Source organism: Gallinula chloropus (genome assembly GCF_964237585.1).
Source record: "Gallinula chloropus genome assembly, chromosome: 1".
In the NCBI taxonomy this organism is placed as follows: Eukaryota; Metazoa; Chordata; class Aves; order Gruiformes; family Rallidae; genus Gallinula; species Gallinula chloropus.
Genome location: NC_140085.1, coordinates 118,613,879 through 118,736,052, shown reverse-complemented (window position 1 = coordinate 118,736,052; position 122,174 = coordinate 118,613,879). Strand labels below are relative to the sequence as shown.

Genomic DNA, 122,174 nt, shown 5'->3' with positions numbered 1-122,174 from the left:
TTAACTCCTCTGAGGCTCTTTGGGGTGATGTTTAGAGGCACATCAGTCTTCATTGCAATGCTATTGCTCTACATACAGATCACTGGGGACTGATCAGCTAGGGACTAATGTGAAGAGAGAGAAACTATAAAACTGTGAAGATTAACATATTCTGCTCCTGATAGCAGGTCAAGACCATAACCTACTTCACTAAGCAGCCCTTTGCTTAAAGGATTGACCTACGCTGGGCCTATTTATAGTTGAAGGCAATACAGCCCCAAGTTCACAGCTATTTTTGGTATCAACCAGGAGGTCAAAGACCAAATGCAACCCTGGTGTGGCTGCATTGTTTAATTAGGGAAAAATATGTAACTCTATGTTTTAATGTATTTTTATATAAATGTATGTATATAAGTCTGTGTATGCATATGTTTATGTGGCATAGGTATACCTAAACACACATATTGCTTACCTTATCCTTTGCCCTAGATACAGTGTAACTAATATGATGTGCACCCAAAAGCAAAGGAAAACCCTAGGTTTCTAGGCATCACAAAGCCTTTACACTGCTTACAGCGTACGTGTAGCTTTGACGCAACCATCTCTCCTGGTTTCAGCAGTCATAGAGTTAATTTTCTTCCAAGCAGTCGGTGTAGTGCTGGGGTTTGGATTTGAGATGAGAATCATGTTGGTAACACACTGATGTTTTAGTTGTTGCCAAGTAGTCAAGGACTACTTCTCATAGTGGCCTGCCAACAGAAAGGTGAGGGGTGCCCAAGAAGCTGGGAGAGGACATGGCGAAGGCAGCTGGCCTAAACTGGCCAAAGGGGTATTCCACAATGTGTGACTTCATGTTCCATAACTAACTGGGGGATGGGCTGGGAGGCAGGGCAGCTTGGTGCCTTGTGAAGCATCCACCTAGGGTGGTGAGGAATTGTGCTGTTCATCACTTGTTTTGTATATTCAGTTATTATTATTATTGTTATTCTTGTTGTTGTTGTTGTTATTATGACCTGATAAACTGCCATTATCTCAACCCACGAGTTTTACTTGTTTCTTTCCAATTCTCTCCCCCCACCCCACTGAGTCGGGGGCTGCGTGGGTGTTTTAGTTGCCTGCTGGCTTAAACCATGACACCATCCCAGATGTTCCCTGACGCTTCAAGCCTGTCTCCAGATGATTGTTATCCACCAGAGCACTGCCAGTTCTCCACAGGTTTTAACAACAGGCCTTTCTGCCAGTGGCTTGCTCCCAGCCCTGAGCTATGCTGAGGGCTCAGCACCGGTGCATCTGCACTTTGAGATCCATGCTGGACCTTGCACAATGGATCCTGGGGTCAACTAAACATCACACCACCTGCAGCTCTGGTAGTCTCTGGTTGATAGCACACCCCCATGGGCTAAAGGAAAGCAATGTGCAGCCATGGTTTAGTAGTGGATGTGGCGATGTTAGGTTTACGGTTGGACTTGAGGATCTTTTGGGTCTTTTCCAACACAAAGTGTTAGGAGAAAGTGAGGGTTATCCACATGTTGGACTGAGCCAAAGGGGAAAAAAAAAATCTATCTTGAGGCCATGTGCTGGCTAGAAACAATTGATTTCTTTCTCTAAGCAAGCTGGAGTGCTGTGGGGTGGCTCAGGCACATGTGTGCTCAGCTGGTGTGGGATGGAGGGAGAGGAAGGGGCAAACAGGAGGGTAACCCTTTGGGACTCCTGGTTCCCAGATTACAGGAGCTGTTTAAACAACTAGGGTTGGGTCACCTATGTGCAGGAGCTGCGACGGGGAAGAGAGGCTGAGGGCTGGATTCAGCACTCGCACCTGAGTGTTGGGTGCCCTATATCAATCACCCCAGGTCCTGTGTGACACTGACCAGCTTGCAGAAGTGTCTCTGAGGCCATGGGGTAGTGCAGCTGGGTCATCGTTTAAGCACAGCTGGACACTAAGCACCACACAGCCACTCACTCACTCTCCCCACAGCAGGATGAGGGAGAGAACTGAAAGTGTAGAATTTGAGAAAACTCCGCGAATAAGATAAAACCAGATTAACAGGGAAAGCAAAAGTCACGTGCACATCCAGGCAAACCAAAGAATCCATTCAGCACTGCCCATGGCAGGCAGGTTTCCAGCCATCCCCAGGACAGCAGGGCTCCATCACACGTAACATGATTTGGGAAGACAAACACCATCACTCCAAATGTCCCTCCCATTCCTACTTCTTCCCCCTAGTTTATATGCTGAGCATGTTGTCATATGGTATGGAATATCCCTTTGGTCAGTTGGGGTCAGCTGTCCCATCTGTGTCCCCTCCCAACTCCTTGTGCACCAGCCAAAGCTGGAATAAGGCAGCAACATTATTGTAAGCCTTCTGCTGGCTGTTTTCCCCGTTGTGAGGTGCAGTCACATCATGCCCTCAGAAGCCATCGCTGGCCCACACTGAGCTTCAGGTGACTTGCAGTCAAAGGGGTAACCTGCAGTGCAACTGGGAGCCTGAAACTATTAAAGTACGTATTCATTATGGTACGGATACTTTCTACTTTTAAATGTTGAAAACAACAAAAGGATACTAAGAGAAAAAAGTATTTCCCTCTTCTAAACCTTCTCTTCTTCCAGCTGTGTCATGGAAGAGAAAAGAGTTCAAGACAGGAATGGCCCAGATGTCAGTGTTACAAAGTACAGGACATCTGCTTTGTAGAAGTCTATGTGCACTGAGCTACTTTGATTTAACAAATTAAGAAGACAACGAAAGCAAACAAAGGAAAGAGAGATAAATAAACAAGATTTAAGGATTTCTTTTGTCTCCATCAGTCCTACAGGTAGATAACTCACATTGTCATAGAGGAACATGAAGATGACAGTTGGAGCGTATAAAGCCATTTGTCCTCACCCCATCCTCACCCTCTATTTTGCTATAACTACAGCACAGGAATTGGTCTCTTCAAGAAGACTTGTAAACCCATTTTCTTCCTTTCTTTCACCATAAAAAGGTGAAGTGAATGAGGTCAGGCTGGTAGCAGAAAGTCCTGTCAGCAACAGGATGACCCACATAACATGAATGGGACCCAAATGCTCACACTGAGCTGAAGCCCTAAGCCTGGGCCCATCTAGATCCAGTGAAGCTCACCTTCCTGGCTCCCTCCGTGGCCAGACAGGCTTTTTCAGAAATGGAGTAAACATCATTACTGTGGTTACCTTCTGCAGAACCTCCCAGATGTCCTGATGGTGTCTCCCACTCAAAGTCGTTTGGAAGCTACTTTTTCAGGAGCATTTTGGCTTAGGATATTTAAGGTCATTGCTTTGCACCATCTCCAAGTCCGTGTTTTCCAAGGGCCAGCAATAGAGATCCTTTATTCTGAACACAGAAAATCTCTAAGACTCATAAAATAACCCCCAAATCACCAAATTAAGACTTAAAGTAGTAATCATGTTGTTACATCACACGGTTTAAATGATCAAGTTTAGTTACCGCATGGGAAGAAAACCCCTGACTGAAAATTTCTGGTCAGCCTGCTGGCACCAATAACTGGGCAGGGAATGATCTAATCGGTTTGAATAAAGCCACACTCAGGAATGGCAAACAAAGCATGTACCAAATAACAGCTATTCTGAATAGATCCCAACACAAACATCAGGGGCTGTACAGGTGGCAACGAATAGTTTGAATTAAATCACTGGCAGAATAGTTTCCTACTACTAATGTAATTTCACTAAAGAAAAGTATTTGAAAGGGCAAAGGGACTGAGCCAGGAATTTACCTCTAGTCCAGGCTGGAGGAGAGAATGAGGGGTAAACCCCCAAACCCAAAAACCTTCAGGGAGCACCTGGCCGGGGCTCCCAACTTCTGAAGCTTCGTTCTGACTCACACAGTTCCCCTCTCAGTTTCTCCCCTTGCAAGTGGCCCTCCTTAGTGCAAACAATTAAATGTGCATTAGGTGAAAGCAGCTGCTCCTATTGCCTCATAAGAAGGACATTTGGCAGGAAGGTCCTGGCTTGTTGTTGAGAAATCAGGCCCTTTCTTATTAGGGGCCTTATGTTCTCCGCAGTTCTATAGCTCTCCTTTGTTATCGAGGAGATGAATAAAGAGGTTTTGAACCTCTCCAAACAAAGTCCAGCCAACCTGAAACTAAAACCCAGAAATGACTTTTGTAAAAGGCAGTAACAGTGGGTTCCAGCAACTCACTGTCCAATTTATATATAATAAAACCTTGCTGACCCATGGGTGCTGCCATTGCAATGCCCTCAGATGCAAAGTGCTGTGTGCCCCTGTTCTGCACAGGCAAGGAGCTCAGGATGCAACACCGTGGGTCTCCTGGGGCATGGGAGGTGGACACTTGCCACCAAGGAAGTGTTCTCAGCGGGGCAAGACCAGTGAGAGCACTGGGCTGCTTTCCTTTCCTCACCTGATATGGATATGCCTGAAATGGCTGGGCAAGAGCCTATTTGTGCTTTTGGAAAACTGGTTCCACTTTGGGAAAAAAGCAGTCTTTGATGTCCAGCTTATGAAATGAGAAATGCCATGGACTCAGTCTGAAGTGTGTCAGATTTGAATGAAGTCCACCAATGGCAAAGCCTGCCCTGAAAAGGCCATTCAGAAGGTCACAAGTGGTGTTCCCCACAGCTCAGTACTGGGGCCTCTCCTGTTTAATAACTTTATTGATGATCTGGATGAAGAGATAAAGTGCACCCTCAGTAAGTTTGCAGATGACACTAAGCTGGGTGGAAGTGTCTGTCTGCTTGAGGATAGGGAGGCTCTGCAGAGGGACCTAGACAGGCTTGAAGGATGGGCCAAAGCCAGTTGTACGAGTATCAACAAGGCCAAGTACTGGATCCTGCACTTTGGCCACAACAACCCCTGGCAGCACTACAGGCTTGGGGCAGAGTGGCTGGAAGCTGCCCAGCGAGAGGGACCTGGAGGCGTTGATTGACAGCCAGCCAAACATGAGCCAGCAGTGTGCCCGCGTGGCCAAGAAGGCCAATGGCCATCCTATGTCAGGAAGAGTGTGACCAGCAGAGCCAGGGAGGTGGTCTTACCCTTGTACTCAGCCCCAGTGAGGCTACACCTAAGTACTGTGTGCAGTTTTGGGCGCTGCAGTGTAGGAAGGATGTTGAAGTGCTGGAGAGGGTGCAGAGAAGGGCAACCAGGCTGATTTGGGGTCTGGAGAACAGGTCTTCTGAGGAGCAACTGAGGGAGCTGGGCCAGTTCAGCCTGCAGAAGAGGAGGCTGAGGGAAAACCTTACTGCTCCTTACAGCTATCTGACAGGAGGTTGTATTAGGGTGGGTGTTGGCCTCTTCTCCCTAATGATCAGTGACAGAACTAGAGGGAATGGTTGCAAGTTGCACCAGGGGAGGTTCAGATTTGATATTAGGAAAAATTTCTTCACTAAAAGAGTGGTGAAGCATTGGAACAGGCTGCCCAGAGAGGTGGTGTAATCACCATCCCTGGGGCTGTTCAAAAAACAAGTACATGTGGCACTTTGGTAGATAGTTTAGAGGGTATGGGGGTGTAGTGCTGACAGTTGGACTTGATGATCTTGAAGGTCTTTTCCAACCTTGATGATATTATGCTTCTAAGGCTCAATGGCTGTTACAACAGGTCACTGAATCTCACCAGCACGTCTTGTCTATCTTGGATGAGGTTCATGTGCCTTTGCCTATAGACAAGGTGCAGCTGAGAGCTGCACTGCAGAGACCACAGGTCCTCTGGATCAATGGGAGAAAGTCAGGGCTCTGTGCACAGCTGATCCTAGCACCGTTGTCCACACCACCTAAAACAATGTCCTCCTTCAGCCCAGGGAGCAGGTCATCCCCCAGCATATCTCATGGCATAGCCCCAGGGAGGCAGCAGCATCTGAACTCCCCAAAAGGCTCCTGAAGAGCTAGAGACAAGCCAGGCTGCAGCTGTTGGGAAACCTGTTGTGTGACTGCCAAATGTTACAGGAGGTAGCTGAGCGTCCAGGATGGCCTGGTGCTGCATTTCAGTACTTATCTTCAGCCTTTGGGATGGATCTGTGATATTCCCAGACAGTGATGCCTTTTTTTGCAATGTTGGTTAACCAAACCCACAGATGGAGTCCCTTCATTGAGAAAAGGTACAAGCCCACAGGAGATCTCCAATTCGCCCAGCAAAACTTCCCCTGGAGTGGCATTTATTAGCACTGATCCCGACATATTCCCAGCCCCCTTCATTCCTTATCCTACACACACACCAGCATCCAGCTGTCTGAAACGGTGCCCAGAGTGCTGCCAATTTCCTTTCTCTCTTTCTATTCTTATTTGTAGTCCCTTCATCATTAGTTCCCACAGGACTATCAATAGCATATTTGTCTGACACAGACAGTTTCACTGCTATAAATTCTCCACAGCCCATTGAATAGAGACTTTTTAATTAGGTTTTAGAATTTTTCCATTAGCAGAGAGACATTGAGAATTCAGGTCTCACTTCTGAAAAGCAAAATATGATAGGGAGAGAAGTGGCTTGATTTACTGCAATATTAACATTTCCCTCCCTGTATTTATGGGCATGAATCAATTGCTGTTTTGCTACTGTGGACAGAAATGTGTGTGACAATTTACTTTATTGTGCTACAAATGAGAGATTTAATTCAGTGATCCAGCATGAGAGCTCTCCTGGGTTACTGTATTGTCTGTGTGACATATACAGAAAATGTGAACAATATCTTTTATCATCAGAATTTGATTGCTTCCCTATTTGCACCCAAAGGGCCGTATGTTCGCACTATTAAAGGGGTTTTCTGGATTTAGCCCTCACTTTGACTCCCAGATCTGAGATGGGGTCTCATGTGAAAGGGGAAATTATTAAACCACCTTCTTGACAAGTGTGAAAGAGAGAATCTGTGCTGTTTTTGGCCCTGGACACCAGTCTCCATGGTCATGACAAGAGAGGAAGCGTTTGCTTCTAGTAAACTCGTAGCTGCTGGGTATTCCTGACTCAGGGAATTCATAAACCAACTGTGATATTTTTGGTTTTAAAAAGCCTGGATGGGTTTTGACTCCCAGGATCTGTGACAAATGGATTTTTGTTGAGCTGACAGAGAGCTCTCTTGGTCTCTGCCCCATCCCAAAACACCTTCAGACTGGGAAGAACTGTGTCGGTGGTGTTGTGCCAATGCAGACCTCGCAGGCACCAATTTTCCATTTCGATCTACTCATCCTGACCAGACTTTATGTTCCAAAAAACCCCAGCCAACTCTAACAAGCAATGTTTTCATCCTGCTGGGTACATGTGATCTAGTTCTTGCCCCTCAGCTGCAGTCTGGTGCTTTGCATCAGCTTTTGCTGGGTTACACAGGGTAAGCAGGGCGCAGCGCGGGCAGCCTCAGGTATCACTTCCCCTGCTGCAGCATCCTTTGGCCCACCTGGAGAACGCCAACACGCTCACCCAGACCTGAGCTAAAGACCTCTGTGGCTGCTGCAATGCTCTCTCCTGCAATAATGTATTACAAAATACAGTTAAGAAAAATGTTCTGATAAAGAATTTTTTAGTTTCAAGAGGAAACTGATTCTTGCCCAAACTTTGCAGTTCACTTCATGAGTACACTCTCTTGAAAATTCCTAAAAGGGAAGGTTCAATGGAATTTTATAGCTTGCCTTCCTTTCTCTTTTGACATTAAAAAACCCCCCAAAACTCAAAAAAACCCAAAAAACAACCAAACCTATTTTTTCCTTTGGAATGTTTTTTTAAGGCTTTTGAAGAATTCAGCCATACAGAGAGGTGGTTGTCTCCTGAAGTATCTCTACCCATTAATCGTCATATCATCTTGCTAACAGAGCTTAATATTTCTCCCTCTATTTTTAATCTCATTTAATTGGTACAGCAGAAACACTTCCTGGCCAGTATTTCCTTCACTCACTGTCATCAACTAAAGCAGCAATAGCTGAAACTTGCTGAAAGCAGTGACTGCTTTGACTCTGCAACCACAGTAGGTAAGTTTTGCTAGCAGCTAGCAGAGGCAGTCCAGGTCACTTTCTGGCCTCCAATCTTTTTACAGACCCTGCCACACCATACCTCCCTCCTAGCATTCTGCAGTCCTCACCATTACTTGGAGACAGCAGTTTAGGCAGCATTTTTTTTGCTACCTGCTTTTGAAACAAGTAGGGCAAAACTTCTCAAAAATGACCTTTTCCTCCCACATGATCCCTTAGACTGGCTTATTATTTCCTAGGTTTCCTGCTTCTTCTATTTCAGGAATTTCTCATTTGTATTTATGTCTTCAGCTATTTGTGCCAGAAATAACCTTAGAGCCCTTTGCCTGCAAACTGCAAAACCAAACTGGTTTGCAAAGTTTTGACCACCCACTGTTCCCATAGCAGCAAATGAGAACTATGGATTTCTTTTCCCTGGTGTATCCTGGATAATACTCAGTCCTTGACACATGAGGTGAAAACCAGAGTTCACAGTCTGCTTTAAGTAGCTGCAAGAACACTAAAAGGGGAACATTTGCCTTTAGCTTGCAGGATTAATGGCTGCTAACCCCTGCATGCTCCTATTTGTGTTACCACTTGCTCTGACATTAATGAACGAATTAGGCTAAAATAATACAATAGGAGCAATATTTATCAGCTGTTTCATGTCATTGCCCACAGCATGTCAATGTTTGGAGCTGTCAACAGGTTTTAGTGCCTCCCCGTTCCCTGTCCCAGGTACAGGTGAGGGGTCTTGGCTTGTGCATCCCCCTTTCTGGCTGTACCACAGGAGGTGCGTTTCCCTGTGCCTGTGTGAGCATCCCTCCCTCCCTCTGTCCTGCCAGTCACCGCAGGAGGGAACTGACCCAGGAAGACTCCCCCCTTCACAAGTGGTGTTAGATTTGGATCTGTCTTCTGGTAATAACAACCAACCCATGGGTGTGGGTATGCTTCTGATTTTGGTGAGTTGAAGAAGCATCTCCACCCATCACAACATTTTCCACTCTCCAAAATGGGACAGTTTTACCAGATTCAGCATTGAACCAGATTATCTTGGTTTTGAGCCCGAAACACTCACCAGATTATTAAACTAATCAATTCAGGAGAGTTAAAAAAGATGGTTCTAAAAATGTTGAAAATCAAACAATTCAGTGATAAAATCATAGGCTCGTCCAGATGAAGATAAATCCATCCCCAGCTCAGTTCCTCATGCCATGCATGGCCCGTTACAGGAGCTTACATGAAAACTTCAAAAAGGAGTAGAGAGAATATGGTCATAAACCCTATTCTTCTCATTTACAACCCATACTTCATCATTTTATAGCATACCTTCTGGTTGATGTATTTTGACAAATTGTGAGCAACATTAGCTGAAGTCCAGTCAGCTGTACTTTCCCATACTACTTTTCCAACCTCCTGTGATTTGCAGCTTCCACATTTCCTGAGACAGATGTATAGTTGGGAGATTTAATAGACCCAAAAAGAATTTTTCTTTGATTAGTTCATCCAATTACTTTTCAGATCTGTGTGAAGTTTTATCCTCCACAATGTCCTGCAGAAGGGAGCTCCACAGATGAACTGCATTATACCCACGTGCTCAGTGAAGAACCACCTCTGTTCACGTGCTTCTAAGCAGCCACTCAGACTTTTATATTAGTGGAGACCATTAGCTCTGCCTCCTGTGGCCTGTATGGAGCTTTCAGGCTGGAGTGACCTAGTGTATGTGGTCATTCCTGGTGTGGATGCTGTCCCATACTGCCACCCCCATCACGGCATCTTTTACAGGTGGAGACTGAGAACATGACATGAGCAAAGTGGACATACTGTGGGTTTATAAGATGGCATAACAGGGCAAATCTGTGCAATTCTCTCTCTCTTCCCTAATTGTTAACCTGCCATTTGCTTTTCTCACGGTTGCTAAGCACTGAGCTGGTGTTTTCATAAAACTGTCAGTTACCCTCCATATGCTCATGTCATGCTTGCATCGTGCTCACGCGTACCCCAGTGATCAGCAGCAGCTCAGGGCCCATCATTTTATTTGAAAAGGTAGGATTGCTCCTTTCCCAGGTGTGCATCACTTCATATTTACAGACGTTAAGCATCACCTGCCATCTTACTCTGCAGTTATTCAATTTTGCACAATCCATCCGAGCAATTGGCTCGTATCTTTACACCAAAGAAATATTGTGTTGCCAACAAAATTTTAACCTCTCATCTCCTCTTCCAGATGGTTTTATGAGTTTGTTAAGCTGCAAAGGTCCCAGCATAACTCTCCGCAGGAGCCTTTCGTGACCTCTCCCCACACTGAAAAAGCACCCACCGGCTTCTGCCCACTGCTTATTACCCCGTTATTTATCCATGAGAAAACTCTCCTGTCTGTCCTGTGACAAGTTAGTTTTCCTTACAGTCTTCAAAATGGTTTTTTTTTTGTTTGGGTTTTTTTTTGGTAGCTCATTTGTCCCATGATCCAGAGGACTTTTCTCAGCATCTCTTATAATTACTCTTTCTCCTTTTTAACTTGGGGCAACCGGAACATCACAAAGTGACACAGGATGGGAGCAGCAGGATTGTGGCGGCATCAAAATTGTGTTTGTTGCTTTGCACACGGTCCCTTTCCTAATAACTACTAAAACTCAATTTGCCTCTTTGTCACTTTGAATATTCAGGTGGCATATCCAGGGTGATATGTGAGTGACAATAGCTAATTTGCACCCCATCTTTGTGTTTATATAATTAGGTTACTCTTCCTCCATGCACTTTACTTTGCACTTACCCATTCTGCCTTTCATTTGCCACTTAGCACCCAGTCACCTTTCTAAGATATTTCTGCAACTGTTCAGATACCTGCACTTTGGAAAAATATGAAAAATAATTCTGAATCATCAGCATATTCATCTCCTCGTTATTCACCAGTCTTTCCTGATCATTTATGAGTATGCATGTTGAATAACAAAAATCCTCTCCTCTCCCTTGTGATTGCTGACCTTTGTCTCCTATCTCAAAAGAAGTTATTTCTTTACCTCTTTGTGATTTTACTTCCCTGCGGTCAGGTTTGGAGTTTGTGTTCTGTTTTCTTTATTTGGCTTTGAAAAACAGTCGGTTTTCTTCTAGTAGTTTCCTTTCCTCTGCCATTTCATTCTTCTGGGTCTGCATGTGTGCTTGAGGACATGCTTTTCATATTTCTTTTTGTTTGGTGGTAAATATTTACTCTGAGTCTTATTGTGTCTTTAAATAGCACCCTGCTGTTTGTGAACATTTCGCCCATTCTACTCTTCCTTTAAGTTCCATTTAATAAGTCTCCTTTGTTTATTTGTTTCCCTTTTTAGCGGGTAATAGATTAAGATTTAGGCTTTTTTATTGCTTCTGGCATGGTAAACTGGAATGTCTCACAACCACTAGCCTAAAGAGACTTTCCAATGGCCACATCATGGGCCAGATCTGCATTTCTCAGTCACAGTTCAAGAGGTTCTTTCCCTCTCTGGGTCACTTAAAAACTGAGGTCTACAAAAGAAACAAAATGTATGTTTCCCTGCCTGTATCCTTTTCACCACAGCCTGGTCCCCACCTCATCTCAGGAATATTAAGCATTTTTTGGTGTTGCTTTGGTGCTCACAAGAAAAGGGCGAATGCTGGAAGCACAGATAGCACGAGCTGCTTGGAGAACCCAGAAACATTAGGAAAAATTATAGGCTTGGATCTGTATTTCTAAATTGGCACTGAGCACTGCAATTGCAAACAAAACTTTTTTGCAATGTATTCAATGTTGAAAATCATGCTATTAGCTCTGACTCATCTCTGAATTATGTATTTGATTAGAGGTAATTATTATTTTTTCATTTTACCTTGTGCAAGGATGTTGGCCAGAGAAGTGTGGCAAAAACCCTCCTCCAGCACTGACTCTGGTTTGTAGAAATGGCATGTTCTTTTACAAATTTCCCCTGAAGGAGCCTGTACATACCAGGTCAAAGTTAGTTTTGATGCCTGCACTAGTGTGTCTCAAGTAGGTGTGTTTATCAAAGCAGTGGATCTCGATGGTTACTTTAAACTCTGGATCCATCCCCAGAATTAAGATGCAAGGTTTTCTCTGTTTGGTAGATAGGCAGATGGCGTCACAATTTGAGGGCTTTTGTTAAAATAGATCATTTACACCAGAAATACCAGGGTTGGCTCACTGTCCCCAAGCACAGATAAACACATCTACACAACAGGTCATCAGAGACCATATAGTACCTTTATCCTTACTCTTTTCCTTTCTCTTCTGTATTATTCTTTATTCTTCTCTTTTCTCTTCCCTTCCCTTCTCTTCTCCTTTTCTCTCTCCCTTCTCTTCTCTTTCCATGCCTTCCTGCCATTCCTTGCCTTCCCTTCCCTTCTTTTCCTTCTCACCCCTCCCCCTCCTCTCCCCTCCCTTCCCCTTCCCCTTTCCCTTCCACTTCCCCTTCCTCTTTCCTCTCCCCTTCTCTTCCCCCTTCCCCTCTCCTCTCCTCTCCTCTCCTCTCCTCTCCTCTCCTCTCCTCTCCTCTCCTCTCCTCTCCTCTCCTCTCCTCTCCTCTCCTCTCCTCTCCTCTCCTCTCCTCTCCTCTCCTCTCCTCTCCTCTCCTCTCCTCTCCTCTCCTCTCCTCTCCTCTCCTCTCCTCTCCTCTCCTCTCCTCTCCTCTCCTCTCCTCTCCTCTCCTCTCTTTTTTCCAGCTCAATGCTTTTTTCTGTAGTTCCTTCTCCAGACCTGTTCATTTTGGTCCCACTGAGAGTGCATTTAGCATCTTGAGGACAGAAGAGCCATGGTGGAACACTACCCGCTTCAGTAACCTATATCAGAACTCAGGTGCACATGAGAGTCACAGAGTTCCTCTTTATATCTGATTTCTGCTGACTCGGTGCCTCCTCTGTTTTCCCTAGTGACATGTATATTCCCCTGTTCCAGCTTGCAAAACCAAGCCAGGCAGGCACCATGCAAATGGAGCACTGCAAAACATTTGGCAGGACTCCAGCGGCGTACACGTACAGATGTTTAAGTTTCTCCAAAAATCTCCCCTGTCCCATGTTTGAGCCTGTGTTTCACAACACGCGCAGTTTCAAGCTTTAGACCCCCACGGGGTGTATTTCCACCTGGCTGTGTCTCCCCAGGCGTGCTGTCCTTGAGCTCTGCTTGGCTGGTTGCTGCCGAAATGGGGGGTCACCGTGAGAGCCAAAAGAGAAAGCCAACCCCAGTGTGTGCCCAACAAGGGTGACCCAACCGAGCGGCACAGGTCGCACGGCTCCGCACGGACACGTCCAAGCTGCAGCACAGCTCCTGTAAGCTTTGTGGGGAACAAATTTTTTGAGCCTGTTTTACAACAGGCCTGTATCTAAAACTAACATGCTTAGACACCTCCCACACAGACTTCAAATGTTGAACCTTAAACTTCAAAACCACGGGGATTTCCTATGTGGGCTTGAAAATAACCTTTGCTGGGGAAGCCGTATGTATTTCTCAGACTATGCTGCTGGTGGTTATGGGCTGCAAATATTACTTGGAACCTCTTCCTGGTGTTTTTGCCTCTGCTCAAATGCATGATCCTGCACAATCCCAGCAACTTTTCTGGCCGCTTGAAATTCCCATTCCCAGATGTATTTGGCACAAAAATAAGTAGGTACAGGCTCAGAACAGGAAAGAACGTTAGGGACTGACTGCAACATTGCTTAAAATTTCTATTAGAAGCTTTTCAAACTCCAGGGAACTCTAATTTACGCCAGGGACTCGGGAGGATTGGAATGCTTTCTGCCATTAGCCCAGGACTCCTGCTGCATGCAGAAACCTGCAGCTCCAATTCTAGACCCCTGCTTTATTTTTTTAATTTCATTTTCTCTGGGTTTTAACAGGAGCAGCAAGGAAGCTCTTCACTGTACCATGCCTTGCAAAGACAAGTGGTATGTGGGAATGTGCCTCCTGAAAATACAAGGTCATCAGGACAGTAGCTGGAAGAGACCCATGCCCCTAATTCCAGACACAGCATCTCCTCTAGAGATGCATGCTGAAATAAACATCCCCTCATTGAGAGCCCAGGCCCTGCCCACAGATGCAGCAGCTGCCCACTGTGCATGCACCCTGTGCATACACAGGGTAGATGGTTTGTGTTGGTGTTACCCACAAGCTTCCCAGATAACAAGTCATGGTGGAGCAGCAACATGGTCCTGTGGGTCCCATGAGAAGTGCACCCTGAAAAATACACCCTTTAAATGTTGTAGTCCTGCAGGCCATATCATGTGGGACAGCAGGAACCTGTGCTGCCTGTTCCCTACCTCACCCCCACCCCACCATGCCACATGAAAGGGATGGAGGAATAGACATACAGCAAGGCTCAAGTGGACATTCTGAAGGCAAGCTAACAGTAATCCTAAGGATGAGGGAGGAGAGTGCTACCCATTAGTATGGTTTCTAGAAACACTCATAAAAAGCAGTGTGGCAGTGAATGAGTGGCACGTAGTGAGGTTCAGCTAAGTGGTGTTGTCAGACCATCCATGCTCCCAAGTCTGTCCTCCTGCTGAGCACCCTTCACACAGCTGGGAGGGGAAGAATTGCTGAAAACTTCTCACTTCTTTGTCTCTGATTATTTTTCTCTTTTACGATGTTTTATTTTAGGGAGTACTCAATACTTGAGGTTGATTTTGTGGGGTCCCATGCAGTGGTGTTGGCCCAGTGACAGATTTCTCAGATCAGTGCTCATACCAACAGGTACCACAAAAGGAAATTCCCTTCAGGTAAAAAACTACCTTTAGGATGAAAGAATTAAGTTCATAGAATCACAGAATCACAGGATGGCTTATGTTGGAAGGTACCTCAAAGTCCATCTAGTCCTATCCCCACAACATGGGCAGGGACACCCTCCATCAGACCAGGCTGCCCAAAGCCCCATCCAACCTGGCCTTGAACACTGCCAGGGAGGGGGCAGCCACAACACTTGCACTGTTGGTTGCTGCTTCTTTGTTTTTAAGTGAAAAGAAACAAATAACTACATCTTTTAAACGTTCTGCAATTTCAGAATAAAAGGTTGCAGCCTGTTACTGACCCACAGCAAGAAGGTCCGTAGCAGCCATGGTGATTTCTCTATTTCCTTTCTGGGAAGTGAATGAGAGCACTGCAGTTCAGCCAAAAGCCCTATGGGGCCAGAGGAGGGTGCTGAAGGTGGACACAGAGACTGGAGAGGAGGAAGGAGCCCTCCAAGCCCCTTCTGGCCATAGGCACTCACAGAGCCTGGTCACCCCAAGTTACCAAAACGTCTAGGTGGGTGCCAGCCTCAGGGAAAGAAACACATTTACAGGGAAACCCCAGATAATTTTCAAGGTTTGACTTCATAAACCTATTAAAGATCTTAAAGTAATCTGCTGGCAGAAAGCAAGAAAGTTATTTCTTTTGGTGTGTTTGTTTTAAGATGCCAATCAAATGCTCTTTCCGCAGCAAAAGCACAGTGGCAAATTTGCCTTTGTGCACACGGTTGGGATTGGGCCCAAGAAGTGACAGCTGACAGATAAGGACTTAATTAATGTCCAGTAAGAAGCAGGAGGGACGACTGTTATCAGCAGTTTCACCTGACTCATGCGATGAGTCGATAATCCATTGAGAACTCTGTGGAGGTCTGAAAGCAGCAGAGTCCCCTCCTTGGGATGGCTGCTTTCCTCTCGTGCACGGGCAACGTTTCAGCCAATCTCACCCCCTGCACTGTGAGAAGAAAGCTGGGGGAAAAACTACTAACGACTTTGCTAGAACAGGCATCACAATGGGCCTGTGGGAGCACTGTTGACATTGCATGTAAGGAGAAAACTGGATTTTTAAGTCTTATGTTTTCTCCCAGTGATGGAGGTAAAAGACATGGTATGAGCTGCTGAGTGCTCTAACACAGTCCTCTTCTGCCTGCAGATTGGTGTCTTGTGAATCAAGGACATGTGGAATGTCTGGTTTGCAAATCATGACTTTCAGTGAGAATTGCTATCAAGATATTCAGTGGGGATGAGCATAAAGAAAGTCCATAGTGATAAACAAGTTAAACAGCAGGAAAATGAGCAGGAAAATGAGGGATCTCTAATGAGATCCCTCCCACAGGGTTCACAATAATTTTCAACAAATTACTTACTTTCAAAACACAACTATAGAAGTTAAAACTTCTTGCTTTGAACTTTGTCAAGAAAAGAGGCACAAAACAAACTTGCATATAACATTCAAAGGCATGAAGACACTACTCTGTCAAAGATCAAAAAAATGCATGGAATCCCTTTTTTATGATGGACAGGAAGAATTCCCTGGTGGTTTTCCCAAGGGAAAAAGGGTGCTGTAAAGCACCAGGGGGGCTCTGGCCTGTCCTGCCCACTCTGCAAGTCCCTCCTTTGGGGAAGGTGCAGACATGGTCACACCACCCCACTGCTTGTCTCCCCCTCCCTGACACCGCTCTGCTTGTGTTCAAGTGGTGGGAACTATCTAGAAGCTAGGAAATGTTACAGTAAATGGTAGAAAAATGCCCAAAAAGGAGTTTAAAACTTGACCAGGCAGTCCAAGTACCAAGGCCTGTTGGCCTGAAACAACTCAATGGCTGCCTTAGAGGCCACCTTCAAAACCAGGAGAAAAGCAATCAGGAAATTAATAGGTCAGACATGGTGTTTCAGAAGTTTATTTTTGGCAAATCATGTGCCCGTGGTGTTGGATGGGTTGCAAACCAATACACTCTTCTGGGGACGAGGCAGAGGGGATGGGACAGCCCTCGCCACAGCCCTTGCCACAGCCCCCCTGGAACAGGACCCACAGGCTGGAAGGGGGTCTGGCCCTGAAGCCTGACCTTCCTCCTTGCACAGGAGAACAACCTCCAAAGTTTGGCTGGGGCACTTGGGTCTAATCCCTGCATGAACACAGCAGTGCCTGTGGGTCAGGCTGAGATCGTACTTAAACGCTCCTTTCCTCTCTTGAGCCTCACTGCTGTCCCTCTTGGGTTTTCTGTGGTGGTTTTATTCCTGGTCTTACTTTTCCTTTTCGCAAAGTTTTGCTCATTGCCTCATACAGAAACAAACAGCAGCCTCATTTAGGCTTGTTGTTTCACAGTCACACCTTCCACTTGCTGTGTTTACATATCACTTGAGGTACATGGTTTGGCCCGTGGTCTCCTGAGCTTGGAGCTGTCACACTTTCAGTCCTCTTTTCAGAGTGAGCACAACCAAAACCTTAAGGCCAGGGAAAAACTGAGGTAGAATAGACTTGGCTAGGAAATCTATGTACATGTTTTTCAGTAGTGCCCAGAGGTGTGAAACATTCCAGAAGCACACAGCAGAATCCATTCAATAGATGGGATCATGTAGTAAGTATGTATCTATAGGTACGTAATAGATACGTAATCAGTAGCGCACGAGAGCCTAGGAATTTATCTCTGAGATATCACAATATGCATGTCAACATTTCCTAATTAAACAGAAGAAAACCCAACCTCTAGGTGAAACATCAGATGGAACAATGTTATCAGGCCTCACCGGACAAACACAAGGAGTATATAAATCGAGCTGTTCCCAGGGAGAGTGGCACCTCTCCTCCACACTCCTTCAGAGAGCAATGGATCTCAAAGCGATCTGTGTGCTCTCCGTCATCCTTGTGGTAGCCCTCAGCACCTTGGGAGAGGGAAAGACATTACCATGTAAGTACATTCACCTGGTGTTGCCTTCACAGGTACGTATGTGCGCCTGATTCGACCGACCGTAACTGCAGCAAGAGCATGTCTCCAGTTTTCATGTCAGACAGCAGATGTCTTGCTCTGGTACGATTACCAAAGTTGGACTTTACTTTTCAAATTTTTTTCCCCCCAGAAAAATCTACTGCAAAATAAAAAAGACTGCAGGTGAACTCCTGTGTTGGTGAAATAACCAGGAACCTCCTGCAAAGGTTGAGGGATAGCTCACTAGAACAGGATCAGGACTGGAACAGGAGCTAGCTTTGTCTAAAAAGTCTTCTGGCATTTATTTCATGCTACTTTGGCATGTGAATTAAATTTTGAAGGAGTCTATCTGCCTCCTCAATAAAAAAATAAGTCATTTAGACAACTTAAGAAGTGGAAAGCAAGTAACTCAACGACAGGCAGTTAGGGACATCTCCCAAATTTCTTGGTTATGGATGTCTCTGCAGTAGATTTAAAATGTTAAAAATATAGCTGCAACTATTTGCACACAATCCTAAGTTTTTATAGTCATCTGTCAAGAGTGCAGAGATTTTGTAACTTTACATCGGTTCAAACATCCACCGGACCCGTAACTCTTCCTTCATAAGAGATGGGCAAAGCAACAAACACTTACTAGCACGACATTTGAAGTTGTGGGGTTTTACCATTTGATGTGGTCTCTCTGAAGGCCGCAGACCCCACTGAGCTGGGCTGGTTTGGGTCCAAGCGAGACCACAGATTCTTGAAGTACAACCCTTACCAAAATCAGTGGGAGTTTAAAAGCCGCTTTTGAACTGCAGAGGTTCCGGTCGTAGCGAGCCACAGTAAAGGTACGCTTGCAGAGATGGACAGGGTCTAGGGAGAAGCCACAGTTCCCAGTGGACATCTGATAAAAGTGCCTCTGCTAATGAGCGTGCAAACTGGTAACTTGCTACTTCTGTCCCCAACAGCAAGGTGCCAGTGTAAACTGGCCCCCCGGGAGCGGAGGAACTGCGGCTACCCGGGAATCTCGGCAGCGGAGTGCAAGAAAGCTGGGTGCTGCTTCAACACTTCAGTGCCTGGCATTCCCTGGTGCTTTGCTCCTAAAGCAAAGAAAGGTAATATCTGCACCAGAAATGTTGATTTAGCTCGTATGTTATTATGCAGAAATGTGTGCAACCGGGGAGCGGCTCTGCTTCTCTTAGCCCAACAAAGTGGGCACAAACCTCCTTACTAGAAGACCACTGGTACCGAAATGCAAAGTCAGACCTTGCTTACCCATCAGTCTTTCATCTCATCCTCTACATACAATGTATTTCCTCTTCCTTCAGGCTTCCAGATACCATCTAACTGGTTATGATTATTTAGAAACTGTTCGCTGTTGTTTGTGGCCGTGTTCATCACTAGGTCCTTGGCACTTATTTAAGTGGGTTTTTCCGCATGGCTGAGAAGGACTTTAGCACTGTACATCAAAGTCCTGCATAGATGAGTCCCTCTGCAGCTTGTTTGAGGCCTGTACAAAAGACCACAGGCATCCTGGAACTTACAGGTTTTTTGCTCTTTTTCCCAACCTGTTTTGATCATCGCTACTTCCTTCCTCTCCTGCCTCTTTCCCTGCATAATTCCACTCGGTTGTGCTTTTGCTCCCAGTCTTTGTTCAATGAAATCTCCCGGGGGGATACCTTTCTCCATTAGATTCATCCTTCTAAAGCTTCTGAAGTCCTGCTTCTGTGGGATTTTTTTACTCTGTTTACTCAGAGAGGGTAAGAGCTGCTCTCCCAGTCCTTCAAGGACTAGGTGTAAGTTTCACCTCACTGCTGAATGTAAGCTACGTTTGCTGGGCTGACTGTATGGCCCCTTCTTAGGAGAACTTCAGGGCAACCTCAGCAGTTGCACAGGTGAAACGAAAGGAAGTGAGGGTGTGAAGGCTGCATCACTCAAGGGAAGAGCTCGACATGAATCAAGATTGGTCAACAGGGCTCAGAATTGTTGGAGGGGAAAAAATGCTTTTGATCACTGATCTCATTTCATGAAAATCTTGAAAAATGACTGGCAGCATCTTACAGTGTCATTAACATAGAAGTGCTCTTCTGAGTACAACTGTTCCTGGAGAGGTAAAACTTAATTATTCAGGCTGTCTGGTACAAGCCCTTTGCCTGTGACTTCACTGTAGATCGCCTGTATGTACTGGGATTTCTGCTTAAATGACCTACCACCTTTCCATAACTCAGGCTGCCAGGCAAAGGAGGCTGGGTCTTCCTCTGCCCACATCAGCCAGGCTGCTCTGGGGTTACCATTGGGTCAGGTCATGAATATACCCTGGTCTAAAGCCAGTGCCTGTGCTACCATTACGTGAGACACAGAATGCTTTTCACCCCATTGCTGGATCTGTGAAAGGTAAAGCTGGGTCACTGCCTACCAGGCACTTCTAGAGACAAATTTTGACCCCTCTGTCCCCTGGGGTACAGCAGAAACTCCTCACCCCTTGGTATTTAGTTTTGCCTAACAGGAGTGCTAAAGATTTGTGTGCATCTGCTGCCTGAAATTGGTATGGAGAAGGTCATCATAGCTGCCATGTCTGCTCACTGACCTCACCTTTGTGACCAGACTTTTATTTGTGAATTATGCCACCAAGTAAATGAATTGTAAAGTAACACGGCCTCCTTCCTTCTGTTTTTCTTTATGCAGTTAGGAAAGTATGTCCCAATGAGCCTCACACCAGGATAAACTGTGGCTTCCCCGGCATCACGGCTAAGGAGTGCGAAAGGAAGGGGTGCTGCTTCAGGGCACATCCCGCTGGTGTCCCCTGGTGCTTCTACCATCGCATGGTGGAGGAAGGTAAAGTCCTGCATGAGCCAGGCACACTGTGGCTCTTGGTGGGTCCACACTGTGCCCAAACTTGGTGTGCTGTGCGAGAGGCCACGCTCGAGGGAGTGAGCAGGATGAGGTCTCCCCCTTCCTGGTGTGGGTGCAAGCTTCCTTGCCCAAGGCATGAGAGGGGAAGAGGTGGATAAACCCTAAAAGGAGTGGCTTCTTGCCAGAGGGGTGGGTGCTGCCAACATACCTGAGCCAGGGACTGATGGGTAACGTGGCTGTGCAGGTAGGTCTGGGCTCGGGTGTGAGATCAAGCCCTCAGCTAATGCAGTGGCAGAACAGCAGCTGCCAAACTCACATCTACTTTACCACAGGAGATAGAAGGCTTTGCTTCTTTAGAAATGTTGACTGAAACATACGGAAGTTTCTGATCCCCTAATTCAGTTTTTTTAATTAGGATTGACATTTCAGCGTATCTCAGGTATATAACATATAGCATCAGCCAGTTCCAACCCACGATGTACTTTGTACTGGGAACAATTCACCATAATTTGGTTTTACACAGTTAGGAGACACATGTATGGATGGGGGTGGGGAAAGCAATTGCTAAAAAATTGCCATTTTGATGTCCTGCATGTAGGGCAAAACACCTCCTAGCATCTTGTGCAATTTGTGGAGATGACATGTCCCTTAATCTGCTTCTCCTCTTTACCTCCCCAGCTTGTTAAAGGAGAAACTTCCATCAAAAACCTTGAGATCTTTGGACCTGCTCCAACAGGATACAACAGCCAGGGATCCCAACTCAGACATTATAGTTGCATCAGCTCTGATTAGTAGGTCATTTTTACCTTGGACCGACTCCTTTCTGATGAAAAGTTACTTGCAGCTTTTATCCTTTCAGTAGGCTAGTACCATGCAAGTTTTCACTGTAATAAAAGAACTAAGACACAATTCATGAGTTCTCTGCTGTCTTTATATTTAAAGCAGTGTGTTTCACTGTTTCCCAGGGAATCTGGCATCTTAGCAACCTGCGGATGACAGCCACTAACACTTCCGAAAGGAACATGGCACTCAGCTTTTTGTGTGAGTTACACTTCACACTTGCAAGTGAGGGCTTGCATTTGTTAGCTGATACGTGGCTTCACACAGGCCAGACACCCTTCTGAACACTGAAAATATTCAGTTTCCTTCTATATCACAGCAGCTGTGTGTTTGTTGGAGGGTTTTTTTGACCCTCAAGATGTAGGTACCTCTGTTGTCTGCCCACCACGCTGGTCTGACTCAGATGCCTCTGGCCCCCTGCATCACAGTGTCTCTGGTGCTGCCAACCCCTCGGTGCTGCTACTGGGGGGACATGGAGTAGCTCAGAAAGGCAGGTACCCACTTGGTACCCCACCTGACTCAACATGGACCCTGCCCACTGATGCAACATGCAGCTGAATGACCAGTCAGTCACCAGTGTTCCCACAAGTGTGTCCCATGGGTCACGCTCAGAAAAAGTCTCTGCAACACTAAAAACAAGGCACAGGTCCTCCTGGTCCTGACCTAAGCCGGAAAATAGAGCCCGTTGTGTCTCGCCAGCCACAGGAGATGCTCCTGGTCCTCAGGTGTGACTGCTTTCTCCTGGGCACCTTTAACGCTTGGCACCGCAGCTCGAATGCTTCCATGCTCTAGCTGACTGAGAGCCAGTAAAGAGCCTCTAGGAGCACCACTGGGAACACAGTGGGAAACAGGAGACTGTGGCAGCAGCAAGCTTTGCTCAGGGCTCACAAGGAAAGAACAGTTGTGCAGGATTGCAATGCACAAAGAAGGAGAAAATGGTGGAGACATGTGCCTTCTCAGAAATTTCTCCAATAATGCTTTTGTGATTAATAAGTTTATCCAAGTGTGTAAAAATTAGTCACTCATAAAACTTCATTATCCCACATTTACAGTAGGCTCAACAATATGATTTGAATATGGTGGGATATAGGTTATAATACGAAAAGTAAACTGCCAAGTCTACTCCAGGTCTTTGAAGGTCTTTGCTGAGGAAGGTTTGGTGCTGGAGCCCGAGGGAACCTGGAAGGCTTTGGCAGTGAAATCATGACAGTTCTGCTCCGCAAAATCTGGTGCAACAATTAAGTGCATTCATAGAATCACAGTATTACAGAATATCCTGGGTTGGAAGGGTCCCATAAGGATCACCAAGTCCAACTCCTGGCTCCACACAGGCCCAGCCACGTCAGAGCATGTGACTGAGTGCATAGTGCAGACGCTTCTTGAACTCAGACAAGCCTGGTGCTGTGACCACTCCCCTGGGGAGCCTGTTCCAGTGCCTGAACAACTTCTCAGTGAAGAACCTCTTACTAATATCCAGCCTAAACCTCCCCTGTTGCAGCTTCATGCTGTTCCCTCTAGTTCTGTTGCTGGTTGACAAAGAGAGGAGATCAGCACCTGCCCCTTCACCCTCCCTCATCTGGAAGCCATAGACCATGATGAGGTCTCCCCACAACCTCCTCTTCTCCAGGCTGAACAAACTAAGGGACTTCACCCTCTCCTTGTAACACTTCCTCTCCAGACCCTTCACCATCCTTGCTGCCCTCCTCTGGACACTCTCCAATATTTTTATGTCCCTCTTGTGCTGTGGTGCCCAAAACAGCACCCAGTACTTTAGGTGTGGCTGCACCAAGGCAGTGTAGAGTGGGACAATCCCCTCCCTGGACCGGCTGGCCATGCAGTGCTTGATGCACCCCAGGATGTGGTTAGGCCTCCTAGCTGCCTGGGCACACTGCTGGCTCATGTTTAACTTAGTGTCAACTAAGACCCCCAAATCCCTCTGAGCATGGCTGGTCTCCAGCATCTGATCGCCCAGTCTGTGTGTGCAGCCAGGGTTGCCCCTTCCCAGGTGCAGAATCCAGCACTCGCCCTTGTTAAACTTCATGCTCTTGGTGATTGCCCAGCTCTCTCATCTGCTCAGGTCTCTCTGTAAGGCTTCTCCAATGTCATGGGTGGAGATGGAGTGTGGAGACAGACTCCCTCTAGGACTAGACCCTCTAGACTAGATACCCTCTATTTCTGAGTCCAGATTGTTTATGAAAATGTTAAAAAGAACTGGACCTACAATGGAACCCTGGAGAACCCCACTAGTGACTGGCTGCCAGCCAGATGTTACCCCATTCACCATCACTCACCAAGTAATAGGGCCTTCATAGGAGTCTCCTTGGGAGAAAGAACAGAGATGAAGCCACACTGAAGAGGGTAACCCTAATGAGTGCTGCGGGAAATGGTCTGCAGGGACTGAAATTAGGCTGCCAGAGCGTTTCCAGAGCAGCATCCTCAGACAACTGTGAAAGCCAAAAGGCTTTTTCCTTCTGTAGAGGCACGTGCTGATGTGTGCAACACATTGGATGGGGTGATGCGGGTATTTGAGAGGGGCAGGTCAGATGAGCAACTGCTGACTACTCCTGTCTCACCCTGTGAGATCTCTCCATTGGGACTGCCAGGCAGGCACAGGTCAGCGATCCTGCCATAGTGTAGTGGGGCTGCATTTGGGTTTGCAAGAAAAATTAGGGATGGAAATGCCTTAGTAAGGGGGGGTGGTGGGTGCTGTGGCATCCTCTGCTACAAAATGTGATTAGGAAACTCAGCCTGACAAGGGACAGCAGCTGGGAACCCCTGGGATCTGCCTGAGCCCCTCAGTTGGAATGATCTGGAGATTGGTGTGGAGGAAACCAGCGGTAGTGGTGCGGGAAAACCACACTGACAGTGGTGTAGCCCCAAAGGGTCACCAAAGGGCTGAACTCCTCACTTGCTGCCCCTGGGCATGGTCCCCCCTGCAAAAACCATTAACTGCTGTGTGCTGACCAGCAAACTATTCCCAGCAGCACACTAAGCCAAGGCACTGGGTCGTGCAGTTGCTCTGCACATTTGAGGTTATAAATCAGAGTTAGCTGCTTGTAGCACAAATTATTATGACCTGAGGATCTGTCATCATCAGTAAGTCCTAAGGGATGATGGGAATTTACATTAAGTAAATGTTTGAGGTCTCTCTATGTAAACTGTTACCCGCACCCACCCAAACACACTTGAAAAAGCTGCCTAGAATTATTAAAATGAACCTTTTTGGTGGGAAAACAAGCTGGCAAAACCAGAATAAAAGCCACAGCCACCAAAGATGTGAAGATGGCAATGCCAAGGCAGAGCAAAGTGAGATCCCAAAACAGGAATGCACACTGAAGAGGTATGTTCAGGACCTGCAGAAATGTGGCTACAGGCGAAGACACCTTCCTCTCCTCACCTTCAGGGTCACTCTGTGAGCTCCCCAGACCTGACTCAGTCATCATGGGTCCCATTCACAGCTCTTGGGAGAAAACAACACCTCTGGGCTGGAAATCATCTGGCTAGTTCAGATGTCCCCAGTAGGGTGATCTGGACTGCCCAGAAAGACTTCCTTCCTACCCAGCTCCAAGGGGAGCCAAGACAAGCAGCTTACTTATCTGCTCTCCTTCCTTGGTTTTTCTCATCAGGGCCTGCTGCTGGAGAGCGCCGCTCGAGGGACAGGAGAGATGGGGAAGACCACTGCCCTGGCACAGGTGTCTGACTTGATGCTAACTTTCCTAGTGGACTTGGTGGCATAAGCCCCAGAAAGACAAACCACTTTGTGGGAACAGCGGTGTCCTGGCTGCTGGTTGCCTTTTGGAGCTCACAGTCTGGCCAGCAGATCAACACAAGTAGATATCTGCAGTTCATTTGTTTATTTTGCATCAATAGATCGACAAGCTTCACTGGCCAACAGGACTGAAACAGCTTCATTCCCCCCCCCCGCCCCTTTTTGCTTGTAGCTCCATCCAGCACTACAGTGAGAAATTAAATCAGAAAACTTACAAAGGCCACTTGACCCAATTAATCTGTGTAACAGAAAGAAATCCAAGTGAATCCACAACGCCTTGAGACTGATGGGTGGCCACACTGGTTCATTTCAGGTGTTCATCTCACCTGTCAGGGACCAGGAGGCTGGTCCAGGGAGAGGTGCAGGGTAGGCACGTAACAAGGCTTCTCTTCTAACCAAATGCAGGACTGGCATGAATGTGAATCGGTTTTAACAAGCAAGTATGAGCAGCCCAGAGGAAGGCTTACCCTTTGGGTGTCAACAGCTCTGCTCGCACACCCACACCTCTGTACAGCCGGCGCTGGGTAAGCAAACAGGGTTCCCAATATTTTCCTGGAGGCAAAAAAAAACCCCAAAAAGAAGTAGGTCAGCTTCATGATTTTCGTCAGCAAAGGTGCCACCATGGCAGGGATCAATCCTCTGTGACACAAAGCGCTTGTGCTGATGAGAGTGTTACGCAGATAGCGAATGACATTTAAGAATGGCGAATGCCTGGGAGTCCTAAACCGCCTGCAGTCCTGACAGCTGTGTGCAAACAGTGCCTCAGCTTCCAATAAAGGCTGAATAGGAAAGGTTTGATGTTGCAGATTGATTGCCTGTGTGGTTCTTCAGTGAGGGAGAACACTCTATTGGTTTTTTTTAAAGCCATTCTAGCCAAGGAAAAAGTCTCAGAAATCATTCAGTTTGAAGCAATGCAGGAAAGCTGTGTTTGGCTGACAGAGAGAATTAAGGGGGGTGAAAACTAGGACAGACAAGGAGCTCAGAGGAGATGGGTGCTAGCAACAAAGAATAAACCTGTAGCAATGTGAAAAAGGGATGGAACTGAAAACACCTCCAAAAATGTGTATTTAATGTGCCCACATACTTGAGAGTCCATTCCCAAACGTCTCTGGAAAGGGTATGCTTCCTGCTCCAGCTAGTATCACACTCCTCTGGCAGAGCTCCTGCTCAGAAGGAAGGTTTTAGACAAGGTGCTAAACCAAAGTGAAAAAGAATACAGAAACTGAGATTCTTCTCTGTTGGGAGCAGCAAAATCGCACGGTTCTGCCACAAGTCTCCAACGAGCTACTGGTTTTACTAAAGCTTGAAAGCCTGACCATGATGCCATTAAGCAGCTTGGAAAGCAGAAGGTAAAGAACAAGAACCAAATCTGACTCCCTGTGTTAAAACTGGGCAGAATGATGATCTCAAGACCCAGATTTGGTTCCCAGGAGGTTGCCCGCACTGCCAGGCTGACTCCAAACAAGGAACTCTCTGCTCTGAGCTGCAGGCTGTGAAACCTTCTTTAGAAGCAAAGTTACAGAAGCTCTCACCTGAAAGCTTCCCAAGCAGCTCTCTGCCAGAAACAGAAGTCCTCTTTGGGCAGAACAGTCTATCATTACTCTGTAGACTTCTTTTTCTCCCATCTGAACATACTTCCAAAGCACTTGAAAGTTGCCATTGTCAGTATACAAAACAGTGAGCTGCCCGACTACCTGCGACACTGTGAATGTTCCCCATCCCGGTACATTCCCGCAGGTACACAATGGGAGGGTGAGGCTACAAATGTGCCCTCAGTACTAGAAGACAATGGCCAAAGAGAGAGACATGCTTTGAAAAATGCGTAATACATTCAAGGGCTAGAACCAACTAGCAGCACTCACAGATGCTGTAGAAGAGGATGCTGCTCGGTCCAAGTGAGTCAGTCCACCCTGCCAGTGAGCGGTAGCATTTCCTGTGTGCCTATTGGAGGTGAGGAGGATGAGAAAACAAAGCACTTCTCTGTTGGGGACGGGTGTACCTGTCCATCTAGCTGTAATAACTTTGTGAGCACCCTTTGTATACCCGTGGCGGCACCCAGAAATTCCCTTATAGAGGTCACCAGGAAAAGACAGGCTCTTGCAGGGTGTTGCTCCCCTCTGGCTTTGAGTTGGGTGTCCCAGGCTTCCTTCGGGATGCGCTTCCATCTCTGAGCGTAACAGAAGGTTGTTTTGGAAAACAGAGGTTTTGAAGGATTTAATACTGAAGTATCACAATTGAAATGAAATGTTGGAAGTATTGAATCAAAACGTGTCACCGCAGCTGAGCCAAAACATCTTCATTGCAGAAGCTTGTTGCAGAAACTCAAGGATGAATTCCCAGGCCTCAAAGGCCATAAGACCTAGTTGAGTCTGACTAAACACAGGAATGGACTGACAGTTGTTTGAAAGCCCGTATCACCAGTTTGATGAGTTCTGTCTGCTCTGTTTCCAGGAAGCTTCACTGAAGGTAAAGTGGGTAAGTAAACCTCAGTCAGGACAGATGCTCCTCCCTGCCACTAAGCAGGATTTCCCCTGCTTGTTACCCTTTTTCAGACTTGGCATGACTCCCCGTCCAAGGGATGCTTCACCAAGACGCAGGGTACAGGTTTCATCAAACAGAAGGAGCAAAATCAGAAGCTTTACCATAGCTTTTGTTTCTTCTTTAGCAACTTTTGGGGCTACTTTCTGATTCTCACACAGGAGAAAGACAAAACCTACTCTTGATGCTTAATACTTGACTCTACCTCTCAAGGTGGGAATGAGCAAGGAGGTCCTAGGACCAGGTAGAGCTTTATACACCCCACCCAGCAGAGCAGATGAGCTGGTGGTGGGACAGGAGAATGACTATATGCTAGAGAGAGGAGGGGGGAAACAGTCAATTATGAGGGGTGGTTTTTGCAGTCAAGAGGCTGACAATGGATCAGCTTCACATTTTGGTAATATTTTCTATCTGTGGAAGAGATGAAGCGCTGACTTCCTTCTCAGCCTTCCTGTCCATGTGTGGACACAGGCACAAAACTGAAACGCCGGGTATCCAGCAATGCCATTGCACAAAGCAAACTTTGCATAAAAGATTCACAGATCTTGAAAAAATCTCCAAGGCACAGGAAAAACAAAGAAAGGAACCAAACAAGGCTATGAAATTTATAATCAAAGAAGAAATTGATGCAATTAGTGCCAATTTGACTAGCCCAGCCCTCGACAGCTTTTCTGCTGTAAATAGACCTTGCAACACACATTTCCCTGCCAAGTCCTTTACTCAGGCTCTCCCAAGGTAAGATGTCAGTGCTAGCAGCCGACAGCATGGCGACTGCTCATCACTTCCCTGGGCACTGCACAGGCAGCACAGTGACTGCACATCGCTTACCTGGGCACTGCACAGATCCTTGTATCCTCCCACACTGAAAGAGACGATTGTTCTTACTGTGGCAGCTTCCCTGGCTTCCAACGCCTTTCAACTTGCATTACAAAGCAGGTTTTAAATGGATAGCTATTAGAAAATACTACACACATTGTCCTTTATTTTGAAACACTGTGTTTTATGAATCCATTTGGAGTACACAGGGGATGGTAATTGCATGTGAGGTATATTAATTTTTGCAGCGTTACTAATGAGAAGTTTATGGTTGGCTTATTTCATAGCATTAACTGCAATATAAAACACTTTATGTAATTTATATTGCTACTCAGGCTATGAAGGACCTCTGTTCCTCCCCTTCCTGATCCATGGACAGTTGGCATGAGGAGGCATTTAGTTTTTGTGACCGTAATTCCTTCAATCTAGTATTATTTTCAGGTCTGTAAAACATAAGCATGATCTCTGTTATCATTTGAAAATTGTCTTGCCCTTAGTTTTGAAAATACCATCCTATTGCATCCTTAGGGTAATTTATCCTTCAAGCATCATTGCTCACGCTATCTTGGACTGGACACTTAGCGACCTTGTGAAAGTTAGGGCTGCTGTCCTTGGACTGTGGTGACCAATGCAGGTAGTTTGGATGCAGAGGAAGGGTGGCACGAGGGCAGTGATGTTGCTTAGGCTTGACCTGGAAGCCAGTACACAGTTTGGTAGCATGAAGAGCCACCCAGCCAAACAAAGTGCACGGCAAGATAAGGGATACCTACATGGAAACCCTTCTTCTGACACTGGCTGTTCTTGGGGCCTTATTCAAGTCTGGTTTTCTGCCCAAGAGTTTCCCTGCCAATGCAGTAGGAAGCAGCAGGCCCAACGCCCTGAGACTGTATTTTGGGAGACTGTTCTGAATGGCAGAAGCAATAAGCATGTCATTTCTTGGACGATGTAGATCTTCAGAAGCATCGTGAGAGGAAAAATACTGGCTTTTTAAACTAGCTGAAGATGATGTACCTTTGATGATGTACAATATGACAGAAACACACAGAAGGCTGCAGAGGAGTGTGGCATGAGTGTTGTGGCAGAATGAGGGAGAACAGTGTCTTGTAAAATGGGAAAAGGACAGGTGGGACTGGCAGAATAAAGCATGGCTTCTCTTCAGCTGGGAACAAGGGAGGAGGAAATTTATACATTCCAGCAGAAAGTAAAGAGGGAATGATCCTTCACTGCCTCCTCTACTGCAAAAGGGAACCTCTGCTGACACTTGGTCAGCAGCATGGTCAAGACGAACACCGGATTAAGTCTGCAGAAGAAAAATCCATCAAAGGCAAGGAAATACAAAGATAATCCCACTGGCTTAGGAAGCCCTCGAATTGGGTAAGGTTTGTCAGGGAAGCACTCCCTGATGCTGCACTCCTCATGGTGCTGCGCTGCTGTCCACTGGCAGGCACTGGGCAATACAGACCTTTGCTCTGAGTCAAGTTGACTGCTCTTATATTTTCTAAGAATTCTTACTGTGTATTTCTGTGATTGACCTGTACTGGGAAGTGCCTGAAATGACCACAGTGCACGGGTGAAACAGGCAATTCTATGACCTTGCTGGCAAGCAGTGAAAACATACCACAACCAACGCACCGGCCACCTCCCCCTTGAGAGAGAAATGGAACAAAAGCATCTGTCTGAAAATAATAACACTTTATTTGATTTTTTGTGTGTGTGTGTGTTACATTATCATAAATGTTCTCTATTCTCAGAAAACAAAGCCCTAGTTTGGAAAATAATGCACATACAAATCTCTCCTTACGGGTATTAAGTATACAGAAATATACAAAGATTTCTCTATTATTGTAATATAACTCCAGAATGCCCCACATCCCACATTTTTACTCAGGTCCACTGTACCGGTAAGCATAAACTACAAAGGTAACAAGCAACCTGAAAAAGACATGGTTTATAGAATATAATTATACATACATGTGTGTATATATATATCTACAACAGTGCAAATATATCACAGCGTGCAAGCAGCAGTAGTCTCTAGAGAAGCGTAATAAAATTGATTCATAGTAATGCAAACGCATTACAGAAACAAGAGACAACAATGACATATTAGATATACAGAATATGCACACTTCAGCACGCTGATTTCAAATGATACCTTGCATTGATTCTTGCTTTAAAAACAAAAGAACAAATGTTAAATAATTCAGTAACAGATCCAAGGGCAGTATCGTACAATAAGGTCAACTGACTCAGAGAAGGTGTTTCACAAAATGTTACTGACACAGGTAAAGGCTTGGCTACACTGCAGGACTTGACTTGTTTGTATCAATGTGTTCTTTTCCTTAAATTTTGTTTACTTTTATCTTTATTGGAGAGCATTTTTTTCAGGATTTTTAAAAATTGCTCAAGAACTGATTCACATTTGTAAAGGTCGGCATACTTAACATTGAGGCCAGGAAAGCTGCTTTCTGGAAGTAACAGAAAGGAAGGAGCTTGTATAATCATTACCCTAAGTGGGCTACCAAAATAAGCTACAGCGGGGTCAGAAAAAAAGACATCACAGATGCCACTGAAGTAAAAAACCCTGCCAGCTTTAAAAGTAAAGACTTCCACGTTGCCTTACAATCTGCTTTAAAAGCCATTGTACATTTTTTGCTTCTTGAGAGAGTAAAGCACACCTACAGATCCAGCACATTAGGCATTCAGCAGCTCAAAGAAGTCTGAAAGTCATAACTCTACCTCCAACTACCTCACGCTGTTCGCAAGCGGCTCATTTTTACACCCCACGTGAACAGCAACCACGACTATCTAGCAATAAGCACACAAGCGATTGGTAAGCACAGGCTGTGCTGCATGGGGACCTCCAGAAAGAAAATGGGTTGACAAAACCTTGAAGTATCTGGAAGGCATAAACAATGCGGAGAACGCAGGCTGGCAGGCTGAGCCACGGGCATTTCTCCTGCTGCAAGACATGTTCTTTCAGGCTGGTCTCACCCCTCATTTTACTGTGCTGTCAGTCGGTCTCAGCAGAAATTCAAATCTCTTAAAAGAACGTTCTGCACTTGACGACTGCATAAATTTATGGTTCATTGTAAGATTTCAGAGCAACAAAAAGACTGAAGCTCGATCTTGTGCTCTACGGTACCATTATTCCTTCAGAAGCTCTGCGTGAAGTGTGTACAGGAACAGAAATAACCCTACCATACGTACAGCATCAAGAGGGAACTTGTTATGCTTGGTTTGCAGGCTCAGCCTGCAACTTCTGTTGGACATGTCAAATGCAGAACGATACCCAGGGTTAGGAATACCACCCAGTGCGACACAAGAACCTCTTTATATATTATGAAAACAGGTATTTAAGAACAGGACAGTAGGAGTTGATCCCTGAAGACGCTACTGTCCCTGTCCATGAATAGCAGAGCTCATGATTAGCTTCAGTGACAGCACTCAATCTGGGCACTCACTAGTGCTGCGTGGCAGGATTAGTAGAGCCTATGTCAGGGGCACAACAGTGATCAGCCTGCCACAGGCTGTTACAGAGGACGTGACACAGTGTCATTTTCTGCCTACTTCTAGTTCCCAATGGCTTTTCAAAATGCCTTTGTTATCATCCCACTTCTGAAACGGCTTTCCAAGCAGTGCTAGAGGGAAGAAATTCCTGAGCAATTGCACCCTCCTGGGCTGTTCTACTAGAAAATTGGATACACATGAGAAGGCCATTTTCTCAAAGAAAAGAGAACACCACATGGATCTCTGCAGCCACCACTGAGATCCCCTCTGCAGAAATAAAGACCCATTATCTACCACAGGCAACTTGCTCTGGAGGAGCCTGGGGTCAGCTTCTGCCAAAACCCACCGTGTTTTCTAAGACTTCTGCTTTTGGCAGGGATCTTTGCTGCCCTGCGTGAATGTTAAAGGGGAACAAAAATCCTCCAATGGTCAAAGCTCAGAGCAAAGTCCAGACGTTTTCTAACTTGCAGTAGGGGTACAGAAACAAGGGAAGCACACCTGCAGCTGATGTCCTTCTCAACTGTGTTCATGCTAACTCACAAAGCCTGGCCCAAAGCAAACACAGGTCAAGAGAATAAAACAAACACAGGTCATGAAAATGGTTCTGTCTGGGAAAGCACTTCAGCTTGTGCTTACATCTCAGTCAACCCAAGAAGTGCAACAGCTGATGCACTTCAAAATCCTCCTGAATAAGGATACACCGGAGTAGAGCTGGTGCCAAGCTGGGACAGAAAATGCTGTGAAGAAGACGACTCCAAGCCAGTTTCTGCTGTGCTAAGATCGAGGAGCATCAGGGCAGATCCCAGAGGTACCAAAAACTCCCCAGAGAACTGATTTGACCCCAGTGAAGAAGCAGATCATCAACACACACACACACATACACACAAAGCCACCAAATGAGATTTGACTTGAAGGTCAGTGAGCAACAGCAACGTGGAAGAAGGAGCAGCAGAAGGAGGTGCAAGAGGAGCAGAAGGAGGTACGCACGCCATTTGCACCCTCCTCATGCGAATGGTCTGAAGAGAGCTCTGTTTTGAAACATCATCAGAGCACCTTAAGTTTCTTCCTCTGCTGTTGCTTCCTGCTCCTGAATATGATCGTCACAGAGCAGGAGACCAAAGAATAAAATCATATTCCAAAAAAAGTTAACACCAAAAAGTAATAAACTAAGATCCCTCCCTGCTTAGCTGCAAAGTAAAAATAAATGCTGATGTTGTTCAGGTGTAAAGTAGTCCTGGATTGGCATTTCTGGCACAGAAAGAAAAAAAAAATAGAAAGTTCATTTTTTTCTTACCTAAACTATGCAGACAGTGAAAGCAACTATGTTACGCAACAGTAAATATACAGAAAAATACACACTCCTCTCCATGCTTGATTTTCATTCTCCTCTTCCCCTCAAAAAAGTATTTTGTTGATTTAAAAAGATTAATTCTCGATCACTGTAGAGCTGTAATCTCCTCGAGACTAACTGAAAGCAAGTGGACTTTTCAGTACAGTCTCCATGTTGGTTTAGACAGCCATGATCCCAGTTGTGCTGTGCAACGCAGCCCTCACCCAGCAAAGCACTTAAGCCTGGGCTTTAATTTAAAGACATCAGCTGTTCCTTTGATTCATGTTAAGACAATGCAGATGTGAGAAGTTAGTAAGACACTTAAGTGCTCTGTTGGAACAGGGCTTCAAAGGATCTCATTACAGCAACACACATCCATCTAGTGTTGACTAAGGAGGCAAGACAGGACTTCCTCTGTGAGGGTCTGCACACATGAGTATATACCATGCTTCTTTCCAGAAACAAATGTTTAATAAAACATTCATTTCTGTTGACAACATAGACTTTGACACAAAAAAGTAGATTGACCTGCCAGTCAACTGGTAACACCCGGTTTCTGGACTCCAGTGTTTGTTATCTCCCACTTACACCAGCTCTCCCTGTTCTGTGAGTATATATTCCTCTCCTTTAATGCAAAAAAAGCTATCTTGGGCTCCAAATAATAAGAACTGAACAGGATTTCAGCACCAGATAGTTAGTCCCTTTGATCTACAAAGATGAAATTTTCTCAATTTCTTATGCAAGTAGACTCTGCTTTCCAATTTTTTTATTTAATTGTAAATAATAATTTTTTAAAAACTTTCAGAGCTTTTGAGCTTAAACACAACTTCCTGTAAAGAAAAACAACTAAAAAAAATCTGAAGGACCTAAAGTCTTAACTGATGCACATAGTAAGCAAAGCAGCATGTCAAAACAAATCAAAATAAAACAAGGAGGCCAACAGAACATTAACATCTTCCTGCAATCCCACCAGAAATCATACATTCAGTCTTCATGAGACCTTTAAAAACCTCTCACCTCTTATGCAACTTCTAGATAGATTGTGACTGATTTGAATGGTAATAATGTCATTGACTTCAACCAGTTTATGGCTATTTCTATATGGCTATATAAATTGAGGATCTGAAGTCTTCAGAATCTTGTCAGCCTCATTATTCTTCCACACGAATCCTCCAAAGCTTCAAATGTGCTTGCTTAACGCTACAGCACATGCATGCTCAGTCCATTAAGCTGGGAATGTGTTTTATAACAGCCTGTTGGAATTTATTTCCACATAATGAGAAAAAAAGCAGAGCTGAGACTAGCTGAAAAATCTCTGTGGTATATGAAAACATAATTGGGATGGGCTTTAAATACTTCTGTCCCCTAGCAGTGACAAAAGAGATATCATCAGGTAATTTTACAGCCAAGGAGGGGAAGAATGATTCTCTCATTTACAGGCAACACTGAATTTCAAGGAATTAATTTCTTTCTTTACTGGGATACTACAGGCTGAAAGTGTTCCTTAGAATAGTAACTTCCAGCTAAATGCTGCCAGCAGTTGCCTGAGAAAAAGCATCTCTAACAAAAAATATTCCAGAGCATGCACCGTATTGTGAACATCTGTGGAGGACCAGACTGTTGGCTGCCACAATACAGCACAAAAGTTACAGTACAGGAGGACATGGTGCAGGATAAGGAGGTAAGACAAGAAAGTCTACAAACAGAGGAACAGCCACAGGTAACGAGACGGCATCCGAGGAACCCGTCCTGCTAAACTGGCCTAGCTGGGAGAAGACAGCATTGTCACCACATGAAGTTGACAGTGGTGGGATGTCAGCAGAGTGACTCCTTTCTGTGCACTGCAGTGGATTTTCAGTGGGGTATTTGGTAAGCGGTGTTGGTAAACACAAGAACCCTGTGAACCCCGAAGGTATTTCATACCATGGATGTCACATTCTCTCACACACATCTAGGCTACAGCTGGACCAGCAGCATGCAACAAAAGAGTAATTTGGCAAACGTGGTCTTCTGTCTGCTTGCAAACAGTGTTTGAACCGCCTGTAATATTCACAAATATTTTGAGAGCCTTGAAATACTCAAGGCACATTGTGCCAAGGGAATTCAGATTGCGACTTCTTTAAAAACTGTTCACAGGTATGAGTATTACTTACTATAGCCAAATTCTGAACTTCCCATACCTGACAGCCCTACAGGTCCATACCTGCTTGTGGTTATGCGTGGGAAAGCTGAAAAACTATGACAAGAGCTTGTCTAAGGACTTTTTTCTTTTGACCTCGCTTTTCATAGGTATCTCATTTTCAGGTAAAGTCCAGCTAACCTTCCTAAATCAAGTGACTTGACTCCTAAGTCTTCCAGACCAGAGGCTTAATTCAAGCATCCTGAGTTTAACAGATGGATGTGGCCTATGTCTTGTATTGGTGAATTAAACAGAGCATGGGCATGGGCCAGGAAAACTGGAAAACACTTGTCTTCACTGCTAAGTGGCAGAGCTGCAGCCCAGCACAGCCAGAGCTTTTCCAGACAATGTTTGGAAAACTAACTTCTCTGCTTAGAAGTTAGTACAGTCTAGAGACCATTCCCACTGGTCCCAGTTGCCTGAGGACTAACAGAGCTGGCCCTGGCACTGTGTATAGACATACCCATGGAGTCTTTGAAAACAGTCCATGAATTGCAACTGCTGGTGGCCAGCAGATGCACATGGTCTCTCTTCATCTACTCTGTCAGGAGCTGCTGAGCTCCTGAACGGTTTGCTGACATCGAGCTGCTTCCAGTCTGTAAGACTCCAGCATCCTGAGAGGAACAACATGTGTATTGAATCTGTAGGTCTGCCTCAGAGGCCTGTGACACAAAGGTAATTGCTGTACAGCCATGGCAGAAGGTGGTGGAATTTGCACAGAAGCTCACCAAGGTGTGCAATGCGAGTATGGACCCCACCGTTTCACTTTGGGTTGAAAAATCCAAACAGATGAAAATCGGTGACAAAATTCACATCAGCTTGAAACCAGAACTCCCCCTGCCAAGTTGACAAAGGTGAGATATGCCAAACAAATACATCCTTCTTTTAACAGTTTCACTGGTGCTTACATCGATTAGCTTTTAATTCCTATGTCACGCAGGGAGACTTTGGGATGAGAACAAAAGGCTTGGCATCACTTAGACCTGCAGTATTACAAGGTCATTCGTATACTTTAAGGAGTGTCCCACACACAGATATAATGACCACTGCCATAAGAGGCAGCCACAAGTGTTTTAACACAATACCCCAAGCTCTGAGCTGTGGCTAGTGCTTGCACTCCAGCGGGCTGTAACAACTGCTCAGGCTTTAGGGGCAGATTCTGCTTTCACAATTTCAGAAAAAATGAGCCTTGGAGTGCTTTGATTTTTCCACTCACAGGAGGTAGATCAAACAGATAATGAGCAGAGTTACTATTTTAAATATCACAGATATCAAGGATTTAAAAGTCACTGCAAAAGAATGTTTTTTCAATCATTCAGCAACAGCTTGAACATGTCTGACTGCCTGTGATGTCTACTGATGCTTCCTTATATGGACCACAGGTTTACTGCAGACTCAGAATCTGCCTTTTCCTTCTCTCATTACAGTTTTCAGATATGAGACCAGCTCGACAAGTAAAGCACCAGAATTCTAAATTTAGACAGAAAGAAAAATAATGCCTTGAATCATTTTGTTTTAAAAAAGTACCCATATTAAAAAGATATCTTTACGTTATTAATTAATACATATACAGACTTTTGGCCAGAGGGGTAATTCTGTGGAAAAGCATTGCAAAGTAATACATAGAAAACTGCAAAGATGAAACTCTGAATTTAAAAAGATGAGAGAATCCTGTTTTCTTTGCATCCCTCATTTTGCATCTCATTACCTTGTCAACTATAGATGCCATTATACTGTTCTGGCTACCAGGACTGGTACCCTAGTGACCTTATCATGAAATTGGGTTTTCATAAGGGAAGTTCTTGCAGCCAGGCTTTTTATTACAGTTACACTGCCTCGGTATTGGTATTCTGTGGTGTAAAATTCCCTTCTATTTCTTCTTCCTAGTTAAAGCTAGAAAGTGTAATGAAAACATCAACCCAACTGGACTGATTGGCTTAACACTATATGTTCACTATCCCATTGTGGTTCTAGGTCGTAACAGCATCTAGCTGGGCACTGGAGACCAGCCTGCCACAGTGAGACAATGTCAAGTGCCCTCTATTGCATGTCTAAAGGTCTTCCTACTGCATCGGTTTAGCCGTTTCTCCTTTACCTCTCTGCTCGGATTTTGTATCTGAGAACAAAATAGGCAATCAGGCGCAGAGAGAAGAAGAAAATTCCAAGAACGATGAAGTCCAGGTAAAGCTTGGCATTTTCTACATCCAGTTCTCTCAGAATGGCCTCTGACTTTTGAAAATGGCAAGTGTCGTCTTTGTCGCAATGCAGATCTTCTCGATCCAGTCCATAGATGGAGAGAATGACTCCTTCGAACCCGTATCTAGAAAGAAGAAGGATGGATTACAAGGAGAAGTCCTGCTGATCTGTTACTGTGCCAGCAACATAATCCCTATGGGAGCTTGGCTCAAACCCCGAGAGGTTCAATATCATTCTGACACATGTGTCTCGGGGCAAGTTCTAGCCCTGTTACAATCAAGCAGATGACATGTCACAGGCATTTTACATAAGCCTGAAAAAGGACAGAAGTTTTGCCTTTGGCTGCTTCCAGTTAGTGCACAGTGCAATTTCTCCAAAGTTAAAATAGGAATTTCTCCAAATGTTAAAATAGAAAGCAGACTAATTTCAGCTCATATCCCCCTTTTAAAAGTCACATCATTAGTTATTTTTTTCTAAAAAAGCAATGGAGATGCAATTATGGTTTGAAGTCAGAAACATACTAAAAACAGCATCAATCTAGAACATCTCTTCTCTTTGCTTCCTAAAGTTTCACTAACACTGCACAGGTCTCATGTCTCCCCTCGCACTGGATGTACTTAGCATGTGACTTTGTGGGCAGATCCACCACGGATCCCAGACATATGATAGCTCCCTCCAACTTCAGGAGATCCCACAGGGGCTAGAAAGCAGCTTAAGGCCTCGTCTTGAATTCTAGCTACTAATTCAGAGGGTGCTGTCTCTGTGTAAGACCTCACTTGCCAAATAAGAGGATATTTTAGCTTGGGTTTTCTCAGTAATGGTGCAGTTTGGGCAGGCTGGGGAAAAGGAGGATGGGGAAATTCATCTCACTTAATTTCTGCTATACACTAGTCTAAACTAGTCTAGTCTAAACTAGTCCTCAGCCTCCAGAGTTTTCCTGATGGCAGTCATCCCATCTTAAGACAGGTGTCTCAGGCAGTGAGGGTGACAGACATCCATAGGCTAGAAGGTCCAATGGTTCTTAAAACACCAGTTTGGATTAAAAATGACACAAAGCCTATGCCTCTTGTGGCACTGCTACTGCAAAACCTAAAACCAGGTCTTTACCCAACAAGTCTAACTAGGTTACAGCAGCTATTTATGCAATGTTTTCTTCCAAAATAAGGTGCTGGCATCAATTTTTCAGTTGGGCATCCTGTTCCTATTATTTCAGAAATCCACTAGTGTAAAACTCAGGAAGATTTGCATGCTGCACAGTTCCACTGAATCCAAGGGGACTGACATGGACTTGTGGCTGACAATCTGTACTGAATGATCCTATTTATCCCATTTATTTCACATCATCCACAACGTGAAATGCAGTGAGATGATGCGGTAACTATCGCACGTACGTTTCTATTCAGAAAGGATGTGCTGTGAACAAACAAGCAAAGGCAAACAGAGTATTTCCAGATGGGAGGTTAACAGCCTCCCTAGCAGTACCTGACATAGGAAATGTAGGACATCCACTGAAGGTATGTTGGGATGGTATCAAAGCTGACAAAAAACCCAGAGAACAGAAGCACCGGGATGGCAGTAACTGGGCCCACAAAAGTGGCCACCTGTGAAGAGAAGGAATAGACAGTTTCTTGTCAGACAGTCAGAGGTAAAAAAAAAATTAAAATTAGGTGCTATTAAAGGAGGAAAAGGGATCTCTCTCCTCTTCCTAAACCCTTCTACTAGTTGACAACACTTTTGTGCTGGGATCTGTCCTTTAAAGGACTTGAACCCACCAAGAAGTTCACAGAGCAAGATGAGCACTGTAACTCCCCTGCCTCTCTAGGTATGAGACCCCTCTTTCTGAGTGTTATCCTTTCTCATTCACTCACCCCCTACTGAGAACACAGAGATCTCCCTCCTCATTAACCACCCATGAAGAGTAGCTTCAACTGGTCCTAAAACATTGTGAAGAAAATAAGGAACATCTCCATCTGGGTGGCTTTGGCAGGGAAGACACATCTTGACCCAACTCAACTTGTCCTCTCTACATCCCCTCCAAGGCAAAGGGACATAGGTATCTCTGGGGGGAGCAGAAGCACAGGGATCACACAACATGGCTATGCTGGCCTCCACAGAGCAGCACAGAAAGGGAATCAGGTCTTCTACTGCAGAATCTTCGTTGCACCAATGCATATTAATGTCAATATGCCATCACAAGCACCACAAAACAGTTCTTCTGTCACCTCAGCACATCTCTTGCCTGGAAGAGTTACATGGCCAGCTGCCAGTGTGACATTCAAGCCAAGAGCTGCTTCTCTCCCTCCCTCTGCAGAAGTTTAGCTTGTACACAAGCCTCTTCCTACCTTGACTCCCACAACCTTTTTGTCTGTGCATGGAAGAACCTCCTCCTGAGCTACAGAGCCTCGTGGTCTACCTCCACTTTGTAGGTGCATGACCACACATCAGTCCCATGGTTTCTAGGACCTGCTCAGCCTGAGATAAATAGCAAGTGACAGCTCACTTGAGCAGATGCAGGCACAGCCCCATTCAGATGAGGAATGAACTTCAGAGCCTCACACCCAGTGTGTGTACATGATGTTTAAGTTGATTCCAGCAGGAAACATCAAGTAACTCTATCAGACCAAGACAACTTTATGCCTGTCATTTCTTAACAAATGTTTTGGGGACATGGCAGCAGCAGCGATCACAGGAAACAGTCGCTGTTAGGAGACAGCAGGGTTCCTGTCAGACCACAAAACACCATCAGTACCTGGAGGGATGTAGAGGCTGCACCTATGAGAAGACCCAGTGACTGAGCCACCAGGGATGTCATGGTTCCCAAGGCTGCAAAGAGGACAAACCGGAGTGCATCAGATGGCTGTGAAGTCATCCAGTATACAATGCTGCAGTAAGCCACAGGAAACATGATCTGCAAGGAGATACACTGGGGGTTAGTCCATGAAAGCCAAACATTCACTGTTACTTTGAATACAGTAATAACATGGGATTTCTTGATAGTCCACAGCTCTCAGCCTTGCCATTACATGACAGGGATGGCTGAGGAGAATAAATGTGTCTGCCACAGACTGTGATAACTCTCTTACTACTTGGGCATTAGAAAACAGACCTCACTCATTTTACAGCCCTTTTCAATTCATCTACTGCAAACAAAGCAAAGGTGGTCTGTTTATTAAAAAAATAGCGAATTGGGTCTTGGCTTTTGTGAAGTCCTGCTGTTTACTTTTAGGGTCCTTCTGATTTGGACCTGAAGCTTCATCACACACATAAGGACAGTTTCTCTACTATTCAGATGGATAAAATACCAGTACTGAACTTCTTGGCAAGTGGACTTGCTACAGTTCTTGTTTTATTGAAGAGTAGCACACATACCTGAAAAGGAACATCAGCCATGGTTTTGGCGAGATAGTAGGCTTTCAGGCTGTACCAGTAGTTCAGATGCTCTCTAAGAAATACTCCCATCTCAAGAGGAACTACAGAGAACACACATTAGTAGTTCAGGTTGTCAACGTGCAGTACTGTTGCACGTAACAACATAGTTTATCCATACCTAATCCTGCAGTCCCATAGTGGGACTGGAACTCTGAGACCTTTGGCAAACCAGAAGTAGTATCAATGATTTGCAATGAAATGTGAGGCCAACCTTCAGAGGTGTTCACTGTTTACACTATGTACCAGTCTACTCAGATAATCTGAACCTCCCTTAAAGAGGTTTTTTGAAAAAAAAGTGGTGTCAAAACTTCAAAAGAACCTGGTTCTTCCTTTTGGTCCAACAGGGAATCCTAAGTAACAGCATTCCCAGAGGAAGTATGGAACAAGTCCATACTGGAGCTTCTGACACCACATGAATACACTGATCTTATGCAGAAGTGATGACTTATAAGTCCTAAAGAAATTATTATATCCTCCCTAAGATGTAACCACAAGCTCATGACACAGCTGAGATGCACTGGCACATGGGGAAATCCCAGTCCAGGACTGCAACAGTGAACTGTCTGGGTTGAGAAAAACTGGCAAAATTGGGAAGAGAGGGGTGCCACTGGACAAACGTATCTCTGCGTGTCTCTACACTGCAGATTAGTGCAAGATCTATCCCCACACATGCATCAGAAGTAGAAGCACAAGTCCAATATTATCTTATGTAGAAGAGATCCATTACAACACCCTCCCAGCTCACTGCAACCACCTTCCCCATTGATGTAACAGTATGTTACAGTACTCACATGTAAGGACAGTTGGCATGAGCGCAGCAAACATAAGAAACAACATGGAAAAAAAGAGGAAGCCAGAGTTGCTGAGGACTTTCTTAGCTTCATTGCCAATGCCTAAGTAGAGCAAGCCGATGAGAAGTCCAATTCCAATGTGTGAGGTGATACGCAAGTGTGTCAGGACCTGTGAGCAAGGGAAGAGTAGTATTTCTGATCAGAATGCCTGGGCTCAACAACAATAACAGTATGACTGAAATCAGATACACAGATTGCAGAAAACAAGTACTTATGTCCAGAAGAACTTAAGACAGAAATGCTCATTTCTTACTGGCAAACTGGGCTTCTGCTAAGGAAAACTTACTGTAATGAGTGTCCCAGCATCAACCAGACACATGGCTACTACGGTACTGAAAATGTCTTCCTGTAATCACTGGTAGAAACTGCAAATGGTGTAACCTGACATCTTACTGCTTGACAATGTCATGGAGTCATTGACCTTCATTCATCAGTAGGAGAAGACTTTCTGACTAAAAGATAAATTTCCCAGAGCAGAAGAGAGTCAGAAAAGGTATTTCAGGCTTGTATTGACCAAACTACCTTGATAGGTAATAAATTAGCCTTCCATGCCTTCTCTGCAATACAGTATTTCACAACAGGTATGGAAGAATAAAAATAATACAATTTGGAAGAACTGTAAGCCTTTACAGTTGAGTTGGGCCGGGGAGGGAGGGTGCAAGGCAGGGAGGGAATCTTATAAACAACACGGTTCTTTAATCTATTCATCAGAAAATAAGTCACAGCTTCCCCTTTGTGGAGACAAGGAGAAGACCATATGATCCATGGTTAGTGCTCACACACCTCCAAGGCATGCTCTCCAACTGTACCAGAGACATTCTGATTGGCTAGTTGAGCAATGTGGAGACTGTGAAGCTGTATGTATGCTTTGGAGTACAAGACCCCTCACACATGAACATGCCACTTTTATTTTTGACCAAATATTTGGAACTAGACCAGATTTGCAAACTATTCCATATTGCAGGAAGGCAAAATTCACCAACTTCATCCTTGAATGATAGATGCATTATAATGTAAACCAGCAAGGGAGAAGAAAAAGTTACAGCAAAGAAATATGCTGGCCAAACAACAAATAATATATGTGGTCTGTAAATAAGGTGCTTCCTAACCACTAGAATTGGCTGGTTCTGCCATATCATCCCAACCAGAGTATTGGGGGAAACAGCTGACTCCTTTTGCTGTGGCACTGAATACAGACTTTCCCTTTCTGAAAGGGATGGAATAACAGTGGTTACATGACAGCAGAAGCCTCGACATAACGGTCCAGTAGATTTCTTCCAGGCCTGTAGTCCTCTGTGGACAGGTCTGCACTAGAAAGAGTAGTGTCCTAAAGAGATACCTGCTTGGGTCCAGCACAAAAGTAGTGTAGCTGCTCAGCTTACCCTGTCACAACAGTAACTTACTCATGTTGAGCCCCACATAGCTCAATGGCCTTTGGTTTCCAGCCTACCTCACCTTAATGCACCATGTGCCCACGAATAGAGATGTATCTTCTGGCTTTCCCCTTTTCTAAGGACAATCCTATCTAGAGGACATTTCAAACATCAATCAGACAATGTTAATAGTCCTATCTTTTAAATTCACAAATCAGTTACTTAGAGATAAGAAAAACTTTCTTGAGAAAGTCCCATAGCAATTTGTTAATGCAAACTAGGCACCTAAACATTTAATGAACATGAAAACTGAAGGGTTTGGGATTTTAAAAGGGGCTGTTTAACACTTTATTAACCTTACACCGCTCTGAAATTATTACCTCTGCCACCCTGAATTTTCTGGAAAAACTAATTTTGTGACACACCACTGCAACTTCCCACTGGCTTTTGAGTAGGATAAGTAACTGTACAAGGGACCTGCCAACACAGAGGGGGTTTGAGCTTTAGGTTTTTAGGCCAGACGCTTGTGAGTTCCTCTGAAGAAAACTGTTGTTCACAATGAAGATGGTACAGTTAATAGCAAGACTCAAAGATCAGTCTTGTTCCTTTGAAATTCTGCGATGATCTTCATGCAAGGGCTGTTGGACAGGACCTTTAAGGCTTATCACACTACCTCACAACCAACTGAATAGACCTTTTGGCTACAAAAGTTATTATGAAGGCAGTCTTACCGAATCCCTCATGATGGTGAGAAAAGTTCTTTTGAAGAGGATACAGAACTGGGTTAGGCAGCTGGCAGAGAAGCTGTGGCAGCCTTCTGTGGAGGACGAATCCTGCGGAAACACATAAAAGAATAAACTTCTTTCTTTGCAGTATCTTGCTTGGTTTTCATTCACAAAACCCCATTCTCATCAGCTGAATGTACCCAGAAACCTCCTCCGGTGACCGAGGATTCAAACTCTCCTCCTCCCCCCCTCAGCCACAAGCCATGCCTGTTAGTTGTGATATACAAAATACCTCTTCAGACGGCCGGTGCCAGAGGAAGGGATTCAACTCATTCTCACCACCAACATCTCTCTTGTAGTCTGTGTCACATATCCTCTCCCGTACTGCCCTTACCAGCCGGCTGTTCTGGTCTCCATATTCACCAGATGCTACTTCCATAACTAGGAAAAGCAGGAGGCAAATTACTGGTTTACAGCACTGACTAGCTATAAGCCTTATTACTAGATCCCCTTAATTCTGTAGCAGTGACAGAAACAGGAGTGATGTCTAGAGTGGGCTCTAAAATGCTACATGCAAATTCATATGCACACAAACGTCATTTGAATTTCTCTTCTGTAACTCTTCAGAGTTCACTCCATCCTGGAAGTTAAGTGAACCACTTTAGAGGAAAGGTGGTGAATATGGGGTAGTCTTGGTAATATAAAAAATGACACAAGTCTGTTTTCGTGGTCAACAATGAAAAAAACATCAATGCTTTTAGCTGTGTACCACCACAGCGGTATTGCTCAATATAAAAATCCCCACAATACTGGAGAATACTTTGAAAAGTAACTGAGATTAATTACTACAAAAGGGTAGCAAATGCGTTTCATCTTTCATTTCCTGGACCTGGACTTCCACCAGAGAGAAATATCCACTAAATTTTACCACTAGATGGCATTCAAATTACTTAGAAACAAATCTGAATAATTTTATTTTGAATACCTGTATGTACACACACACACTTATGTACAGAAGTATAAAATACACTATGGTTCCCCATTACCCTGAAGATGCTAATCAAATACAAAATAAACTACTCAAACTGTCCTTACCAAAATCTGCTGGATTGTGGTACGTTGGGCAATTCAGACCCAAATCTCTCAAGTAAGGGACTAGGTTTAATACCTTCCCACGGTAAATGCACTGACCTTGACTTAATACATAGAGCTGGAAAACAAGGCAAAGAAAAAGAAGAAAGAAAAAAGGGAAACGTGAAATAGTATCAAAATATTTGAACCTGCTACCTGTGTGACAGCAATCCATGAACCTAATGGGCTCTTCGTGTCCTTTTGGAAGATCTGTCACTACCTGGAACTACCTTTGCATGGAATTGCAACTAATGGAAAATGTAATGCCTAAGGTTTGAATTCTGCAAACATTCCCTCCAGGACTTAAAGCACATTAATAAAATTATTATTACTAGAATAATTCCATCCTTAGACACATGCTGAAAACAGGTAAGAAACTGTAGAGCTGAGACATCTAATTTCCACACATTATGGGTATTCTGGGCTAGGAGACAAGGCTGGTGAATGCAGGAGTGGAAGGAGAGGTGGAATATCAGATCAATGGAAAACAGCTTGATTTTTCTTACTTTTAGCCACACTACTGCCTTTAAATTAACCTCCTTGTCAGACTGGCAATCTGCAAGAGCCTGTTCATGTATGGTATATTAGGATTTCCATTAGCTCTCACAGGTCTAATTTAAATCTCCTAACATGATTAAAGAAAATTTAAATCTAACATAAACATGCATGGCCCACATCCTGTTGTTAGGTTGGAGAAAAGATCTCCAACTGACTTTATTAAAATTATTATTTCACATAAATAAAGTCTTCTGAATTTACACCTGTGTAGCTAGGATGAGAATGTGTACTAGCAGCATTGCAAATACTGTCACTAAAGTACTCCTGCTCTTAAATTACTGACTGCTCTGTGCCCAGGAGTAGTGGTGGGGGAAGGCATGAATATTTCAAGTTTGACAATCATGATTTCACAAACATACCAGCCAGATTCTTTAAAACCATTACAAGTAAATAATGGAAATGGTCCGAGAAGAATCAAAAAACATTATCAGGAAGTATATTTTGCTCCTGTTTATTTATTTTCTTTATTTAATTTGGCATCATAGACTGGAATTATTTATGGCTTTACTTAAAGAGTGTAGCCTTGAAAGCATAACCTCCCTAAACCACACATAAAGTATAAAGAGTTTGAGAACAGTACCTGATCAAACAACTCAAACAGTTTAGCACTGGGCTGGTGAATCGTGCAGATGATGGACCTGCCACCCTGGGCTAAAGCCTTCATCAGAGAGACAACCTGAAAACATGATGCACTGTCCAAGCCACTAAATAAAAAGAAAGAAGCATGTTTATCCATGGGTCCACAGGCACCACTCAGAACCAGCACACGTATTTTGCTACTTTGGTCTCTCATGATCATGCTTTTATAGATTTTCTCTGTAAAAGTTTAACTTTATCATATGCCAACCTTATGCTTGTATTTCTCCATCAGTCTTTTAATTAAGTTGGAAGCACGTCTGAGGATGAAAAATAAGAGTATTCTCAAATCTGCCTTAAGGGACTTCTGCATTTTAGGACTGCAGATTTAAATGCTCCCAACGTTAATGAACAGATACATATTCATAGCTCTCCCAGCCTCCTCCTAGACTGATCACAGAATCTGATTCTAAATATGCCACATTAATTATTAAAAGTCACACTTTAATATGCTTATATTTAAACTATCTTTGCTTGAAAAAGGAAACTCGTCCCACAATCTGGAAGTATTTTCCTCTCTTCCTTTCTGTTTCAGTTTGTGTCTCACTGAAAAATTATTTATAGTCCCATGGTTCAGTGGTTACAGCAGTGATCCAAGGGATTAAGTACCCAAATCAAATTATTTCTTGTGGCTGTACTCAGTACTTACAGGCACCACAAAATGAGCCTTTTCCAAGGACTTAGGGGTGAAAAACTGCAGTACTGCTGTAACACATGAAGCAGTATTTGTCTATCTTTAATTTTTGGCCTTGAAATACCTGGTTGGTTCATCAAAAAACATGACAGGGGGATTGTTCACCAGCTCCAAAGCAATGGCAAGGCGTTTTCTCTGGCCTCCAGAAAGACTCCCAGTCCTCGTATTGGCACATGTCAGCAAACCGAGGGCTGTCAATATTTCCTTCACCTAGAGGAAACACAACAATGTGTCATTTAAATTCATTAGCCCATAAGAAAAGCCACTTTACTGATTTTCATGGAGAATGCTAACTAGCTCATGACTTTGTTTCACCATCCATGCACAAAAGCCTTTTTCCACCATCTATTAGATTCAGTGGGGCTTAGCAGTCTACCATTTACTATTTTGACCCAAACTCTGTTTGTCTGACATGACTTGTCTCAGTAAAGAAGCTTGCTGGTAAAAATGGAGTGGAAATCAGTTCTTCTGCAGCACTCCTGGATACGGCACCCATGTCAAAAGAGCTTTGGAGCACATGAGGAGTTATTTATTACATGTTATAACAGCATGTGAGAAACTTCTAGCAGTAGAACTTTGTCTTTACAAGGAACCTTGTATTTACAAGTAACTGGAGAACTATAGAACAAAACTCAGTGCTTTCTATAGAGCAAGGACCTCCTCTTATGTCATCTGTTCTTCCCCCACAGCCTACTCTTTAACGCAGGGCCACTGATTTTAAGTGTTTTAATTCTCCTCAGAGCCAATTCAGGTGTCACACTACTCCCCACTGTTTGGGATTTCCTCAAGGCACAGCCTCAGGAAGGGCACAGCTTGTCCCAGGGACTTTGGAGGAAAAGGAGGACAATCCTAACCACTATGAATTTTTTATTTCAGTCATTGTAAATCTGGTCTGGTAGCCTTGTATGAAGAAAAATTGCTCTTGGGCATCAGTAAAAGCATGGGACATAAAATGGAGTGAACCCAAATTACATTGCTCATGCATTAAAAAATCTACAAGTTAGAAGGTAGAAAAAAACCCCAGACGTTTAACACTTTGTTGAAGAATAAGAAAAGGAATCTGTTACTTTTTAAACAGTTGCTTGGATGGAGACAGTTTTCCAGGAAGGGTGGTTAACATGTTAAAAACTGGTTAGACCAGCCAGGGCTTGACCCTTCACTTGTCCTCATTTTGATTTCCAGGAGCTACCTCTCTCAGCAAGACAGGGTGAAGAAAGAACAAAACCCACTATCCCTCATTCTAGGCCAGAAGAGCCCAGTTACCTCCTTCCTTCTGTCTGTATGAAGGATGCTATGTGACATGGGTAGCACAAACTATGTCAACTAGAAACATATACTATAGTTCACTGGAGGGTTTTTCACTTATCCAGGGTTTCAACAACGATCTGTAATCTTGCCAGTGCAAATGCATAAATTTGTACAATTTATATACATCTACCTTACAACTTACAACAATAAAATGAATCATCTAGTCCAGCAGAAGTCAGTAACACCAACCAGAAAATGACTGCCCTTCTAATACATGTTGAATGCACACAGCCCAGGTTTCTCCTCAGAGCTTTTTCATTACACTGACAGTGTGAACAAGTGAATTAACTTGCTTGGCCTAAAGTGTAAATGAATTAAAACTTTCAAAGCACAAACAAAATTACACCTGTTTCAAGCCTCCATCAGACAAAAAATTAGCTAAACCTGTATCTGGGGAAGAGCAGGAAGCCTCTCATGTTCCTGAGACAGCAGGCCACAACTTTACTGTGTCCATGCTCTGCTCCTACTCCTGTGTCCCAACATGTCCTCCTGCACAACTTGGTTTCAGTTGCATCCTGCAAGGTGGCTACTTCCAGTCACCTGCATGATCTCCTAATTTTCCCATGGAGGGTCTCCTCAGTGTGTGCCTTTGAGAGCACAAAATGCACCAGAATGAAGTCTCACCCTTTTTTCTATTTATGAAAAAGAACACTGAAAAGTCATGGATAGCTCAAAACTTGAATTTTACAGAAGTAAGTATAGCAAAAACATTGGGAGATTCCTATACCAATGGTAACTCCCTCTGCATTGGTAGCGCAGCTGAGATACTAAGCTGCTGGAAGACTTGTCCAGAGTAACATACACATCCCTAACACAGGGAGAAGAGCAGCCAGCTCTCTTGGAAGGTAAATCTTAGTGTTAATCATGAGGCCATGTTGTCAAATGAGCTCCATTAGCCCTCAACATAATCCCCACATATGAGAGGCTTCCACCTTGAGGAAGCAGTGTATGACAGATCATACTGTCTCCTTGTTGATGCTTGTCTCATGCGGGACTGAAACACAGCTTGAGGCCAACTAAAACACCTCCAAACACTTTCTGATCTATTGTTTCACTTTTCATGACTCTTTTGACAACACAAACCATCTCTGCTTTCATCATTGCCATTATCTTTTGTTTGTGTTTAGCTCCAGACATCATCCTCCCATAACCAAATTCAGTTGAGAAAGCTGCCTCATGCTCAAGGTGACATGTCAGAAGTCTCATTGTTTGGTCACACACCTACAAGGTATTTTCTTTAAAGGGCAGCCCTGTGTCAGATCAAATGATGGGGAGGATACATGGCAATTGGGTAGAGGAGCATGCTTCCTAGTGCAAGTCCAGCTGGGTTATAGGTCTCCATGGGCTAAAGCACATGAGGACTTCTCTCCCACTTCAGGGAAGTTTTATGTCTGCTGCAAGCAGGACAGTGCAGTAAATGTGCAAGGGTGAATTGTGCAACTCTTTCCCAGTGTTTTATAAAAGATACATGCTTAATTTAGCCTCATTTTCTACTTGTCCCAACCTTGATCACCCAACACAGCTTCAAAGTATTTTGGTATGTACCTTAACAGCAGCTGCATTAACTTTGTCCAGTGCATTACCTCATCCAGCCCATCAGCTTAGCTGTGAAGATCAATGTTTTCATGCAAGCACTGAAATTCATGTAGCAGTCAGAAGAACTGCTGGGTTTTTCATTAGTCCTTAGAACAATTAAGGCCTACACTCACCTTGCCAGACATGACTGATTTACCTCACCACACACAAGGTGCCTGAGCCCTCAGAAATGCATGTAAGAGAACCTAAGGTGCAAAGGTGGATTAAAAGGAATCCTATAAAACCTGTGGATTCATTTCAATAGGTCTTTTACAATTATCTACTTGGTCTCATACAGAAAGTAACTTTTGTAGACACTCTAGTCAACATTACCTCATGATACCTGTCAAACTTGAGGTTGTGATTTATTCTATCATTACAAGTCCGATGCAATTTGGTGTTAGACAAAAATGTCCACTTTACAGAGCTCACTTCACAGACCTCTTTGGCACCCTCAAAAATTCTCAGTTTGATGGACAGTATACATACCATTTCTCTCCTGCCTTCATCTTTCTCTTGAAGTTTCAGATGAGCAGATACCTGGAATGCAGTATGATGGAATTTGATTTTGAACTGGTCTGAAGCATGACAACTCGTTACAGTGAATGTCTCAGCACAACATCCCAACACAGTGCATAAGCTTCTTTCAACCCAGTCGTGAAAGTTTAAGTTGAACTATACTGTTCAAACCCCAAGCATCACACATGCCTGAGCAGTAGGTAACCAAATGCAATCTGACTGAAGCAATCTCTCAAGGATCTGACAAAAAGTCTATTAGAAAGGAAGACCATCCTGCAAGTCAAAGAGCTTGAGGGATGGGAAAATCAGGCTTTTTGCCTAGCCACTACCTCCCCAGGCAATGCTAGAATCACAGTTGTGTTGGGTCTGGCTGAGATGGAGTTAATCTCCTCACAGCAGCCCTCCCAGCACTGTGCTTTTATTGGTAGCCAGCACGGTGCTGGTAACTCCAGGATTTTGGGTACTGCTGAGCAGTGCTGGCACGGCATCAAAGCTGCCTCTCTCCATTATTTCCCCTGCCCCTTACCAGCAGGAGGGGAGCAGGCAAGATCCTGGGACACGGACAAAGCCAGGGCAGCTGACACAAACTGACCAAAGAGATGCTGCATAGCATATGATTTCATGCTCAGCAATAAAAAGAGAAAGGAGGAGGAAAAGGAGGGGGCATGTGTTATCTATGACATTTGTCTTCTGGAGCAACCGTTACACGTACTGAAGCCCTGCTTCCCAGGAAGCGGCCGGACATCGACTGCTGATAAGCAGAGAATAAATCTTTTGGTTTTCCTCTGCTCCCATGTGTGGCCTTTTGCTTTTCCTTTATTAACTGCCTTTATCTTGACCTGCGAGGGAGCATGGCTTGCTGGGCACCTGGCATCCAGCCAAGGACAACCCACCACAACCGTTTATTTCTGCTCCATCCATATCATAAGGACAACCAAAAAATTCTGCCATCCTCCAGGATGTGAACAAATGAGCACAGAAATAAATAATCCTGCGAAAAGATGTCATCTGCTGTCCTAAGAGGCAGCTCCACAAAACATTATGATTAACCCTTATTAGAAGCAATTAAACTGTTAAGTAATTATTTTTGTCAGAGCCTTGATTGATTAATTTAGACAGCAAGTATCATCTGGGCCCGATTTTACAAGAGTGGTCCTATGGGATTCTGACTACAATGTTCAAGTAAACAAAACAGAAGAAAAATTTCCTCACAGAGAAGAACCTTTGCAGAAAATAGTCACATAAAAACTACAGTGATGTCTTTTGGCTTTAAAAATTGTCAATTGATGCTGGCACACAGTAACTGCAACCTTAGGCTTATTTTGATAACATCCTCTGAGAAGAACTGGCTTTCTTCTCAAACTGAGCCACAGGCACTTCTAGACAGATTGGTTAAGCTGTCAATTAGTAAAGTTCTTGATGATATGAAAATCAGTAAGAAGAAGTTACATTGCCAGTAAGTCTTGAGACTACTCCATTCCTTTTGTTTTCCTGTGAAGAACTGGAAGATATTTTATACAATGCCGTTAATAAAGAAAATAAAGGCACAAGGAGAAGCAGCAAAGAGACATGCTCAAGTCTCTCTGACTGCACTTCACAGTCAGAACATGGGAGATGGAGAGAAAGGGAGAGACAAGGTTACTCAGGCACTACCCAAGAAGAAAGATGATGACCTCAAAGACTCCTTCTATGCAGAACTGCAGGTTCCTTTCTCTGGGAAGTCTAAGGAGTACAGCCTTAGATCTCCCTAATGAAAATGAAAGCAATAAATCTAAAGAAGCTCAGAATAACCCTGTAAGGATGAGCCTGAAATGGAATTCAATGCTTCATTGAAGTCCAAGCCCTTTCACTGAGTTGGATAAAGTAGTGATAATGGCTTGTACCAGGAGTAAGAACGTGCACAATACACAGAGATTTTTCCATTTTCTTCCACCCAAATAAATCAGAGCAAGGAAAAAAAATCTCACCATCATAGCTTCCTGGACAGTTAGATGAGGGAGGAGCATGTCATCTTGCATGATGTAGCAGGAGACTTTGCGAAAAGAGCGCAGGTCACGAGGCTGCCCATTGATCAGAATTTCTCCCTTCATTCCTGTCTCTCTGAAACGGACCAAGAAAACAGCCAAGGGTGAATCCTGCCTTCACTTGTGCTGCCACAGGCCTCAGTATGTGGAATTCTTAGGTCACTATTGCCCACTATGGAATAAAACTGATACAGTGGATAGAAATGGATTTATTTTATTATGTAGGAAGCTTCACATAATGTTGCTAAAAATTTTATTCGTTAGTACAAAATGTGAGCTGTCTTAAATGAATGTCTGAAAAAATACCAAGCCATTGAAGTGATCTTTTTTGTTTCTTTGTTTCTCTATCCTGTTACTTATGCCCTAATGACAACAACACAGAGACACTTTGTATTTGCCCATACAATAGGAGGGATTCAGGAAGATGAACCCCAGTCACTTCACACACTGCTGCTTGGTCAAGAAGACATCAGCGTTATGAAAGCAGTAACTTTAAAAAGGGTCACTTTTTTCAAGTGTTTATAAAAAGTGATTTAAAAAACATCACAAACATAAAACACTGAGTCAGATTTATTACACAGCTGTTACACAGCTAGAAAGGAGACCTTTTTTTGGTGTTTTGGACTTTACATTGCTTCCTATTTTTGGATCTGACTTGTTAACAGATAAATCCTAAGTGACCAGAACAGAGAAAAGCAGAAAAAAAACCCCAGAAGAGTAAGAATACAATTCAAAATCAGTGGGATTTCTACAAAGTTGTTTTCTACAAACCTGGGTTAAGATTTATTGTGCTTTTGTCTCCAAAAAGCCATTGGGCTGGATGATCTTAACTTACTTGGGATTTTCATTGTTACTGACCTGTATCCTGCCAGAATGTTCATGAGTGTTGACTTCCCAGCTCCTGAAGGACCCATAATTGCAACAAGTTCTCCACTGCTGAACTTCCCTGAAATTCCTTTCAAAAGGGTCTTGTAACCTGAAAGAAGAAAGAGAAGTTCACTGAACCCTTTACAATCACATCTGGTGAGCAATGAAAGTTTATTTCCTCTAAATAGTGACAAGTAGGCACTACCAAGTACCTGCTGAGAGAATGAAAGATCAGCATGCTGCAGTAACTATCAAAAGCCAAACTCTGAGTGGGACCAGCAACCTCCTCCCACTACACAAGTAGTATGGTGGGATTACAGGATCACACATTCTTGATTCACTCTAGGAAAATTTTCAAACAGAGCTATGAAGACTTGCAACTGTTTTCTGTGTGTCTGTATTTTACTCAGATGTGGGTGTCTCTGTTACCATATCTAATACTCCACAGCTAATGTAACTCCACAGGCTCGGAGCAGAATGTTCTCCAATCACTGCAGCTTCAGTGACAAAACTCTTCCCTTCCACCAAAACAACAAAAACTTCCCATAGTGTGATAGCCACGATCTCAAAGGCAAAGTCCTCTCTTTGGTTTGTTCTGCACTAGAAGAGGCATGACAAGCAAAAGGAGACATACAAGAAAGAAAAACCTCCTTCATTCTCATACCATAAGGACTCTCTTAGCCTAAGAACTCTAAAGACTTTTCTAGACAGGGAGATGCAACACAATAACTCTGGAAAAATAATTCCAAGGGAAATCATTATTCCATATTAAGTACATGCAGGTTTTTTTCTTGTTTAGATTAATCCACTTCAGAAGATGATGCTACAGTAAATATGTCCTCAGGCAGAGCTGTTCTAGAATAACCACACCACCAACTTGAAACATCTCACCTGAATAAAATACCTTTGTCAGTAAACCTTAATTTAACCCCCCAATCACCATGTTACTGTAGGTATAAGCAAACTGGACTCCAATGAGAAATCCAGATTCAGGCTTAGTCACACCCACTTTGTCCTGATTGATCCCCATTTTACAGCATAAAGATTGGGTGAGAGGGGTGGACAGAATCCTGACCAGCATTTATATTTTTCAAGATCTTTTTCCCCTGCATTATTTTTTCTTTCTTAGTCTATTTTAATCAGCAGTGCTTTTAGGTAAAACTTCAAGAATAAAAAAATGTTAATTTGGTGTCAAAAAGAAATTTTTTATGTTGCAAATTTTCTGTAATTAAATTTAAACCAAAACAGAAGGGTGGAAGATCCATTTAGGTGTAGCGCTGGGATTTGGCAATCCTTTTTGCTATATTCGTGTATATGCAGGCAGCATTTATATTCCACATGTAAACTTTCTCAGTGCTGTGATTATCATTAACATAGGTTGTAGGTGGAATGTTGAAATGGTGTAAAAAAGTAATGTTGTCTTCAAGCTCCTAGAAAATCAGTGGTGGATTATTTTCTTCTGATTTTTCTTTCTTCCTAACTCCATTATTTCTTGTTTTCCTTTCATCCCCGCTTAGTATTATCTTTAAATTTTCTTTTCTTTAGTCTCAATTCACATTACTTCAATGCCACAGGCATCAAATTTTTGCATCAAAAACATTAATGTCATGCTGTCATCAGATCTTCCAAATCTGCAGACAATACTCTTCTTTGAGCATCCCCTAGCCCAGGAGGAAAGCAGTAGTCACAAAAAAGTCTCTCTACAAATAATTAATCCTACTGTTTTCATGGCAAATGTCCTAGAAAGCATAGCTGACCAAATGTATCAAAATAACAGTTTGCTTGACTGCCTTTTTTTTTTTTTTAATGGGACAGCAATTTTTCACTCTAAAATCCTGTCCTGAACCTGAACAAAGCAACTTGCTTGGATGCTACAAGACCTCATGGGTACAAAAACAATAGTAAGAACACAAGCAAGTACAATCTATCAAAAAGAACAGCTATTTCAAAGAGAGAAATCTGTGGCACCCCAACAAGGTCTAACAAGCTTCTCCTTCACACTTCACACTTTTGCAAATCAAAATTTGAAGGAAAAGCACTGGAAAGAGACCAGATCTTTCAAACATGACATTATTTACTAAATGAGACCTACAGAGAAAAAGTTCTTCATACTACCCCTTCTCTGCCAATGAGGACCAGCTACCTTCCAAGCCTATGATGTCACTCAAACATTAGATTGTACCAATGTTTGCATTATGCACACATGCACCACACACACATGAGTTATCTGCAGGTGGGAAACTCTTTCTCATGCTGGTCAAAAGCTGGCCAAGGTGCCCTGCCATTAACTTCTACTGGCACAGGCTTTCTTCCACTGGGTCCCACACGCAGTGCACAGGGTAAAGTACTCATTGGTGTCTGTCTCTATTCCCTGTCTGCTCTGCAGAGTTCAACGTGACAGAAGATCACACATTAATGCCACTACAAAAATTTCTATTATATGGGCTTGTTCTGACCCGAATTTCCAGGGCAAAGGGTTCTTGCCAGGGTTCCATAACAGTCAGCCCATTGTGAGTGCCAAGAACCAGGCAGTAAATATTGTAAATTTAAAGGGGAGGCATAAAAAACGTGTACAACCATGAATACTGAGAGAGGTACACCTAAAATACACAGCCACTGTCTGAAAACACGTATCAACATATGCATCACTGCCTACAATTAAACCCCTACCTCTCAAAACATAAGACTGAGAGATTTAACATCACGTCCATTAAAGACACTTTTCCAAACATAATTTCACAAGTGATAATAATTGTCAACGGAGTACCTTCCCCACCATTACCTGCACTTGTTTCTGCCCCTCTGAAGGAGATTTCCATATTAAGTATCCTGCACACCACATTAAATCAGAGCAGGACACATCTCTGCAACTCATTTGCAAAACAATAGAGGAACATGATTAAAGAAGAAATAGAAGAAACTATGAATTTTAGATCAGGATCCCAATCATTGGCACTTTAAGTTGCTAAAACTCAAAACCATCTCTTCTTTTGAGTGGAAGCACATAAGAAGCCTTTCTAGTACAAAGGTTAATTTAGCAAACAGACAAAAAGGTTTTACACTGTGGCAGTTAGCATGGTGCCCAGTATAATCCTTTATAAGGAATTAAACTCCCTAAGTAACTACAGTCTTCTCTTTCAGAATATTGAGGCTAATCTTCAACTGAATCAGTTGACCTAAAACTTCTATACTGGGCCACATGTCTTTCACGAGAAACAGATTATGCATTTGCAGGGGATTGTGTTCTTACAGTACAGGGACCGTTTCATATCCATCTGCTGTATATTTGGAATTCCTGACCACCTTCAATGCAGATTTACCTGGCCTACCTCATTTTCCTCAGGTGACCACTTCATGATCTGTGCAGCAAGGAGTTTCTGTACCACAGAGTTCAACGAAAGGCTGAACCTCGAAGAAAACTCACCACTACCACTGATGCATACTGCGGGCCTTTCGGTTCAAGCACCACAGCGGCTTGACTTCCAGCAAGATCGAGTTTAGCATCATGTATTTCAAGTATTTCTATTAAAACTCTTCTGATTTACAATTATACCAGTTTTGAAAAATTATTTAAAATAGGAATTTGTCAACAAGACATTAATACACCATCATCAACCAGAACAAGCACTCAGCAACTTCCTTAGTCCAACCCACTAAGCGTAGTACTGAAAGTAAGAAATCAAAACTGAAACAGAAAATTCAAGCAATGCAAACATTTTTGGTGTTAATTTCACCTCACATTACATACTAGCTTCACTTCAGAAGCAAAATTTATTCCATTTTCCCATGTTAGGATTTGCCACGAAAAGCTAACTCCAGGCACTGTGATACCAGACCAGACTCACAGCCAGAAACACACGACTGGCCTGAGCAGACCCCCATTCAAGAGGAGGATTCCACTCACACCCAGGCTGCAACACAGAGCCCACAGCAGCCCCTTGTTTAATGAGGTGATTAAGGGTGATCTCTTGTATTGATGAAGATACTAAGGCAGTTTGTGTTGCTCAAGTCACCAAAATTTCTGCTATTCTAATGGATTCAGCAAGGGAGAAATGTGTTGATGGCATTATTTGCTTCCTCGTGGACTTTGTACAGAGATTTCTGGGGAGATCTGGAAAGAACCACCCCCTCTCCACGCTTAGAGTAGGAGCGCATGCTTCAGGATGTGTCTGAATCAGCACCAAAAAAAAACCCATAACAAAAACTCACTCCTACCCTTACAGTGAATTTCCTCAGGTAAGTAACATCTCTAGGTTTTTACTACAGTGCTTCATTCATTTGCATTTCATTGCCAGCAATATACTCATTTGATACTCAGAGAAATGTCACAGACTCCTAGAAGTTTCTAGGTGTTGCAGCCTAATTCTGCATCCATCAATAGGCACCAAGAGCCTGTGTCAGGTCCCTGGTGAGCGTGGCAGGCTTTCCCTGCTGCAATTACTGCAGGAGTTGCCCTTTCCAATATATCTGAACTGTTTCTCTTTCATCACAAGCTCTTCTGGAGGTACGAAACAGCTGTTGGGACCCTCCAAGTACCACTGGCCTGAAACTACTCAAAGGCTTCTCAGAAAATTCACTATAGCATATAGGACTGCCCAGAGAGGTTGTGGAGTCTCCTTCTCTGGAGACATTCAAAACCTACCTGGACAGGTTCCTGTGTGACCTAATCTAGGTGATCCTGCTTTGGCAGGGGGGTTGGACTAGATGATCTTTTGAGGTCTCTTCCAGCCCCTAACATTCTGTGACTCTGTGACTCTGTAACAGGATTGGGGGGAAAAAATAAAATATAGATATATATATATATGTATATATGACTGAAAACCGAGCCACACAATAAGTGGCATTTTGCACTTAAAAGTCAAAATCAAAGACATTGCAACCTGCTTTTGCCACACTTCCTAACGGTTGTCCAGTACAAACGCATTAACTCTTTATTAAAAATTTTTATACAAGTGCTATATTTCATCTTTATGTGCTGCTTTTTTAGATGGCATGTGATTTACTACTGCTCAGAAACATCCAGTAAAGAAATACAGAAGATCCTCGGGCAAGTACTATGGTTCTGACCTACTTCCAAAAAGCAATATACTTTTTACACAGGAATTTAAGTACACAAATTTATTCATTTACAGTACCAGCAATCACGATGAGAAACCACAGCCAATTCTTGGCACTGTACATTGACCCTGTTCCATTGAAGAAACTCCATTCTATTCTAAAATTTATAGGCTTATTTCTCATTTCCTCTTACTTCAACTAAAAAAAAAAAGCAAACAAACAAAAACCCCACAAAACCAACAAACCAACAAAACATGTCAAAGTCCAGGGAATTCTCTACCCCAAAACCCAAATAACCAAGTGGAATGAAGGTGCCATACCCACGTCTTTCCCCTTGAGGCAAGAGTAGAGAGTCTGCTATTACAGAAAAATGCTCCTAGCAAATCTGTCTTTGCTGCATCCCCCAAGATCCACCATCCCCACACCCCCATGGCTAACAACCCCTCCCTGGATTACCTACTGCGCAACAACGCAAGAAAGGGAAAACCAGCCTAAACAGGTTGTGTGTCATGTTAAAAGGTTAGTGATTTATACGTGAGAGAAAGAGCTCGCAGAAGTCCATCCAGACATGGAAAACATCCTCATGATATCTGGCAGACTTTTCATTTGCCAGGCCTTTAGATTTATATCAGAAGACTGAACAGCTGGGGAATGCTGGCAGAAGCTCTGCAGAGAAGCACAAGATGAGAAACACACACACATGCAGAGATAACAACCCAAGGCCAGATTTACAGTAGAAGCATTTGTAGATGTAATCAAACACTAGCTAGGAAACATACTTCATCAATTTTACACCAGCAAAAAGCCTTTCCCAAACATGTAGAATGCAAATATACCAACAAAATACTCGTCTCATCCTTCTCAACCTGACGTTCACTTTCTGCATCAGTCTTTGCTCACTTCTGAGAAAAAGCCACCATCATAGCAAAACATCTACGTGTTTACTGCTAGAGACTACACCAATCTGCTTCACCTAACAGTTAAGTTAAGCAAGGAGTTGCAGCAGAGACTCCTGTGAAGTTCTAGGACAAAGCTACCCCATTATCGAATGAGAACCCCCAGGGAGTTTCTCTGGGTCTCCTCCTGCTTTAATTCCCCTGCTCCCCCTTGCAGTGAGTAAGAAGGTTCCTAATCCCCAAAAGCAATCATGCAGTTAGAGAAGGACAGCAGGTTGGCACTGCAGAGCAGAGGGCAGTGACCGTAAGTATCCTGCATCTATTGTGCTACTTTCTGGAGCACACAGTCACGACCACATAGAATATTTGCACATGAAAAGAAGTGCAGGTTCCTCTTCTTTGCACATAAATAACTGCATGCAAATTAGTTCCTGATGATTTACGGTTCCATTTCACAACTCAGCAGTCACAGAGCCATCCAGTCTGTGTATGTAAGCATGATAGCCGTACATACAAGCTGTGTGGTGACTCGTAGCCATTGCAAGGTTGTGGTCCAGCTTGTGGGTTTGGGGCTATTCAGAGCCAACAGTTTCAGAAGCAGCTTAAAGCAACAGAAGATGGTATGGCTACTGAAGGGGGCAATGTCCTTTGTTGTCTCTTCCCAGGGCAACTTCCCCTCACTTTTCCTGATCTAGCTTTCAAACGTGACTATGCAACCAGTGAGGAGAGCAAACCCATCCACCTGGAAACCATTTCCTCAGAAATTAAGAACAAAGAAGGTTTGTTTCCAGCTGTCTGGGCTGCAGGACTGTCACTATCAGGACACAGGGATGGCATGGTTCACAAGCAGGGTGGGAGGTGGGACAGCTCTTTCAGCACCTGGGAACCTTCCAGCAGTTTGTGCCACCCAGGAATCTGACTCTTGAGATTCCTTTTCTTTTCCATTCTGAAACACAAATAGGCATTATGGTTAAACCAAATCCCCCTCTATGGACAATTCATGCTGTGGCATTCATAGAATCCTAGAATGGTTTGGATTGGAAGGGACCTAAACCACCATCTAATTCCAACCCCCCCGCCATGGGCGGGGACACCTCCACTAGATCAGGTTGCACAAAGCCCCATCCAACCTGGCCTTAAACACCTCCAGGGATGGGGCTTTTGCAGCCTCTCTGGGCAACCTGGTCCAGTGCCTCACTACCCTCATAGTAAAGAATTGCCTCCTAATGTCTAATCTAAACTCACCCTCTTTCAGCTTGAAGCCATCGCCCCTTGTACTATCACTGCACTCCCTGGTGAACAGTGCCTCTGCCACTTTCCTGTAGGACCCCTTTAAGTATTGATAGGCCATAATTAGGTCTCACCGGAGACTTCTCCTTTCCAGGCTGAATTCAAACCATTTCATTCCAAATGGGACTGCTTGCTTGTTTTATTTTAATATAAAATAAGAAAAAATAAATCACTTTCCAATGATAAGATTAAGAAACTTGGGGCTTCACACTTAAACCAAAGTTAGTTCAAAGCCAAGCTGTTTCCCTAAATTGACATAACACCAGAGAGATGCTTCCTGAGTATTTCTAACACTGTTACGAACCAGCCAGGACACTCTGTTCCCACCTGCAAGAAGAGTACTGAACACTGTCCTCTCAATGGTATGGACAGGTTTGTTAATGTTTAACTCAGCCTGTAGATCATCAGATGAGAAGGATTATCTATTTCAACCGATAATTATTAAAGTAATTTGATCTTTAAGAAACTCTCAATGTGGATTATTTAAATGGTTGTTTCTTTTCCATGCTCTTCACTGAGCTCCAACAAGCTTAAGTCAAAGTAATCTACAGGTACACACCATACTTGGGAAGAACAAGGGGCATCTTTTAACTTGAACATGTGTGGGACAGAAACAGCCTTCCTTACAGAGTGAAAAAATATATTGTTTTAACAATAGGAGCTTTCCTAACAGTATATTGGCCTGAACTGTACCTCTGTAAAGCCTGGGGGCCAAAGTCACACTAGAAATAATAAACATCTTTAAGGTAACTGTCTACCAAATAAAATTTGTATGTAAACTCAGAGCTGCATGGCTTCTATCACCATTTGTGTATCATGAGTGAATAAACCTTTTAATGAATCATTTTTCCACTTTAGCTTTAAAATGCACCCATCCATATAGTTCTGTTCTATTCACACATCTCTTAGGGACATAGAACAATAGGATTTTCCATTGTCTAAGCTCTGAGCATTGCTTTAGTACAATCAAGGGAATTTACAATTGTAATGCATTCTTGTACCTTGCCTCAGAGAAACGACCTTAGTTATGTAAATGTCTATAAAACTGCATGCCAGGCATCAAAACATCAAGGCAGAGAAGGTAAGAAAATCTAAGATTGTGCTTGAAGGAACCAAATCAGTTCCTTTGGTGCAAAGTCCCTTCCAACTCAGAAATGAGGAATCTGTTCCTCTCAACTAAAAAAAAAAATAAATAAAAGAAATTCCCCTGGGCAGTAAAGCTTTTTGTGGTGGACTAAACTGCATTTTCCAACATAGCCCACAACCTGGCCTTCTGAAACATAGTACTCTTGATCCACAGCTGATTTCCCACTTAGTGATCATGGGACAGATTATTCATAACTCAGATGGAGAGCTTAGCCCATGCTTACAGCAAGCCTTGTAGCCTTCAATCTACCTAATTTATACATTTAAGCGTTTGACATTTAACCTAAATTCACTGTTTAGGACTCATTTATTACCAACAGAAACTGGCATACCTAACAGGTAATGAGTTCTACCTATTTTGCATTCCTGTTCTGGGACATGATAAATAACCCTCTGAAAGCACATCTTCCTCTTAACTACAGTGGGAGCTCAGGACAATTAGCTTAGGCTAGGCACCAAACCTCTAGATGCACTGACATGAAATCTCATGCTTTGCCAAAAAAATCATGGCTGATTTCAGTATTAGTCACAAATAAAATGGGTATCAAGACATTTTCTGGTCTTTTTTTTTAATGTAGATTTGATCGTGGTCCCTCATTTGCTTGCACATTTGTGGTAATTAAGCACAAAAAATGCACACTCAAAATCTTCAGTTTGGATTGGCACTCCACATTTTCAGCCGCTTCCTACAAACACATGGAGAAGAGCAGCCTGACCGTGTTTAGGATGTGCAAGTGCTTCCAAGTGTGTGTTTTTACCTCACTGTTAGTATTTAGCACTTACTTCTCACTCTGGGAGCTGGGGGGCAGTTCAAAACTCCACAATTTTTTGCTTCAAGTTACCTAGCACTTGGCTCAAACTTAACCAGAACATCTACCTCAAAGGCTGAAACATCTGAACAACCTTTGGAAGGTTAGGTGTTAATTGAAGGCTAAATGTTGGGAAACAAACTTTAAAGCAGTTTTGACTTTTGTTTGTGTGAGCCCCTACCCTTTGACTTCTATCAGCACACTTCCTTTGTGGTAAGCGTTATTGGCTGACTTCCTTCTGTGGCAAGTCAGTAAAACATACCAGTAAATTGGAGCCTAAAGAGAGACCACTAAGCCCCCAAGCCAAGACTGATGGCAGGAAATCACTAGTTACTGTAGGACATGTTGTATAATAATCTGGAATACACTGATGAGAAGATGGCAATCTAGTTGAGAAACTAGTTCTAGCAGAGGGAGAACCTTAAACCAAACTCTAGGCTATAAACAATGTGAGAAGACCATTTAATGTCACTGATGTCTTAGATACCTGAGTGAGATACTGAATTTATGGAAGACAATGGATCTGACAGGCCATGTTGTGCAGACAAATAAAAAAAGCCCTGACTAAGTAAAGATTTAACTCTTCTAAAACTTCAAAGGAAGGGTTGTGTGCCCCATGCTTTTTCTCTATTATACTGGCTACTCATTGCAATATTTTAGTATCTGGATGCTGCTTTTCTTTAGAATAACTAATTCGATATGACAGTCTCTTAAGCCGCAAGCGCTGCAACCCTGTAATTTTGAGTTTGAAGGTTTAATAGACTATACAACCTCACTCACCTTGTCTGTCTGTATCACATCTCCTGGCCAGGCAATGTTTCTCTACAAACAAGATGGGTTTTACACACACTGAACTCATACCACCAAATAACAAGTGTTTGCAGTGGACACAGAATATACAGACTTTTTTGAAACATGCATTCTTCTAACAGTACACGGGAGTGGAACAGGAGTCAGTAGCACTGTGGACTCACCTCTTTGCTCCTCTAAGCAATGATTACACATCCCCATCATGCTGTGAGTCAAAGGGGTTTTGTGCAGCCCTCTTTTAGTATGTTTTTTATAGCTACGACCAGGAAGAGCAGAAGCACGTTGATGCAACCTGAGCCAATAATTACAGGCCTGGGTAACTACTAGACACCCTTCTTATTGAAGAAGTATCTCATGCTGGTTGGTACTGGTCCCACTGGAACAGCTGCTCTGAACCTTTCCTTCTATGCACTTTTTCTGTATAGGTCCCTTTAGCTGGTCCTACAGCAAGGTTACAGCCTTCTACTAAGGTTTACAGGATAATTACAATTATATATGGCTCTTGACAAAAAACAGTAATCAGATACATCAGTGGCAAGATTCTGTTCTTGTCTGTTTCTCTGATGAATGTTTCTGCCTGAGAGAGTTAAAGCTGTTCATCTTCCTTACCCGTGCACACGAAGCCATATGCCTGCAACCGAGGATAGTGACAATTAAATGGGTCAATGAACGAAAGTAACCTTCAAACATGAATGCAAATAAATCTGTACTTGCTGCAAGACCTGATGGCTTCAGAAGCAGTATTTACATGTTGAAGCATTTGGAGATCTGGGGCATAGCTTGTACGTTGCCTGCACAGAAAATAGTTACCCTAATTTATCTCCAACCCTTGGGAAACATGAAAGGGAAAAAAGGAGCCATGTATGAATGACGCACAGCTTCATCTTTCTTCTGAATCTAGTGGAAATGTCTTTTCAAAGAAATATCCATAGCCTAATCCTTGTTTGATAATTGCTTTTTGCTGCCTTTTTTTTTAAATTGCCTTTGTTTCTGTTACTTAAGCGTGCAAGAAAGGTCTTTCCTGACAAAAGAAGAGCCAACACAATTTGAAATGAAAGGCTGACACATTCCCTCAAATGACAAACTGAAGTCACGAGCCTGATACATACATTTAGAGATGAAAGCTGTTTATGTATGCCAGTCAGGCAGAAAGCAATTTCTCATAATTGCAGTACCTTTATACCTCAAAGTACAAATAGTATTATTCACAGTCTTATAAACAGATAAAACCAGAACCCTTCCAAACATCCCTTCCCTTTAAAAAAAAAAAAAATGAAAGTAGGAGATATTCCAAAATAGCCCAGCAGCTCTTACGAACTGAGCTGCCCCATCTGCCTTCATTTTAGAAGTGCAGATCCAGGGTCACTCTGCAACAAGGGACTCAGAAACCCTTTCATCCTCAGAGAAGACTACTTCAGGTCTCCTGTGTTGATGTTCAGGCTCACCACATTTTTTCACTCTTCCTCTCTCCCTTCCTCCTCCCAGCCTCTCCCCACCCACAAGCATGCACAGAGCAAGAAAGCGGAAAGGGAAAAAAGCAAAAGTAAAACTTTGGTTCTCTCCTCCTACCTACCTGTGTAAGGGCTAGAGAAGGAAGCCCTAGGGCTTTCTAGTTACAGCAGAAACAGCTGAAGTTATGTAGCATCTCTTTCTTTCAAGCAGAGCCTGATGGCAAGATCTAGCCTGAAGAGCTTTATGTGTAAAGAAAAGCTTTCCCTAATACTTTCTGTGTACATTTTTACCAAAAACTCTAGGTTAAACGGGAATGTAAAGAAACCTCTCCTGCAAAGTGCATAGAAAGAAAAAATGTGCTTTTCCCCAGACTATTAGAATCCAGAGTCACTGTTTAAAATGCAGACTTCAGAGATGATCTATATGATGACCAGACATTTTGTCCCAGCCCTTTTGGTCATGGGAAGCCACATTTCTCAGACTAAAAATGTTTTCAGTCCTCATCACTGCAATTTAAAAGCTGCCAGTTTTTGACTTTAGAAATAAATTTTTTTAAAATCACAGTTTAAAAGTCAACTTCAGTAACTCAAAATATTACATTTGACTTCAAACAAAAAGCAGTTTTCCACAGGAGTCTTATTCAACTGCAATAGTGCTGACAGTTTGTTGCAGGAACTTTCTCTGAAGAAGAGGCAACTGATGAGCATCTTGGCCATTGGACCTGAACAACTTCTACATGTCCTTCTCCTGCCACTCCCCATCCTCCAAAACCGATTCTGCACTGCAAAGTTTTCACCTCCTCACATTCCCACAGCTCCCACCTCACCCCATCCTCTCCCATAACCATACTGAGGAACGGCTGGACCCGGGAGCACTCTTTGAAACACACTCAGAAGCAAGTATCAAACGTATTTTAAAAGGCAAATTCTAAACCCACAGACTGAGTCTTTAATTCTACTATGTACATCCAGGAGTGGACACGTGGATAAACTTCAGCAACTGGCCTCCAGAACCAGAAGAGCTCAGTGGAGGAGAACAGGAGTCACGGTTAGAAGAACATCAGAAGTTGAAGAAGCTCCTACACCAGTGGGACATCCCTGTGGCCTGCCATATGGGCAGACAGTGCATGTATTATGGAACACATCTGCTTTTAGAAACAGCCACACTGATGCTTCCCATTTCTCCTCAACACTTTAATGAAACAGAAACACAGGTTAATGTATTTACTATATTCTAGCATTAATCTAGTGACAGATACAGCCTGTGATCCTGAATGTAAAAATAAAGGAAAAGCTATAGTGTGTGCGGAAATAAACCCTGGATTACCTCCAGTTCTCGCATTTTACTTAGAACAACTGTGTTTTTCTCTCTCTTCTTGAATATTTACACTAATGAAGTTGCCCAAATTAAAATACTTTTCGTTGTCAGCAAACTAAATATAAAATCCTCTAAACACCACTGAACTATTTATCATCTTCTGTAGCGTGTCAGTGCTGAATATGTTACAAACAAAACCCAACTGCACAGGGCATTGCTGCTACTGGAATGAAAATGAGCTAAAATATGCAGCTTTCAGCAGTCTGATTTTGGCTTTTTTTTTTTTACAGTTCAGAACTGGAGAAGTTGGCAGCCTTGTGGGGGCACACATCCACTGAACTACCATAAACTACTAGATTTTCATCTGTTTCAAAAAAGCTTTGGTTGACCTACATTTTATGTTATGGATTAGCTGAAGCTTATAGAGCAATACATACAAAGCTTGACTCTTGGTGCTAACCATATAGTCTAAGGAATTAAATACTTAATCAATAATTTGTCCTGTGTGGCATTTCACACAGAAAACAGAAGTAATCATCTGACAGTTGTATTTAGATTGCAATATAACTGTCATCAAGTTTATTAACTTTTCTTTCATACATTAAGATAATTCAAATGCTCACAGTAAAATTATATGACGTTAAAAAAGCTAATGAACTTTAATTCACAATATCAGGACATGCTAAAGTAGGGCATCAGAATCATTCAGCATTTTGGAAACCTTATTCTTGTGGTTTTGCGTGGCTGGGTTCTGGTGGAGAAGGGGGGCTGCAGGGGCGGCTTCTGCAAGCAGCAGCCAGAAGGTCTCTGCAGGCCCCACAGAGCAAACACCAGCCGGCTCAAGGCCGGAGTCGTTGCTGACCAAGGCCGAGCCCATCAGTGACGGTCACAGCGCCTCTGGGAATGACAGTTAGGAGACCAAAACCCCCATTCCCCCATTCCCGGCCCCTCCCCATGCCACAATGGGGGAAGAAGGGAGGAAAATCATGACTAAAGTGAAGTCTGCTAAGAAGGGAGTGATTGTACTTCTTATATTACATTACTTACATTATCCTACTCTGTACGTGTGTGTGTGTAGTGTAATAAGTTAGGTAGGTTTTTTTCTCTTTTTTACTCCGTGTTGGGTGTGTTTTGCCCGGGATGCTGACTGTGGAATGATCTCTCTCTGTCCTTATCTTGACTCCTGAGCCTCTCAGTATCTATTTTCTCCCCTGTACAGCTGAAAAGGGGAGTGATAGAGGCTTTGGTGGGCATCTGGCCTCCAGCCAGATTTAAATCACCACACCAATCTTTTCTAAATTATCTACAAAATTATTGGTAAAACTAAAGAGGAAGCAGTACCTCATTTCATAAAAACATGATTTCCCCCTTAGGTTTCCATTTTGGTTTTATTCTGAGGCAGAGAAAAAACTCAAGCTGGAGTTTTGGTGGTGGATTTTTTGGGGTTTTTTTTACTGTGCTGGTTTTGGCTGGGATAGAGTTAATTTTCTTCTGAGCAGCTGATACAGTACTGTGTTTTGGATCTGTGACTAAAATAGTGTTGAGATAATACACCAGTGTTTTGGCTATCGCACAAAGTGGTAGCTTTCTTTTTTTAGCATAGGCTGGGGTACACAAGAAGCTGGGAGGGAACATAGCTGGGACAGCTGGCCAAAGGGGTATCTCATACCATACAACATGGTGCTTTGTGATGGAAGAGGGGGGGAAAGAGGGAAGAAGAGTGGATATCTGTGGTTATGGCATCTGTCTTCCCAAGAGACCCTTCCATATGATGGAGCCCTGTTTTTCAGAACATGGCTGAACACCTGCCTGCTGATAGGAAGCTGTAAATAAACTGATTTTGCTTTGCTTGCATCTGCAGCTTTGTGTCACTTACTAAACTGCTGTTACCCAGGAGTCCTGAGCTGTTGTTCTTCCGATCCTTCCCCCTATTCCAGTGGGGGGCCGTAGTGAGAGAGTGGCTGTTTGGTGCCCAGCCACCAGCCAAGGCCTCCCCACCACAGCTGTTCCTCCCAGTAAAGGAGGAGAGTCTCTTACTTAGCTCATTTTGGGTGAAATGCATAGTAACCTACACTTAGTGAAATCTCTTTCATCGGTAAAGAGGGCCCAGGTTGCTGTCTAACTTGGATACAGTCTCTTACGCAGTAGAAAACTACATGGACTCAGATGAATCTGACTGTCAAGCCTGTCACAATGCTGTAAGAGCCTCAGGGAAAATGTGGTCTACTGGCTACAAGACAGCAGCTGCTTGTGCGATCCACGTTTTTTAAAATATCTGATACAATAGCTAAGTAGAGTTTAAAATCTCTTGCAAGATGAGCAGCTTCATTTCACACAGTGAGACAGCAATTGCAGCTGCCAGGGTAGAGACAGTCTTTCTCGGAGTGGTGTGTGCAGCAGTGAGTTCAAGGTTATTGTGCAACATTTGCTGAACAAATGTGACAGAAAAAGGGAAACTAATGACAGTTGCAGCCTGTGTGCAAGTGGGAAAATGAGCACACCTCTAACCTTGTCAGCCTTCACTTCAGCGCTAGCTAAATGCTCTTGGTCATAATGTGCAAGTGGCGAACGCATCACCTGTGTCTTTGTGCCAACAGGTGAGATGTCATAATGCTGGCAGGGGCTGCAATGACCCAGGTAACGGCACAAGTACAGAACATTGCTCTTTCATTACATCACAACATTCTGAAAATATTACTACTTATTATATGTACATGTTAAACCTGAGTCACCACTGCACTTCCACAAAAGACCTGAGTGAAACCCAACAAACTGCTTTAAGCTATCTGCCCCAAACAGATGAGTCTTTCCTCCTGTATCTTACAGTTGTTGCTACTGTTACTATAGTAGCCTCTGCATACCCTGGTCAAATTTGTGGTCCCATGTTCTTAGTCAACTAATCACATATTCGATCTTGGAGCAGGAATAGATTCTGATCTGCTCTATTCTTCTCTCACAGGCTTTCTGTTTATTTGCTGATGGTACATTGTCCTAATACAACAAAAGGGGTTGCATGCTTTCCTACAAGGATCCAAAGCACTGCTGTAAGACCCTTACACAACCACAAAGCAAAGGTGTCCTGGTTTCAACTGACGCAGAGTTAATTTTCTTTCTAGTAGTGGGTATAGTGCTGTGGTTTGGATTTAGTATGAGAATAATGTTGATAACACACTGATTTTTTCAGTCGTTTCCAGTGTCTACACTACAAATTATGGACTTTTCCACTTCGCATCCCCTGCCAGTTTCACAAGAAGCTGGGAAATCCCAGCCAGGGCAGCTGGCCCAGGCTGTCCAAGGGGATCTTCCCAACTATGTAACTTCATGCTCCATATATAACTGGGGAAGTGAGCCAGGAGGTGGAATCACTGCTTGAAAACAGACTGGGCATTGGGTTGTTTTTCCTTTCACATGTGGTAATCAACTGCATTTGTGCATCATGGTTTTTGTATTCTTAATATTATTATTATTGGTGGTGGCTTTGTTGTTATTACCATTATTGTTATCTTCCATTGTTATCGTATTAAACCGTCTTCATCTCAACACATGAGGGGGTTTTTCTCATTCCCCTCCCCACTCCCTGGGGGGAAGGAGGGATGAATGAGCAGCTGCATGATGCTTAGCTGCCGGCTGGGGCAAAACCCCGACAGAAGGTCATATCAGGATTAGTTTCACATAGAGTGGTAAACTCAAAATTTAATCAAACCCAGAGTTTGCCCACAAAAATCCCACCATCTGTTATGTAAGAAGAATGCTTGGAGAAAACCACACAAGACATGCTCTTCCAGGGGGATGTTTGTTGAACCTAAACCAGAAAGTAATTTTGCACTTGACGCAGAACCAAAAATTACAGACTCAGGCATGAGTCCCAGTGTATATAGACCCCAAGCATGGGATCTATGAATTGTGTGGCAAGAGCCTCAACAACAGGATCTCCATATATTTGAACTATGTTGGACATTTTCTGCAGTGAGGCAGAGTGACTACTGGGTGACAAGAGTCCTTGTTCAGGTAAAGGCCCTTTTCTGGAAAATGGGAAGAAAGACACAGTGGTTCAGAAGGACAGAAGTCTCTTTAAAGGCAATGAGTGTAAGAAGATGCAACTGGGGAGGTTTACATCTGTCACTTTTTTCCATCCTGTAAAGCCGCCCAGAAAATGGTGTAGGTGGACGGCTGAAGATTGCTCTTCTCAAAGGCTTCCTCCTGAAATGGGTGCCTACGCTCTAATACTGACTAAGCCGCAGGGCTTTGCTTCTGATCTAATTAGATAATGATACTGCGATACAAAAGGAGAGGTTAATCTTGACTACCTCTTCAATCTCCTTTCCATGTGTACAGTTGTAAACACCCTGGAAGCATCTGGAGCCACTTCTTCCTATGTGTTTCAGTGTCAGCACTCGTACAGAATGAGTATAAATGTGGTTAATTAGGGGAGCCGGAAAAACGGAGACAGGAGGAGACAGTGTTACCGGGCAACTCACATAAATCCTGAGGTGTCTTAGCGCCAGTGTGGCTAACAAAAAAGACAACAAAACAGCTTTTGCCACCCCTATCCCACTCCCCTCACCCCTGTGAAAAAAAAGACCAGGGAGCACTCCCACTCACACCTCTGCGCTTTGACAGGTGTAAGGGTGCACAGCAGGGATCGGCTCTTTCCCTTCCCCACAGCAGAGGTTGCTTAAGGAAGGCAAATGCAGCCATGGGAGCACATGGACACCCACCGTGTGCACAGAGCTGTTTCTGGGAAGTACCCTCTGTTTGCAGGTCTTGGGTGACACTATTTGCCTTCCCTGGTGCAATCAAAGGGCTTTTCTAGCTCCCAAGAAAATCAGACAGAAGAACATCTCTGCCAGATTCCTGCTTTCTAGAACTATTTCAGCAGCTCTTGCAAACCAAAGCACATGTTCCCATTAGTTTCCATAAAATAATGGCATTTTCCTTCTGCTCCCCAAGATACATACTTCTTCCCAGTTTTCTGCCACCGGCAAGCCACTACTCAAACAAACACAAGTAGCACGCACTTATCTGGCACGTAAGCATACTCTACACCCAGCTGGGAAGGGAGATACGATAATTCTCGGATTAACAGAAAAGGAAATCCAGACAAGGGTGTTGGCTGTTATAAACAGGCAAAATTGCCCAAACGTATGAATTGGACCCACCATTGACACACACAAGAGCTCCAACCCATTCTTCCTTACAAAGAAAATAAGAACAAAGCACAAACAATCTGATTACGAGAGAAATGACTGAGAGCAGAAAATTACTCAACTTATGTAATGCAATAAGCCCTATTGAAAAGCATCAGCAAAATGCTGTCTTTATTCCATTCTTTAGACTGGTGGCATTCAGGTGGATAAAACAGCTTCCATTTTACAGTCATTTTCCCTGTTATTTTAGCTTGTTATGCTGTTAATCCAGTAGCAACAGACTTGAACCACTTCTAAGCAATTGATACTCTTTTGCTTTTCACTTTTTTTAAAAAAACAGGTTGTTACTGCTTTTCTGTAATTATATCATCTTGTCACTACAAGGGAGGAGGAATATACACCTCTATTAAAACACTACTTTCAAAATATTTGTTATAGTGATACACAGCCAGTTTTGGTACATAAATAAATGTACCTGAATGTATGGGTGTATGTGCATATACACACACATATATGTGAAAACAGAGATAGTATATATGTATACATATAATCTCACATTTATTTACAAATATCTATATAAATATATTAGATGTATCTATATATACATTAACCTACTTCTATAAACACAAGAATAATGCACATGCAATATAATTACAGACTACTAAAATAATTAATTAGTGTTGGTAAGAAGCAATACATCACTCTTTACACTCTGAAAAGGAGGCCTCTGATGCTCCAAGATATGCCTGTATTGGATGATGTCACATTCCCACCACCACATAAACAGCCTTGCACTTTCTCATTTGTAATGCTGAGTGGACAGGGGTTGGCATCCAAGTCAGGCAACCCAAGGGTTGAGAGCAGCCCTGAGGAAAAGTACTTGGCAGTGCTGGTGGATGAGAAACTCAACACGACCTGGCAATGTGCACTCACAGCCCAGGAAGCCAACCGTGTCCTGGGCTGCATCAAAAGAAGCACGACCAGCAGGTTGTGGGAGGTGATCTTCCCCTCTGCTTGGCTCTCCTGAGACCCCACCTGGAGTACTGTGTCCAGCTCTGGGCCTCACAACAAAAAAAGGACATGGGGTTGTTGGAGCAGATCCAGAGGAAGGCCATAAAGATGATCAGAGGGCTGGAGCTGAGGGCTGAGAGAATTGGGCTTGTTCAGCCTGGAGAAGAGAAGGCTCTGGGAAGACTTACTGCAGCCTTCCAGTACCTAAAGGGGCCTACAGGAAAGCCGGAGAGGAACTGTTTACAAGGACATGGAGTGATAGGACAAGGAGTAAAGGCATTAAACTGAAAGAGGGTAGATTAATATTAGATATAAGGAAGAAAGCCTTCCCTGTGAGGGCGGTGAGGTGCTGGCACAGGCTGCCCAGCGAAGCTGTGACTGCCACATCCCTGGCAGTGCTCAAGGCCAGGTTGGATGGGGCTTTGGGCAACCTGGTGTGGTGGAGAGTGTCCCTGCCCACAGCAGGGGGTTTGGAACTAACTGGGCTTTGAGGTCTCTTCCAAAGGGATTCTAAGTCAGGGCATGTTTTCTTAGGTTAGAACTGTGCATGACAGAAGGGAGTGGGAAAAAGATGGGTTTTGGTTTATTATGCTGGTAGTCAAAAGTCTAGTTTGGCCTGAAGAGCATATTGGCTGACATTCAGTACTGACATTTCACATGAACTGCATTAGCTTCTCTAATATTTAGAATGCAGTTTTAGCATTAATCTGCACTAACAAGTGAAAGTGTCTTTCAGTTAGTAGGCCATCCTCTTCCTTCAGCGTGGTTTGTTAATTTTTATCAGGGGTGATTTTGGCCCAAAATGTTCTTTTGCAAGACAACACTCCTGGCAGGCTGTCAATATTCATTCCCTGGATAATCTTTATCCATTACGTCATTACAGTCATTTCGAGGCTCCTTTGGCCCTCTGCTTTTGAAGTGGTATAGTATGAATGTCTGAGTTGAATCACAGGTTGACTTCAAAGTTAGTTTTATTTATTGCAGAATATGTGTCACTTTTTTCTCCAGCTCATTTTGCTTCCGGAGCATATTATATGTACAACCTGCCAATAAGAATCAACTGTTGAGTGTCAAAGTGCTACAGCCATGCCTTTTATGGGAAGGCATGCTTTCTTTTTATTTACTTGTTTTCATAGTATGAGTATATGGTAGTCAAGAGAATGATGCTAATGCTTCTGTTTGGGGAATAAATATCAAATACGCTAAATGCTATTGTGCATATTCTAGAGTTTCATCCTTTGGTGTCCCAGATGTCACACTACTACTGGGAAAGATACAATCATTGTGTATGAGCACCCAGTCTTAGAGTAATCCCAGGGTTCATGGAATTGTGCTTCTTCAGGTAAAGTACTTCTCTTTGAGGTTTAAATTGCCATTTTCCTGGACAAGAAATCAATTAGACAACCTTCTTCAGGAATGTCTGTCAAGCTTCTCTGACTGTTTTTAATATAACTACTCACACAGAGAGTTGTAATTCAGTCTTTAAGACAGCAGAATTGGATTTATTATAATCATAAATGGCAGCAGCCCCGTTTGCAATTGCTCACAACTTTCCTGAAACTTTCATGTGCAAGGGTAAAAACGTGCCACTGTCAGTTCCATTTCAATGACAATTTACATCAGGAGGAAACTTTCCATAGGCATAAACAACAAAGTGGCCAGGCACATCAATTTATTCTTGAATAGAAGGCTCAAAAAAAATCCAAGTCGGCCAAAGAGGTCTCAAAGTGACCTTTGCTCAGTTACACAGAATGATAGAATCACACGGATTGGAAGAGACTCTTTAGATCATCAAGTCCAACCGTAGCCGAAACCCGACTAGTCCAGGTCTAGGTGGTGAAAAACAAGTCACACTGAGCACAAAGACCAAGTTGAGACTCAGAGGAACAAGTGGACCATGTGAACAGGCAGCTGTCAGTCAGTACACTCATCTGACTGATCCCTGCCTCTCTGATCACCACAGTCCAACCTGTTTTCCTGTTAAACACTATTCCTAAGGATTTACCTTGTGAATGCACTCTCTGTTTTGAGCCCATGTACATGACCATATGCAAGTATCACAGTGGACTCATCACTGGACTGAGAGACTGCAAGCCTGGGAGCCTGCAGATCTGGGTGCCAACAACTACAGTGGATGGAAGTCTGGGCCACTGATTGTATTGACAAAGAGTGTCTAAAACCCACTGGTGGAGAGACCTGCCTTTGTGTGCGTGCAACCCACAAACATATATATATATATTTATATATATATAAAACACCTATCACTGTATTGATAAACACTCTTTGGAACCACTCTGACAGCAGAGGTAAAAACAGGAGTGAGCCTCTCAGTACCTCAGCACTGCTGCTTCCAAACAACAACAAAAAAAAAGGCCACAAGACTTTGCTGCCAGCTTGCTTGGCTGGTATTTAATACTGCTACTGCATCAGGATTGGAAGGAGACCTATTGTGAATGGCAACACTGACTCCTCCAGCTGTGCTGCAGAGCAAGGCGGGTGTCTCAGAAGGGCAGTGGGACATGAAGGCTCAGACCCGTTACCAGGGAGCCATCAGCAGTGGTCAGGTGCTGCCCGTGTTTAGGCAGGTGCCATCAAGGCAGCTCTGTGCTTCTGCTGGTCCATATGGCTGGGCCAAGTGTAGTGCCTGTATGGATGCGTGAGTGTGCCTACTGGGAATATGTGCCCTGCCTCATTACTAACTGAACCTGTAACTACAGAACTGAGGCTGCCACGCAGCAATCTGGCTGGGGCAGGTGGAATCCCTGGGTCCTGACGCCCCTCCAGATTCAGCTACTGCCAATGGTCTTGTTTTACAACCACCACCATTAGAAACTCTTGCAATCTTCGGGTGAAGAGCTTGCAATTCTGATGGCAAAACAGATCAGACCCAACTGGTTTTCAGAAAGGTCTCTGATCCAGCATCTGTATGCCTAATACTTATTTACTGTCAATTTGCTCCTCTGGGGCAAATTCTCTTCCAAGTAATTCTCCAAGACTCAGGGTCAAAACCAAAACCCAAGAGACAGAGGTACTTTTCCTGGCCAGTTATGCACAGATGCAGCCCTCTGCATTCTTCTGACTCTCAGCTTTATCTGGTGGCAGCATACAACCTTCATCTCTCTGAGTGGAGAAGGAGGAAGAGCTCAATCCTAGACAGCCACCCACAGGCTTCACTTTTTCTGAGCCTCAGTAGTATTTTAGATAGTTAGGCTTCATTATTCATAGTCAGTAAGCTGGCTGAAGATCATGGCATTCTGACCCAGGAAAAATAACTGCCCTTCCTCTAACAGAAAAGGATTTACCTTCAATTCCCTTCCTTTTAATTGTGCTCATTTACCAATTCTTGCCCTGTTATGCTGGTGCTATTAGAGTGTTTGATTTCAAAGTACCTGAGCTAATGACTGGATCATGGCTAAAAAATCATACTAGCCGTGCTCTGACTGTGCAGCCTGATCCACCTGACTGCTTCCACAAGCACTACACAGATGCAACAGGGCATAATTTCACTCCATTGCTTAACAAGTGTTTTAAAACCTTAAGATCATTTTTTTCTTCCAATTTCATATTATCTAGGTGCATCACTTCTATGTCTACTCCGAAGATCAGGCTACCCTCTGGAGATCAGCAAGAGGCAGAGCAGAGGTCTCATTCTTCTTTATCCAAGAACCCAACCACTGCATGTTCCATCTACTCCCCTTTCCTGTAGCAGATGTACTGCAATTATAAACACCACTTGTTATTATTCTAAACATGCAAAGCAGGAAGAAATATGATTCTTACACATAAGATGTAGGCTGTAGATACTAGATGAGAGGCAGATGGCAAATTATCTTATAAAGCCAAGGTCTCTGCCATTTGTTTTTCTTTGGAACAGATACGTAATGAAAAATGAACAAACAAACAAGCGGTTAACTCAGTTCGACTGTTATGTAATTCCACATACTTCTTTCTGATAAGAATTTGGACGGCTTCATCCCTATCCTCTCTGAAGAGAATTAAGTCTTCAGAGTGCATCTGTTTCTCCCACTGAAATCAGCAAAGTCTAAATGAACTGTAAATGAGAATACAAGACTAACAGCGACAAGAAAGTCCAATTGGGAAACGCAGTTACAAAGGTTCTTGCAGCGTGACTCAAGACATATTGCAGCATGTGGCTCCAGCCACACCATTTCCTAGACAGAATTATTTTGTCCTAATTCCAGAGACGCTTACCGTACCAGTCCCTCTGTATTTTGTACTACCGCTTCCTTTCTGTATCTAATATTCATTCTAAAATCTTCTTTTCTAAGAGACAGAGTATCCAAAGGCCAAATTAAACTCAAATGTCTGCACTAAAGCACTTAATTCACCAGGGAGCCATTTTCAAATATCTGAATCATCACCAATGGACTATTTCAACAGGTCTCCTGATAATTATTTCAGGAACTAATTAAATATATAAAAGCATCTACTTGTAGGAAGTACTGAGATTCAAATAGTCACTGAAAGCAACCATAATTACTTGGCCTTCTATGTATGTACTGTGACCCTTTTCCATCATATTTAATGTGCAAGTTTGGGAACGAACAAGTTAAAAAAAAATGGTTGAAAAGTGCAGTAATTCTTCCATAGTGTCCTGGTTTTGGTCAGGATGAAGTTAGCTTCTTTGGTAGCAGCGAATGGAATGCTGTGTTTGAGAGTTAAAATGAAAGCAGTGCTGATAACACCCTGATGTTTTTAGTTGCTGTCAGACAGTCAAGGACAGTCTCAGTTCTTCATATTTCTCTATTCCTGAGAAAGGAGGGGATGAAGCCAGGACAGGTGACCCAAACTGGCCAAAGAGAGTATTCCATGCCAATTACGTCCTGCTCAGTAGAACGGGGGGCTGATGGGAGGAGGAGCAGGGGCGGCTCCGGGACGCGCAGTTTTTGGGGGACGGTCGGGTTCCGGGACGGCTCTGGGTGGCACGGCCTGAGTTGTGTGGTTTGGTGAGAAACTGCATTGTGTATCAACAGCTTCATAGATTTTTTGCTCTAAAGTCCTGTCAGCATTGTTATATTTTGTCTTTCTGCTATTTTAGTAAACTATCCTTATCCCAACCTATGGGCTTTTGGTTTCTTGGTTTTGGGGTTGTTATTTGCCCCTTCCTTTTCCCTTCCCTTGCCTCAAACAACCCCACCCCTCCCCTGCTCTTTTCCTTTAAAGAGCAGGCAGCTGCGTGGGTCTCGGCTCTCAGCCGGGGTAAAACCACAACACATAGATGTTTCATTATACAATAACTTCTTTTCATGTATTTGAAAGTTGGGGGAAAAGTGACTACATCTTGAGGGATTTGGGGACTCTCAGTCTATCCATTTCCTAATCAACACAGGTTTGATACCTAGAAGAAAGCATCTGCCACAGCTTGGTCTGTGCTTGACAAGGAGCACTCTGCCAGTCCTAGACACTAAAGCTGTGCTTTTAAATTACCTTCATACTAGAGAACTAAATTTTCCACATGGCACAATCTTAGCAAGGGCTGGTGGTTTTGCTGTTCTCTATACTGATTGGTGTAATACAAATTGCAAGTTTCCAGGTTCAAAGCCAGCAGAGTGGGCAGGCAATCTGAACCACTAACATCTCAACATCTCAGCTTGTTACTGTCCCAATATTTTTGGTAGAGGGAAAAAAGACAGAACTTGCACAGAAGTCTCTGATACAAGATTTGGTTATGTAATTTGCATGTGGTAGCTTCTGGAAGTAATCCTTTAAATAAAGAAGGTAATTTTGCCATTTTACAGGGATGTCATGGGCAAGTTTCAACAAGGACTTATTAAAGTTCTTAAATAAATGAACCTGACAAGCAAGTAGATGGCCAGTTCTCAAATAAATAAGAAAGCACATAAAGCAACAGGAAAAAAGAAAGAGTAGAAGGCGGTGGTCAATCAGTGAAGAAAGCTTCTGAGCCCCGGGGAATCTGTATCGAGCTATGTGCTGTTGACCTTATTCCTAAATGGTCTGAAAAAGGAGGCAAATTTTGGGGTGACAGCATGAACACCAAAAGCTTGCTTAGGTTCAGAGAGCCAGTGAATGATTTACAAAAGAAAAGTCCATTGAGAGCTAGTAAACACCAAGATACAACACCTAGTTCAGAAGACCTCTAAGCTGCAAGCTATGAGAACCCAAGGAAGTATTACTACACGTCTGCCTCCTCTTCAACTCTTAGCCAAGCATTCAGCCCTGCCTGCTGCCAGAGAAGGGACACCAGCCCACGTGGACCTTCTGTGACTTTGTACAATGGCAAGCTGACATAAACTCCCAGATTATTTTTGTCAAGAACTCGATCTTATGTTAGACATCCTTAACTTGACTCAAGAGTATGCAATCCAGAGGTTCTGGGGATAAGGCATGGCATTTGGGTTTTGCCTCAAGGACATTCATACTGAGACTGAACACCCACCCTTCTGTTCGCAATGCTTCTGGTTCAGATCTAGATCTGTTCTTTCCTGTGTGCTACACTACCATGTCAATTTTGCTGGGGATCCTCCTTGAAAGTTGTTTGGACCAAGTCTTCAGTTGCTAATTTTCATAGTAAGATCAAACACTTTTCTAATAGAGGACAGAGGGAGCCGTCAGTGTGACTGGTACAGTTGCAAATTATAATACAGTGGGGTCTGGGTCTGCCACATTTTGAGTAGTTTCTTGTTCCCTAAACTCTGTTTTCCCAAAGCCAGGCAGTTTACCTACAAGAACAATGCTACTGGGAAGTGGGAAGGAATTAATTCTGAGAATACAGAGCTGAACTCTGAGATCTTAAATTCCCTGAGAATAAAAGACTTGCTTTAGTAAGCAGGTGCAAATAGACCCCATGGGCTTCCAGAAGGCACTTCCCAAAATGGCATGTAAATACATGGGTAAAAATGGACTGTTAACAGCATTCTTACTCTTGTGCTAGCTCCTATTCTTGGTTGCTCTTGTGATTTCTCTTGCCTTTTACTGAGGTTATGGAGAACCCTGATCAACCACCTGATGACTGAAGCCTTCAACTGCAAAGTGACACTTACTTAATCTCCCTTCAGATTTCAGACATATCTTCACACTATGGACCAAACTCTACTTTGAAATGTGAAAAAAGCACACCCATATGACGGCGCACGCTGTCTCTACCTCCTCAACACCTCAAGCAAGAGATGACTGCATATGGGCAGAGGACAGCAAAGCATTTCATCAAAACCCACTCAGTGTACAGAAAGTCGTAATGGAGGGCTGTCAGGGTGAGTTACAGCCGGCTCCTGACATACTCTTACTGTGAGATGGAAAGAGCGGAGACCATAGCTCAAACTCCCGACAACTCATCACCACCACTGCCGTCACCACTTCCCTGGCACACACATTCTGAAATGTTTTAATTGGCAACTCCCTAAAGCTTCCTTCCTCAGCTCCTAATTTTCACAGTGACAACTAATAAAATGCATTGTATTAAAATGTTAGGTAGAATGAAAACAGTTAGGTCACTGTAATGTTTAGGTTTAATAAAGAATATGGCAAAGAAAAAGAAGATAATTTGTTTTAGTCACACAGACTCAGTGACCAAAACTCACTGAATCACACTCAGATGCATTTAAAGAAAAAAAAAAAAGTTCCAGATTAAAGCAAATAAATCAACCCACCCACCCCCCCAAAAGAAAAAAACAAACTCAAAAACCAAAACCCAAACCAAACTCCAAAACCCAAATACAACACAACAACAGATTCAACACAAAGGAAAATAGGTAATGCCGATGTAAGGTCACACTCAGCAGGGAAACAGCAGGATCAAAGGGGCTGACCTAGACTTGTCCCCACTAACGTCTGTTTTATACAACCCCATCAAGAGGATGCTAGGAAGAGTTATCTATCACTTAATAAAACACTGTGAACTATTCAGGTAACAGTGACTCCTCTGTATATTTTTACCATCTTGAGACAGCTTAAGTGTTAAAAGAAAAACCGCATGGATTTTATCAAGGTTCAAACGCACATGAAGAAATCCTCTGCTAAAAATCATGTTTCGTTTTCATGTAATTTCCCTAACAGTTTAAAGTGACTGAAAAAGGATCCACAACAGAGTTGCTTAAAGAGCTTCCTACTAGCACCACCGTTCGTTTCAAGCAGCTTAACTTGTTTATTCTTTGCAGCATATGGATCTTCATTTGCATACATCCTGCTCTCCGAGATGAAAACACGCTCTCAGACAAAGCAGGCACAAACGGACCCAAAACAATACAGCCCATCTGTCAGAGAAAGGCGGAAAATTAAAAAAAAAAACCCAAACCCCCCCAAAACCCCCCACCAAACCCAAACCCTCTCTCGGAAAGTGGGTTTTGCTCTTTACTGTTGTGCATCTTTTCCTCCCATCTTAGCAACAGCGGTTGGAGCAGCCAACCAGAGCTCGGGCGGCGGGGCGAGAGCATCACCGCCGGGTTACTGCAGTGCATTGCCCGCTAGTAACCGCGCCGGGCCAGCCCCGGGCCGTGCATGCGGCACCTCTACCGCAGTGCACCTGCTGGGGATGAGGACAGGCTTTTTCCGACTCCTCCAGCAAGGATTAGCAAATAATTTAGGGCAAATCCTCCCCTCTCCTCGCCCTTCCCCCCCCCACCCCCCCCGCCTTTTTTCATTTGGGTTTTCAGATATCTCCCGGGGAGGGGGGATGGGGAGGGAGGGGGGTGTGTGTGTGAAATCTTTTAAATTAAGTCACAGAAAGGATGTAGCAAAAAAAAACCAAACCCAAACCCATAACTAAATAAAAAGAAGCAGGGCTGTCCGAGAGCACATACCAGAACTAATGCGTAACAGAGCACCGAAGCAAATCAGTGCAACCCAGCCTGCTTAAATCTCTGCTGACGATTTGACAGCGGGTTAAGTTCCCATCTTATGTGGATACCAGGATTAACGTAATATAGAGACCTCTCCGCTGAAATCTAGGCATCTGGCTGTTCTGACAACATTGTCTCAGACTGTGATGGCCACTTTTAGCCTTTCACCAATATCAAGCAACCTGCCAAAGTCTCCATGTTTCCCCATCGGACACGATGGAGCCATCCAGAATAAGCACCGGAGCCATCCAGAGTAAGCACCATCCTTCATCCCCCTCCTTCCACTCCCGCCACTTAACGTGCTGAATCTTAAAGCTAGGAAGCAGGAATCTTGTGAGAAAAGACAGTACTTCACCCGGTGATTGTTTCTTTGGGGTCTGAGGCATTAGAACAAACCCAAAATAACAGAAACACCACATTTTTTTTGCTGAGCATGAATTTCAATATTGCTACTAAACCACTCCATAATAACACCCAGCCACACTGGGACCAGCTGGAGCCCGTTCCTTTGGAGGTTACTGAAGACCAAATCCTACCAGAACTTACACTCAAACGCAGCACAAATGAGTCATTATGGTCCTAAAAATAACAACGGAGAAATTTCCAACTAAAACATTGCCTAATTAACCACGAATACTGACAAGTATTTACTGATGGGGTGGGGGGAGAAGTAATCCCTGAACTGTTGTGAAGGTTAGAAAACTCATTTATTGCCACTCTCTTCTGGGATCCACTCAAGTTATATAGGTACACTATTTCACTGTCCATCCTACAGTACAACAAAACCACCTAGAAACAACAGGATCAATGTCCTTTGGTGGGTATACAGAATGTATGCATCTTTTCAAACGAAAGCTGGATAAATTTGACCAAGACACAAGGCTCCAAACTGCTTTTTGTGCCCTCTCCATATTTGGGACTATCCATAATTCTATCCCTAAACCACTCATTCTATTCAGATTCCTTTATGGCACTTTTAACAAACATGGCAGCAAACCAAGGCACCGACTTTTCTCCAAAATCCTCTTGCAGTTTTCAGGCAGTCCTCGAATTAAAACCTATGCATCTATAACTTTTCTATTAATTGGTAAAACAATCTATTTTTCTGTGTTTTGCATTTCAAACTGCAGTTTAAACAGCTCAGAAGCCAAGATCCATCATCAGATCTCTTTCTCAACCTGTAGATAAATGGCTCTCTGACAAGATACTGAAATTTGGGCCACGCTTTGTTCTGAAGCTCTGTGGATCTTGCTTTTCCTCATTTAAGAAGCCCATACTGAATCTAATGGAGGAATCTCCTCTTCTACTCCAAGACAGACGGCTCCTTTGTTCTACAAGAACAGAGATGGTGTTCTCAGACTAACTTCTTCATGGGCTAAAGTTTTCCTTTTCTGACTTTGCCAGTTTACCTTAATCTTGCAAACACACTGTCTCTGCCTCAGACATCCTGCAGCTCTCTTAGGTTAACCTGGAACCCTGCTGACCACAGGAGGCCCCTGGCACACGCTTGAACAAAGGCTGGATTCAAAGATCAAGACACATTTCTGGTTCTGGAAGATCCTTACCCTCAGGAGATCTGGATTAAATCACTTCTAAAACTCTTCCCCTCAAAACTGAAGGAATAGTTAATTCTGCCAGTTGACTAATTCCTTAAAATCTTTACAGGGAAAATGCCAATGTCATCTGAGACCTTCTGAAACTTTCACCTCTGTAACCTTTTCCAAAAATCCCGTATTGGTAAGATCTAGTGAATGGAATGGCTCAGATACAGCTCCTTTGAGCAAGGACTCACCTACCAGATTCCTCCCCTGACTCCAAGAGGAATTACATCATGAATTAATCAGGTTCAGAGTCATAACGATCTTTGCTATGAATTTGATAAAACCTCATTAAAATTAGTAGAACAGCATTTATCATATAAATCTGAGATTGAAAATGCCCTTATTTTTAAAAGGAAAATGAGAATTAATAGATAAATTAGGCATTTTAAGACTGAGACACAATTAAATAAAAGATTCTAATTTGAAGTCTATGATGGCTTATTTAGCTTCTTTCTTGTTGACAAGCAATGCAAACTCACATTTCTTTGTGCTTTTAATAAAAAGTAAATGATGTTACATACCATGAGTTTCACTGTCTGAACAATACAGCTAAGTACAGAACACAATGACAGCATTACTAATTATTCCTCCTTTTGTTAATTTAGAGGCTAACCTTAACATTACTTTTCAATACCATTTTTACTGAAGGGCGTACTTTATTTTTTTGTATTGCTCTTTAGTAGAATTCCTCTCCAACACGCTGGCACAAATTGTCTTTGCAAGGAAACTATGCTTCTCCCTTTGTGAGCCTACATTCATCAAAGGTTTTAACTAATTCATTACAGTCATGGAGAAAGATGTGGAAATAGCAAAGGGTTTTTTCCAAGCTCCATTTCAGAATAGAAACACCATTAATTTGAAAGGCACATTTTCATAACAGCATCCCTTATCGCTAATTGCCACGACCAGCACCCAAGAACAATGTGAACTGAGAGACATCTCACTTTTTTTTTTCCAGCTTGAGCATACCAGTTTCCTGGTGGTTTGGGGTTTTTTTAAAACCAGTTCCATTTCCTACATTGCCCTTTGTACTTTCAGGAATGTGTTTTCTTCTACTCTTCTCCTACAATTTAATTTTAAAATTTCACATCACAGCAAATACAGATCCTTTTGGCACAGGGAACCCACAAGGATTGTAGAGCTACAACAATCATCATCGTTTCAATGCACAATGTTTTTGTTTTGTTGAGCAGAGACAGATTAAAACACTTTGCAAAGTCCCAGTTTCCCACTGGAGGAGATACCAGTAAGAAGCATTCAGAAGAGTTTTATGTATAATGTATTCACCTACAAGCCCGTGGTTTTAAATAGAGATATCCCAAATTACACACAAACAATTCCACTGCAGAACCACTAGAACAATTCAAGAAATCTAGACACTGCAGTCCTTACCTTCATTTGAGACAATTCAGGTTTCTATGTTTACATATAAACCAGCTAGCAATTCACTGAATTCTAGAAGTGTTGCTTGGAAGGGACCTCTGGAGGTTGCCTAGTCCAGCATTATGCTCAAAGCAAGACGACCATCAACACAAGATCAAGGCAGCTGTGGCTCTGCCCTGGCCAATCTCATACACCTCCTGGAGATGTAGATGGAGAAAGCACACTGCCTCTGGGTGTCCTGTCCCAGTGCTGCGCGAGCTTCCCAATAAACAGGTTATTTCTTAACATTCACCCCAAGCCACCTAAACTGCAATACAACTGTGGTCACAAGCTCTTACATACTAGATGGCACCACTGACAGGACTTCGGCTCCACTGCCTTTTCAGCTCTCCTCTAGGTGGTTGTATGTCAGAATGAGATCATTCCCCAGCTTCCCCTTCACTAGACCAAGCAAGTCCAATTTCCTCAGCCTTTCTTCATCCATCCGCTCACCCATTTTTTACCGCTGTGACAGACCCTTTCCAGCTGCTGTTGATCTGGAGGGCCCAAAACTAGATACAGTATTCCAGCTGTGCTCTCACCAACGTTGCCATAAGAAAGGAACAACTTGCCTCCCTCTCGTCATGACCTCCAAAGGTAGCTCATCTTATGGTTTGCCTCACTTGCAGTCAGAGTACACTTTGGCTTGTATTCACCTTGGCATCAACTGTAACTCCCCCTGCCTCCAGGCTTTCTGAGACCCTTGGCTAGCACAAGAGTGCCAAGACGTGCCAGCAGACAGCACATTTTAGGCACCTAGAGGCTCGTCCTTAGTGGGCCGAGGAAAGATATTTGGTGCAAGACCAGGTGAGTAGGGGAGAGTATGAACTCATAGATAGCCAGAAAAGTTTAATCTCCTCTTTCAAATTTAAGTGTAGTAGCACAGTCATGGCCAGACATGCCCTGGAGCTAAATACTGCGAAGGGTCCTTTTCAGCAGCTGGACATTTGGTCAGGATCTGTCATTTTGTGTGAGCCAAGTGACTCACAGATGTGTCAGCAAATGTGGACAGAGGTTTCTGTTCTAGAAGCCTGCAATAATTTTTGGCCAGTAAGAAGATCCAGTTAGAAACCTCAAGTTTTTAAATGTTATATGAGACACACTGGCATAGTTCCATTTCTCAGGGGGAAGAAAACATCAATGTTTGAGTTTGTTCCGAAAAAGTAAAAAATAATTCTGAATGTGTGGAAAGTGATGCCAAACCAAGCTGTTGTCCTGTGGACAGTATGGCTACATGCAATTTTAACAAAGGCTTAAAAGAAGGAAGGTGTGTGCACGTACAGTTTTGATGCTGAAAAACCCAATAAAGCCTCAAGTTTGCACATCCTTCAGCAAGCGAGTAACTGTATGCACAGGCTGTCCCTGTACAGTAGCAGTAGTACTTCCATGGCCACTGATCCAGTGTTTTTCATGCCACACGTTTTTTAGACTATTAAAGCCTTGGTGGTGTGATAATGACACAGTTTCCAGGCAGCAGCAATGTACTTTGTGAAACAATCTCAAGTGGAACGTTTATGCCAGTGGATTTACTGATTCAGGGTAAGTGCAGGTATCAAGCATGGTTCGGGTGAGTGGTGCATTGGCAGGGGCTTATCTCTTACACAGAACTAAAGCACACAACCATACCAATTTACATTACGAAGAGAGAATTCCTCGAGGAAGAGCAATTATGTCATTTAGCACACAAAATTCTCCTGAATATTTCAGTATTTTCTCTTGGGCTTACTTCTTTTCACTAGCAGGAATTTACTGCACGACCTAGTTTTCCTTTCAGAGATGACTAGTCACACAGACACACAGAGAGAAAACAAAACCTCTAGGAAACACACGGCTACACAAAGTAGATGAAGGTATAAAAGGAACAAATGCAAAGCAGATGAAAAAGGACAGAGCCACCTTACACCTACCTTTCAGAACTGGAATAGACCAAGACCATATGAAGAAGAGAGATGAATATGCCCTCTTTACTCCCCATTAGTAAATCAGCACCATAATTGTCTTAGAGACAGCTATAAGTGAAACTAGATTGTGAGAAGGAAGTGGTAACACTTTGCTTCCTTGAGATATATCCAATATCTGTGTTATTTTGGTTTGCCCTGTGTTGTAGGCTGTGAACTTTTTGCTGTGTATTATTAGCAGAGCATCTAGCAGGAGCATCCTGGTCCTTGATGAAACCTCAGGATTCAGTCCTAGCAATAGCCAGTAATTTCATCAGTTAGAAGAAATCATAAGCTTAGAGAGACCCATCATGGAACACCAAGGGACTCAGATGGGCTGACATTCCTATAGCTCACAGCACTTACTTCCAAACACAGCATTTGTAAGAGAATAATTTTTATCCTGGTTTCAAATGCTTTCAAAATTCTGAGATACTTGTTGCTCAGAAATATCCATTTCGCAAAATGGCCAACCACAAAAGTAAAAAAAAAAAAAGCATCCTCTTTCCCCCACCCCTGTCTTTAAAACACTGCATGCTCTACCCACCCTTGGCAATAAATTGTAGACGTGGAAGATCACAGGACAGGTATTTGGCTGCACAACAGTCCTGTATTTACTTCAGATACTTTAGAATTGGGAGGCAAAAATAAGCCACTGTAGGAACTACTGCGTCTGCCGTTTCTTGGAGCACAAGGGGCCATAGTAAAAAGCAACTGAAAACAGGCTCCCCTTACTCGCTTTGCTCCATCACCCACCACAAACTCATTTCACAATAACATTTCTATGTTAGCCAGAACATTAAGTTTTCCTCACCTTTCTTCCTCCACCATGGACCCTCTTGGATAGAGTATGAAAGTTCTTTAAACTCAATATTCACAGCTGGTCTGCGGGGTAGGTAGGAGAAACGATGAGCTTCTGTCAGAGCGTTGTCCACCTTTTTCAAATGTCCGTTCATCAGTCGAATGTCTTGGTTGTCTGTGCCATTTGAGACCACTTCATCCACCGAAACACACACTGACTTTGGCTCGGCCATGGTACAAGCAGAACTGCTGCCGTTCTAGAGGGAAGAAGTTGGAGAATGGACTAAGCTCACAGACCTCTGTTTAGGAACACGGTTCAAAACTTTCTGCATTAGAATCATAGAATCATAGAATTGTAGGGGTTGGAAGGGACCTCAAGAGATCATCGGGTCCAATCCCCCTGCCAAAGCAGATCCCTAGCACATATCACTCAGATAGGCGTCCAGACGGGTCTTGAATATCTCCAGAGAAGGAGACTCCACCACCTCCCTGGGCAGCCTGTCCCAGGGCTCTGTCACCCTCACTGTGAAAAAGTTCTTCCGCATGTTGGTGCGGAACTTCCTGTGCTCCAACTTGCAGCCATTGCCCCTTGTCCTGTCCCCACAGACCACTGAAAAGGGGCTGGCTGATTCCCCCTGCATCCCCTGCTTCAGATAATATATTATTTAACTAACACAAGAATCCACCACAGTAATGCACTGAAAGATGAAAAAAATACAATTGTTCTGCCAGTGTCTTGACAGAAGAGGTAAAAGACCTCTTGCACTTGTGGCACACAAAGGGCAGTTCCTTTAGCACCAGCTTCCCCTCAAAGAGTATACACACATTAGCATCTTCAAAAGAAGAATGCCTTTTCCACTAGATTAATAAATTTAGAAGTTCAGACCCCATTGTGTTTGGTTTCTCACGCACTCAAAGGATTTGGTTCTAGTTACCCTGATTCCAGGGTTTGTATTGGGACAGAGCTGAAGAGGGAAGGGAGCCAGCCAAACAAGTTATTTGTGCAGACATTTCAAAAGGCAGCCACTCAAAACTGTCTAAGTGCTTTTATTGCTTTGGATCAGAATATACTTCTGCAAGTGTGAAATTGCATAAGTTAGCTTTCTGCAAATTTGGAAATGTACTGTTTTGTGCTTTAATTGCTCCCGCACTGGTCGTTCTGAAGGCTCTGCAACCTGGAACAGTACAACTTATTTCCTAGAGGTCTGTCAGGAAAGCACAGCACTTTCCACTCAAAATCCTTGCACACTTTCCTTGCTTGAAAGCAATCCTTAATGGAAATCTTATCAGATACATAAACATTAAAACTCAAACACTAAAACTCCTGCTCCAGTCCTTGCACCCTGGACGCTGTAAGGTCAATGCTGTATGCTTACAGGCATACCTCTTACTATGCTTTGCCCATTGTAGCACTCAGTGCAATTCCACTTGGCATTTCTTGGACTGAATCGCTTTCCTCTCCTCTCCTGACCATGACAATGGCTTGCCACCTGCCCTTCTTTCTTGTTTGTTATGCACAAAAGATTGGGGGGGTTAGACTAGATGATTTTTCGATGTCCCTTCCAATTCCTAACGTTCTGTGATGCTGTGATCTGAACTTTTCCCATTCTTTCTGTCTGTATGGGCACATTGCATCAATATCAACAGGATGTGTAGAAGGCCAAACGTAAGACAACAATGAATTTCATTCAGCTAAATAGAATTTTGAACAGTTCAGAGGCTATTCATTGTCATCTGTTATTTGGAGTACATCATAAGCAAGACTCGATATCTGCACATTAATAAGCCCCCACATTTTTAATGCAAATTGGTACTGGAAAATACTTCTGTAACTGGCTTATGTGATAGGCTTTCCAGGCTCTCACATCTGCACAAAAACCTTACATGTCCCAAAAGGCATCTCTTGGAAAGCGCATGTGCCGTGCTACTTTCCAAGGCACCAATGTTGAACATCCCTCAAATGAAGAGGTGCAGGTCATGCCACTGCCTCCCACTACTTGCTCTCCATTGCAACCATGAAGTCACATTGCCTCCTTTCCACTGCGCCATTTTCTTCCTCTCTGTCATGGTCAGTGGTCTTCCCATTTATGCTGCAAAAGCAGCACTGCTCAGATCAGACACCTGTCATGAATGCTGATGAAACACACTTAGGAAAACACTCCTACATAACCACTGCTGAAAAACATTTAAAAAGTAGCTATCTAGTGGTTATGTAGACCCAACGTCTTCACGTTCTTCACGCACAAGTCCCAACTGCTGGATGTAGAAGTCAGTTCTGCTTACCACATTTTCTCAAGAAAGAGGTTTTAATTGTGCTCTCAACTTACTCAGAGGTCAGGTATCCAGTAACACTTACTCGAGATTTCTTAAATAGTTGACTGTAATGGTATGTAATTTGAACATAACAAGAGTAATGCGAAACATCTTAGAACTGAACAATTACGGTAGGAGAACCTCCCTCTCCTCTGAAAAAAACCCACGAGGTGAGTTAACCATATTCTTTCCTTAATGTTTTCAAGACTTACTTTGGCACTGCGGCTGGTTCAGAGGAACCACTGAGCACCTTCACATATCGAAAGGAATACCCAGAACCTAACTTTCAATTATCAGGTCACCTTGAGCATTTGGGGGACAGATGGAGCTTCTCCAGTGTAGATCAATTCAAAAAAGCAACATCCTTCAAACAAAGTCCTTGTCTCTGCCCACTAAATCATCTGGGAGTACGAAGCCAGAGACTTTTGTTCCTGGGATGTTCAACAAACCATTTCCATCACCCAGGGGAACAAAATGCCGGTTTTCAGGAGAGGGTGACAGCCTCCCAACAGCCCTGGTCACAGGTCGGCCTTGACCAGGACACCGCTTGCCGCGGGCGAGGATCCCCGGGGAGCCTGGGGTGGTGGAAAGGGTTCCCAGTCGCCGGAGCATCTTTCGCTTAAGAAGAGCTGGGCGACTCCCGCGGTTACAGCGGCCGCGGGCTCAACCGAGCCCTGTGCAGCTGCTCCTCCAGCACACCTGAGCTGCCCCCGTGTACCCGCCAGCACCAGCAACCGTTCCTTCCCCCACCGACACACCGGCTGTTTCCACCCGCGGTCCCAGCCTCCCTCCCCGCCGCCGCCGCCGCCGCGCACCGGAACGCGAAGAGCGCGCGTTCTCCGAGGCTGCGCTCGCGTCCCGCTCGGTTCCGCACCGCTTTATTCCCCGCACCGCTTTATTTCCCGCACCGCTTTATTTCGCCCGCACGGAGCCCGTTCTGCTTCCCGGCGCCCACCGGGCACGGCAGCCAGAGAACGAACGCACGAACGAGCGCCCGCCCGCCCGGTCCCAGCGGCGGGACGGTCCCAGCGGCTCTGCCCGCTCCTTCCCCGGCCCCGTCCCTCCCGCCCGCTGCCGCTCGCCCCAGGTTTTGAGCGAAGGCTGCGGTCCCTCCGCAAATCTGTTTTGAAAACGACGGGGCGCAGCGGCGCAGGGAGCATGCTCGGAGCAGCCGCTAATCCCCCGGCCTTAGCTACAGCCCAGAGGTAACTAGCGGTCAAGTCCCGCCGTGCGCCGCCCTCCCCTCACACGCCCCGCAGGCGGTCGGGGGTTGCTTCGCACCCCATACCCGGTACCCCCTGCCCCTCCCCCGGGTGGCGCAGCCCCTGGCCCATCGCTCTGCCCCTGTTTTCCCCCAGGGAGAGCGGGAAGGAGCCCCGCGGAGCCCTCGCCTCTTCCTGCCCGCATCTCCGCGCCTCGCCCGCCCCGGCAGCGCAGCATCCCCTTTTCGCCCGCACCCCACGGCGGACCCGCGGAGGGAGGCAAAGGGAGAGCAGGACGCGCCTTACCAAAGCGGTGCCCAGGGAGAAAGCCGCCATCAGACATGCCATGTGCCCCGCTGCCCGCCCCGCTGCTGGCGGCGGCTCCCGCTCCGCCGGCGCTGCGCTGAGCCCTCGAGTGCCGCCTCTCCGCCCAGACTGGCTGCGAGAGGGAGGCAGGCACGGGGGGAGGGAGCGGCCTCCCGCCGCGCTGGGGCCGCCTCCGCCCCGGCCCGCCGCTGCAGGCACGGCCCCCTCCCAACTCCGCGGCCCCCACCGGTGAGGCTGTGCCGAAGCTCCGGAGGGCTGCAGTTCGCAGGGCTGCCCCTCTGTCTTGGGGAGGCGTGGGCAGCGTGGCCCCGATGCCGGCACTAGCCCGTCCCGCGGGTGGCTTTCCCTGTGCCGAAACAGGCGGCAGACACTTCCCCATGGGACTGGCCGCTGAAGACGGCTGGCCAGGACATCCCTGCGGAGAAGGGGCCAGGCATTGCCTCCCCGCTTAAAACTGGCACAGCTCGTCCGGCTTCCTAATGAAGTCCCGGAGGGGGCGCGAGAATGGCATTCCCGTAGAGATGGGGGATCGAAGCAGTTGTGCCTTGTGCCATCCCACCCACGTGAGGAGGAGACGGCTCCCCAGACCCTGGGACTTGCACACCATTGATTTGTAAGGCGAGCAAGCTGTTGTGGCTCAGAAAGGTTGTCACTTGAGTTTCCATCTTCATTCATTTTTCCTCAAATCACAGGCCCGTGTTTCAGCGAGGTGCTGTGAAGGCGGTGCCTGAACCACATGCTTGCCCATGGAGTGCAATGGGTGGCTCTTCACCTGCCCTTACTGTTGTGTTGTCGCTACTGACTTGAATCTAGATCTGTGACTAGCTTTTGAGTTAGCTCATTAGCTGTGCATTCCGGGGTGGAGAGCACTACCCCACCAAGAAGCACCCTGGTAGTCACTCCTGAATGTGCTAATAACCCTCAGGACATAACCTTTTCCAGCAACTAGTCCGGACTCCCCCACAGGAAATACGTGAACTTCTACCTTCTACTGCATCCTATGGCCAAGGAACAGAGTATGGAGACTCAGGGAGCTTAACCTTGTATTCAGTCCGTAACTGTTGCAGAAAATGATTTACTTGTAACTCATGCACAGAGGAAGAAGTGCCTACCTGCTGTACAACACCAGACCAAATACAGGCTAGCCTATCCAGAAGCCCTTGTTGAAGCCTTGAAGAGTCTCTGTAAGAAGAGATTTGAAACAATTATCTCCTATCATTAGAAATAAAGAGAAATCATGAAGCATTCTTCCAGTGAGGGTCTAAGGTTTTAATTAACTTGATTAATTGAACTTGACTTGTGTCTATAACACCTAAAATTTATTCAAGCTTGTCTCCTGTATTTTCTCAGAAACATCGAGAAGGCTGCATTATGTCCCTACAGGGTCTGGAAAGGGCTGTGAAATACTGCTGTATATGTTTAAGGCATTTTAAGAGGTAGAGCAAATCGCATAAAGACATCACATACTTTAGCTGCACGGGAGAACGAAACTCAGAGAGCGAGCGGGAGATACCCTGAACATGTGATACAGGCGCAGCACAGAGCTTATTCTCCTCAGGTTTAACTTCTTAGAGGCTCCGGAGGAAGCAAAGGAAAACAGCACAAAGGCTGTGACCAAACTTAAGTTCACGGCACTGAAATCTGCTGCGCAAACAAAAGTTTCAGCTCTGTTGGTAAGCGGCCTACGGTGCCGCGGGCTGAATCGCACCTGTCACGAGCAGCCCTTCGCAGGAAGGCCTGTGTCGGCGGCAGGGCTGCCCGCCTGGGCTCACCCGCAAGGCCGGCCAGGCCACGTTACTGTCCCCGTTCACAGGCCAGCAGCACTCAAGGGGCAGCGTCACGCCATGTTGATGCAGCATTATATGCCCCTGACCAATAAAGCCATGGCTTCTCCACCGGTATTATGGCTGAAGTAGCGTGTGCTCAACCGCGTATTTGCCATACGGCCTTTATTGGTGTGCATGAAAACTACTCGTACTGTGTGAGGTGGCACAGAGGCATAGACGTTAGGCGTGATATGAAGACGAGTGAGGGCTCAACCCTGCAGCCTTAAGCACCGCTCCTGTCACCTTCCATGAGAGGTTTTCCTGAGCCAGAGTACATGCTCAGATTCCAAGGACTTTTTCCTCTCCCCCCCACCCTCCCCTCCCATGGTGGCTGCAGTATCAGTATGTAAGGGAGCTTCTTGTAGAACACTGAGACATAAAACAGGTTTCTCAGAAACCAAGTTCTATTTGGTATCTATTTTGATACCACACAGAGAAAAAATGATTACATAAGATGAAGCATGCTAAAAATAGCAGTCTCCTGCATTCCTACATTCCCTCATTAACTCTTCCATTAACTTTACAGGTGATCCCCTGGTCCCTGCAGACAAAATGATCAAGAATACAACTCTGTGGAAAAAAAAAACAGGGGGGAGTGGGTGGGTGGGAGGGAGGTGCGGGGTGGGGAAAGGAGATATAAAACTGTGTTAGAAAAAAATCCAGGACAAAAAAAAAAAAAAAAGGGAAGCTACAAATGAAGGTGAGGACAAGCAGACAGGGACAAATCTCTGACTCCTAAAATAGATGAGGAAATCGTAGTAGCTTCCAGGCTGTACAGCAGGGTAAGCATTACAGACAGTAGGCTGGTGCAACCCACAGGAAGGAAAAAGGACATTGCAAGCAGAAATGCACTGGGAAGGGCAGGGCAAAGGCAGGAGAGGGCAGATTTACAACACAGCCACCGGAGGCATTTTAGTGCAGTACTGATAACTCTGGTGTCTCTACACAAGAACTAGTTCACTTAGGGAAGTGGTATAGCCTGGGGAGTTACAGAGGCCAGAACGGACTTAACTGCTGAGATGCGACATGTAGAAAAAGTTCAGCTGAGAAGTGTGGAAGAGGCAGACGAGAAAAAGAAAGTATTAACTACTAAAGGCAAAATACTTTAGATGGAGTTTTAATTTTAAAAATTCCCTGGCTTTATCTATTGGCAACTTGCTGTTAATTTAAACTGATCTGGGCAGAGTTTAAGGAATTCTATGGAAAAGATTTAAGAAGCTTTTGAGAAAAATGTCCTTTAAAAAAATATCAAAGAAAAATATTTAGGGTTTTCCTTTCAGAATTATGTTTCTAAATCTATCTAAAAAGTCAAAGGAGCTCAAAGCACAAAGAAACATATCCCATTGTGAAGCACTCACGCAATTATTGACCTAAATAAAAACCCAACAACAACAGCTTATCCCAGGCGGAGTGTCACTTTGCCTTTTGAAAATATGCACTGTTTTGGATGGTTTCTGAAGCATGTTTTCCCTCTTTTTATGCCCTACCCCAATTATTTCCATAGGTTTACTGAAATAAGAGTGGAAAGAATATTGGTAGGTTTGAACAGCCTAAAGATGAAGTTGAGACAAAACTTAGGGCCTGATCCTGAGAAAGGTTTCTGGCAGCTAGTAGCTGTGAGTCTTTGTTGTGCTTTGAAAATAAGGACAGAGGAAAGGAAAGCGTAGTGGGGGAAAAAAATCATTGTCTTACTGGAAGAGAATTATTCTAACTGAAGAGGTATTGTTCTCTGTTTAAGTTCCCATATATTAGGACTTGAAAGATACCAACATACATATTACTTTTAGGTGATATTTCGAACAAACCACCAGTGACATGTCAGACTCTACCACTAGGAAGTTAACAGAAAAGACTATTCCATTACTTTTTGGCAGCGGGCTGGAAATTTGAAGAAGCATCTTACTAGAATACAATAAATCCCTAACTTAGATTACATTTTTCTTCTCCCTTCCTGTTGTTCCTCTTCCATACTTACTGGAACGAGAGTCGTAACCCCTATCAATTTTGTCACGTCTTTTTGTACATGACATTAATACTTCCCTATCTATACTGGAAATATTCATATAATGCTATTTGAGAAGAATGTGATCAGTCAGTTTAAACAGATCTGCCTTCAGATCTATTTAATATCGAAGAACATAATCAGTCATTCCTTTCAGGTTAGGTATACTCTGTATAATGGGTGGGATTTGTCTCTAATTTTAGCTGCCTGGAAAATTGGTATCTAAGCTAGTTGTGCAGACTCGCTTTCAGTCAGTGGAGAGAAATGGGCATCCCCAAAAGAAAATTCATTCTTTCCTTCTTAATATTTACCTTGATTTGGGATGGGTTCTGGATCCATCTTGGCCCCGCTATCAACTGGTGTTTCAGGCACCTCGCTTGGAATAGTCACAGACAGGTACCACCTAACCTGTGTTCTTATGCTACTTTTTCTTCAACTGGCATTTCCAGGATGAGCCCAAGAGGTTTCACATGTTTATTTTACGTGAGATTTTATCCATGTTTTTATGTCTGGGTACTCAAAATAATCTCTTCTGAGATCCAGAGGCAAGAAATTCAAGAGCAAAACACCAACCTATTTCTGATCAGTTTTAGCTGCAATTCATTTCTATGGCCATTTTCTATTGTACTCCTGGGAATCAGGGGACTGTACAGCTCTCGCCTTGATGCAAGGGGGTTATTTGTCTGGCTCAAGCAAACTGAGATGGATAAGACCGGAAAGAAGTAGTAGCAGTGCAATGGATTAGCTCAGCTTTGCAGGAGATGGTGGTCCATTAGTCCACCTAAGTAGCCCTTAGTTGCCATAGGCAGCTGTTCCCAAGACATGCTAGGAGAGAGCAATAAAACCCGTCATCAGTGTTCCTGATCAGAGTTATTTTGTCAGAGATTGAGCATATTTTATATGATGAACTCACTACTTTCAGTTGATGTCAACCTAACATACAACAAATTTACTTTCCCTCAGTTATCATGAGAGGAGAAACAGGGAGTATTTCTGTCACCTATATATCATGCTGGAAGCAGACAAGAGCTCTAGGGAAAAGGTCCCCAGCAGAGGCTATTTCAGACATATTTCTGCATTCCTACACTGCAGTCCCCCTCAAATCATGCTGCTCTCATTGCGACCAGACATGCAGACACAGTGCTCAGACTAATGGCTGGAAATCACAGCTAAGAGCAGCTGGGTTTTAGTCATCCCATCTGCGTAGACTGCACCTTCCCAGACTGTAGCCTCAGGGTCTGGGCAGAAGGGAGCAAGTGATAGCAGGCATGCAGCGATAGCCAGGGGAAAAAAATCAGCAGCCCTGCCGTCAGCGATTAAGTGTAGAAAATATTCTCACAGTCTGATGAAAAGACTGCAGTCTCAGTTCACAAGGCAACTTGAAAATTAGATGTGAAACCCTTTCCCAGCTTAGGCTCCCTGTACATGGGAAAAAGGATACACAGGCATCAGCAGGAAAAGTTAGGGGGAAGAACATGCCAAGGAACAACTCACAAGACTTGGACTTTGTCCCTGAAAACTGTTTCCAAAGGGAGTTCTCAGCCATGACACCATGTGTCTGTTTTCTCACAGAAAGCTGCTAACAGCACCTATCCCATTAGATCCAATAGCACTCATCCAGAAAAGCAAATTTCAAATTCAGTCTCTGCTTGGTTTCAAGAGAGGTTTTGGACAGGCCTGTTTGGAGAGGACAAGGTCTGAGTCACTGAAATTAAGTATTCAGTGGGTAAAACGTTGCGTGTCTCTCCCCTTGCCGCTGTTCCGCTGTGAAAATGCAACTAGACACTGAGGAAGGGATGCGAATGCCACCCTCCTTTTCAGTTTCTGGTTGAAGTGGAACAACCTGAAGAAGACAAGAGTTTCACCCCAGAATATATGGCTTTTCTACAAAAAACCAGGAGTCTCCAATTCCAGGTTAGGTGGAGCAGGTACTGTGCCTGCCAGAAAAGCACTCAAACTGTCTGCATCACAAGGAAAAACAGTCCTTTTCCCAACCCTGCCAGCCTCCGGCGTTTTTGTGCATGCTTGGCAGCAAAAGCGCAGAAGAATCAGGACTTCAGATTCTGAGAGACATGAGACTCAGAAGAGAAATTTCAGTTATTCCACAAGTCCATGCAGTCTGCCACATCTCAAAGATCTTTTTAGAAGTGACATGAAAGTCTCCCCCCGCTCCCTGCAGATGTACACGTTTATTTCCTGCAGCACTGAAGTCCCTGCGAGATAGCGACCGTGACTCCCAGGAAACAGAACCAGCCTTTTAGAGTCTCAGCCTCATAGAAAACTTGTGTGTTCTGCTTTAGCTTGGGGAAAAAGCTATGGAACCCCTCAAAACTGTATAGTCATCAACAAGGCACTAGAAATGCTGACCCTCTTGCTCCTTTCAGTAGCCCACATGAGACTGACAGAGGAACAAAACAGCAACACATTTGTATTAGCCACCTACCAGGACTACATGCAGAAAGGATTGTAGCAGGAGCTGGTAAGCTTAGTACATGTTTGTTGGCTTGCTACATGTACTTGGTAATGGGTTTTTTTCCAAAATTACATGTAGAGACAAGAAATGAGTGTGATGCACTCTGCAAAAGATACCTCCTCACCGGGAAGCAGAGCTGTCATTACCCATGAGGGAACCAAAGTGCAGGCCCTGAACTACACTCAAATGTGTCATCGTTATCAGAGTGACAATCTGTCAGCTTGGAGAGGTGAGCTCCTTGGAGTCCCTGGAACAGCTAATAGAGGCTTAACAGTGGTGCACTTGGAATCCTGCAAATAATTTAGCACCATCACAAATGTCACAGCCATAGCATTCAGTAGTGCCTGACTCCCTTGGTCAGTCCTCAGGCCTGATGTGAAAGCCTTTCACTGTAAGCCTTTCGTACTTCATATGTATTTGGCCACTGAAAGTGATACATGTCAGACTAAGAGGCTATGTCTGGTAGTCTGGTCCGTTGTGTGTCACCAGTCCTTCAGCCACGCTCGGTTGCCCCGTATGGGAATCAGTAACGTTCAGCTCTCTTCCGGACAGGTATTCTGGCTCTATTTCAATGTACCAAATCAAAGAAGGGCAAGGTTGCCTTTGATAGTTTATTACACCAGTTAGTCATTTACTGTAAAATAATTGGTAGAGTATTTACATGTCTACCCCAGTTTTCATCTATTCATTTACATGTGTAATTATCCAGGTTAGGAAGCCCTTTATAATTTGGTACCTTTCCCTCCCCTGGTCCCAAGAAGATAGATACTTAGACATGATAATCAAGTTGTAGCCAGTCTTCTTTTTGATGAACTAAACGCAGTGAAGCCTTTAGAGTTCTCTGTAAGGCAGTTTCCCCTGCCATCCAATCGTTTGTGGATTTTATTTTCTTTTTAATACCTTTTCAGCTTCTGTGTAATGCAGTTGATGCCAAAACTTGATGTAACATTCCAGTGTTGATCCCACTAATGCCATGTTCGGAGTTAATATTACCTTACTTCTGCCCTGCTTATGCACTGTTAATCCAAGCATCCCATTAACCTTTTTTGGCCACAGCGTAACTGTGGGAGCTCGTGCTGATTTGCTTATCCTTCGATTGCCAAATCCTTTTCTGAGTCCGTTCCTGCTGGGATACAGCATCCTATTCTGTAGGCATGACCTTCATTCCTTATTCCTAAAAGTGTATCTGTGCAGCCAACTACTTAAAGACATTTTACTTAAGTGGGTCAAGCTTATCAAGAAGTCAAGATCGTTGCATGCAACCGTTCTAGCCTCTTTGTTTACCATTCAGCATAAGTCACACACCTAATCAGCAGAGGAGTTATATTTGCTTCTGAATCACCGATGCAAATATTTAATCACTTCAGGCCTAACACTATCTCCAGTGCAATCTTAATCAAAACATACTCATTAGAAGCTTCCCTAGTAATGACTGGAGGTATGTTAGTTTACCAGTTGCTAAACTATTATTTTATTTTATGGTATTGTACAATACCGGGCAGATTGTTGCAGGATATCAAGTCAAACCTCACAAGAACATAGCTATACCACATGTGAGCATGCATATATTTTCATAAATCAGGCTGATAGTAAAGGGCAGACTCAGAAAAGGACAATTGTCTCTCTGCATGGCATTATGCGTCATGTCTGATACTACAGTTCATCATTAAAGCCATACTACTGTTTTACCTCAAGATTGTGTCACAGACCCCAACCTAATCCAGCCAGTGCTCCAGGCTTTTCTGAATTGTGGTGCAACATTTTTAGGAATAATGAAGTTTCTTCCCAGGACTCCGAGTTTTATCCAATGCGATCAAGCTTCTCTTTAGAGATAATTTTAGGAACCATGACTGCAAACTATCCAGGCCAATGATTTACAAGTTTTGTGCCAGCAAGTGCTCTGTAGCATCATCTTCCATCCTAAGGGCCTGAAAAGTATGTCTTTGGTGATTTATGCACACCATGCAGCTCCTTTCCAAATTTTATTAAATTACTCTGCTATTTTTTGCAGTGCCATGAGTCATGTCAGGTTCACAGCCGTCTGTCCCACTGCGGAGCTCTACTGGGACTCCTGCTGCTGTGCTTGTAAACAGGCGGACTGGCATCAGCAGTCCCTCAGCAACCTCTGCCTTCCAGATCAGTGAGACAAAGTACCTACCCACTCTGTGTTGAGCATGATTCTTTTAAGTGTTATCATCTCAATACTTTTAAGAATTCCAGCATTGGTCATTACATAGTTACGACTTTATACAATGACATTATGACATGTCATTGTCATTACTGACAGATGAAGATTACAGCACGTCTCCCATGTCAAATTCTCCCTGCTTTTATTTCCACCAAGGTGCACTCTGCCTAGTGCACGGACAGTAAGCATCTCCCTGTTTCCTTTCTCTATTCTGAACCACTCAGTTCTAGTTTCCACCTCATCTGTGCACGCACCATGGACGTCTGAAGTTTCCAGATGTAGAGCACCCTTGGTAAGAAGCTCCTTGCAGCCATGCACGCGTGTATGGTCATGGTATAGTGGAAGCAGGCTGTGCCGTGAAGGGCAAGGCCTCCTACCTGGGCATCCCAAACTGCCTTAGCAATTCCTCAGCCTCCTCTCAGAAAACTCCTCTGAGTAGAAGAGGACAGGCCTGACAGATGTGACGACATAACCCTGCAGCGGGTAGAAATGCCTCAGCACTGTTTTATTCAAGATACACTTCCAGGTTTGTAGCAGCCTGCCAGTTTTATGTTGGGAAAGGAGGGTGGAGGGGAGCAGAGGGTTTAGGGACAGGAGGAGCCTTCAGGCAAGTCATGGGTGGAAGTTTTCACTGTCCGGTTCTTCTGCAGCTGAGCTAGGGTGCCAGGTTGAAGGCCAGCGCCTGCAGCCTCCCTTGCCAGTGCCTGAGCAAGCTGACAGGAAAACAAGCAGGTTCCTGCAGAGCCGTTTGACTCTGGCAGCTTTCCAGTGTAATGCCTTTTTGGTCTGAAAAAATGGTGACCGGTTTTGTTCTTTGAGTCTGTGTCAGAGGTAATTCCAAAATTGTTTAGTTGTTTCATTCTCATTTAAGCCCCTCAACTCCCCCAGCTCTTTTTAAGAGCTGAGTAGTCAACTAAAAAAAATTAAATAAATCACTAAATGTGGCACTTGTAACCTTAGTGAAGGAATGACTAATTAAAGTCATCATGAAATAATTACAAAGTGCATTTTACAATGCAGAGAATGAAAAGGGAGACTGTTCCTGGCTACCCATGGAGAGATGATTTAATAAAAGGGAATGAGACAGAGACAATTGGAATAGAAGCTGTAGGACAAAGGAGGAAACTCCGTTTCCTGATATTTAAGATATCAATCACTTCTGACATTGCACAAGCAGGATAAAATCAGATTACCCTTTACAGTGACCCAAAAGCTTCCTTTGCTAGATTTTTTTTTTTTTTGGCAGCGACAGCCTAGACCAGATTTTCCCTTAAGTGAACTGTAAATACACCTTGCACACATTTGCACCGTTGTGTTGCAAAAGGCATTAAGGACGATCCAGCAAATACCAACTTGTGGCAGCAAAGCAGGATCCGGTTACCGGCGTGAGACTGAACAACTCGACAAAAGGGAGTGTCTAAGCGATTTCACTCTCTCTCCTAAGTTTCTCAGCATTTTTTTTTGCTAGAATTGAGGAAATTGTTCCCAGCGCAGTGTGACCACGCTCATTATTAATAACAGCCCAAGCACAAGGCTTCATGCCCCTACGAAACACAAAAAAAGGGAAGGAGGGGTTTATCTGGTTTCCATTGCGCTGCTGCCACGTTGCTTATCTGAAGCAGGCAGGTTCTTTGCAGCGAGAACAGGCCTCTCCCGACAGGCTGGCACAGTAAAAACACATCCCTGCCCCCTTGCTGCTCCAAGAGCCCCATACAGTAGGTGCAGCGGGTTTTCAAGGCAGTGCAAAGGTAGTGTGATCTGTCATGGAGGAGTGAAGCAACTGAAACTCTCCTTAATTACTTTCCTTACCTCTACCAGTGTGCTCTACAGGTTAGCATAGGAGGAGTTTTCAGCTTGTCCTTGCTTTAATACATGTTTTTTTCCTGTCTTCCTCACTCCCCCCTTGTAATCTGTGCATACACAACCTGGATTTCAGTCCTGGCTTTCCCGGCCTTTGCTGATACAGCTGATTTGGCTGCATGCAGGCTGCCCAGGATGGGGGGCTGCAACACTGCAACAGAGACAAGGGCACATGCAATTGTGCGCTGGTGCCGCTGCATGTCCTGTCTAATACACATGCATTTGGGTCAAGATACATCCTGACAGGCATGCTGAGAGGGATATGGGGTGGAAAAGCAGGAGGGATGTGCCTGTCCCACATGGCTTCCTCTAAGGCCAGGGTCCCATTAGTAAGACCTTCATCCTGGTTATATGTGAAGCAAAAAGGGAAGGAAAGATACCAGTCATAAAAAGCTCTGTGGTGAGTAGACCCTGTGGACCTTTATCAGTAAAATCCTGAAGAAGAGAGAAAAAACCCTTGTGCCAGCTGTGTGCCCTGCTGAGCTACAGGCTCCTAGTTAGGTGCTGGTGCTGCTCAACTCCCCATGCTTACAAAAACTGCTGCTCTTTCTCCATGACCTAGTATAATGCCCTGCCCAGCTCTATAATGCCACAGACCGAATGACTCACCTCACCGGGTGCTGGCGTGAGGGACAAAGCTGGTACCTTCTTCCAAAGCATAAAAGTGGGGAGGGTGTTCTTCTGAGCACCTGCAGCTGTCTTCTAATGTAGGTGTCTATGGGTTAGTTGCTCTAGATTCCCTTCAGAGTCAGTGGAGAGAAACAGACGTTTCTGGGTGATTTAATCTCATCTGAAGCAGACACCTAAAACAGGGCAGATGAATCATGTCCTGAAGGTGCTCATTTTTCTCTGTTGACAACACCCAAGGCAAGACAAATGACCTCATCCCTGTCACAACTTCACACAGCAAATACAGCTGCATCTCTAGGAAGGGACAAAGACATGGTCCCACAGGAAGGGGTCTCTCCACCCAGACAATCCTGCTATGTGGCAGCACCCAGTCTTTCCCCAGCTAAGGGCAAGCTGCTCTCCATGAGTTATTTGTCCCTGTGGGGCTGCTCACTAACATGTGGCTATAGGGTTATAGCACATTATTTGCCCCACAGGCTGAGCAACACAGCAGGGACAAACCTGAGGTGAGCAGACAGCCTCCTGTTGCCATATATGACCAATTCTGCATTCTTATTTCCTTGTTCCAGGGGTGATTTTCGGTGAGTACCAGTCACAGATTTAGGCACCGTTCAGCAGAAGTGAAGGAACAGGACCTTTTCCTTGAGCACTAATTAGGATTTAAAAACTAATGGCACAGTACTCAGGCACCTGTATGTGATATTTCAGGAGTGAGCTTGATCACTGATAGCTGGCACTCTGCAGCTATCCATTTCCTTAGATAAGAGGAATGATTAGGCATGTGAAATGGCCTTAGTGATAGTTAAGGAAAATGACAGTCAGGATGACACAGTTTTTAATTAGCTGAGAGCTAATATTTAATTACATTTTTGACACATAGGGTCTTTTTACACCGATAATTTGGCTATGCTCATAAAATTATATATTTTCTAACATTCATTTACTTAACTTGCTGATTCAGTAATCAAATGTAAAAATCTCCACTAGAAACAGCTGAAAAGATGAAGAGTCCATATGCTGCATCAGCTTCCTCAATGTGAGAAGAGAAATCAGATTAAGATTTTTAACATACTTGATGTACAATTAGCCTTTTAACCAGCAAAGCAGGATGTTCCTTGTTGCAATGGGATGAATAAAAGTTTAGGAGCCGCTATCATGACCAGACCACAGTGACAAAGATGAGTTAGGGATTTGCATTGCCACAGCAGCAGTAGCACATCAGTCCCCTGCCTCAGGCTCCAGACGGCTGCTCTTTGCTCCTTGACCCCTGCTCTGGCTTCATACGGTGCCAACATGCCACCCTCCAGTCCCACTTCACCTCGCGCCAACCCAGCCGTATGAAAACAAGCAGAAGAGGAGTGCATGGAAGAAACAAATCCAAGCCTTTTTCTTTGAGTGTTTTCATTGAGTGCAGGGCTCTGCTTTAAACTGGTATTTAGGTGCTCCAAGAGACAGGTAGGGTCACACTGAGATTCCCACGGACACCTTTATCCCTTCCTTTTTTTGACTGCAGCCCCCCTCACCAGCTTAACCACCTGTACAACTAGAGAGCTACCTGGCTTTCCATGCCTGCAACAGCACGGCCATGGAGCCTGCTGCCAGGGCACAGCCGAGGTGACCTGCAGGCAGCAGGAGCTCCTACTGCCTGCCCAGCATCTCTTTGCTCCATGTCACCTCTTAGGAGTGATGAAATTTATTCTTTTTCCCACACTCCCCACCTCACACTATGGAAAAGACGACACTTGGATGGCTGTAAGGCAGAACTCAAGTGGACATAAGCACTGCAAAGGCCACTGAAAGGGAAATAAGTTTCCAGGCTGCCCGGTCCCTGAGACTGAGGCGGCAATTCAGGAGTTTTTGATGCTTTCCGCGGGAACAGCTTTTGCAGCCGTGGATAGAGGTACAGGGAGCACCATCTGGTGGCTCCTGCTGCACAGCTCAGCCTTTTCTTGGGCTGATCCCTTCACGAACAGGCACTTTCCCATCCATGTCTAATCAAGATCTTGATTAATCTTGTATTAACAAGACTTCTGGAAGCTGAAATGTAGTGTTATACTTATCCAGATTAATCCTTTAAAAATAAAACCGTACCGCCTGTACTGGTGAAGTTTGAAGTGTAGGAGGGGGAATAATTGTCACTAGAGTACCTTTGAATTCCACTCCCACATGCACCCTCATCTAATTAACCCCACAGTGGGTTTTTTTTTCTTGACTGTGCACATCTGCTGTGCACAACTGTGCTGATTCACTACAACAACCTGAACCAAACGAGAAGACTGCAGAACTGCAGAAAAGTAAGCTGAACTCGCCTTCACTGAGGGGTCATGTAGGCAGTGCCTTGAACCCGTGGCAGCACCAAGTCTTCCTAAAAGCATCCTGAATTGTTTATAATCCTCCATAACCTGCATTAATGTTGCTGCCACCCCAGGATGACAGCAACCTTGGAACAGGGCATTTACAATATTGATAGCAAAAGTTTACATTTGTCTGAATTTAAACACCTATTATTGCTTCATTTTGGAGCACAATTTCACTTACAAGGGACCTTGTGAAGATCAGGTGTCCCCCAGAAAACAAGAGAAACTGAAGACAGATGTGACCCAGGCCCTACAGCACACAGGAGTTTTAGTTGCTCAGGGAACACTTTTAAGTGGGGCCATGAAACAGCCAAGTGGATGTGAGCTGCCCAGATCCCAGTTCCTTACTGCAAGCTTTCTAACCACAAATCAAGCACAGCCCTAAACTTCACAAATGTTTGGAAACAGAACCCTTTAAAAGAACCAGTTAACACTGGAAACAATTGGCAGATGGGCATGTTTTTGCAGCTAAAACGTTTAAACCCAACCCCTCTTCAGCAGCAGTGCTGCCTGACTATGCTCACAGAGAGGAAACTGGTTTTCCAGCACCGGCTTAATCCAGTCAGTGGTAGCTGAATGGGTATGTTATTGATTTGTGTTCCCAGAAGGTAATGTCCTAATCCAGCTCTTATAGAGAGGAGTAAAAAGGACACAGGTCTGCTTGGATTGCCATTGGTGATATTTTTATTGCTAGACTACTTCTGCACTACTACATTTTAAAGCAGATGGCAGCAGGCTCTTTACCAAGAAGTCAATCATAAGGACTATCTGCAGTCTCTAGTCAAGCCAGGCAGTATCATGTGCAGGTGCCACGGGCCTGAGGGACAAGCTGTCTGATGTCTCTGTGCCTTGTGTGCCTTCCATACAAAGGTCAATATATTTGCTGACAATATCTTGAAGTCCTACAGTGTTTTCACGCTGATCAGGAAGAGGTGAGCAGGCAGGTAAGTGTGGGTAAGGCACACTACTATGCTATTGGCTTGGAACATCTGCAGCTTTGGCCCCTCTAGTCGCTGTTCTGTGTAACTTCAGTGCCTCTGGACGCTTTAGTGCCTCACTGCAGTGTCTCTTTCAGCACACAGTACAGCCAGCTCTCTGCAGAGGGAACTGCCTGCCCAGTGGCATCCCTGAGCTCATCAGATAATTCCCTCTGTTTCTCAGGCACCTGGCTCACAGGCTAGAGGAGAGCAGGAGAGAGATGGCATTCCTGGTGTTCTCCAGCTCTTGTTTGTTTAATCCAAGAGTGGGTCCTGTTGCTTGGCAACTCTTCCTTACAGAAGGCATAGTTCCTGCTCTCCATCACCCATCCACAATGACAAATGCACTAAGGGAATTTCCTAGCATAGCCCACATAATCCCAATTGGATGGAAGACAGTGATTGCATAATCTGATCTTCTACAGCACCGAGTGATGGTTTCTCCCCAGCCAGCAGCTGAGCACCACACAGCCGCTTGCTCACCTCTCCATCCCCTGGTGGGACTGGGAGGAGAATGCCTCTGCAGGGTTCGGATAAGAAGAGTTCGCTGAGAGAGCATGAGGAAAGAGAAACAGCAGATTTTATGGCAGAATATAGACAAAGAGTGATAACACAGAACACTTACTAACCCAAGGACTGACCCGACCCCTGCCCGCACTCAGCCTGTCACAGGGCCACACAGACCCTCCCCTGCCTGACCAGCCCCTTTTACAGGGGTGTGATGTCATGTGGGGTGGAAAACAGCCTGGGCCAGCTCAGCTCAGCTGTGCTGACACCTTGGGGAAGGTAACTCTGTCATGGATGGAAGTAGGACACACAGTTAGATCCAGTCCTGAACTGCCCCTGGGAACACAGTGCAACAGTTATGACCTTGGTTTCATATCACCATCATTTTCATCACATCTCACAATTTACTCATGAAGCTGGAGAAAAGCTAAATAATAAACAGTAGAAAAGGGAAATTCTTTAAAAATCAAGAGAAGTCCAGCATCTTCACAGGACATAATGGAGGCCAGAGGCTGGCACTGACCTCCATCTCACCAGGAAGTTAGTTGGCAAATTGCTATTGTTGTCAATAAGAACAGAACACAGTATTTTCTAAGACCTTGGCCTTGATCACAGCATGCATGGAGGGAACAGTAGCTTAGGTGACTAGCACTTAGAAGGCAGCTAAAAACTTGGACAGCAGAGACAAATACCACCCACCATAGGATGAGATCCAGAAAAAGAGAGTGATTGCCTGTTACTTGAAAGCTGTCAAAGCTGGAATGCTGGGTTAGGTGACTATTGTCTTCTGAGCCAACACAGCAATTCTCTGCATAGCAAGCTGAAACATTTCTCTAGATACTTATACTACTGAGATTCATAGGAAAAGTAGTGTGCCATGAGCCTCTTCAGAGAGAAGGGTAACGCTGCCAAGAAGGGGAACATCCAAATCTTGGAACTGTTGCAAAGCAGGGTAGAGGTTCAACAGATACAGTGAACCTCATCTGAGACTCTCATTTGAATTCCAGCTCAAAGACTTCAGAGGGCACATCTTGCAGAGGTCTGCATGAGTAAAATGCGTTTTCATTTTCTGGCTACATTCTTCTTGTGTCTATGAAAATGGTGAGTTATTAAGCCATAGTTCATGCACGCTGGTCTGTGTTCTACTTTGAGACTAACAGATATTTCATGCTGTCCTACAAGATCGGCTTGCTAACATTTTAAATTTTACACTTAGTGCTTAGTTTATTCTCTTCCACATTTATGAATTTAAGCAATTTATCCCTAACTTTTACTGTTTTGTAGAGAATCTCCCCAGGCTGGAAATCCCATCAGTCTCACAGGTGAACTGTTCTAGAACCTTCCTCCCCTTTGCATATGTATTTGCAGAATTTCTTCTATTTGAAAACACTATTACCCACTCCGGCATGATAGACCACAGAACTGCTGAGAGACTCTGACCACCTATATCAGAGTGAAGTGATAAAGTGTACAGAGTGCTGAGGTGCTTACATCAGACTCCAGTACATGAGGCAGGAGAGCTCCAAGTTGCTTCTCAGATGGGAAGCACCCAAGGGCTGAGCATAGTACTACATCCCAAAACATGATGGCCTCAGTAACTCTTGTTGTCTCAGTTCCTCTGAGAGCCAAACTGCCCTGCAGACTCCACAGCAGCCCTACTGCCAGTCACAGGAGAGGTGCCCAGCATGGGAGATGTGTTTGAAAAGGCTCGGGGCACCATGTGAGTCCTAAGCTTATACTTAGCCAGATATTGTTTAGTGTACTTGTTGAAGGAAAGACATGTGACTGAGCTAATCAGTCCACCAGCCCAGCTGTCTATTCAGCTGCTGACCTTCCAAAAATCTTTTGCCAGTGTTGACCAATTTCAGCTAAAATTGAAATTATGTAGATGCCCCCAAAGAGAGGCTCAGAGGTCTCAACTATACTGAAGTCACTGAATGTGGTGGTTCAGCTCCAACCAGTGGCTGAGCACCACATGCCTCTCACTCACTTGCTCCCAGAGGAGAAACAGACAGAGACTCTGCAGGTTGGGATAAGGACAGTTTACTGACAAAATCACCATGAAAGTAGAACAATAACAGCCAATTACCCTCACACCCAGTGATAACACACCAACCTGACGATCACAGAGTGCTGCCAAACAGCAAGGACCAACCAACGGACCAACCAAACTGATGCCCCAGCCACACTCAGATGGTTCTGGAAGCACCAAATCCCTACCCCTCCCCAACCAGCCCCTTTTATGGAGGAGTGATGTCAGGTGGTGAGGAAAACAGCCCAGGCTAACTCAGCTCACCTGTGCTGGCTGCTTGGGAAGGTTGACTCTGGCCTGGCCAAAACCAGGACACTGAAGTATGGTGAAAATCAGAGGCTTTTAATACTGTTTGTACGAAGGGAAAGCTCATGCATTACTGAGGCTATGCCATCTGTCACACAGCCAAACCAATTTAGAGGATGAAAGAGAGGAGGCAAAACTGGAGACAGCACTGCACGAGCAACACCAGCACTGTGGCAAGACCATGGGCTGGGAGCAGGGGAGGTCACAGCAAGAGGGAAGTGCATTACTGCAGCGATGGGGTGTAGAGCGCGCAGGACATCAGCCCCTAGGAAAACAGACTTGTGTAGCTGTGCTGTTCGGACACCAGCCCATCCCTATCTCTTGAGGCTAGAGCAGTTCTAGTTTTCAGTTTCAGGGGGGAAGAAAAAAATGAGAGTTTGAAACATTTCCTCAGTCATACAGACCCTGGCCCACAAAGAGGTAGGGGCTGCTTAAATCCCACTGATACCAATGGGAACCAGCTACCTAGATACCTTTGAGTATCTTACCTTTGCTCATTTCTTTCCTTGTCCCATGTGCTGGGCCTGCACCTCTCTGAGTAGGGAATATGCATGAGCCTGTCTGAATCCTGCTGGGAAGCAAGGAAACGATACCCTGTAGAAAGGGGAGCTCCGCGGGTGCCTGCTCTCAGTTTCAGAGCTCTCAAAGTCTAAACACCACAGTGTGGTGGGAGGGGGATTTTTATTGGAATAGGGGGAAAAAATAAGGCTAGATCCATTAGACCTAGATTCTCCTGTTAATCTAGCTCAAAGAGATCGTGCTTCTGTGTGATCGTATACTGGATCAAGATTAGCTCTGTTGTTGATAGCACTGGCCACCCTCCCCTCCTGCAGCTCAAGGAGGTTCCAAATTACATGACAAAATAAGAACAGCAGATGCCTTCAGAATGCAAAATTGTAAAAATAGAGATTTTATTTGTAAAGCGTTTTTGAGAAAATCATTTAAAATATAACCTTTCTTCAGAGAGTTTAAATATATTTTGCATGAACAAGTCCCAGGATTCCATAGTACAAGCCTGCTGTACATGGTCTTTATTTCAACATTATTTGCAAGAACATCACAAAAGTTTACTAACAATGAGAGTTTCCTATTCAAAGTAGGACTCCCCCCCCCCCCAAAAAAAAAAAAAAAGAAATAAAACATTAACATAAGCAAGCACATTCATTTGTATTCTCGGCTCACTGAAGAACTTGTATTTACTGACAGAATATTTGTCAAGTGACTGCTAAGTGAACACAGCACCAGAGAGAACTATGTTTAAAACCCACACAAAGGAAGTATGACAAATACTACTCACACTGACTTTGCGTCAGTGAGGTGGGCTGTGATTTCATACCCCAGGCCTAAGCAGGACAGTCAAGCTGATACTAGATGGAAGGAAAGGGAGAGCAAGCCATGCAAGACACAGCTTTCATAGGTCCCTGTGAGAGACTTTAAAATATTGCAGACAGGAACATAAACCACCAGCACAACTTTGTCTGCAAAGATGCCCTAGGGGCGCACACAGCCTTCCCTTCTCAACCAGCACAGCCCATTAGCCTCGCACAGTTACACTGCTGCTAAGCCGAGGACAGAGGAGCAAAGCTGGGTGTGATGTCCCTCATCAGCGTGATGATACAGCTTGAACTAAATCAGCTTTCCTGCAGTGAGGCCAGTGCATGAGACAGCTTCATTCTTCTGCTTAACCAGGGTCCTTAGCAAGGTTCCTTCAGGAGCCATATTCTTGTGCAGGAAAGGAGGTGTAAAAAAACTACCACTGGCTGTACCCAGTAGACAGAGGAGCTGCTTGTGCACTGCTGCTCTGCTGAGGTCCTTTGTTTGCTGATGTCACACCATGTGCTACAGCTCTGGACACTTCCTTACTCCAACTGATGCCAACTAACCCTAATGTAATCCACAAAGACGAAGGGCCCGAACTGTTCTGGGGCATATGCCAGGGCCTCCACATCACAGGATATTCAGTGCTTCAACATGAATGCAGAGCTTTGGCATACACACAAAATACACAGACACAGAGAGAGCTGGCTTGAGATGAAATACATAAATCCTGCTGAAAACACATACAGCATTATATTGCCCTTTATCATTCGTGCAACAATGTGTTCCAAGCAGAGAAAAACACACTGTGGGAGAAACACTAATATCACCAGGACTGCAGCTAAGTGTGGTGAAACCAGATCATTTCTTTTCAGTGCTCTGAGGCACAAGACCTGGTCCAACGGCACCGGGTCCTTCAGTTTGGTTTCAGCAGAGTGTAGCAAAATGGGGCCATCGACACATCATTGTTCAATTGACTGTTTTTGACAGGCAAGAACAGATGGTGACCTGCCATAGGTACTAAGACCAATCACTCTGTTTGCTGTGTCATCTAAATATAAGAGCACTGAGCCACTCAGACCCTGTCTCTCTCTACAGTCAATGGCTAGGAATCCTTGCAGGACCTACAGTGGGTGGTCTGAGCCGAAGTTTCTCTGTGCCTCACTCTACCATATGCACAATGGGGAAAATTCCTCACTCCATCCATGAGAGCAATGTTAAAAGGATGATTCATTAGAGGTTGTTAGGAGCTCAGGAATTTGGTGATGGTCACTGGGAAGGAGGGTTGAGTTATCTTACATGAACATAAACAATTAACATAGACTTTTAATACATTTTTCCCCTTACCCAAAATATTTAAGTGAAGCTGATGTCTTATAAGTGCTTGTAGACAAAATTTCCCATGAGTCCCATAGGTTCAACCAAATATTTACCCGATTTTTTCTTCATATAGATGCAAGCCAACATTACCAGAAGAAGTATTGCTAATGCAACTCCAAGTAAAACTCCAAGGACAATCACTGCCACTTTCCAGGAGGAACTTTTTCCATCTGATGCCTGAGGAGATAGAGCTGGAAATTTAAAACACATTTTAGAAACGTTAGCCAGAAACAGTAAAAAGTTGGTGGAAAGTGTCTGAAAGTCTCTGGGAGGAGAGAACTCCAGCCCCTACCTCAACAAAGAGTCACTCCAAAATGTGAAAAAGGGGTGTGAAATGTAGCTGTGCATATTATAACCCTAACAGTTCTCCTTATACATGCACAAGCAACCTGGTAAAATTAATTGTGACCGGGTCTGCCAGCTGTACTCACACCTACCCATGTCTTGCTCCACAAGACAGCCCACTGAAACCAAAGTCTCTAAACCAATACACCAAAACCAGAAAACTTCCCAATTGCCAGATAAAGGCAATGAAAGGCCTGTAGCACACATAAGCATACTTCATCTCTGTGATAAAGGTGCGTGTAGGGATGGTGAAAAGGCACGTGGACTAAATTATACTGCTACCCAATGTTTTACAAAGAGATGTTATTAACTGGGGTGGAAAGAGCACCTATGTCGCATGGAAAGCCTCCAGCTCATAGCAGCTCAAGGCAACAAGAACATAACTACTACCATAACTACTACCATAACTATCAGCATGACAGGTACTGTGTTTTGGATCAATATCGTTATGCTCAATTTCTACTTTCCCTCTTGGCCTCTGCATCTCTGCAGTACTCTGTTGCTAAGTCCACACTGCCTCTGGGAAGCAGGGGACAAAGGTTTTTAGGATTCTCCAACAGAAGTAGTGAACCCTTACATCACATCTCTATCCAGAGAGAAATACATGCCACTACAGCAGGAGTCTCCTCACCCCTTTCTCCACTAAAAGCCAGTCTTTTAGGATCAGCATGAAGGGTACAAAGGGGATACACACTGGGACAAGAAGCTCACCCAGCCCTCCTCCTATGTGAAGGAATCTGTCCTTTGAGTCTGGTGCACTGGCATCTACTGAGTGCAGTGGCTTTTTAAAATATCTCCATAATCTACATGGTATCTGAACTGTGTGTGAATATTTAAATAGGTCTTCAGAAACACATGAATCTCTTAGAAGAAAGAAGTTAATTTATCAGCTTGGGTGGGGAGTTGGCTGAAGGGTTGGGTCCAGAGGGTGATAATGAATGGTGGCCAGTCACTAGTGGGGTTCCCCTGGGTTCCACTGCAGGTCCAGTTCTTTTTAACATTTTCATAAACAATCTGGACACAGGACAAGAGGGTGTCTTAAGTAAATTTACAAATAATACCAAATTGGGAGGAGCTGTTGACTCCATTGAGGGTGGAGAGGTCTTACAGAGAGACCTGGACAGATGAGAAAGCTGTGCAATCACCAACAGCATGAAATTTAACAAGGGCAAGAGCCAGATTCTGCACCTGGGAAGGAGCAACCCTGGCTGCACACACAGACTGGGGGATCAGATGCTGGAGACCAGCCATGCTGAGCTAGATTTGGGGGTCTTAGTTGACAGTAAGTTAAACACAAGCCAGCAGTGTGCCCAGGAAGCCAGGAGGGCCGACCATATCCTGGGGTGCATCAAGCACAGCATGGCCAGCCGGTCCAGGGAGGGGATTGTCCTGCTCTACACTGCATTGGTGTGGCCTCACCTTGAGTCCTGGGTGCAGTTTTGGGCGCCACAGCACAAGAGGGACATGAAAACATTGGAGAGTGTCCAGAGGAGGGCAACGAGGATGGTGAAGGGTCTGGAGGGGAAGTCTTATGAGGAGAGGCTGAAGTCCCTTGGTTTCTACAGCCTGGAGAAGAGGCGGCTGAGGGGAGACCTCATCACTGTCTGTGGCTTTCTGATGAAGGGGAGTGAAGCGGCAGGAGCCGATCTCCTCCCTTTGGCATCCAGTGACAGCACACAAGGGAACAGCATGAAGCTGCAACAGGGGAGGTTTAGGCTGGATATTAGGAAAAGGTTCTTCACTAAGAGGGTGGTCGGGCACTGGAACAGGCTCCCCATGGGAGTGGTCACAGCACTGAGCTTGACTGAGTTCAAGAAGCCTCCGGACGATGCCCCCAGTCACATGCTCTGACTTGGCTGGCCCTGTGTGGGACCAGGAGTTGGATTTGATGATCCTTATGGGTCCCTTCCAACTTAGGATATTCTGTGACTCTATTATTCTACAGTTTTCATGAAGAGTAGGAGATCTGACCCTTTAAGCCCCACACTTGCACAGAGACACTATTTCAACATCACTTACATTGTACAGTTACTTCAGTTTGGTTGCCAAACTTCCTCTGTAATATTTGACTTAAGTGTGACTGCATAACGTTTGCATCGATGGGCTCTTGTTTTTGCAGGAGAGAAATAAAATCAGCAATCACACTCCCAGGTCTGAATCCAATAACAATGATGTCGAAGTGGTTGTCTTTCAGGGTAACACGCATTTCTCTAACAACCTGTGCAAATCGGAATTGACATTTGTTTCATGTGTCGGCCAACTGAGGCAGGTCAGGAACACACACATCATACAGCAGGATATTAATTTTCTGCACTTATTCTTTCAGATTAATCTATTTGGAATAACGAATGAATGAATAATTACAGTAATTTTTGTCTATACCATGAAAAACTTACCGAAGGAGGATTCCAGAATAAAGCATTATCTGTGATTGAAAATATGAAAACAAAGTTTGACTTCCTGAACACTAATCTCTTTAGCTAGGTATCAGTGAATAATGCATTGAAACTAGTTGTCCCAGGCTACAAACCCATATGGGACCCTGACTGTACAGGATTCGAATCCACAAAGCATACCTAACATTCCTGAAGTTATCTTCAGTGTCCCCTAGCTATTTTAAGACATAGAGCTAAACTTCATGCATGGTCAGGCACATACTGCCAGTGCAGAACTTGAAGTTAGAGGTTTAGAACAGAGTCAATGTTTCTGTCACCACATTACCAAAATCATGATGTTACAGACTAATTGTGGAGAGGGACAAAGGTCAATTGTTCTGGCAGAAACTAAATGCAATCCTATTACACCAATTTAAATGATTTCAGGATTACTGTTTTTTCATAGATGATAACAAACCTTGTCTGACTCCCTGCTCAGATGTCTAACTCTGCCTTTCTCTGTGGGATAACCCTTCACCCCAAATTACATGTCTACATTAAGTTCTTTGCCTAAAGAATCCAAAAATGCTTTTCTTTTCCTCACCACGATGACCAGTCTAGGTAGAAAACCTGACCCATGCAGATGAAAGTGTAAAATTTCAAAATTACAACTACAGTGTGGTAGTATGGTGGAATTTAAAAGAAACAGTTCAATACTCAAACATTATAAAAAAAAAAATCCAACACAGAAATTGACTGCAGTGTCAGTCCTTTTAGTGCAGCCTCTCTTTGGTTTTGTCATTTTTTTAAAGAAAAGAGTGGTAACAGTCATGCTGGCAGGTTGCATGAGTGAAAGGTTATTAAAAGACAGTAAAGGGATTCCTCTTGCATTCAGTCAGGTTGGAGGAAGCCTTTTAAATTCACTGAAGTAAATTTTCTATCTTTGAACTGGAGCTGCTAGCAGTCATAAGACAAGGTTACCTCTGAGTTGGCGTTGTGAGAACAAATTAATTACTGCTTATGAAATCTGTGGAGATTCTTAGCCAAAAGGTATGATAATCACACTAAAAATAATTTTCTATGCTAGTGATTTAAAAATGGTCTGCCCCTATCTTACAGTCATTTTACCTTTCCAACAAGCTTATTACCTATCAGGATTTCTGAGAGATGTGTGAATTATTAGTCCTTTAACATCCTGCTAAAGACAACTGAGTGGCAGAATGCCTCTTCTGCCTGTCAGCTTTGCTACGCTTACCCGCTGTCTCTAAGGTCCCACTTTCTCTCCTCAGTTCCTCCCTGATATGGACACCTTGATACTTTCTCCAGTTCCATGGCTCCTACTGTGAAGCAAATTGGCAATAATCTGGACTAACAGTACACACTTGGAAAGGTCCCACATTTCCAAGAATGTGTCAAAATGTTATCTTTGAGTACTATTCTTTTTCCATCTCCACAGGCATTTGTTATTAAGGTGAGAGAAAATAAACATAATGACATGTTCCTTCTGCTTATAAAAAGATAATTTTAAAGTACCTTTCACTAAATACCTTACATTTGAGGACAAGTCAGGGAATGTAACCCAGCTCATTAAACAACATGCTTTCTGCCCTACAGTCAAGACAGTGCTTGTGCTTCCTATATGGTTTTATCAATTAGGGATTACCTTTTTCTCTTGTAACAATTTTTATTTAGCAATGAATCTAGGTGACTGATGTTGCTAATCGCAAAACTTTCCTTAGTTCATTCATGATGAGAAAGAAAATTGCAGCAACTTACTTCTGTTCTGATACTTTCAGACAATGTCTTGTAGCCTTCGCTATCAGAATTATAAAGCGTATGATTAAATGTCTGGCTTTTTAACAAAACACTGCAGGCAAACGCTTGGTAATCTGGGGGGAGAAAGTGAAACAGTTAGGTGAATCCCAGGATGTTGCTCCACAATTGCTTTTTGTACTTTATTCTCTCATTGTTGTGGTTTTGCCCCAGCTGAGAGCCGAGCGTCACGCAGCCGCTCTTCCTAAGAGGCTATAAGGGGAGGGGGAATGGAAGGGATGGGGAAGGGAGGGAAAAGAAAACCTGAGGAACCAGAACCTTGCAAGCTGGGATAAGGATAGTTTACTGGGATAGCAGAAAGAGAGCGATATAACAATAAGGGAGCTTTATAGGAAAATATACGAAACTGGTGACACAGAAATGCAGCTTCTCACCGAACGGCACAAACTCAGGCTGTACACCTCAGAGCCGTCCCAAAATCATACCGTCCTCAAACTGCGCATCCTGGAGCTGAGTGCTCCTCCCCCCACCAGCCCCCCTTTATGCTGAGCATGAGGCAATTGGCATGGAATACCCTCTTTGGCCAGTTTGGGTCACCTGTCCTGGCTGTGTCCCCTCACAGCTTCCTGGGTGCCCCCAGCCTTCTCGTTAGCAGGGCAACATGAACAACTGAAAAGTCCCTGACTGTCTGGCAGCAACTAAACCATCAGTGTGTTATCAGCACTGCTCTCATCCCAACTCCCATACAGGCATTCCACCCACTGCTAGAAAAGAAAATTAACTCTATCCTAGCTGAAACCAGGACCCTCATTAGCATTATAAAGATGGGTATAATGAGTATTATATTATACTAGTACTTATGAGTATTATATTATTTATAATACTAATTGGTAAAACCAAAAACTAATTCAATAATAATAACACGTATCCTGTGGCTAATACACTGGCTTCTGAACCTTCAGAATTGAATCCCTTCCTCTTCCAATCTGTCAGCCACCACAATCCTCACCACCTTTAAATTGTTCCTATTCTATTCCGGGTGCATCCTACTCCCTAATTCAACAGCCACTCCCCATTGATTTCAGCAGAAGCAGGATCACTCTAATAGATTTTGCAAAGCACAGAGCATGTTTAAATCCTCCTGAGTAGGACCTAAGCCAGAAGTATGCTTTACTTAGAAAAGTCCAGACTAAAAATAGAACTGGAAGCTGACACTGAAGTTTGATGAAGGCAGCTTCCTCACCAAAGATGTGTGAAGTTCAGATGCTGTGCAAGTTAACATAATAAAGCAGATTGCAAAATATTCATGAAAGATAGCATATTGTGAAATAATGCCCCATAGTTACAAATAAAATTTAAAATTCTATAAACTTACGTGAGCATACAGTATATTTTAAGTCAGGACAGCCAGTATTTTGGGGTAAGCAAAATTCATTTCTGTCAAAACAGGAAACAGGATCTGTAAAGTAAATAAATAAAAAAATTAAGATAATCATGTCTGTGAATCCTTGATTGTTGCTAGTAAGATAATTATGGAGTAGGTGAAAGCATTTAATCATGGCCAAGGAATCATCTGAACAGTAGTTCCTTTTGCCCAGGGAGAACTTAGAACTTCTCCAGGCCTGGAGGTTGGTGTTCCAGGCCTGGAGGTTGGTGTCCCTGCCTGTGGCAGGGGGGTTGGAGCTCTATGATCCTTGGGGTCCCTTCCAACCCAGACCATTCTATGATTCTATGATTCTGTGACTGCAGGTTTTAAAATGGAACATATCAAAAGAGTGGCAAGTGGTGGGTGGGTAGGTGGTTATTTGAGAACTCTACTAAAATAATGTTGAGAACTCTAATTCCTTGTGAGACTTAAGGATATAGATTGTGCTGTTACGTGCTTGTACAACTTAGGTAGGCTAGTTAGAGTTTTCAGAAGTAAAAGTCACCTGAAATCTCATTTGAAAAACAATACCCATCGTGGATTCTCAAAACCTCAGTAGGCTTGTCTGGATTGCCTAATAGGAATTATTTGTAATGGTCAAAGCAGTAGTAAAGGGCGGTACTGCATTTTTTATAGAGCCAGCTCATTGGGTATAGCTCTAGTTCTCCTCACAGAATTGAACATAATATTTAAGTCTGGATAAAATCCAGATTACTTGGTCTTTACTGCTCTTTTTAATTAGCTCACAAACACTTTTCTGATAGGATTGATGCCTGCAGATTACAAAAGGAAATAACATTTCTTTTTTACTGAGGTACTGAAAGACCTGAATGGAAATTACCAAAGATCTGAATGGAAATTACAACGAGAAAACCTTGGCTCTGTGGTCCTAAAGGCCTAAAGATAGAAAGTAAGTCCATAAGAGGGAATCCAATATTGAAATGCCAGAACAGTTGTCCTAGAAGGGTCATGAGAATAATCAGACAATCCACTAGAGAACTAAGAAAAAAAAAAAAAAAGAGTTACAACAAAAAGTGCTATGGTTTAGAGGTTGAGATATGCTGGAAGAAAGTAACAATTGCCAAAAGTCAAGTTATGTCTCTCAAACAATATTAAAAAAAAAAAAACAATGAAAATGTTTCAGCCAATGAGAAAGTATAATAAAGTGCAATACAGTTTTATCAAAAGTGAATCATGCCAAAATAACCTAGTAGCTTCCTTTGGCATTCTGACTTTCAGGTCTTTTCCAATGATAGAAAAGCAGTATTATACAGTGCCAAGTGGTGAATTTATAGTGGAAAAAGATTTTCCTAAAGGAATTTATTTTTAGGGGATGGTAGTGGGTACCTTTAAAAGAAGACACCTTGCTTTAGTGGAGTATTATGTGTGGTATTCCTTGGGAATCTGTCTAGGTGTAGAATTTGTTCAACGTTTTCCATTATAGATCTTGATAGAAAATGCAGGAGTTTGCTCATAAAATTTTTGATGGCAGAAAGTTAGTAGGTGTCACTGACACAAAGGACCAGTAAGGTATCTTTGAATGAAACTAAGGCTGGAACAGGAGCACTGGAATGACATTTCCTGAAAGTTGTGCATTTGGGGATTAACACTTAAAAATGTCTTCTCTAACCTGGCAGCACAAGCATGAAAAAGGACATCAGTGCTTGAGCTGATCACAGTTGTGATGCAGGGCTAAAAACAAGCATCTGTTATAATTGCTCAGTACATTTCCAGTAGTGATGAGAATACTAATGATACAGTAAAGTCACTGGATTAACCTTAACTGGATGGCTGTGTGTAATCCCAGATCCCCACATTCAAGAAGAGTGACTTTGGTTTCAACAGACGTAAAGAGAGGAGCAATGGGGGTCTCCAAGGCAGAGAATTCTTCTCAGGAAAGGAAAGTAGGAAAGAATGGCTTGACTAGTGTGGCAGAGGGTCAGAGTACTGTCAGTAGAGAAGTTTGTAATTAGATCAGGGAGGAAAAGCACAGTATGAGAAAAGGAAGAAAGGGGAGTGTTTAAGCTAGAGGGCACAAAAGCAAAGGGATATGGACTTGCCCTTGCTGTGAATACTTTTATGCTGGCAAATAGATAAAACTTTTCAGAACATCAGAGCACTGCAATTCTGGAACTGCATTTCATTTGGAATTGTGGAGGAAAAATGCTGAAGGCCTCTCAATATGGCTCATAAATGAGTTGATAATAACCCTCTATAGTTTCTTTACCATGTAACTACATAGCTGTACTTAACAGACCACATGTTGCAAATCACAGAATTGTAGGGGTTGGAAGGGACCTCCAGAGATCATCGGGTCCAACCCCCCTGCCAGAGCAGCTCCCCAGCTCATATCACTCAGATAGGCATCCAGATGGCTCTTGAATATCTCCAGAGAAGGAGACTCCACACCCCCCTGGGCAGCCTGTCCCAGGGCTCTGTCACCCTCACTGGGAAAAAGTTCTTCCGCATGTTGGTGCGGAACTTCCTGTGCTCCAACTTGCAGCCATTGCCCCTTGTCCTGTCCCCACAGACCACTGAAAAGGGGCTGGCTGATTCCCCCTGCATCCTCTGATTAAGATAATTATAAACATTAATTAGATCCCCCCTTAGTCTTCTCTTCTCAAGACTGAACAGCCCCAGCTCACTCAGCCTTTCCTCATAGGGGAGATGCTCCAGGCCCCTAATCATCTTCGTAGCCCTTCTCTGGACTCTCTCCAGGAGATCCCTGTCCTTTTTATACCAGGGAGCCCAGAAATGGACACAATACTCCAGGTGGGGCCTGACCAGGGCAGAGTAGAGGGGGAGGATCACCTCCTTCGACCTGCTGGTCACACTCCAGGATCCCATTGGCTCTCTTAAACATTGTTGAGAGGCAGGTATGGATCTCAGGCTCAGCACTGCTCTAAGGGCACTACACATATTTTGATGAGTAGAGGTGGGCAGAAAAAGATTTTTCTAGAAAAGCAAATTCCTGCCTGCCTACAACATGTTTTGCAGAGGTACCCATGACCTGATGGCTATCAGTGCACAAACATTTCAAGTAAGAAGATCCTGTTGAGTGCCCTCAATGCTAAAATGTTGTATCTAGGTTATATGTTCAGTCCCTAAATGGCTCATAAGGAAGACAATGTCACCTGGGAAGCCCTGTACATAATATGAAAAGATCAGTCAAAAGCATTTGACTGAGGGGAAGTATGTAAACATCTGGGAGTATATACTTCCCAAAAGATACTTTCCAGGTCTGTCTGAAATTTTGAGAAAAAAATATAGCACACGTTCTACTTTTTATGCTTTAGTACAGTGACACAATTAAGCAGTCTGTCTTAATGGCTATATCCTAGGACAAAATTAAAAAGACAACAATGACAATCAAGGACTGCTTGCATTTATAAAAGGCTGTGCAACCTAAACTGCACATTACTAGAATATTTTCTGTTAAATTTACAGCCAAAATATTTTGACTTTTGTAAAGAATTATATGGTTCAACAATACAACATGGTCAGAAATTTTGCAGAATAAGCAAAACTCCCTTTTAACTACTACCCAAGTAAGGGGATGAGTCAGATAGGTAAAGACAAATTACAGGAATAATAGTCTATGAAACTAAATACAAAACACATTGTAAAAAGATATTCTGAGAGCATCTGAATTAAAAAGAAATCACAGGATGATCATGTAATACCTGTTCGGACACTAACTGAAGTCCAGCTGTTCTCAGGACAAGATGATACTCTCACAGATATTCTGTATAAATGACCAGGGAGTAAGTGCTGAAATGTAGCTTTTGTCTCTTTCGTAGTTGTTTTGTTTATCTCCAGGTTTCCATCCATGAGGAAGAGGGTGTAGAGGCTGCCTCTCCTGCCACCAGTCCAGCTGAACTGTATTGCTTCCCCACTCACATTCTGAACTTTGATGGACACTGGCACTGGAAAGTGAGAAAGTTTCATACAGATGAAGTCAGTTCATTTCACTTCTGCAATTCTACATGTTTCATACTGAAGCAAAAAATTACAAACTAAACCAATTTAATTTTTGTGAATTTTCTTAGGGGTGATTTCAGCCTTTTACCTCATTCTCCATAAAAGCAGAAAGAAACTGTTTGCTCTCTGGATTTAAATCATATTTTAGTGTACATTATTTGATGTCTCCCTTGCCGTCACATTCTACTTGCTTCTAGTCCTCACTGCAGGCAAGTTAGCTGCTGTTAGGAGTGTTCTGAGGTAGACTGCTATTTCACTCCTCAACAGGAGAATGGATTACTAAAATGCCAGCAGAAAGCCTAAGTTCAGAGCAGTAGGTAGGCATTTTACAAATGTGCTTCATAATAACTTTAAGAGAAATCACCCATCACAGTGGTTTATCACTGGAGGCAAGCACCCAGTGAAACCTTACTGGGTCCAGGAGGGCTTTACTGAGGTATAGAAACTGCCATGACTAATATTTGTATAATTACTTAATGTTATAAATATGGCTTCTCTCACGCTATCCTTTCTGAAATTATATCCAAAGATCTTTACATCACAGCTGATATGACTGATCAACAAAAATTTTTTATCTCATTTTCATAACTCATATTGAATTATTTTTATTCTAGTATTCAATATAAAATATTCACTTACTGCAGAGTGCTGATGCAAATGTAGTAAAAATTGAATTAGATGTGGAACCTGTGAATCTAGCTGTAGCACTTTTTGGAAGGACTGTAGTCATGTGTTCTGTAAAACAGTAATTTCAGGCAGTAAGTAGAATTTCTTCTAGAGTTTCACCAAGTTTATGCCATTTATTTCTCATAAACGACATCCAGAAAACAAGCCCAGAAACTATGGTTCCATTGTTTGCCTAAACAGTTAATTATAGTACCCATTCTCATATAAAATCCAATCCACCAAAGGCCAGGGCCAGTAATCATAATGAACTATTACCTGAGGGAGTGTCAGGTGAAGGAAAAGATTTTATAATCTATTTTTTAAAGCCTTATTTTAAAAAACCCAAACCCAAACATATATAGAAAGCAGTTACGTGAAGGTAGGTTCTGCTTTTGCTGGCAAACTCTCCCTGGAACTTGTGGACTGTTATCAGTGAATCCTTGGTTGCATTGACAGGAATAACTGGCTCCTTCAGCAGTGCAGGTAGCATTTTGGGAACAGTCATTTAATCCTGGCTGACAACTATTCCTTGCTACAGTGAAGTTAAACAAAACAGAAAAAGAACAAGGTTTTACTGGAAAAGAAATAAAGAGAATGCTTTTTACAACTGCCTTTCCCCACCTAATCCCATTTCACTGGATGTTACCATCAGTGAAATATACACTATTGCTTGAATCACAGTGATGAATGAATTCATACCTTCTATAACAGTCTTTGTAAGATCAGCTTTCAACTCTGTACTCATGTTAAGGGCCTCTATAAACGCATCTGAAATCTCGGGATTTGTTATGTTTTCTCCTACATTCAAGACAATGTTGAAGGAGACAATCACGCTGCCATTCTTGATGCTGTTAATTACAATGCGCATTTTTTCCTCCTTTATTAATTCTAGGATGTTCTGTGGCAGGTGCTTTTTTATCTGCAAGGCAAAAGGCTTACGTTATTATCTATTTTTCTCCTTTAACAAAAAGAGGTGTTAGAGCAACATGCTGACCATAATTCATTTGGCATCATCTCTCATAGTAGGGGAATATGTATAACTCAGGCAGAATCCCATTTAAACCGTGGGTTCACAGAATCACACAGAATCACATAATTATAGGGGTTGGAAGGGACCTCGAGAGAACACTGG

General features: G+C 43.8%; 2 protein-coding genes across 3 annotated transcripts; one reads left to right on the top strand and one right to left on the bottom strand.

The window, feature by feature from the left end:
* Positions 1-17,463: 17,463 nt before the first annotated feature.
* On the top strand, positions 17,464-37,371 carry LOC311205070 (uncharacterized protein; the record flags this gene model as incomplete). Its single annotated transcript, XM_084279363.1, has 4 exons — positions 17,464-17,545; positions 18,514-18,660; positions 20,231-20,380; positions 37,268-37,371. 4 exons carry the CDS (start codon positions 17,464-17,466, stop codon positions 37,369-37,371), a joined length of 483 nt encoding a protein of 160 aa, XP_084135489.1.
* Positions 37,372-37,471: 100 nt separating this feature from the next.
* ABCG1 (ATP binding cassette subfamily G member 1) lies at positions 37,472-90,642 on the bottom strand (the record flags this gene model as incomplete). 2 transcript variants are annotated; one of them, XM_084271928.1, is made up of 16 exons in its annotated part: positions 37,472-37,700; positions 39,059-39,177; positions 40,326-40,484; positions 40,946-41,046; positions 41,797-41,965; positions 43,961-44,062; positions 44,247-44,395; positions 45,050-45,164; positions 46,224-46,347; positions 47,038-47,183; positions 50,346-50,396; positions 52,343-52,475; positions 53,258-53,375; positions 75,148-75,189; positions 86,793-87,036; positions 90,601-90,642. In XM_084271928.1, the coding sequence occupies 16 exons, from the start codon at positions 90,640-90,642 to the stop codon at positions 37,472-37,474; spliced, it is 2,043 nt and encodes a 680-aa protein (XP_084128054.1). The 2 variants fall into 2 exon arrangements, with proteins under 2 accessions (XP_084128054.1, XP_084128055.1); XM_084271929.1 differs by lacking the exon at positions 75,148-75,189.
* Positions 90,643-122,174: the final 31,532 nt, after the last annotated feature.